The sequence below is a fragment of the Malus domestica genome, chromosome 05 (genome assembly GCF_042453785.1).
Source record: "Malus domestica chromosome 05, GDT2T_hap1".
NCBI lineage: Eukaryota > Viridiplantae > Streptophyta > Magnoliopsida > Rosales > Rosaceae > Malus > Malus domestica.
This window is the reverse complement of record NC_091665.1, coordinates 31670567-31812390: the sequence shown is the minus strand read 5'-3', so window position 1 is coordinate 31812390 and position 141824 is coordinate 31670567. Positions and strand designations below refer to the sequence as shown.

At 38.5% G+C, this 141824-nt stretch overlaps 13 protein-coding genes, 3 long non-coding RNA genes and 1 pseudogene across 19 annotated transcripts; 12 read left to right on the top strand and 5 right to left on the bottom strand.

The window, feature by feature from the left end:
- Window positions 1–22100: 22100 nt before the first annotated feature.
- On the top strand, window positions 22101–24357 carry LOC139196503 (uncharacterized). The gene is made up of 4 exons (XR_011581495.1): window positions 22101–22240; window positions 22324–22445; window positions 23208–23266; window positions 24137–24357. It is a non-coding gene; the product is annotated as an uncharacterized lncRNA (long non-coding RNA).
- A 4205-nt stretch (window positions 24358–28562) lies between these two features.
- Window positions 28563–30853, top strand: LOC139196502 (uncharacterized). Its single transcript, XR_011581494.1, has 4 exons — window positions 28563–28702; window positions 28786–28907; window positions 29670–29728; window positions 30599–30853. It is a non-coding gene; the product is annotated as an uncharacterized lncRNA (long non-coding RNA).
- Window positions 30854–37572: 6719 nt separating this feature from the next.
- Window positions 37573–42326, top strand: LOC103427955 (inorganic phosphate transporter 1-4). Its single transcript, XM_029102610.2, has 2 exons — window positions 37573–38078; window positions 40374–42326. The coding sequence occupies exon 2, from the start codon at window positions 40438–40440 to the stop codon at window positions 42052–42054; it is 1617 nt and encodes a 538-aa protein (XP_028958443.1). The 5' UTR covers window positions 37573–38078; window positions 40374–40437; the 3' UTR covers window positions 42055–42326.
- An 8838-nt stretch (window positions 42327–51164) lies between these two features.
- On the top strand, window positions 51165–51975 carry LOC114825142 (uncharacterized; annotated as a pseudogene).
- Window positions 51976–53887: 1912 nt separating this feature from the next.
- LOC139196501 (uncharacterized) lies at window positions 53888–56057 on the top strand. Its single transcript, XR_011581493.1, has 5 exons — window positions 53888–54023; window positions 54125–54193; window positions 54895–54954; window positions 55719–55788; window positions 55930–56057. It is a non-coding gene; the product is annotated as an uncharacterized lncRNA (long non-coding RNA).
- Window positions 56058–64979: 8922 nt separating this feature from the next.
- LOC103419864 (inorganic phosphate transporter 1-4) lies at window positions 64980–69044 on the top strand. Of its 2 annotated transcripts, XM_029102609.2 has the most exons (3): window positions 64980–65073; window positions 66331–66817; window positions 67533–69044. In XM_029102609.2, the coding sequence occupies exons 2-3, from the start codon at window positions 66396–66398 to the stop codon at window positions 68725–68727; spliced, it is 1617 nt and encodes a 538-aa protein (XP_028958442.1). In that variant the 5' UTR covers window positions 64980–65073; window positions 66331–66395; the 3' UTR covers window positions 68728–69044. The 2 variants fall into 2 exon arrangements, with proteins under 2 accessions (XP_028958442.1, XP_028958441.1); XM_029102608.2 differs by lacking the exons at window positions 64980–65073; window positions 66331–66817 and adding an exon at window positions 67057–67090 and having other exon boundaries at window positions 67319–69044.
- Window positions 69045–69884: 840 nt separating this feature from the next.
- LOC103419823 (inorganic phosphate transporter 1-4-like) lies at window positions 69885–72506 on the top strand. Its single transcript, XM_029102607.2, has 2 exons — window positions 69885–70147; window positions 70690–72506. The coding sequence occupies exon 2, from the start codon at window positions 70738–70740 to the stop codon at window positions 72289–72291; it is 1554 nt and encodes a 517-aa protein (XP_028958440.1). The 5' UTR covers window positions 69885–70147; window positions 70690–70737; the 3' UTR covers window positions 72292–72506.
- Window positions 72507–72567: 61 nt separating this feature from the next.
- LOC103419821 (actin-depolymerizing factor) lies at window positions 72568–74742 on the bottom strand. Of its 2 annotated transcripts, none has more exons than XM_008357914.4 (4): window positions 74522–74742; window positions 74214–74376; window positions 73493–73758; window positions 72568–73022 (listed from the first exon to the last, which is right to left on the bottom strand). In XM_008357914.4, the coding sequence occupies exons 2-4, from the start codon at window positions 74244–74246 to the stop codon at window positions 72872–72874; spliced, it is 450 nt and encodes a 149-aa protein (XP_008356136.2). In that variant the 5' UTR covers window positions 74247–74376; window positions 74522–74742; the 3' UTR covers window positions 72568–72871. The 2 variants fall into 2 exon arrangements, with proteins under 2 accessions (XP_008356136.2, XP_008356135.2); XM_008357913.4 differs by having other exon boundaries at window positions 74214–74226; window positions 74522–74687.
- Window positions 74743–75460: 718 nt separating this feature from the next.
- On the top strand, window positions 75461–78735 carry LOC103419820 (uncharacterized). The gene is made up of 7 exons (XM_008357911.4): window positions 75461–75836; window positions 75943–76043; window positions 76890–76990; window positions 77748–77817; window positions 78020–78047; window positions 78128–78185; window positions 78340–78735. The coding sequence occupies exons 1-7, from the start codon at window positions 75818–75820 to the stop codon at window positions 78440–78442; spliced, it is 480 nt and encodes a 159-aa protein (XP_008356133.1). The 5' UTR covers window positions 75461–75817; the 3' UTR covers window positions 78443–78735.
- Window positions 78736–79220: 485 nt separating this feature from the next.
- On the top strand, window positions 79221–82665 carry LOC103419819 (protein root UVB sensitive 2, chloroplastic). Of its 2 annotated transcripts, XM_008357909.4 has the most exons (9): window positions 79221–79369; window positions 79458–79586; window positions 80105–80193; window positions 80266–80350; window positions 80658–80717; window positions 80823–80916; window positions 81022–81119; window positions 81412–81591; window positions 81848–82665. In XM_008357909.4, exons 1-9 carry the CDS (start codon window positions 79358–79360, stop codon window positions 82433–82435), a joined length of 1335 nt encoding a protein of 444 aa, XP_008356131.3. In that variant the 5' UTR covers window positions 79221–79357; the 3' UTR covers window positions 82436–82665. The 2 variants fall into 2 exon arrangements, with proteins under 2 accessions (XP_008356131.3, XP_028958438.1); XM_029102605.2 differs by lacking the exon at window positions 80266–80350 and having other exon boundaries at window positions 79266–79369; window positions 80677–80717.
- Window positions 82666–92935: 10270 nt separating this feature from the next.
- On the top strand, window positions 92936–94838 carry LOC103427954 (transcription factor MYB30-like). The gene is made up of 3 exons (XM_008366038.4): window positions 92936–93301; window positions 93464–93593; window positions 94143–94838. Exons 1-3 carry the CDS (start codon window positions 93169–93171, stop codon window positions 94702–94704), a joined length of 825 nt encoding a protein of 274 aa, XP_008364260.1. The 5' UTR covers window positions 92936–93168; the 3' UTR covers window positions 94705–94838.
- Window positions 94839–98435: 3597 nt separating this feature from the next.
- LOC103435470 (pre-mRNA-splicing factor SLU7-A-like) lies at window positions 98436–102133 on the top strand. Its single transcript, XM_008373870.4, has 8 exons — window positions 98436–98702; window positions 99231–99394; window positions 99494–99606; window positions 99867–100292; window positions 100443–100878; window positions 101031–101247; window positions 101399–101502; window positions 101611–102133. The coding sequence occupies exons 1-8, from the start codon at window positions 98687–98689 to the stop codon at window positions 101755–101757; spliced, it is 1623 nt and encodes a 540-aa protein (XP_008372092.2). The 5' UTR covers window positions 98436–98686; the 3' UTR covers window positions 101758–102133.
- Window positions 102134–103017: 884 nt separating this feature from the next.
- Window positions 103018–103587, bottom strand: LOC139196205 (uncharacterized). Its single transcript, XM_070821875.1, has one exon. It carries the CDS (start codon window positions 103585–103587, stop codon window positions 103018–103020), a length of 570 nt encoding a protein of 189 aa, XP_070677976.1.
- An 839-nt stretch (window positions 103588–104426) lies between these two features.
- LOC103445627 (mitochondrial import inner membrane translocase subunit TIM44-2-like) lies at window positions 104427–108465 on the bottom strand. Its single transcript, XM_008384641.4, has 14 exons — window positions 108174–108465; window positions 107959–108065; window positions 107497–107580; window positions 107296–107371; window positions 107053–107097; window positions 106523–106951; window positions 106360–106428; window positions 106053–106117; window positions 105779–105847; window positions 105607–105679; window positions 105343–105447; window positions 105119–105190; window positions 104973–105035; window positions 104427–104812 (listed from the first exon to the last, which is right to left on the bottom strand). Exons 1-14 carry the CDS (start codon window positions 108249–108251, stop codon window positions 104681–104683), a joined length of 1467 nt encoding a protein of 488 aa, XP_008382863.3. The 5' UTR covers window positions 108252–108465; the 3' UTR covers window positions 104427–104680.
- Window positions 108466–110519: 2054 nt separating this feature from the next.
- On the bottom strand, window positions 110520–112031 carry LOC103435469 (uncharacterized). Its single transcript, XM_008373869.4, has 2 exons — window positions 111794–112031; window positions 110520–111019 (listed from the first exon to the last, which is right to left on the bottom strand). The coding sequence occupies exons 1-2, from the start codon at window positions 111934–111936 to the stop codon at window positions 110698–110700; spliced, it is 465 nt and encodes a 154-aa protein (XP_008372091.1). The 5' UTR covers window positions 111937–112031; the 3' UTR covers window positions 110520–110697.
- Window positions 112032–115028: 2997 nt separating this feature from the next.
- On the top strand, window positions 115029–117392 carry LOC103435589 (prunin 1 Pru du 6.0101-like). The gene is made up of 4 exons (XM_029102604.2): window positions 115029–115363; window positions 115497–115813; window positions 116005–116550; window positions 116751–117392. Exons 1-4 carry the CDS (start codon window positions 115078–115080, stop codon window positions 117150–117152), a joined length of 1551 nt encoding a protein of 516 aa, XP_028958437.1. The 5' UTR covers window positions 115029–115077; the 3' UTR covers window positions 117153–117392.
- A 12750-nt stretch (window positions 117393–130142) lies between these two features.
- Window positions 130143–133959, bottom strand: LOC103427953 (prunin 1 Pru du 6.0101-like). The gene is made up of 4 exons (XM_008366037.3): window positions 133305–133959; window positions 132736–133163; window positions 131635–132246; window positions 130143–130774 (listed from the first exon to the last, which is right to left on the bottom strand). The coding sequence occupies exons 1-4, from the start codon at window positions 133777–133779 to the stop codon at window positions 130382–130384; spliced, it is 1908 nt and encodes a 635-aa protein (XP_008364259.3). The 5' UTR covers window positions 133780–133959; the 3' UTR covers window positions 130143–130381.
- Between the last annotated feature and the right edge of the window lie 7865 nt (window positions 133960–141824).

Genomic DNA, 141824 nt, shown 5'->3' with positions numbered 1-141824 from the left:
TCATGCATGATGGCTCGATCATGAGAGCATTATGTTAGGACTACGAAGATATTGGAGGCTTGGGAATTCAATGGACAGCAAAACATGGAGTGAAATGAATCACATTGATCGCAATATTTTTTTTTTAGCAAATTAAGCTACTCAGTTTCAGCAATATTATAGGACAGCCACAGTAAGAGACTCAAAGTCTATAGGCAATTTTCAAGGAAGTTTTAACAAAAAGCCTGCAGACTGTTCACTTTAACGAAAAACCACATTTTTACACTAAAAAGTCAAACCTGGTACTATTCGCTTTACCTTTTATTTTATCCTTATCGTTAAAACTCAAAGTTTTCAAATCATTTTCATTAGTTTTCCTAATTTTCAAAGCATGACATATCACACAATGGACAATCAACAAGTAGTAGTTTCCAAAAAATGATTCACTTTTCCATATGACACAAACAAGCAACAACTAGTCCATACATTTTGACAACTATAGTTATGGTCGAGAAAATCGTGAACCATACCCATTTAGAAGTAAGTTCTATTTAAAATTTCAACCAGTGCATCCAATAAGACAAATCAAATTCCATTCTGGTCAATCTTGATGACTTAACGGATTATATTGGATTCTTACATTTTTAAATCTCAAAATAATTCGACCTGATAACGGATTTCCTTCTCAGAATCCAATCTATATTACAAAGTACAAAAAGAAAGTTCCAAATATAAAATAGCACCTAAGTAAAATTATTGAATATGGTTTGTTTATTTCAATCATTTTCAACAATATATGGAATAGAAAAGCAAAAGAAAACTATGGTTGAGGGTTTCCATGAACACAAACATCTTGTTATTATCCAGGATGAGGACTATGATTGACAATTGACGCACTCTAGAAGATTGAATCTTTCAAAGTGTTCAAGGTAAATATTTGCCGTTCTCACAAACAAGAGCTCTAAATATCTAGGATGAGGACTGTACTATTGGAAAGGATCCTCACCGTCATAGGGATTCCGTGATTGTGACCATTCATCGTATATTATAAGATCAGTTTTCGTTAGGTACTATTTATATTTAATTTTAAAATTTAAATTTTAAATAATTATGACCGCACAATAAATGATGACGATCACAAAATCTCCGAAATCCTTAAAAAAATGATCCGACGATGATCATTTTCCGTGGTTTTTATAGGAAACATAGAGCTCTTATTTTCTCTAACCTAAAAGTTGAATATCCTTGAAGAATGCAAAGATGTCATAATAATTGGGACCAATGTTTTTTTTTTTGGCAAACAATTGGGACCAATGTTTGACTCCTATCATGTGATCAGAAACTTCCTCACTAATTCATTTGTGTTATTTTGGCCTTATTGACACGCCATCACCAACAACCATATCACTGACTCTAAAAGTTTTCTGATCTTTTTACTTTTATATTTATTTATTATAAATAATTTTACGATTTTATTTTCTTACACAACGATATATTTACAGTTAATAACGTGAAAATAAATTGGTATTGAATTTATTACTCATAATATTAGAATAAAAAATCTTTCATTTATAAATGAAGATGAATATTACAAAACTGTATTTAAAAAGGCAAAGGATATAAACATTAAACATAATAAATTAAAAAATAATGACCTTAACTATCATGACAATCTACTATTAGTAAAGTTTCTCTAAGACTCTAACCTTGTTATTTTCATAATATTTATTTCTGTTGTTTTCAATAACAAAAACACTCTGCCAGATTAATTGAACACAAATAAAGTGGATACTATAAAATAATGAGTGTGAAACTAGTATTAAAAAGAGAGTCTTCCAATTTATTCCTTCTCACGGGTGACTCATGAAAATGACAATGGCGTTCAAAAGTCTTAACAACCGATTCATTCCAGACGTGTTGAGTCGTCGACCATTTTATTATAATCCACAGAGTGACTTCTTGTTGGATATAATAAGAAACAACTTTCGGAGGAGTAATTCTCAAGTAATCGAGATATGTGTTGGTACGAACATGCAAGATTGTAAATCTATTATATATTAAGCGAGAGGCTCATGGAGGGTGATAAAAATAAATGGACCAAATTACCCCTCGGTCAAAAAAATTCAAAACATGTCCAAAATAATATATCAAATTATGCAACTGTAATTTGGTAATTTGATCATAATAAATATAAAGTAATGGGTTGTTGGACAAAAAAAATAAGATTAAAAAAATGTAAGGGGTTCCATCCGTCCCCCCTCTCTCTCATCTCTCATCCCTCGCGTCTCTCCCTCTCCTCATTTTCAATGTTTTTATGCCTGCCTTTCTTTCTCTCTCAAGCCCGGTTATAAAAAAAGATTTTCACATGCTGATAATAATATGATTAAATTAGTTATCAAATTATTGTTTTTTTTTTAACAAACAACATTATCTATACTAAGGAGGAGGGGGTGTGCTTAGCCTCACAATGAGCTAGTAATAATGTGATTCAATTAGTTGTTTATTTAATATTATTTTCTCTATTTTTAAACACGTTCAAAACATCTTAAGAGGTGTGTAATACCGGTTATAAAAAAGGTCTTTTGCACGCGGATAATATTGTGATTAAATTAGTTGTCAAATAATTGTTTTTTTAACACACGATATTATCTACATTAAGGAAGAGAGGGTGGACTTAGCATCACAATAGGCTAGCAATAATGTGATTCAATCAATTGTTCATTAAATATTATTTTCTCTATTCTTATTGTAAATTCTATAAAGACCAATTTTATTATGTAAATTCAACTGCTTTAATTGGTTTATGAAGGGTTTCTTTTAGCATGATCTAAGATTATTCATTTACTTCAAATATTTGATTTTCCTTTTGTCAATTTACACATATAAATACATTTAAAACGTGTAAGTCGCACGTAGCACGTCGTGATTTAAAAAATGCCTTCTGCACGCGCATGAAGGCTAGTTGATATATAACCAACTTGAACTTGTACACAAATTGAGATATGTGTTCGACTCCTTAAAGAAACAATTCAAATTTATGTTTGATTCGATAAAAAACAAGTCAATCTTATACATTAATTTGTTCGGCTCACAAAACTTTTGAGTAACTCATTTTTTTTTTCACAAGACAAATTGAACTAGATTAGACCATCTCCAACCAAAGGAGGGTCAGAGGGCTCTCTTTAGCTTATAGCCCTCAAAGAAATTATATTTTAATGAACAATGTCAGTCCATATTGCATACCATCTCCAACCGAATGGGTCAAAAGGTCATAGGCCAAATATAGCTATGTGACAAAAAATCATCTCCAACCGAGGGGACTAAAATGTCATAGGCCAAATATAATTTATTATTGTAATTGAATTAATATAGATAATTAAATTAAACTACCATATTAAAATAAGATTTTCGGACATTTTGAAAGATTATTGAAAGAGGTGGCCATTTGAAAATTATTGAAAAAATTAAAGGAAAGATTATTGGAAGAGAATAGAATGTGAAAATTTGAAATAAAATGAGGTAAGATAGTATGAAATGGTGAAAAGTATGTAAGAAATGGTGTAGGAAAAAAATTAGAAATTAAAAAAAAAAATTGTCCAAAAAAAAATGTGGGCTAGGCTCATCGGGCTGGCTGGCTAGAGATGGCTAATCGGTTAGCCTAATTGATTGGTTTTGGCCCAATGGGGCCCACAAGCCATTTGGCCTAGCCCCTCGATTGGAGACGATTTTCGTGTCATTTCGGGCTATTTTTAACCCTATGGCCCTCTGGCCGGATTGGTTGGAGATGGCCTTATGTTCAAGAAGTTAATTTGCTTGCAATGAAACGTCACATTTAAGATTTTTGTTTTTTGAAGAAGAAATATGTTTACATTGACTATCTTCAATTTAAATGAACAAAATTAATATTATGTGTCACGCCCCGATCCCGACATACGCCTCGGACCGACATGTGACGTAATCAAGTACCCATATATCTAACATACCCTGTCTCTAGGATATGGATAAAGTATAACTCAAGATTCGGATTGTGTAGTAATTTTTTGTATACTTTATGGCTGCATCTAACATCTTCGTTAGACTGCCTACGTACCCTAAATAGGGATCAAGCCATTCGTAGTTCACCATTCGTTAAACTCTAAACATTTCATAAAACACTTTCTAGCAGAAAACATAGAGTACCATACCACACATCAACCATAAGCCAAACAACAGTTGTCATCATGCCATTCACACACACATATTCTTTCCAACACCATTCAACAATCACATCAATCAATAACACATACAATACACCAAAATGTATAATTAGAGCGACACAGTTCGGTCGAAGCCTACATCTCTGAAGAATGCGATTTCAGACCACTCAACGAAATCCAATAACATCGAGATCCGGACCACTCAACGGAACCAAGATAACAAGCGGGATTCCAGACCACTCAATGGAATCCAAACCAGGATACGATTTCGGACCACTCAACGGAATCGCGGAGTAGAAGGGATTTCAGACCTCTCAACGGAATTCGAGTGGATACAATTCCAGACCACTCAACAGAATCGTAGAGTACAATGGATATCGGACCACTCAACAAAATTCAAAGCATGATACAATTCCAGACCACTCAACAGAATTGCGAAGCACGAGGGATTCTGGACCACTCAACAAAATCGAGACGGAGCAGGGAACCAGACTACTCAACGGAACCCCAACGGAACCCAGTTCTGGACCATTGAAAGGAACCGAGCGGAAGTCCAAGAAACATAACAACTGCTCGAAGAAACAATACATGAATCAAGTTACTCAATTCACTAAGGTCAACGAAATGAAACAAGCACAATTACTAATTTAGAACGGATCAATGAAGCAAGAAATAAAACAATATCAAAGCAACGAATCCCCATGATAATGGGTTAATTATCCGCTACTAGCCCTCGCATTTAACAAACAATCCAACATGCATTTCAAATCACATTTCACAAATATTCTCAATACACAAGTCAAATCACATTTCATAACAATAGATCAATACATTTTACTAGAAATCACATTTATAAAACCAAGTCATATCCATAAAGGATATTAAATACAAAATCAGGATAATAACCATATCACATTTATTAAAGTCACTCATTAACCAATGTAGGCCCACTAGACTTCACTTAGTCTCTAGTAGTACTAATTTTAGTATTAAAAACGATTCGAGACATGTTAACTAAAAGTCAACTCTCAGTCAATGGTGGGGTCCACAACCCTACATATTTCGATCCAGAATATCCACCCACGGATTACAGATCCGTAATTTCCCAAGAGTTTCATTAGTTTTCTAGAACAATATCCTCAAAATTTCGAAACGATCCAATGGTCAGATCTCGGTCAATTGCTAGAATTAGGTGGCGGTCAACAATTAGTTTTAAAAACTTAATAATTCAATTCATCAAGATTTCTAATATTCTCAAATATATTGTGCTATAACACATTAAAGTTTGGTGACGATCCAACGGTCAGATCGTCGATGGTTATAATGATCAAGAGGTGGACCTTAACGAAACTATGTTCGAATGATGGGATCTCGTCCATCAGATGTCACATATGGAATCAGGGTATCAAATTTAGCCTAGAAGGGTCAAGTGGGTCATTGGGCCACACGCCACTACATGCAGCGGCCGATCGCCCTGACTCACCGAAAAATTCACCTAACTCCAAAAATTACCAAATTTTGTAAGAATGTAGAGCACAATAACGGGAAGAACTTTCATACCTAGGCCAAAGTCCAATTTAGCCGGGAAATACCTGAAAACCACCTAGATCCGCTGGAAACCCTAGAAAATGGTGCACTTTAATTCATATTCTCCCGTGCTCCGCCGTCCCTAAACTTATTTAGGGTTTGTTCCTGAGCTCAAGAAGAGTATTTTCGGTGGTGATTGAAGGAGCACGTTTCAGAAATGGTGGATCGCCGGCAAGGTACCATCATACCCACCGGTACGGTTCTTCATGAAATCAAGGCCTATTTTTTCAATTTTATGGGTAAATATGGAAGAGAGGTTGATGCTGAGTTGTTACCAAGTGGCCTCGCGCTGTGATTCATCTAAGAAACATTGAGGATGGCGTCAGAAATTGATTGCAAAAACCGGGTCAAGGGTCGGGTTACGCGGGTCGAAAACGGGTCAAATGGATAAGTAGGGTTAGCTGCTTCCCCTCATTTCTCTTTTCTCTCTTTTCCCCTCCTTGTTTTCTTCTGATTGGCCCTTCTCTCCCTTATTGCCTTCATTTCTCTTCCCTTCTATCCCTCACAGCAACACATGTGGCTTCCAAATTGCTGCTCCAGCAAATCTGGAGCCGTCAAATAATGGTCAAATGACCATTTTACCCCTGTCTTTGCTTGTCTATACTTCTTCGTTATAATTTCAATTACATTCCGTTTGCGCTCACGCGTTCGTATCGACGAGCACTATCCAAATATGAAAAAATAAGTCAAAAAATATGTAAGGATCAAATACAACCTTGTAGAATTCCGTTTAGTTTGTTAAAGGCATTTTCGTCCTTTTACTTATAAAAAAAACTATACGCCGTAAATAAAAAAGCATTGAACCTACGAATACGAATATGAAATACGAGATACGTAATTTTAAATAGTGAAATCCAGGGATGGGATTTCACATTATGTCTCACCGTCTTCATCTTTTTCTTTCTAATGAAATTTAGGCATGAAAAAGATTTAATTATCGTGAACAATCTTACATTATTATGTTTTTAAATTTTGTGTTATAATGCTATCTTGTATATATTCTATTATTAGCAGCTTGGATGATCTTTGGCTCCTCAACAGCCATCTTGCTTTTAGCAGCTCGCACCACCGCCATCTCATTGTCAATAGCTTCAATTTTGGCAACTTTATCCTCAACTGCTTCATCTACAATAGTTGAGAAATCAAGCGCGAGCAGTTTCCTCATTTTTTGCAGGCAGCACATACTTGGCAACAACAAAAGGAGAAGGCTTTGACGCATCTTTAGTGGTCGATCCATGTTTCCAAATGGCGAACTTTCCTCCATACTTCTGATAGTGGCGAGCCTTTCAGAAGCTGATCCAGTCTTAGCCACATATGATCACTTCATTCTATCTTCGGACCCCAAACATTAGGGGTAGCACAAAACTTCTGCATTGAGCGATCTTCTCAACTCTTTTGAAGGGACAAATTTCACAAATTCAACAGCTTATTTTTCATCCATTGAAGGAGACAACTTGATAACAAGTTTTTCGGAAGAAAAAGAACTTCAACGAGCAGCAGAGAAAGTCCTTGATTACTTCTCAACTGAAGGTCGAGCAAGCAAGCCAACCTACTAGTAAGGCCCCGTGCTTCTTTTGCGACCCCAACCACATAGACTTTTGCTTCGTAGCTCCCTGTTGCATCGACTATTGCTCCACGAATCCCGACCTTATGGAATATTGCTATGTAGCTCCCAGCCACACCAATTCATCTTTGTGGTTCCTGCTTGCCGTGATTATTCTTGCACCACAGCTCAAAGTTGCGCCGACACCCTCCAACGACTCCACCTGCATTGTCGACTCTACCATGCGTAACCCATCTACGCTTAAGCCTTAGAAGCTGTGGAAGTAGCCCACATGGCCATGTGACCCATCCTCACATGACACCACTCCAGCCTAGCGCACTACGCTCAACCGAGCGACTCCATTCTATCTCTCTCGCCTTATGAGCCCAACGTTTTAGCGGTAAACCCCATCCACCATCGTTTACCAAGTCTGATGACCCTGCTCACGCAGCCTGGAGCGATCCAACCTTCCATGTGACACCAGATGCAGTAGCCCACTTTTTCTTCCTCATGTAACCTGGCCCTCATTAGCCTTTGGCTAGCAACTTCAATGGCGTTGATCTCCAAGTAGCCCTTATTGTTGTGTCACCCACATTGGCCCCAACCTACTCATTCCAAGCTACCTTGTGGCAGCAGTAAGAAGAAGAAAGAAATTTTTTTCTCACCTTGGACACAATAACAACAACAACAATGACGTCGACGACAAATCAATTCTTCACCGGGCAAACAAAGAAGAAAAGTAGGGGGAGGGGATACAATTTCCTCTGGTTATCTCTCTTTCTTATTTGAAAAAATAATTATTCTCTAGATTTATTTAATCCTCTACTTAAGATAGAGTTAAATAAATTCTATAGGCAATTGAACCCCATATCCCAGAAGACTTTCACTACAAGTAAGAGCTTATAATCCAATGTAGTCAAGAAACCCGTTTTTCACAATTCTGCTCAACTTGGATTCAGGCACCTTCTACGTACAACACAGCAAGTGTGAGGGTACTAGTGGAGCAAAAAATAATCCAGGAAATCCTAGCGCTGACACATGGTTTTTAACCCACAAGAGAGGAGAATGCCTTCATTAAATTGGCGAGACTGTCACGCCCCAGACCCGGAGTCGGTAATAAAACTCGAACCTGAATCAGAAACGTGAGTTAAAAGCTCAATAAATAAATAAAATTTGACACGGGTTGGAAAATAACTCCTCTTATTAAAAAATAATTCATGATTATCAAACAAATCAAGAATTCTTTACAACCTACAGTAAAGAGATGAATAAAATTTTTATTCTTCCAATCTAATCTGATCTCATCTTGCCTATTCACTTGAACGTCTAGTTCATAAACCTGCATAATAATAATAATAAAGGGATGAGCTTCAACAGCTCAGTAGGGACATAACCTTATCACAGTAAATTGACAATATTAAATTAAGTATCATGAAATCATATAGACAAATCTCAAAACAGCAATAATAACGATGCATGAATGCCATGCAACCTCTTCAGTTACCCCCGTTAATTTATAAAATAAAACACGCGAACCTGCACGTCCCATACAATGCATTTTACCCCTGCAGAAGTGGTTCGAATGTTCTATTATAGAAACTAACCCCCATATGATATCCCAAGTTCATAAACCCCTTTTGCTAGTCGTCTTATCTAATTCATTGATCTCTAGCCCAAATCCGCATCGACAATTCCCGTCGATATCCTATTCTATTGTGCACATCGGGCTCGCCTGGAACTGGTTTCACAATGAATAGATTCAACTACACAAAAGATTATTTCCAACTACCCTCATTTCCATACTTCCAATCTGAACACTGAAATTCCTACCACATCAACATGAATGATGCACAAATAATAATATCAATTTATCTTCCACATGTATCATAGTATATTCTCAACGAATAGCATTCCAGCATTAATTCCATATCCAATAACAAGTAAACACTTAATTGAAGCAATTAGCCAATTAATATTCAATCACATTAATCAACCAAAAAGATCAAGAATATTATAGCACTTTACGAAATTTAATAAAATCAATTTCTGTAAAGGTCTGCCTTATTTCCCCTACCTGGATTCCAAAGTTAAAACGAAGATCCACATCACTACCAGAAATAACTAATTGTCCACGTACTTATCCACGTCACCACTGAAATAGTTAAGCTCCACGTACTTGAATAAAGTCCTTGATCACTCCGAACGCCATATATTTCTTCCACTTTCTTTTGTTTTCTACTCTCTCTCTCTCTCTCTCTCTCTCTCTCTCTCTCTCTCTATATATATATATATATATATATATATATATATATATGCGCGTAGGTATGCATACAAGTATATGCAAACATATATATCATATAATATGCGTACGACCATATCGATATAAATATATAGACATATATACACGCACACATAAGCTACAGAGCCTGCATTGCGTGCTAGCTCTCCTTCGAAAACATATGGAGATGATCTCCTATTTATAGCAATAGGAGGCGGCTGCAAACTACATGCCAATTAGATAAAAGCTTGGGCATTAAGCAAGTCACCTGCTGGATATTTTTATCTCCACTTTGGATAATAGTTTCTCTGATACAAACACGTCCTACTAATAAAATCATGAGTCACTTGCATCTCCTTTGTATGCATGTAAACTTACTTCCACCTGTAGTTTGTAGAAAGTTTGATTAACTTTTAGACTTCCACATGTAAAGAAAGGCCACCTCCTGCTTAATATTGGTGTAGTAATTTGACTACCTCATCTAATCACTTTCCACCTAGCATGCTATTAACATGACAAATGTCTGTGCTGGCATGTTGGTTGATCCCATGTGGCAAACTTAGCCACTCAATTGCTGCCATGTGTCATCAATTCATTGGTCCAGCTGTAAATTCTATATTCATATGAACTTCGAAATGTATTTCAAAAATGCCACGAGCTCATAATAATTCCTACTATCTTCATATAATGACCTTTTCGATAAATAGTTTCCAAATAATTTTCTTCTTTGGTAATAAATTCTTGGGATCTCACAGAGACCCACATGTGTTCCACATGCATTTCAATCCTCAAGAAGACCTGAGCTGCTGACTACAACTTCTTCAAGCTCTCTTGGTTATGGCAAGGAGAAAAGTTTAAGGAATTAAAGATAAGATTAATAACTAATGCCTATATTTAAACTTTTCTTATTGAAGACCAACTCGATCAAGCAACAACAACAACAACAACAAAGCCTTTTCTCATTAAGTGGGGTCGGCTATATGAATCCTAGAACGCCATTGCGCTCGGTTTTGCACATGTCCAAACCCATTTTGTGTACGTGTTGATGCTTCACCGCCCAACATTCTGTGCCATACATCATCGCCGGACTTATTGCCGTCCTATAAAATTTTGCCTTAAGCTTCAGTGGCCTACGACGGTCACACAACACGCCGGATGCACTCTTCCACTTCATCCATCCAGCTTGTATTCTATGGTTGAGATCTCCATCTAATTCTCCGTTCTTTTACAAGATAGATCCTAGGTAGCGAAAACGGTCGCTCTTTGGTATTACCTGATCTCCGATCCTCGCCCCTAACTCATTTTGGCCTCCATTTGCACTGAGCTTGCACTCCATATATTCTGTCTTTGATCAGCTTGGGCGAAGACCTTTAGATTCCAACACTTCTCTCCAAAGGTTAAGCTTCGCATTTACCCCTCCTGAGTTTCATCTATCAACACTATATCATTTGCGAGAATCATACACCAAGGAATATCATCTTGAATATGTCCTGTTAACTCATCCATTACCAACGCAAAAGGGTAAGGACTTAAGGATTGTTGATGCACAAAATTAGTGAGGACTTTGGTACAACAGAAAGTATTAAGTTATTGCTCTGGTCATTAGTGTGGATAAGTATGTAAAAGGATAAAGACAGGAAAGCAAACATAAGATGTACGTGGTTCATCCAGATTGGCTACGTCCACGGAGTAAATGAGTTCTCATTAATTGTGAAGGGTTTACACAAGTACATAGGTTCAAGCTCTCCTTTAGTGAGTACAAATGAATGATTTAGTACAAATGACATTAGGAAATATTGTGGGAGAATGATCTCGTAATCATGAAACTTCTAAGTACCGAAGTCTGGTATCGTCTTCACTTGCCTTATCTGTCTCATAGGTAGATGTGACATCTTCTCTGGAAGTACTCTTCCTCCATCCAGGGGTGGTATCTTTAACTAGTGGAGATGCACAAGGTAATGTATCAATTTCACTTGAAGCTTACTTGTAGTTTCAGGCTTGGTCAAGCGCGATACAAACCATGTAGTAGGAGTCCCCCAAGTCGCCGAGCTAGGGGATCTGCTGAAAGAGGTGACAGACAAGGTAAGCAATCAGAGCTCCAAGCAATCAGTCCCAGATCAAAAGTTTGATTTCGAGTTCCGGCTGATTGTTTTCATTCTCCCTATCTTGCAGGCAGCATGAAGGATAAAGAGAAGAAAAGGAGAATAGATGATATGAGATACTTTTGCTTTTGAAGAAGTAACTTTCCACAGGCTTATTCTTGAATTGGGTGGGAGGGTTTTCTGGTTTCCTCCAGAGTATAAGGCCGACTGAAGAATTTGAGGGTCAAAACAAGTCCATCAAATCTAGAGTACGTTCGACCCTGCTGATATGGGATACTTTTGCTGTTGACAAAGTAGTGGATGTATCGGCACGCGTTCTGTTACGCTTGTCTCCACATGCTTCCTTGTATCATTCTCACTTTTCCTATCGATTCCTCAGGCAGATGTGGTATCTTCTCTAGAAGCATAAGATGTTGAAGATGAGTACTCGAAAGCAATGCCAGGTAAGTAATCAGGTAAGGGGTTCCAGGCAGTCAGTTCCTGACTGGAAGCTTGATTCCAAGTGCTGACTGATTGCTCTCTTTCTCCTTGTCTTGCAGGTAAGAACAAGGCCAAAGGAAAAGACAGGGAAAAAGCATGATATGGGATACTCTTGCTTTTAACCCTAATGATATGAGATATTCTTGCTCTGGTGTAGCTTGTTTGCAGAGGTATTATCGGGGGGAAAGAAAGCTGAGGATGGAGGATGGAGGGTTGTGCATTTTTGTAGGTCTGCCTGTCCGTTGAGGATGGAGGTTGACATATATAGGAGTCTCCCTAACAACAAGTAGTAATGCTATTCTTTTACCCTGCTTGGTCATAGCACGGTAGTGGGAGCTGCCAGCTTCACGTGTGTCAAAGCACTTTGAAAAAGTGGTCTGTGGTATCTGGAAAGCTGATGTTGCGTGTGAAGATTACAGACAAGCTTTATCCAAGAAGATCTGGCTCTCGAAGTTGAGAAAGCGATGCCTCTTCAGTTTTCGAACAAGCAATCCTGTCGGGGATCTGGCTCTCGAGATTCAGAGAACGGTGCCTCTTCGATTTTTGAGAGAGCAATCTTGCTGGGAGTCTGGCTCTCAAGATTCGGAGAGCGGTGTCTCTTCGATTTTTGAGAAATTAATCATGTTGGGAGTCTGGCTCTCGAGATTCGGATAACGGTGCCACTTCGATTTTGGAGCAAGTAATCTTGTTGGGAGTGTTTTCTCAAAAGTAAGTAAAGGTAGGGCATGTTTGCTAGTCTACCTTGCCACGGAGCACAGAGGTTGATACACAGGGACTTTCCAATTATCCAGCAGTGGTGCTGTTCCTTTACCCTTGTGGGTAATAATATGATAGCTAGACCTTCAAAATTTATGTGTCTAAACTTTGTTAGTGTTGTTTCTTTGCTATTCTTTTACCCTTCTTGGTCATAGCGATGTAGTGGGAGCTGCAAGCTTCACGTGTCTAAACTTTGTCAGAGATCTTTGGCAAAGTTATCTGTGGTACCCCTGAGCTGATGGTGCGTGTGAAAAGTGGATGATTAAACAGTAAGATTCACGTGCTTTCTACTTCACCAGAAATCTTCAACAGAATGCCCGTAATTTCAGTAAAGCTGAGTGTGCATGTGACAGGTGCTGACAAGGCTGAAAAGTGCCTCTTCGATTTCTGAGATCGGCCCTCGTGGTCTCTGAGCAGCCCAGCTTTTGAGAAAGCAAGCCTCTTCGATTTCTGAGATCGATCTTCGTGGTCTTTGAGCAGCTCAGCTTTTGAGAAAGCAAATGCCTCTTCGATTTCTGAGATCGGCCCTCGTGGTCTCTGAGCAGCCCAGCTTTTGAGAAAACAAACGCCTTTTCGATTTCTGAGCAGACGCCTCTTCGATTTCTGAAGCTCCGTCGAGTGCAGATTTTTATAGAGGCTGGCATTAAGTTTCAAAGCACACTTGAATCTTCACCAATATAAGCTCCCTTCTTGCACTTCTAAGATCTTAATTTGTCCGACCTCTTCTCTCTTCAACACCTTTGAAAATGCCTGGCCCATCTGACCGTCGTTTTGACTTGAACCTTGTTGAAGAGGCAGCCACGCCTTCTCCAGCCAACATATGGCGCCCATCCTTCTTATCCCCTACTGGTCCTCTTATCGTTGGGGATTCCGTGATGAAGAATGATATGACCGCTGCGGTGGTGGCCAGGAACCTTCTCACTCCCAAAGATAACAGACTACTTTCCAAACGGTCTGATGAATTGGCTGTGAAGGATTTTCTGGCTCTGAGTATTCAGTGTGCAGGTTCTGTGTCTAATATGGCCCAATGCCTATTTGCTCGAACCCGCCAAGTTGAATCATTGGCGGCTGAAGTGATGAGTCTCAAACAGGAGATTAGAGGGCTCAAGCATGAGAGTAAACAGTTGCACCGGCTCGGACATAACTATGCTACAAACATGAAGAGGAAGCTTGACCAGATGAAGGAATCTGATGGTCAGGTTTTACTTGATCATCAGCGGTTTGTGGGTTTGTTCCAAAGGCATTTATTGCCTTCGTCTTCTGGGGCTGTACCGCATAATGAAGCTCCAAATGATCAACCTCCGATGACTCTTCCTTCTAGGGTTCTGTCCAGTACTGAGGCTCCGAATGATCCCCCTCCGATGCCTTCTCTTTCTGGGGCTCTACCGACTGCTGAGACTTCTCCTAAGCAACCTTTGTGAAGGCTCCCTCTTGTTTGTTTATTTTGACTCATGTATATATACATATTTGTAACTTATCGGAGATATCAATAAATAAGCTTTGCTTCATTTCCAACGTATTGTGTTAAATACACCAAAGCTTTCTTCACTGAGTGGGGTCGGCTATATGAATCTTAGAACGCCATTGTGCTCGGTCCTGTGTCATGTCCTTCGTTAGATCCAAATACTCTAAGTCTTTTCTTAGAGTCTCATCCAAAGTTTTCCTAGGTCTTCCTCTACCCTTTTGGCCCTGAACCTCTGTCCCGTAGTCGCATCTTCTAACCGGAGCGTCAGTAGGCCTTCTTTGCACATGTCCAAACCACCGTAACCGATTTTCTCTCAACTTTCCTACAATTTCGGCTACTCCTACTTTACCTCGGATATCCTCATTCCTAATCTTATCCTTTCTCGTGTGCCCACACATCCAACGAAGCATCCTCATCTCCGCTACACCCATTTTGTGTATGTGTTGATGCTTCACCGCCCAACATTCTGTGCCATACAACATCGTCGGCCTTATTGCCGTCCTATAAATTTTTCCCTTGAGCTTCAGTGGCATACAGCGGTCACACAACACGCCGGATGCACTCTTCCACTTCATCCATCCAGCTTGTATTCTATGGTTGAGATCTCCATCTAATTTTCCGTTCTTTTGCAAGATAGATCCTAAGTAGCGAAAACGATCGCTCTTTGGTATTTCCTGATCTCCGATCTTCACCCCTAACTCATTTTGGCCTCCATTTGCATTGAACTTACACTCCATATATTCTGTCTTTGATCGGCTTAGGCGAAGACCTTTAGATTCCAACACTTCTCTCCAAAGGTTAAGCTTCGCATTTACCCCTTCCTGAGTTTCATCTATCAACACTATATCGTCTGCGAAAAGCATACACCAAGGAATATCATCTTGAATATGTCCTGTTAACTCATCCATTACCAACGCAAAAAGGTAAGGACTTAAGGATGAGCCTTGATGTAATCCTACAGTTATGGGGAAGCTTTCGGTTTGTCCTTCATAAGTTCTTACGGCAGTCTTTGCTCCTTCATACATATCCTTTATAGCTTGGATATATGCTACTCGTACTCCTTTCTTCTCTAAAATCCTCCAAAGAATGTCTCTTGGGACCCTATCATACGCTTTTTCCAAATCTATAAAGACCATGTGTAAATCCTTTTTCCCATCTCTATATCTTTCCATCAATCTTCGTAAGAGATAGATTGCCTCTATGGTTGAGCGCCCTGGCATGAACCCGAATTGGTTGTCTGAAACCCGTGTCTCTTGCCTCAATCTATGCTCAATGACTCTCTCCCAGAGCTTCATTGTATGACTCATTAGCTTAATACCCCTATAGTTCATGCAATTTGTACATCGCCCTTATTCTTGTAGATAGGCACCAAAGTGCTCTTTCGCCACTCATTTGGCATCTTCTTCGTTTTCAAAATCCTATTGAAAAGGTCAGTGAGCCATGCTATACCTGTCTCTCCCAAGACTTTACACACTTCGATCGGTATATCGTCTGGGCCCACTGTTTTTCTATGCTTCATCTTCTTCAAAGCTACAACCACTTCTTCTTTCCTGATTCGACGATAAAATGAGTAGTTTCTACACTCTTCTGAGTTACTCAACTCCCCTAAAGAAGTACTCCTTTCATGTCCTTCATTGAAAAGATTATGAAAATAACCTCTCCATCTGTCTTTGACCGCGTTCTCTGTAGCAAGAACCTTTCCATCCTCATCCTTGATGCACCTCACTTGGTTTAGGTCCCTTGTCTTCTTTTCCCTTGCTCTAGCTAGTTTATAGATATCAAACTCTCCTTCTTTGGTATCTAGTCGCTTATACATATCGTCATAAGCCGCTAACTTAGCTTCTCTCACAGCTTTCTTCGCCTCTTGCTTCGCTTTTCTATACCTTTCACCATTTTCATCGGTCCTGTCCTTGTATAAGGCTTTACAACATTCCTTCTTAGCCTTCACCTTTGTTTGTACCTTCTCATTCCACCACCAAGATTCCTTTTGGTGTGGAGCAAAGCCCTTGGACTCTCCTAATACCTCTTTTGCTACTTTTCGGATACAACTAGCCATAGAATCCCACCCTTGGCTAGCTTCCCCCTCTCTATCCCACCCACACTGGGTGATTACTTTCTCTTTGAAAATGGCTTGTTTTTCTCCTTTTAGATTCCACCATCTAGTCCTTGGGCACTTCCAAGTCTTGTTCTTTTTTCTCACTCTTTTGATATGTACATCCATCACCAACAAGCGATGTTGATTAGCCAAGCTCTCTCCCGGTATAACTTTGCAATCCTTACAAGTTATACGATCCCCTTTCCTCATTAGAAGAAAATCTATTTGTGTTTTTGACGACCCACTTTTGTAGGTGATCACATGTTCTTCTCTCTTCTTAAAGAAAGTGTTGGCTAAGAAGAGATCATATGCTATTGCAAAATCCAAGATAGCTTCACCATCCTCGTTTCTCTCCCCAAAACCATGGCCACCATGAAAACCTCCATAGTTGCCTGTCTCCCTGCCCACGTGTCCATTTAAATCTCCTCCTATAAATAACTTTTCCGTCTGGGCAATTCCTTGCACCAAGTCTCCAAGGTCTTCCCAAAATTTCTCCTTCGAACTCGTATCCAACCCTACTTGAGGTGCGTACGCACTAATCACATTGATGAGTTCTTGTCCTATTACAATCTTGATTGCCATGGTTCTATCTCCTACCCTCTTGACATCTACAACATCTTGTGTCAAAGTCTTGTCCACGATGATGCCAACACCGTTTCTCGTTCTATTTGTGCCCGAATACCAAAGTTTAAACCCTGAGTTTTCTAGATCATTTGCCTTAAGACCAACCCACTTAGTTTCTTGTAGGCACATAATATTTATCTTTCTCCTCACCATAACTTCCACTACTTCCATAGATTTTCCCGTTAAGGTTCCTATATTCCACGTTCCTAAACGCATTCTGCTCTCTTGAACTCTATCCTTCTGTCCTAGCTTCTTCACCCTCCCCCATCCAATAGAATCAAAGTACTTCTTTTATGTATCCTGTGTAAAGTTGATAGGAGCATATGCTCCCAAACAACTTTGAGTGGAGTCATTCGAAAAGAAGTTTCTATGGTCCCCTTGCTCATTTAACACTGCATCCGGGTGCCGATGGAGATACAGCGACCCTTGCTCACTTATCACTGTGCTCGAGCCACACAGCGCGCCACTTACGGGTGACACCCTAGCTTTAGCGCGATTTCGTTCTGGATTCATTTTCATAAGGATTCGACGTAACTGTGGAGTGCCGGCTGTCGACTACCTGACGCCCTCCCCCTCCTCCTTTACCCGGGCTTGGGACCGACAATGTAAGATAAACTTACACAGGCGGAGTTCCAACTCGATCAAGCAAGGAGTTAAAATCAAATCCAATCAATGATTCTACAAGATAATCCCAATATATTATTAATTAAATATTGTCTTCGAAGTGTTATGTGTTTTTTTTTTTACAAAATTTAATCAAAAACATTGATTTTTTGTTGTTTAAAATGAATGAGAGGTCCTGAGTTCGAAATGTTATGTGCATGTTTATTCTTTCTTATTTTTTACAAATTTCTATTTGGTTGTTAATTTCTTTTTAATTACTAGCTAGTAGCTATGTGAGTTGCTATTTTTAAACATTCATTTCCATTCAAGTCTAACCTTCAACAAAGAGTAATGCGTAAAATTTGGACCAAATTTGCAAATCAAATTATGGGTCCCTAATTGATTTAATTTAGTGTTCATTCATTACTTATACATATCAATTAAAAACTTCAAAATATTATTAATTCTTTTAGTCATATACTCACAATACAAAATAAATTAGTTTTTCCGTGTTTATAAATTATTGAGTTTGAAGTGATTTTCTAAGTATAATTTTATCGAAGTCTTACTTGTGAAAACAAATAATTTTGCTTATATGGAGTTAGGACACATTTTTTACGACTTCACGCGCCTTAAAAATATGAGGGCCGGCTCTGCTTCTAATTTATTCCTCTGATTCATTCCATACACATTTAGTCGTGTACTGGTTTATTATAATCCAGAGTGCGACTCGTTGTTGGATACAACGAGAAACAATTCGGAGAGCAATTCCCATGCAATTGAGATATTGTATGATACGAACATGTAAGACTGTAAAGCAATATATAAACAACTTGAACTTGTATACAAATTGAGATATGTGTTCGACTCGTGAAAGAAGCAAGTCAAACTTATGTTTGACTCGATAAAAAACTAGTCAAGTTTATACATTGATCTGTTTGGCTTGTAAGCTTTTTACTAACTCAATTTTTTTTTTTCACGAGACAATTCGAACTAGATTATGTTCAATAAATTAATTTGCTTGCAATGAAACATCATGTTTGAGATTTATTTATTTATTATTTATTTTTATTTACAGAAATATGTTTAAATTGATTATTTCCAATTTAAATACACAAGATTGATATTATGTCTCACTGTCTTTATCTTTTTCTTTCTAACAAAACTTATGCATGGAAAATATTTAATTATCATAACCATCTTAAAGTATTATGTTTTTAAATTGTGTTATAATATTCTTTGGTATATTCTATTATTAGCAATTTGGATGATTTCTAGCTCCTAAGCAACCACCTCACCTTCAGCATCTCGCCCCACTGCCACCTTATCTTCAACAGCTTTGACCTTGGCAACTTCATCCTTAATTGCTTCATGTACAACAGTTAAGAAATCAAGGTCAAGCAATTTTTCCCTTCCTGGCAGGCATCGGCAACAGCAGAAAGAGCAGGCTTTGACACCTATTTAGCAGTTGATTCATTTTCCCAAGTGACAAACTTTCCTCCTTACTTCGAATAATGGAAAACCTTTTAGAAGCCGATCCAGACTTAGCCACAGATGGACGTTTCACTTTATCTTTGGACCCTGACATTGGCAGCAGCAAAGAACTCTTGCGTTGAGCGGTCTTCTAGGACAAGAATTTAACCTCTTTTGAAGTGACATATTTCACAGGCTCATCAGCTTTCTTTCATCCATTGAATTAGACTGCTTGATAACAAGTTTTCCCAAAGCAGTAGAACTTTCACGAGCAGAAGAGGAAGTTCTTGGTTTCTTATCAACTAAAGATCGAGCAAGCAGGCTAACCTACCAGTAAAGCCTTGTGCCTCTCTTACAGCCCCCAATTACACTTACTTTTACTCTGTGACTCACCGTCGCGTCTACTATTGCTTTGTTTCTCCTAGCCACACTGATTCAACTATATGGCTTTTAGTCGTAAAGACTCTTGCACCGCAGCTCCTAGCCACGTTGACGCCTTCCAACGGCTCCACCTACGATGTTGGCTCCACTACATGCAACCCATTCGCACTCAAGCCTTAACAGTTGCGGTAACAGCCTAAATGGATTATGGCAGGCCCATCCCACATTTGCGTTAGCCTCTCCTCCAAATAAGCTTTATGGCCCATCCTTACATGGTATCAGGCCAAGCCTAATGTGTAACATCCTACATCGTCTAGGGGAGTGAATCCTGTAAGCCTTATATGTATATTCTCATCTCTACTTAGCATGAGGCCTTTTGGGATCTCACTGGCTTCGGATTCCGTAGGAACTCCGAAGTTAAGTGAGAAAGAGGCCAAAGCATTCCCTAGATAGGAAGTTCTGCTAGCGTGAGTTCCAAGAAACAAAACCGTGAGGGCGTGGTCAGGGCCCAAAACGGACAATATCGTACTACGGTGGAGTTGAGCCCGGGATGTGATGAGGGCTCGGGTCGGGATGTGACATAATGCACCACGCCCAGCCTAGCGCCTCCATTCTATCTCTCGAGCCACATGAACCTAACTCCTCAGCGCTAGACCTTATCAACCAACTCCTGCTAAGTTTAATGACCCTGCTCGCGCAGCCCAACGGGGTCCAACCTTTCAAGCCACACCAGGTTAATCATCACGGACCCAACGACCCGCTTCTTCCTCCCCTTGCAACTTGGCCCATGGTAGCCGCTGGCTAGCAGTTGCAACTGCCTTTGTGACTCCATTCCTCTGCTCTAGTTGAGCTACACCGATTTTCAAGCAACCATTGTTACCATGTCACCCATATGAGCCCAATCCCACTCGTCCTAAGCTGTCATGTAGCAGTAGTAAGAAGAAGAATTTTATTTTTTTTTAACCTTGAGGCACAACAACAACGACGAAGACAATCAACCCTTTGTGGGGCAAGCAAAGAAGAAAACTGGGGGATGAGGCATAATTTCCTCTAGTTTTTATTCCTTCTTGTTTGGAAAATAATTGTTCTCTAGATTTATTTAATCATCCACGTAAGTAGAGTTAAATAGATTTTATAGGTAGTTAGACCCCATATCCCATAAAACGTTCATTACAAGTTAGATCTCAGAATCCTATGTAGTCAAGGACTCATTTTTGGCAAGCCTATCGACTTGGATTTCTACACCTCATGCACCTCTTACACCCAGCACAACAGGTGTGAGGCATTTGTGGAGCAAAAAATAATTCAAAAAATCTTGGAGCTGACATGTGAACTTTTATCCACAAGTGATGACCAAACCCTCATTAAATTGGCGAGGCCCACATCTGTTCCATGCGTAGTTCAACCATTAAGAAGACTTGAGTTGCTGACTACGACTTCTTCAAGCTCTCATGCTCATGACAAGGAGAAAATTTAAAGGAATTAAAGATAAGATTAATAACTAATCCATACCTTTAAACTTTCCTTATTGAAGACCAACTTAATCAAGTAAGGAATCACAATCGAATCCAATCAAGGATTCTACGAGATGACATTATTAATTAAATAAAATCTTCGGGATAATTTTATTCTCTGTCCAACGAATGACACACCTTGGCCAACTAAATATCGACACATGGCATGGAAAACCCTACACATGGGACCGACTCTAGATCCTATAAATACCCCGTCCTAAACCAATTTATGGTAAGATTTTGCTATGCAACTAAGCCCTAAACTCTCTCTTTTCAAAGAAATTCACTTAGGCATTGTAAATCTATTAGCCAAACCCCTCCCCTCCACTCCATTGGTGCATGATTTTGATCTTTGATCTTCGATCAAATGTATTTAATTGTTTTGTAGATACAAATTCGTCAAGACTATAAATGAAAATTATGTAGGAGCAAAAATATACACGGATTACTTTTTGAAAAAAAAATCACTTCATCAGATTTTTGCTACCACCAAAAAAAAAAAAATCCTATACTTGCGGGTGTCCATGACCACAAACATCTTAATCTTAACATCTAGGATTTTTTTTGTTTTTTGTTCAAAATCTTAACATCTAGGATGAGGACTATGATTGACAACTGGCACACCCCAAAAAACAAGTAGAACCTTTCAATACGTTCAAGCCCTTTATTTTTACACTAATTGGGACCAATATCTGATTCTTAGTATGTGAAATTTGGACTGTATTAGTAAAAGAATTCAAAGATTTCACACTAATTGGGACCAATATTTGATTCTTAGTATGTGTGTCACAGCCCGTCCCGGAATTTTCAATTCTGAGGACATGAAATTACGAAAATGCCCCCAATACGTGACTAAGGTATAATTTTTACGTTCGTTATATCTAAGCTCCTAAAATTTGGTAAGTAGAGTGGAGACTTAGACTTAAATTTTATGTTAGAATTTGTAGTTGGGGATTGGGTAGGATCCCACACCCCTAAATTCTCTCCCTCTTTTCCGTGCTTTATCTCTCTCTCTCCTCCCTCACGAAACTCTCAGTTCTCTCTCCCTCTCCTTCGAACTCACACGGACAAGCTCCAAAACCACCCTAAACTTCTACCAACGACGGAGTTAAGACCACCATCGAACTCCTGGAACCTCCACGATCACGTAGACACCAATTTCAGGTAAGTTTTACTTCGGAAAACCTAGATTCTAAACTCCCCGTGAAAGTGTACTGTTCATGAGCTTTGAATTGGTTGTGTTTTAGGCCAAACTAAGCTCACAGTGAGCTTTAGGAAGTCCCAAGGAAGCTCGGAGTATGTTGTTTGGAAGTTTTGGACGTCGGGATCACCACGTTCAAAGTTGGCCGGTTCTTGTGGAATTTTTCCGGTAAGATTTCGTAGTTTTTAGAGCTTTAAAGTAGTATATTATGATTCTACATGTTGAGGGCTTCAATTTGATATATTATACGAAGAAAATGGTTGAGAAACGAAGGAGAACGAAGCATTTGAAAATTCTCCAGTTTTCCGGTCGCCGGAAAAACCAGTCCGACGAACCAAGGTTGGGGATGATGCGCGTGGGGGCGCGTGTCCCCGTGCTTGTCCTGGCGCGTGGGGGCGCGTGGCACATCAAAAAAATAATCTAAAAATATGTCGACGTTCGTGACGTCGAGTAGATCACTTTGGTATATTCATATACCCAAATTGAGTACCGTATGAGAAAGTTATTAAGGATTGTTGGTTAGGTGTTCAAATAACGTTTTATAATTTTCGCATTAGGTGAAAATGTGAATTGATGATCCGACCGTTGGATCGTCACCAAACTTTGATACGTTGTAATACGTAATATTTGAGGATTATAGGAACTTACGGATTGGGAATCCGATTTACAGATCTTCCGGAATTTGAGTTGTAAGTTCATAAAATAGAATGTAAACCGTCACTTAGTTTTGTTAATTGACGGAGATCTAACCGTTGGATGGTGATGAAATTTTAGGATGTTGTCCTAGAGATATATTGTGGACCTCTGGAAGTTATGGATTTAAAATCTGAGTGGCAGATCTTCCGGATCGATCTACGTAGTGACGTATTTTATATAAGTTATATATTCTATCGATATGAATTCTGAGGTTGGATTTGATTACTGTTCTAGGCGGCAATCGTCATGACGCCTTGGCGTATTGTGCTAGGGAGTTGTAGGACGAACTCCAGGTGAGTGGGCAGTTTTGTTTTCCGTATATATATATACTTGACGTTTTCCCAGAAATTGAATTAGAATGAAATTATGTTTTAAATGAAAGGTATATAGAATTATATGAAAACGTGAATTGAGATGCCATGCATAAAATTATATGCAAAGTATATAGAAATGTGAATCGAATTGCCATGCATGAAATGATATGAAAAGTATGAATTGTTATATGATGCATATGAATGAATGGTGCGGCGGACGCACAGGTGAGTATCAGGTGAGTATTTAAATACTGTTATGATGATGTTGATATATATTGAGCTCAAATCCTGCACCATGGTTTAGTGCTTATAGTATTCACCGCATCGCACGCTCGCCTTGGATCCAAGTAGATGCTGGTCGCATAGTCCACGCGGAGTGGGTGCGACGGGCCAGTCGAAGAGTGTTAGTGAGATTTCGACTGGTGGGTGACCTTAGATTATGTGCACAGATGATTAATGAGAAAGCACTAGAGCGTAACTTGTGTGCAGAAGGCCGTACAGGTCACAGAGGTGACTCCGGCAGAGTGAGAGTGATAGATTTTGAGCTCTAGGTTCAACCGTTCAGGGCTATTAGAGGGCCTCCGGTTGATTACTTCTTGCACCTGATATAATTATTGTTGATGCATTCATATTATACTGTTGAATTTAGACATGGCATGGCATAATTGTAATGAAAAATGTTGAGATAGTGATTTGAAGTTTTGAGATTATATATGTATATTTATATTTTACATTTCTGGGAAAGTATACAGGTTTTACGGAGAGGGGTTACAACGTTTTGAGAAATGTTTGGATTTGGAAAAGAATTGTTTTACTGACCCACTCAATTTTGGTTTTGCGCCCCTCCAGGTTCAGGAATCACAAAGGTGTGGTGACTACGAGGAATTCGACGGTGTTCTGACAGAATGGACAAAATTAGGACTCACCTTCGGGTGTATCAACTTATAAATTGTATCTTAAAGCTTCCGTACTGTGTAAATGGTTACGTCACTCTCACGTGACGGCCAGCATGCCCTCCTTCGGGACGGGGTGTGTCAGTTGGTATCAGAGCATGGTTGCAATCTTGGACATCTTGAGAAGTTCTAATGAATTCTGTCAGAACTACACCGCCTCGTAGTAAGCCACTTAGTTGGAGGAATTTAGTCTCCCTAATATAGCAGTTTAGGGGAAACTATTATTATGGTGATTCAGTATATTATCAAAATGGACATTTTAAGACGGGTTATGAGTCGAATTTGAATCACCTTATGAAATGATTAACCTGAGGGAGCGAAGTAACGGTTTAACCATTTGGAAAAGATGTTTCAGATTATGCAAGTTAAAGGAAATTTCCTTCTGACAAGGGGTCGAGACGACTACCTGGTTTTGGGTATGAATTTATATCCTGGTGGAAACAGGATTGTTATTTGTTGTCACAAGAGTAATCAGCCGATTTAAAATTGTTTAAGGACTTGTTTAAGGGAAAGTTTATCCCTCCGCCATTTATCGATGGTAGTAAACAAGAGTTTACAAATATGAGACAAGGAAGGTGATGATCGAGGGATATTATAGAAAGTTTTCAGACTTGCCTCGTTCCATCCAGATATTGTTGTTAATTTGGTGGAGGTGTTATGTTGTTTTAAGCTGGGTGGCAAAAAGGGAAGTGGTATTTTGGGTGACCACTATCCATTATACTTCTTACCAGGAATATACAAGATGCTGTTGAGTCTTGAGGACTCTGAGAACATGAGCAACGAGAACAAAGAAGAATAAGAAATGAATGGGAATTAAAAGAAGACGATAAAGTTAATGATTCGTCATATCAAGGATATAGAAAGATTTAGAGCTTCGAAAGAAGTGAAGCTAGAGTTAATTCTTCCAGCTGAGGTTTTAATGTCGCTGGTCAGAATAAAAGTGATGGATATACTGGTAATCCCAGATATTTGAGACAAGGTGTCTCGAGTAAAGGAAATGTACTTTGTGCAGCAGGTACAAAATTAACACTTTGGGAAGTGTGAAATTAATGAATGTGTTTATGTGAACAGAGGGGACACAGAATTGTGAATCGTCCCTAGAATCAGTTGTACTCAACAATTTTCCATGATATCATAGTGTCGATTCAGCAGAGTTATGGATTTAGTAGTTGGTCGGATTGACCGTGAGTACAGAGAGATTTGATGAGTTATATGTTCAGCCGTACAGACCATGAGAAATGGATTCGATTGACGCATGAGAAATTGGTGAGTTATAGGCTCGGCCGTACCGACCACGCGGAGTGGATCCGGCCGACGTATTATTGAGATAAGAGTTGAATCAGCCGTATTGGTCATTCTAGTTGACTTCGGCTGATATATTTCTTATTATGTATGTTATTACCTAGAGAGTAGTAAATAAATGTAGTTGAGACGAGTGTATGTATTTTGCATTGAGTAACAAAATAGTAATGTTATATCTTTGAGAGTTGTTGCTTACTTATCGAGACAACGATGATTTATCAGTATTGCGGGCTGCAGACCGTAATATTAATAACTCATTCGTGGATTCGTTAAGCAAGCAACCCGGTAGATTATTTTATGTTAGTATTGTACTTATTTAGAATGCTTAATAATAATAGAATATATATATTGTATCAGTTAATTCTGTTCCATTAGATTGGTTGGTTATAATTGTGACAAGACGGAATGTTACGGGAAACCAGTACTTTCCATCGATCTGGATGACCAGAGATTTCTTTTGTAAGTATGCAAAGTGGGTTGAGTCAGGCCGTTATTTATGCTGTGAGAGCAAAGAGATTGTTTTCGAAAGGCTGTCAAAATTACTTAGCTCATGTGGTGCTAAATGATGTTGTTTGGAGTAGTGTGAATAATGTCAAAAGGGGTTAGACTTTTCTTGATGTCTTCCCTGAAAGTATACCTGGATTGTCTTCAGGCAGAGATATGAGGTTCATTATTGAATTGTGACCAGGTATAAATTTATATTGGAGATTGGTTCAGGATGAGTTAAGGGAATTGGAAATTCAGTTGAAAGAATTGGTTGATAAAAGTTTTATTCAACCTAGTACAACGCTTTGGGGGAGCCCCAGTTCGTTGGTGAGGAAGAAAATGGATTTTAAGGCTATCCATTGATTATAGACAATGGAATCGGGTAACGAATGAGAACCGTTATCCATTGTGGTGTATTGACGCTCATTTGATCAGTTCAAAGGTGCTTGTATATTTTCAAAGATTGACTTGAAGTCTGTTTATTATCAATTGAAGATTATGAGTAACGTTGTTCCTAAGATTGTTTTTCTGGACTTGTTATAGTCTTTATGAAGTTTGGTGATGCTATATGGATACTCATGCTGTTTTATGAGTTGATGGATGAAGTATTCCAATAATGCCTTGATAATTGATATCATTTTCATTGAAGATATTCAGGCATATTCTGAGCCAGAGCAGAGCATGTAAACGTATTAAGTCGGTGAAGCAAAGATTGAGAGAACGTTGGTTGTATGCTAAGTAGCAAATGCTAAAGTTAGATGAATCAGGTGGCATTCTAAGATTTGTTATATCTGCTTAAGGTATTCAAGTGAATCCTTAAAAGATAGCAGAAATTGAGACTTTGGAACAACCACGAGTCGTAATTGAGATTTGGAATTTCTTAACTTACCAGGCTATCTTGGATGGTTGTGAAAGAGTTTTTAGTCATTGCTTTGTCATTGACGAGACTGTTAAGAAAAGAGGTTATGTATGAGTGGGAAGGAAATTGTGAGCAAAGGATTCAACAACTGAAGTATTTCCTCACTCATGCACGTATTTTAGTAATCCCAGAGAATAGTGGTAATCATAAATTTTTAGTGATGTTTCTTGAATGGTATTGGAGGCATGTTGATACAAATGTTAGGGTGATGGCATATGTTTCATGACAAATGGAACCTCATGAGATGAATTACCCTACAGGTGACTTGGAAGTCATGATTACCATTCTTGCTGTGAAGTTATGAAAGCATTATATTTCAGTGAGAATGCAAGATTTTACAAATCAAAAGAGTCTCCAATATTTGTTTACTCGGAAGGATTTTGATATGAGGCAACAAAGGTGGATTGAATTACTTAGTGATTATGATTGTACGATCAGGGTGATCGTGAATTGTTGTAGCTGAAGCACTTGATAAGAAGACTACAGTAAGAATTAATGCTTGGTACGCTTGCCAAGATTATCTTCTTGTGGATTGGAAATCAACTGAAGTAAAGTTGAGAATTGTAGATCGAGAAGAAGCTCTACTTGCTAATTTTCAAGTTAGGCATTTTTGATAAGGTCGTACTCGAGACTCAAATGCTTGACGAAGAAATTTAATAAATTACCAAGGCAGAGAAAGAAAGGAAAGAGAATGAGTACATGATTCGTGAATCAAATGGCATGTGAATACAAGTAAACAAAAAGTATGTGCCTAATGCTTTGAGTTTAAAGTAAATAATTTTGGACGAAGCACACTGTTCAGCTTCTGCAATATTCCGAAAGTAATAAGATTTATCATACCATTCGACATTTTTATTGGTCAGCAGATTGAGGCAGAAAGAAATAAACCTTGGATTGAGACAGCTATTTTCTGTTTCGCAGCGGAAATGGAAAAAGATTACTTTGGATTATGTGTACAAGCTTCCTTGTACACAAGATGGTTATGGTCGAATTTAAAGTAATAGTTGGTTAACGTAACAAGTTAGTACATTACTCCAGTGCTGAGTAATAACTTTTTCCCAGACAGGGCAACGGTACTTAATGTATTTTGTGTTCGATGCGTTGTCACTAGGTCTCATGGAATTCTGGTGCAACTATTGAGAATTAAATTGGATTCGACTTGATAAGGAACCAATGACGACTTTGGATTGGAAAAAGAAAGTACTGAGAATGACAGTATAAGTGGTAAAAGTTTTGTGAAGAAACCATTCAGTAGAAAATTATGTTGGAGAAAAAGAATCGGATGAGAGAGATTTACCCGAGGCTATTGTATGAGTATAGATGATTTAGTTGGTTGCTGGAATTTCGGGGACGAAATTCTATAAGGAGGGGAGATTGTCACAGCCCGTCCCGGAATTTTCAATTCTGAGGACATGAAATTACGAAAATGCCCCCAATACGTGACTAAGGTATAATTTTTACGTTCGTTATATCTAAGCTCCTAAAATTTGGTAAGTAGAGTGGAGACTTAGACTTAAATTTTATGTTAGAATTTGTAGTTGGGGATTGGGTAGGATCCCACACCCCTAAATTCTCTCCCTCTTTTCCGTGCTTTATCTCTCTCTCTCCTCCCTCACGAAACTCTCAGTTCTCTCTCCCTCTCCTTCGAACTCACACGGACAAGCTCCAAAACCACCCTAAACTTCTACCAACGACGGAGTTAAGACCACCATCGAACTCCTGGAACCTCCACGATCACGTAGACACCAATTTCAGGTAAGTTTTACTTCGGAAAACCTAGATTCTAAACTCCCCGTGAAAGTGTACTGTTCATGAGCTTTGAATTGGTTGTGTTTTAGGCCAAACTAAGCTCACAGTGAGCTTTAGGAAGTCCCAAGGAAGCTCGGAGTATGTTGTTTGGAAGTTTTGGACGTCGGGATCACCACGTTCAAAGTTGGCCGGTTCTTGTGGAATTTTTCCGGTAAGATTTCGTAGTTTTTAGAGCTTTAAAGTAGTATATTATGATTCTACATGTTGAGGGCTTCAATTTGATATATTATACGAAGAAAATGGTTGAGAAACGAAGGAGAACGAAGCATTTGAAAATTCTCCAGTTTTCCGGTCGCCGGAAAAACCAGTCCGACGAACCAAGGTTGGGGATGATGCGCGTGGGGGCGCGTGTCCCCGTGCTTGTCCTGGCGCGTGGGGGCGCGTGGCACATCAAAAAAATAATCTAAAAATATGTCGACGTTCGTGACGTCGAGTAGATCACTTTGGTATATTCATATACCCAAATTGAGTACCGTATGAGAAAGTTATTAAGGATTGTTGGTTAGGTGTTCAAATAACGTTTTATAATTTTCGCATTAGGTGAAAATGTGAATTGATGATCCGACCGTTGGATCGTCACCAAACTTTGATACGTTGTAATACGTAATATTTGAGGATTATAGGAACTTACGGATTGGGAATCCGATTTACAGATCTTCCGGAATTTGAGTTGTAAGTTCATAAAATAGAATGTAAACCGTCACTTAGTTTTGTTAATTGACGGAGATCTAACCGTTGGATGGTGATGAAATTTTAGGATGTTGTCCTAGAGATATATTGTGGACCTCTGGAAGTTATGGATTTAAAATCTGAGTGGCAGATCTTCCGGATCGATCTACGTAGTGACGTATTTTATATAAGTTATATATTCTATCGATATGAATTCTGAGGTTGGATTTGATTACTGTTCTAGGCGGCAATCGTCATGACGCCTTGGCGTATTGTGCTAGGGAGTTGTAGGACGAACTCCAGGTGAGTGGGCAGTTTTGTTTTCCGTATATATATATACTTGACGTTTTCCCAGAAATTGAATTAGAATGAAATTATGTTTTAAATGAAAGGTATATAGAATTATATGAAAACGTGAATTGAGATGCCATGCATAAAATTATATGCAAAGTATATAGAAATGTGAATCGAATTGCCATGCATGAAATGATATGAAAAGTATGAATTGTTATATGATGCATATGAATGAATGGTGCGGCGGACGCACAGGTGAGTATCAGGTGAGTATTTAAATACTGTTATGATGATGTTGATATATATTGAGCTCAAATCCTGCACCATGGTTTAGTGCTTATAGTATTCACCGCATCGCACGCTCGCCTTGGATCCAAGTAGATGCTGGTCGCATAGTCCACGCGGAGTGGGTGCGACGGGCCAGTCGAAGAGTGTTAGTGAGATTTCGACTGGTGGGTGACCTTAGATTATGTGCACAGATGATTAATGAGAAAGCACTAGAGCGTAACTTGTGTGCAGAAGGCCGTACAGGTCACAGAGGTGACTCCGGCAGAGTGAGAGTGATAGATTTTGAGCTCTAGGTTCAACCGTTCAGGGCTATTAGAGGGCCTCCGGTTGATTACTTCTTGCACCTGATATAATTATTGTTGATGCATTCATATTATACTGTTGAATTTAGACATGGCATGGCATAATTGTAATGAAAAATGTTGAGATAGTGATTTGAAGTTTTGAGATTATATATGTATATTTATATTTTACATTTCTGGGAAAGTATACAGGTTTTACGGAGAGGGGTTACAACGTTTTGAGAAATGTTTGGATTTGGAAAAGAATTGTTTTACTGACCCACTCAATTTTGGTTTTGCGCCCCTCCAGGTTCAGGAATCACAAAGGTGTGGTGACTACGAGGAATTCGACGGTGTTCTGACAGAATGGACAAAATTAGGACTCACCTTCGGGTGTATCAACTTATAAATTGTATCTTAAAGCTTCCGTACTGTGTAAATGGTTACGTCACTCTCACGTGACGGCCAGCATGCCCTCCTTCGGGACGGGGTGTGTCAATGTGATCAGAAACTTCCCCACAACCGTATCACTTATAAAAATCTTTTTTTGACCCCTTTATTTTTATATTCATGTATTACAAATAATTTTACTACTTTATTATCTTACATAATGATATATTTTCATTAAATAGCAAGAAAATAAATTGATATCGAACTTGTTATTTACGATATTTGAATAAAAAATCTCTCACTTATAAGTGAAAATGAATACTACTAAAAAGTAAATTGAAAAAGGCAAAAGATATTAACTGTGACACATTTAAAAATAATGTACTTAACCATCATGACAATCTACCAATGGTAAAGTTTCTCGGAACTTGCTATTTTCATAATATGTATTTATGTTATTTTCAATAACAAAAACACTCTGTTAGATTAAATAAACACAAATAAAATGGATACAATAAAAATATTAAGAGTGTGAAAAATAGTATTAAAAAGAGTCTTCCAATTTATTCCTTCTTAGGGGGGACTAATGAAAATGACAATGGAACGTTCAAAAGTCTTAATAACCGATTCATTCCATACACTTTGAGTCGTAGACTATTTTATTTTAGTGACAGAGTGTGACTTCTTGTTGGATAACAATATTAGGAGGGGCAATTTACATGCAACTAAGACTATAAATTGATTTAAAAACAACTTGAACTTGTAGACAATATCTCAAGGAGTGTGATATCCACACACCTATTTTTACTTCTCTCACACCCTTTTAATTTTTGGCCGTCGGATGTGATGAATTAAAGAAGATCAAATGACATAAATTAACAAGGGTGTGAGAGAAGTAAAAAGAGGTGTGTGGATAGCACACCCCTATCTCAATGTGTTCAACTTGTGAAAAAAACAAGTTAATTAATGTTTGACTCGATAAAAAACATGTCAAATTTATACATTTATTTGTTCGGCTCCTAAATTTTGAACAATTCATGTTTTTCATGAGACAATCGAACTAGATTATATTAAGAAGTTAATCTGCTTGCAATAAAACATCAGCTTTGAGATTGTTTTGGAAAAAGAAATATGTTTACATTGATGTTATGTCTCACCGTCTTCATCATTTTCTTTCTAACAAAATTTCCAGGTTGACTCAAGCTCCATTTGTGTTAGAAGCAAGCTACTTAGCTCAAACTGAAAAATAGTTAAACAATCCAAACTTGAGTTGAATGATATATATTCTATCTCAACTCGTTTACAGCACCGATAAAGATATATTACAACCAAAGCATTCCCCAGGCTTAAGTCCATATGCTACATGCAATAAGGCGGGCCCCGGAAAGTTTTAACATAAGCAGGACTGATTCGCAAATCCTTCAGATAGAAATTTTTTTCATAAATTAAATTGAAGCAATCGAATTGAGTACAACCAATATAAATATAAAAACCCGAGCACGAATCATTGTTTTTGTGAAACAAAGGAAAATGTTATTGGCACTTCAAAAATCTCATTCTATACTTCATATAAATGTATTTTTCTTTCCTAATATAGAAAGTTTAGAATATAGAATGAGATTTTTAAAGTGCTAATAAAATTCCCAAAACAAAATGCATCAACAATTAAAATTCATAAGCGATACCTACTTACATCAACGGCTAGATTGCATTAAAGGTTTGGCAAGTCTTCCTAGAATTGGAAACCTACTTACATCAACGGCTAGATTGCATTAAAGGTTTGGCAAGTCTTCCTAGCATTTTCCAATTCGCAAGTAGTAGTACCAAAAAAAGGAATAAACAAAAAAAAAAAAACCATTTTTGCTCCTAACCATAACCTGTCACGTGTCTTTTTTACTATTCTAGTTAATTTTTATATTAAATGTTATTTTTAAAATTTTAAAAAATTAATTAAAATTAAATAAAATAACACATGATAAATAATTAGATATATAATAAGTATACACCGTAGTTTAAGACGCCGATTAAAAATGTTCTAAAGGGAGTAAATAAACAAAGAGAGTGGGACCACGTGTCGAAATCGTCGAGCAAGACGGGGAAGGTGACTTGAAACTGTTGGTATATGGTCCAGCCCATGATCAATGTTCTAGATTATTCTAGTAAGCAAGAGATGAGGCTGGAGCTTGCTAGACAATTCTAGAATGTTATTAAGTTGATGGAAGAAGCTAGAGAGTACTAGCTTCCTTGGTTGCAAATGGAAAGATCTAGAAGCTACAAGTATATGGCTAGTCTAGATTTTTCTATACTAGAGGTTTGAAGAAGGAACTAGAAACTAGTAGAATGCCAAGCCCTCACCTATAAATATGGGTGTGATGTAACCAATTGAGAACCAAGAGTGAGTAGCAAAGGATCAAGTCCAAAGCTAGAGTTCCACTCCAAGAGTGAGAGTGAGAGTGAGAGTGTTCCACTACACATTGTGTGAGTGAAGTTTAGAGTGATAGAAAATGTGTGTTATACTTTCTTGTATCCATCAAGCCTTGTCTTTGGCTTGGTAAGACTACTCTTGTTGTATTCATCTTTTTCATATAGTGAAGATTCCTTGTTTGGTGGACGTAGGCATAAATTGCCGAACCACATAAATTCTTGGCGTCCATTTTCTACTTTACCTTGTGCATTCTCTATCTTGTAGTACCGACATTCCTAACAAGTGGTATCAGAGCCCGGTTGGCTCGTACTGCGAGATGGAAGGAAGTGGCACTATGATCAAACTCACCAACTCCAATTGGGTAACATGGAAGCCAAGGATGGAGGACATTCTCTATTGCAAGGATTTGCATGAGCCAATTGAAGGAGATGCCGCTAAGCCCGAGAGCATGTCCGATGCCGAGTGGAAGAAGATGAATCGCAAGGCTATTGGCACAATTAGACAATGGGTGGATGATAGTGTTTTTCACCATGTGTCTAATGAAACCAATGCTCGCGAGTTTTGGACGAAGCTTGAGTCCTTGTTTGAGAAGAAGACCCCAGCCAAGAAAGCCTTCTTGATCAAAGAGCTCATCAATGTGAAGTACAAGGATGGTTTAAGTGTAGCAGAACACTTGAACAATTTCCAGAATATCATCAACCAGTTGGCTACTATGAAAATGACGATCGAGGACGAGCTACAAGCGCTCTTGTTACTTGGATCCTTGCCAGACAGTTGGGAGACCTTTGTGGTGAGTATAAGTAACTCTGCTTCTAATGGTGTTCTTACTCTTGATAATGTTAAAAATAGCATGCTCAATGAAGATACAAGGAGAAAGATTTCTGGCACAGATAGCAGCCAAGTATTTGTCACAGAGAACCGCGGAAGAAGCACGAGTAGAGGGCCTAGAGGTCATGGCAGGAGTCCTAGCCGATCCAAGTCAAGGTTCAGGGGTGCATGCCACCATTGTGGCAAAGAAGGCCATATGAAGAAAAATTGTCGAGTTTGGAAGAGAGAGCAAAGGGAAGGAAACAATCAGAAGAAAGATGATACTGGCAATACCACTGCTGTCATATGTGGTGATGTACCAGAAATATTGTCTGTTGGTGAATGTCTGCATATGGGCAACTCTGACAGAGACATTGAATGGATCTTTGACAATGGAGCTTCCTTCCATGCTACGTCCAAACGGGAGTTTTTCAGTACATACAAAGAAGGTGACTTTGGCATAGTGAAGATGGGGAATGAAAGCTATTCCAAAATTCTTGGAATTGGTGATATATGTCTAAGAACTAATCTCGGCTGCCAATTGATGTTGAAAGATGTGAGACATATTCCTGATATACGTCTCAATCTGATATCCATTGGTACCCTTGATCGACAAGGATATTATCACCATATTGGCGAAGGAAAATTGAAGCTTACTAAAGGCTTAATGGTGGTAGCAAGAGCACGACTTTGTTGTACGTTGTACCGGTCAAATGCCAAGGTTTTGAAAGGTGAGTTGAATGCTGTGGAGGACTCATCTCTAGACTTGTGGCATAAGAGGCTAGGTCACATGAGCGAGAAAGGCCTACAGGTTTTGGCAAAGAAGTCTCACATTCCCTTTGCCAAAGGGTGTGGGTGTATTTGTTGAAATCCAAAGACCAGGTGTTTCAGACATTCCAGGAGTTCCATGCCATGGTGGAGAGGGAAACTGGGAAACCTCTCAAGTGCCTTTGTAGCGACAACGGCGGCGAGTACACATCTCACCAGTTTAGAGAGTATTGTGTAAAACATGGCATACGTCATGAGAAGACAGTTCCTGGAACTCCACAACATAACGGTGTTGCTGAAAGAATGAACCGAACCATCATGGAGAAAGTCAGGTGTATGTTGAGGACTGCAAAGTTATCTAAGCAGTTCTGGGGTGAAGCTGTAAGGACAGCCTGCTATTTGATCAACCGATCTCCATCAGTACCATTAGGTCTTGATGTTCCAGAGAGAGTATGGACTGGTAATGATGTGTCTTACTCTCATCTGAAGGTGTTTGGTTGCAAAGCTTTTGTGCATGTGCCCAAAGAGCAGAGATCGAAGTTAGACTACAAAGCTACACCGTGCATCTTTCTTGGTTATGGCGGTGAAGATTTTGGTTACAGATTATGGGACCCATACCAGAAGAAGTTTATCCAAAGTAGAGACGTGGTCTTTTATGAAGAACAAACAATTGGGGATTCGGATAAAGAGGCACAACCAGATGGCGCAGTCAGAGGAGTTGATCCATTAGCTTCAGATGAAGAAAGTCACGATGACATCCCTGAAGCAACTGCCAATGAAGTGCCTGCAGAATCAGATAATGCTAATCAAGAGGAGCCTGATCAAGATGTGCCAAACCATGAGATTGCTGATCAGGGGGAGCCTAGTCAAGAAGAGCATATTCAAGGAGAACCCAATCAGGGGGAGCCTTCAGCCCTACAAGAGAATGAAGATCAGGTCAGAAGATCCATCAGAAGTCGAAGACCGTCTACCAAGTATTCTTCATCAGAGTATATCATGTTGACTAATTATGGAGAGCCCGAAACATATGAGGAGGCCAGAGCTCATAACGACAGTGACAAATGGATGAAGGCAATGGAGTCGGAGATGGATTCCTTATCAAAGAATGATACCTATGAGCTGGTGGAGCTTCCAAAGGGCAGGAAAGCATTGAAAAACAGGTGGGTGTTCAAATTGAAAAGAGACGACAACATGACAAGGTACAAGGCTCGTTTGGTTGTCAAAGGTTTTGGTCAAAAGAAAGGAGTTGACTTTGATGAGATTTTCTCACCGGTGGTGAAGATGACTTCCATTCGAGTTATCCTTGGTATGGCAGCAAGCATGGATCTTGAGCTCGAGCAGTTAGATGTTAAAACTGCATTTCTCCACGGCAATTTAGAAGAGGAGATATACATGGAGCAGCCCAAAGGCTTTGAAGTCAAAGGTAAAGAAAATTTGGTGTGCAAGCTCAAGAAAAGTTTATATGGTCTTAAGCAGGCTCCGAGACAGTGGAATAAGAAGTTCAACTCATTCATGGTGAGTAATGGGTACAAGAGAACTCATGCTGACTCTTGTGTCTATATCAAACAATTTTCTGGAGGTACATTCATCATCTTATTGCTTTATGTTGATGACATGTTGATTGTCGGACAAGATGCTTCTATGATTAAAAAGCTCAAAGAAGAGTTATCTAAGTCCTTTGACATGAAGGACTTAGGGCCAGCCAAGCAGATTTTGGGCATGGAGATAATTCGTGACAGAAAATCCAAGAAGTTGTGGCTGTCACAAGAAAAGTATGTTGAACGGGTGCTTGAAAGGTTCAACATGAAAGCAGCCAAACCGGTAAGCTCACCTTTAGCCAATCATATCAAGTTGAGCAAAGAGTCGTGTCCAAAAACATATGAAGAAAAGGAGAAAATGGCAGTTGTTCCCTACTCTTCAGCAGTAGGAAGTATCATGTATGCAATGGTGTGCACACGACCAGATATTGCTCATGCAGTAGGTGTGGTGAGCAGGTTTCTCTCTAATCCAGGGAAGGACCACTGGGAAGCCGTTAAGTGGATTCTCAGATATTTGAAGGGGACTTCTAAGATGTGCTTGTGCTTTGGCGGTTCCAAACCAATCTTGGAAGGATTTACAGATGCTGACATGGGAGGTGACCTGGATGGTAGAAAATCTACATCTGGGTACTTGTTCACTTTTGCCGGGGGAGCCGTGTCTTGGCAATCCAAGTTGCAAAAGTGTGTTGCTTTGTCCACAACCGAGGCTGAATACATAGCCGCTACAGAAGCATGCAAGGAGTTGTTGTGGCTGAAGCAGTTTCTCCAAGAGTTGGGTTTGAAGCAAAGTGATTATGGCATTTATTGTGATAGTCAGAGTGCTCTGGACTTGAGCAAGAACACTACATATCATTCACGCACTAAGCACATTGATATTCGTTATCACTGGATTAGAGACGCTATCGAGAACAAGTTGCTGCAGCTGAAGAAGATTCATACCGATAATAATTCTTCAGACATGTTGACAAAGGTAGTCACAAAATCAAAGTTGGAATTCTGCATTAAGGCTGCTGGGATGAACTCCAGGTAACTTGGAGTCATGATCGGAATTCCTCCCTCATGGACTGGAGGGGGAGATTGTTGGTATATGGTCCAGCCCATGATCAATGTTCTAGATTATTCTAGTAAGCAAGAGATGAGGCTGGAGCTTGCTAGACAATTCTAGAATGTTATTAAGTTGATGGAAGAAGCTAGAGAGTACTAGCTTCCTTGGTTGCAAATGGAAAGATCTAGAAGCTACAAGTATATGGCTAGTCTAGATTTTTCTATACTAGAGGTTTGAAGAAGGAACTAGAAACTAGTAGAATGCCAAGCCCTCACCTATAAATATGGGTGTGATGTAACCAATTGAGAACCAAGAGTGAGTAGCAAAGGATCAAGTCCAAAGCTAGAGTTCCACTCCAAGAGTGAGAGTGAGAGTGAGAGTGTTCCACTACACATTGTGTGAGTGAAGTTTAGAGTGATAGAAAATGTGTGTTATACTTTCTTGTATCCATCAAGCCTTGTCTTTGGCTTGGTAAGACTACTCTTGTTGTATTCATCTTTTTCATATAGTGAAGATTCCTTGTTTGGTGGACGTAGGCATAAATTGCCGAACCACATAAATTCTTGGCGTCCATTTTCTACTTTACCTTGTGCATTCTCTATCTTGTAGTACCGACATTCCTAACAGAAACAGGGTGCGACGGTTGACTTGAAAAATAAAGACGGACGCGGGGAGAAAATGGAATATGCCGGTGGAAATTCCTTCGTGTGAACGCATTGGCTGCTGCCTGCCTGCCTATAAATATTCGCATCCCTTCATTTTCCTTTTCTCACCATCAAATTTCTTCATCTCTCTCTCGCTCGCTCGCTCCCAACAGGTTAGTGTGCAAATTAAATCAATTAATTTATCTAATTAGATATTAAACATCTTTGTTTATGCTTAATTTTTGCTTCCATTGTTGTTGATCTTGTAATTAAGCCCACTGATATCTCCATGCATAATTCTCTATCATGCATGCAAGTTGCAAGATCTAAGTGCAAAGTGTAAAGTGTAAAGTCAGTGGGGTTTTCTTTGTCATTGGGAATAGATACAATTTGTAGCTTTTTCGATGCATATCGTCCATGGGGTTCTCTTCCCTTTTGCAATTCTCACATGGGTATCTCTTTCTTAATTTGTCCCGCTTCTGATTTATGAACCGCTGAAATGTGAGTTCGGCCGCTTAGTCAGTCAGAATACTCGGGACAGTTTGCCCGCCCCTTGTACCCGAGTTCAAAATCCCCCTCTCGAAATTACAGCACAGACGTGTCAGCTACCATATCAGAAACTAATTTTCTGGTTTTGACTCTAAAAACTCCTCCTTTCATTGTATTTTTTATTTTATTTTTTTGGGGTCTTAAGCAGAGATGAAGTAGAAAAGATAGAATTTTCAGAAACCCATTGTGCATCAGATGCAGGTAAGTTGGAAAAATAAGTTAAAAGTAGTATTAATTCTGAGTTTTGGATCTGAGATTATCTTCTGAATTTAGAGTATTAAAGATTTGTACCCGTTCAAACAATTAATCGCATTCATAATCTTCATCTGTAAATAGCTGTAAATATTAGTTTAAGCCAATTAAATTACTGTTTTGATATTTTTGATCCTTAGAAATCTGGTTAAACAACCCTGGAAAAATAGGCCTAGGCCGCTCTGTTTGAAGGGTAATTTAAAGGGTTTAACTTTACACTCTAATGACGTAGTCTTTAGACTCTTAGAGTGCAAAGATTGAAAATTTAATTTACTTCCACGTGGTTTTGATATCGTTGGAGAGACAAAGGTTGAAGATTTTAAAATAATTTTAAATTTTATTAGAGATAAAGATTGGTTGGTGCATATTTTAAATGGTTTGGTATAGAGACTGAACTTCTGTTTGTCTGCTTGTGTGGGGCAGTTTGAATGTGATTTTCCTAGTTCAAGCTTCAAAAATTTGTATAGGACGACTCTCACGTCGAGTAAAATTAATATGAAATTGAAAGGAGCAAAGTATGACAGGCGACGTGGTCCAAATGCCCCACCAGAGCTTTTCTCACTTGAGAAATCTGGCCAAAAAAACAAAAACCTCTTCAGTGGTAGAATGAGGCAGAGTTCATTGTTTGTCTTTTCTTCCACTTTTCCAGTAGTCATGGAAGTTTTGCTAGTTTCATCAGATCATTTCACTTTTTCATGCTCAAATAAAATGGTCCCTTTTTTTGGGGGGTGGCAAATAAAATTTCTTTGGAATGTGTAATTAGTTAGAGAAATGCTAAAAAGATTCTTTTAAAGTGTTGGCTCTTCATAAATTTTTTGTCACTTTTCAATTTAACGTTAATTTCTGTAACAACATATAAAATTTTGGGTTAAAAACATAAAGGGGGAGAGAGTACATGAGAATCCTACTTCTGAAAAAAAATCTCCGTAGCATTTCGTTATAGTATCTTTATAAGAATTCTTTTTCTCTAGTTAAATGTTGTGATGTGATAAATTAGTGGCAAAAAATTTTGAAAAGTCAGAAAATATAAAGTGAATTGGTTGAACCTGGAATTCTAGGTGAGGCAAAATTTAATTTTCAACGTATGACCAACTGGTGGAAAATCGAGGGCTCTGTAGTCAGAAATTATTTTTGACCTGCCAGCGTTGGGAGTCCAATTTTCAAACTCCCTGGTTGATAATTAAACAATTGTTTGACTTTTCCTTTGTTTTTCCCCTTTGTTGAAGATTGACTCATTTATTATCACGCTCATTGGAAACTTCCGATGATTTAGATGTATTCAGGATTTGAGTTGTGATTGTTTTTTTTTTTTTTTGATAAACGATATTCTACATTAATGGAGAAGAAGATGCGCTTAGCCTTACAATAGACTAACAATAATGTTGTTCAAATTCACCTTTGACGAGAATTGAATCCAAGACATTTCACTTACAAGTGAAGAGGAATACTAGTAGACTGTAGTACTAAATGTAAATACTAATTTTAAATTTTTAAATTTTTCGCTGTCTTCAAACTAGGTGTAGTAAAGCCGAACCGTTATAAATTGTTGTATTATTCTCTCGTTATTTATATTTGTTGTTATATTATTGTTTGAATATTTTAGGTTGTATTTGCCACTTCCGCACAATAAATATTTTTTTCATTTTATCACTCTTCAAATTGTGCAGATAAAAAAAAAAAGTTGGTGAGAAAGAAACAGAAGAGAGAGAATTTGTAAAAGCTAGCTTAGCCATGGCTAAAGAGCAATTACAGGTTCTCAATGCACTTGACGTAGCAAAAACACAATGGTACCATTTCACTGCAATTATCATTGCTGGAATGGGATTCTTCACAGATGCATATGATCTCTTCTGCATTTCTTTGGTGACCAAGTTGCTCGGCCGCATATACTACCACGTTGAAGGCGCAGAGAAGCCCGGGACATTGCCTCCGAATGTGTCAGCTGCCGTAAATGGTGTGGCGTTTTGTGGAACCTTAGCAGGCCAGCTCTTCTTTGGCTGGCTTGGTGACAAGATGGGAAGGAAGAAAGTTTATGGAATGACTCTTATGCTTATGGTCATATGTTCTATTGCTTCAGGTCTCTCATTTGGGCATACCCCAACAACCGTAATGTCAACGCTTTGTTTCTTCCGGTTCTGGCTAGGGTTTGGTATTGGCGGTGACTACCCTCTTTCTGCCACAATCATGTCTGAGTATGCTAACAAGAAGACTCGGGGCGCTTTCATTGCCGCGGTCTTTGCCATGCAGGGGTTTGGAATTTTAGCAGGTGGGATATTTGCTATTATCTGTTCGGCCGCGTTTAATGCCAATTTTGATGCTCCAACATATAAGGTCAATGCACTTGCCTCAACCGTTCCACAAGCGGACTATCTGTGGAGGATTATTGTGATGGTAGGAGCAATCCCAGCTGCACTGACTTACTACTGGCGCATGAAGATGCCTGAAACTGCCCGTTACACCGCCCTTGTTGCAAAGAATGCGAAACAGGCTGCATCCGACATGTCAAAGGTTCTGCAGGTAGAAATTGAAGCAGAACCCCAGAAGGCTGAGCCGACTGCTAATGCATTTGCTTTGTTCTCCAAGGAGTTTATGCACCGTCATGGACTTCACTTGCTTGGAACAACAAGCACTTGGTTCTTACTTGACATTGCATTCTACAGCCAAAATCTGTTCCAAAAGGATATTTTCAGTGCGATCGGATGGATTCCTCCTGCAGAGACAATGAATGCTATTGAAGAAGTTTACAGAATCGCAAGGGCCCAAACTCTTATTGCATTGTGCAGTACTGTCCCTGGCTACTGGTTTACGGTAGCTTTCATTGACAGGATTGGAAGATTTGCAATTCAGTTGATGGGATTCTTCTTCATGACAGTGTTCATGTTTGCACTGGCTATTCCCTACGAACATTGGACTCACAAGGACAACCGAATTGGGTTCGTAGTGATCTACTCATTGACCTTCTTTTTCGCAAACTTCGGTCCTAATGCAACCACATTTGTTGTGCCGGCTGAGATTTTCCCAGCTAGGTTCCGGTCTACGTGTCATGGAATCTCAGCTGCGTCCGGGAAGCTTGGCGCCATAGTTGGTGCATTCGGGTTCTTGTACTTGGCTCAGAACAAAGATAAGAACAAGACAGATGCAGGGTACCCTCCAGGCATCGGGGTTAAAAACTCGCTCCTTGTGTTGGGTGTGGTCAACTTCTTGGGGATATTGTTCACCTTCTTGGTGCCTGAATCGAATGGGAGGTCGTTGGAGGAGATGTCGGGTGAGAACGAAGAAGAAAGCGAAACCGGGACAGTGGAGTTGGAGCAATCAAGCTATAACAACAGGACAGTTCCAGTTGTGTAGGTTGGATCTATAAGCAGTGCAGAAAATAATGTTGTAATGTAAGCCTGTAGTTCATTTTGGGGAGGGGTATTTCATCCTTTGTGGTATAACATGTGTGTACGTAAAGCGTCAGCGTTTATCTTTGAACCTAATGTTTTGTGTTTGAAATTGTCATCTGCGGTGTCGCGTGTATGATCAAAACTAGGGTACCCATGTTTCTCTCCGCAGCTGTGACTAAATGGTATTGAGTATATAAAGTAGAAGAGAATCATCAACCGTTTTCTGTTTCTCAATGTGAAAGTTGAATTTATTTTGGGGGTTTAGGTTGTTTTGCACATTTTCTCTTAAGGCAGCGTGGCTAGTCCATACTCACTGTTCAGAGTATGTCTTATATCAGATCGTAGTTGTAGTCACGTAATAATAGAGATAAAGCACAATCATTCACACTCAAGAACTCCAACCACTCAGATTTCGTTGATATTATTTTTCTTTATTTTTTCTAAGGAAATCTTGACAATACGAAGAGAAAATTTAATATTATATTCCTTGTTTTTAATAGAAATCTTATATTTGTAATGCTCAAAAGAAGTCAAACAAAACGTGTTTCATGTATTTTTTTCTTCTCAATGTGATTGAGGATTCGAACTTATAGAACTTTTTTACTTTCCAATTTAATACAGAGGGTGTTCGTACATTCTTACACTCGGCACACTATTCCATTAATCCATTTATTTCTACCATCATTCTATAATTTCTTTGCTTTTGGTCTCCAAATCATTGAGAAATTATTGATTACTTTTACCTGAAAATCTCCCCCCAAATCAGAAATGAATCTTGTAATGAAATCTTTTACGATCCTCCAGCTAGCTAGCATAGCAATTAGGACATATATTCCATCCCCTCAGATTATATGGAATTTAATTCCTTCACCAAAGTATATATTACGTAAAATTTGAACCTCAAATTTGAAAACTAAATATAGAAATTGGACAACTGTGGAAATACGCGTTCTGGTAATGTATATGGAACTGTTTTCGGTTTTGGCTACTACTGGTTTCTACTAGAAATTCTCAGACATTCGGAATATACCGCTGAAAGATGTCTTGAGTTTGTTGAACAGAAGGGTCTGCAGAGAAACAACAGCTAGCTAAAATGGAGGGGAAGAGCATACCACTGTAATATTCCGATTGCTCGGCGACGCGCCCTTCCCTTATAAATTCTCATTCCCTGCTTCCCCTAGAGCATAACCTATTACCTAACCCTCTGTCTAGATCTCTCGGAGTCGGAGTTGGAGTCGGAGTTTCTGTGTGTGTCTCTCTCTCTAGGTTGAGAGAGAAGATCCAGGTTAGGAAAAAAACTGCAGTTCTATGCATGCATGTTCTTGTTTCTTCTTGATGAAGCTGCATGTTTTTCATATTTTATTTACCATTGTTGAATTTTTATAAATTAATTCTAGGAATTATTTTGGTCCCATCCTATGTATTACAATGCAATCTATCAATTATATATGAAGAATTATTTGTCTGGCTATGGAACTTAGGGGTGGGTTCAAATAACCGAAAACCGAAAAAAACCGAAAACCAAACCGAACCGAGGCCGAAAAAAACCGAACCGAAAAAAAACCGAACCGAAACTGCCAAACCGAACCGAACCGAATCTGGCTGGTTCGGTTTCGGTTTTTAAGGTTCGGAAACCGAACCAAACCGAACCGAACCGAACAGATATATATATTTAATTTTGTTTTCAATATTATAAATAATTTAGTGATACAATCATAACAAGACATAACCTGTTACCAAGTTGGTTTGCTTGAAACTTTTCAAGCCCCTGTGCATGGGTTCGAATCCTCATGCTTCCAGGGTTTCAGAAAAGTTTTTTAGTTTTTTTGAGCAATCAACAACCTTTTAACTTAAAATTAAATATAAATACTTAAAACCTGCTGCTGTGAGGAATCGAACCCCTTCCGTCCAGGGGGGATAATTCCTTCAAGCCAACTTGACTGTAGGCTTTGTGTTGTTATAATTGTACCAGTAATATATTTATAGGTTTCTAATATTTAATGCTTTATAAAATTTCTTAAGATTAAAAACCCTAGCCGTCACTCTCCCAATCCCATTTCGGTTTTCCCTTTTCTCAAGCACTCTCTCCCCTCCGCTATTTCCTCTCTGCCTCTCTCTCTCTCTCTTTCTCTCCCCTTCCTCTCTTCCTCCAAATCACTATCTCTCTTTGTGGATTTCGACGGTAGCAAAGAGGAGAGCCAAACCACAGTGGCAGTGGAGCAGTCCAGTGGCACAACATGGGACTGATGGGCAGTTGACGGCGGACGAGGGCAGTCATTAATCGTTGCAGATCCATGATCCATGGTTCTTTGTTTTTGTGTTGTGTTGTTGGTTAATTTTCGTTTGCAGATTTTTTTTTTCAATTTCGTTGGTTCTGAACTTCTGATGAATTTGATCTGTAGCTTCTAAATTTCATGGTTTTGCAATTTGTTTTGGGTATGCTGGATTTGGTTAGGTAACTTCATTTATGAACACTATTAGACTATTAGTTGAGGTTTGATTAATTTGTGAGAGTACATACGGTTTGATTAATTTGTTTTGGGTATGCTGCTGCTGAAGCCTGGATTTGTTGTGGCTGTTTTGCATTTTTTGGAGGAAAAAAAAAAATAACCGAAAAAAAAACCGAAACCGAACCGAAAAAAACCGAAAAAAATTTGGGCCGAACCGAAATTTCGGTTTGGTTTCGGTTTTGGCAAAAAACCGAACCGATAAGAACCGAACCCAGCCCTACATGTAGCACTAGTCCAAAACTTTTTTTTTTTATTATTATTTTTCTTCTTTTCACATGATGGTGCCAACGCATCGTCACTCATCAACATTTTTTTTCTTCTTTTCACACCATTTTCAACCCACACCCAAATTTTCAACCTGTGTCGCCCGCTCCCCCCCCCCCCCCCACAACGCACCCAAACCCTCCTCGCCTCTCTTCCTCTATCTTCACCACCCCACCGCTGCCTCTCTTCCTCCATCGTCACCATCACACCCACCTCAGCCTCCATCAACGGTCCCGATCTTTCCCGCTCCCTAACCAAACTCTCTCTCTCTCCTCTTTCCCCCAAAAACAAATCCCAAATCGTCCAATTTGGGCACGCCAGTTGCAGCGGAGGATGGACTGGATCTCTGCCATTTGTCTGTGGGTGTTCATCAACCTCGGCGATGAACTCCGGCGAGAGCCGTTGAGTTCGAAGCCTGGGTTTTACAATTTTTTTAATTTTTTTTTAATTTTACTTTTTAATTTTATTAATATTTTATATTTTTATTAATTTTATATTATGGCTGACGTCAACCCACGTCACGTTGCCTTTGGGCTCTCGGGCTGGCAATTCGTGCCAGGCCTGTTGCTCGGGTTTGGCCTGTCCATCGGGCTTCCACACGCTGGAGCACTCTCCCCGAGCTCTGTGGCACTGTTCACGGGCCTTCCCCTCGAGCACCAGCCCACGCTGGAGTTGCTCTTAAGGAACAAAGGAAAAGTGTCGGTACATCACTTCCATCACGTTAAGTACATCATTTCCAATAGATATTAACACATTATCGATGACATATCAACAACACTCTGTTGATTAATAAAGAACGGGCATCAGTTCCATTAGGGCTGGGTTCGGTTCTTATCGGTTCGGTTTTTTGCCAAAACCGAAACCAAACCGAAATTTCGGTTCGGTTCGGTTCGGCCCAAATTTTTTTCGGTTTTTTTCGGTTCGGTTTCGGTTTTTTTTTCGGTTATTTTTTTTTTTCCTCCAAAAAATGCAAAACAGCCACAACAAATCCAGGCTTCAGCAGCAGCATACCCAAAACAAATTAATCAAACCGTATGTACTCTCACAAATTAATCAAACCTCAACTAATAGTCTAATAGTGTTCATAAATGAAGTTACCTAACCAAATCCAGCATACCCAAAACAAATTGCAAAACCATGAAATTTAGAAGCTACAGATCAAATTCATCAGAAGTTCAGAACCAACGAAATTGAAAAAAAAAATCTGCAAACGAAAATTAACCAACAACACAACACAAAAACAAAGAACCATGGATCATGGATCTGCAACGATTAATGACTGCCCTCGTCCGCCGTCAACTGCCCATCAGTCCCATGTTGTGCCACTGGACTGCTCCACTGCCACTGTGGTTTGGCTCTCCTCTTTGCTACCGTCGAAATCCACAAAGAGAGATAGTGATTTGGAGGAAGAGAGGAAGGGGAGAGAAAGAGAGAGAGAGAGAGGCAGAGAGGAAATAGCGGAGGGGAGAGAGTGCTTGAGAAAAGGGAAAACCGAAATGGGATTGGGAGAGTGACGGCTAGGGTTTTTAATCTTAAGAAATTTTATAAAGCATTAAATATTAGAAACCTATAAATATATTACTGGTACAATTATAACAACACAAAGCCTACAGTCAAGTTGGCTTGAAGGAATTATCCCCCCTGGACGGAAGGGGTTCGATTCCTCACAGCAGCAGGTTTTAAGTATTTATATTTAATTTTAAGTTAAAAGGTTGTTGATTGCTCAAAAAAACTAAAAAACTTTTCTGAAACCCTGGAAGCATGAGGATTCGAACCCATGCACAGGGGCTTGAAAAGTTTCAAGCAAACCAACTTGGTAACAGGTTATGTCTTGTTATGATTGTATCACTAAATTATTTATAATATTGAAAACAAAATTAAATATATATATCTGTTCGGTTCGGTTCGTTTTGGTTCGGTTTCCGAACCTTAAAAACCGAAACCGAACCAGCCAGATTCGGTTCGGTTCGGTTTGGCAGTTTCGGTTCGGTTTTTTTCGGCCTCGGTTCGGTTTGGTTTTCGGTTTTTTTCGGTTTTCGGTTATTTGAACCCACCCCTAGCTACATGTGAAAATAAAAAATAAAAATAATTTTTTAATAGAAAATGGTACAACAAGATCGATTAAAAATCCTATCCGAAATTACAAATAAAATTATTTTGTATTATTTTATAAATAAATAAAATACAAATATTTTATTACCTATTGCCAAGGAGAGGGCTCCCACGCTAGAAATGCAAAAGGCAGTTACTGTTCATTAAGGGTAGTTACTGTTCACTGGGTGGATTGAATAGTGAATTGCCTGGGGGGAGGGCTCCTACGCTGGAGTTGCTCTAATTTGCTCCTTAATTTATGGTCTTATGTATCCCTTGAAACTTGTAATTATACATTTGCTGCACGTTAGCTAGCTTATTCTTTTTTGTTCTTTATATGGCCTATTATTAGGCTTTGCCTTTTTAGCCTTTAAGTCACTCTCAAGCTCTCTGTAAGAGCTTCTCCCTTGTATTTGGTTTCTTATGATGAATTATACAAATAGTTGAAACTAAAAAGTTCAATATGGTATCAGAGCAAGAACCATAGGGTCATGTCTCTGTTGTTTTTCTTTTGTTTCATTTTTCCTTCTGTTCATCATTTGTTGAGATGGCAGAAGACAATCCATTCAGTTCTAAGGATACAAGTTCCTCAACCTCAACACCAACCAACATGATACACGGTGATATCAATCCAAACCAACGACTGTGCTCAGTATTGTTGAACAAGTTCAACTATTTGCCTTGGTCATGAGCCGTCTTTCTTGCCCTAGGAGGAAGATCGAAGCTAGAGTACGTAAATGGAACCATCAAGCCTCCAGAATCCACCTCACTCTCTTTTTATGCATGGCATTCAAATGATCAGCTCATAATGTCTTGGATTCTCAACTCGATAGAGCCCAAGTTGTCAGAGCTATTCAGCTATTCAGGATTTTCACACCTACTCTGGGAAGTTGTCAAGGAAATGTATGGCAGCCAAAATAATGATACCTGTGTATTTGAACTGAAGAAGAGTCTTGCTGGCCTAAAGCAAGGTGACCAATCCTTCATTCAGCACATTGGAAACATGAAATTTATATGGAATAAGCTTGATTTATAACGTCCACACAAAATCGAATCCGTTGTGCTCTTGAAGAGGGCTGATGAAGATAAAGTGTTTCAACCGTTGGCAAGCTTGGGAGCTAAGTATGAAGATCTTCGTAGTCATTTGCTGATGACTCCAGAATTACCATTATTCATCAGCGTGTGTCATGCAGTTCAAAGGGAAGAAACTCGAAGAAAGGTAATGCATATTGAGCCCAAGTCTAGCTCTAAGGCTAGGGTTTTCACTAGCAACCACAAAATCTCTGGTGAAAGAGTTTTTAATGGGAAGAAGGCTGACTGGAAGTGCATATATTGCAACACTAAGGGGCATCTATGGGAAAAATGTTGGATCTTACGTCCTGAGTTAAAACCTAAGTATGACAAGGAAGGGAAAATGATCAAAGATGGGAAAGGGTTTGCTTCAAAGGCCCTCCGTGCAACTAAATGTTCAGCTGATGAGATGGCAAACTTCACTTCAAATCTGATTTCCTTGATTAATGAATTTGCTACCTTTCTCCAAAGAAAGAACAGGACCACTGAGAATGAAAAGATGATCACTGAAAACTCCACTGCCATGCTTGGAAAATTCGATAACTTCTTGGAAGGTTCAGATACCACAACACACGACAATATCCCAGGTATTATCAGTGCACTCTCCATTACTCTCAATGCATATCTCACATATGATTTTTGGATTGTAGACTCAGGTGTCACTGATCATAGAACTAATAAAACATCTTGTCTACATGAGTTTCAAAAATTATCTAATCGTACTCATGTATCTGTAGCAAATGGTAAAAGGGAACCTGTTCTAGGAAAAGGAAAAATTAGGTTGATGGGTAATGATGTAGAGTCCACTGCACTTTACGTATCTTCATTTCCATTCCAGCTTTTTTCCGTAGGAAAAATCACACACACTTTGGACTGCCTTGCCATATTTTGTCCTCATAACGTTGTGTTTCAGGATCGAGTCACTCAGAAGAAGATTGGTGAAGGGTTCTTCTTAAGTAGTCTATACTACCTCTTAAAGAAGTTCAATCTTGTTAAGGATCTCATTGCCAACCTAAGTCATGCCCAGGAGTACCAACTTTGGCACCAACGTCTCACTCATCCCTCAGAACAAGTGATGTCTAAGTTATTTCCAAATTTTTGTAAAAGCACACATGAGTGCGAGATCTGTCAAATGTCAAAATACACTAGGCTGTATTTTGTATCCTCTCAGTCTAAAACCAGTAAGCTTTTTGAAGTTGTCCACTAAGATATTTGGGGACCTTCTCGTGTTGAGTGATTCGATGGATACAAGTATTATGTCACTTTTATTGATGATTATTCTAGGGTTACCTGGTTGTATCTTTTAAAGTTTAAAGGTGATTTTTTGAAGCTTTCAAAGACTTTCACAAACTAATAACCAATCAATTTGCCTCTAAATTATATACTTTAAGGTCAGATAATGGCACCGAGTATACATCCAATAACATGTCCAATTACTTAAGCAATCATGGCATCTTGCATCAAACTAGTTGTATTGGTACACCACAACAAAACGGTGTAGCCGAGCAAAAGAATAGGGATTTGTTAGAGAAAACAAGGTCCCTTATGTTTCAGATGCAAGTTCCTAAAAGATTCTGGTCCCAAGCACTTCTCACTGCAACCTACATCATTAACAGATTTCCAACTCGTGTGTTGAATGCTAAGTCACCTTTTGAAGTCATGAAAGGAAGAACTATCGATTTGACTCATCTCAGGATCTTTGGATGTACTTGTTATGTCCACATCCAAGCTACTCATCGTAATAAACTAGAACCTAGAGCTGTGAAATGTGCATTTATGAGGTACTCTAGTTCTCAAAAGGGATACAAATGTTATAACTCACATACTGGGAAGCTTGTTGTCTCTAGAGATATTCGGTTTGATGAAGTCACTTCTTTCTTTCACAAGGATTCTGAGAATAATCCTCAGGGGGAGAGTCTAATAGACACCTTTCCACTGCCTACCTAGAGAAATTCATGCAAACCTCCCAATCCCGATCATTAATTCCAACATTGATGAAGTGGTCAATGAGGAAGTACCCAGTGCTCTAGCACCACAACCACAAGCTGCAACTCCATAATCAGTAGTAGCACCAAGAAGAAACCCTGCTAGAGATCGACATCCCCCGTTAAGGTTACAAGAGTACGTTACGTACTCTGCAAGGTACCCTATCTCTGAAGCTATTACTTACCAAAAATTGTCAACCTCCCGTGCATTATTTCTAAACCAATTGTCAAACAATCTTGAGCCAAGAAGTTTTCAAGAAGCCGTGTGTACACCTGTGTGGCAAAAAGCCATGCATGAAGAGCTCAAAGCATTGGATGAAAATCAAACTTGGAATATGGTTGATCTTCCCAAAGGCAAGAAGGTTGTCGGGAGTAGATGGATATACAAGATAAAATTCAATTCCAACGGTACCATTGAGAGACACAGGGCTCGATTGGTAGCCCGTGATTTCACATAAACCTACGGTATTGATTACAAGGAGACTTTTACCCCGGTTGCCAAAATGAACACAGTGAGGGTGTTGTTATCAATGGAAATCAATCACGAGTAGCCCTTGTTTCAAATGTGTTTGTACCATACTTAAGGCCTCCGTATTTAGACCTTGTATAAATACTCGGAGGACTCAAATGTAATTATGTAATAAATGAAGGGGCATATATGTAAAAGGGGAGGAGCCCTTATTCTATAAAATGACCTCTTCACCCTCACAACCTTGAAGCCTCTCATATTTAGAGCAAAGCTCTCAAGCTCTCTCTCCCTCATAATCCTCTCACAAATAGAGAAATACAATATCAATGTGGATGTAGCCCAAACATTGGGGTGAACCACGATACATCTTGTGTTGTTTACTTTCTTGTAGATTCATGGTCGGATTTACGTTGTTCTAAGACCTCCGGTTTTGTGCATTAACATTTGGCGCCGTCTGTGGGAATCGATATGAAAAGTTGTGTCGGTTCTCTTTCCTTTTTTCACCTCCGCCGTGAATCTGCAAAAACCCAAAAACCCAAAGCTTTCCGAGAAAACCCAATGGTTCATTCTCTTTCTTTCTCTCTCTCTGCAGACAGCCTCCTCACCAAACACTTTCTTTCGCTCTCCTATTTCTATCTTTCTCTTTCTAGAAATTCCAGTTTTCTCTTCAGACAGCAAGAAAGAAGAAAGAAGATGAGAAGAGAGAGACAACAATAATGGCTCCAAATTCGACACCATCTATGACTCTTGTTTCTTCTCACAGACATTCGCCACTTTCTCTTTACTCTAGAGAGAGAGAGAGATGGGAAGGTCAAGAAAAAAGTACAAGCAGTCGCGGACGAAGGTGCTCGTGGGGCTGCCGAAGAGGAAGCTCAACGTATTCAAGCCCGCCTTCTGCCTCCTTCCGAAGCTCCGCGCCTTGCTGGAGCAGCAAGGGCTGGCCTTAGCCCCTTAATGGGACACCGAAGGCTCCGCCATCTAAAACTACAAGTCCTTCGGCTTCGTTTCCAACCCTAACTTGCTCAGCCTCCGGTCTCGCAATTCTCAAATGGTCGAGAGCGATTCCCTCCAGGTCCCCCCTCCGCCCTCCGATGACCCTGATGCAAAGCTCGATTTCGCCGACGACAGCGATCTCAAAAAGGACGATTTGAAAACTAGTCTAGGGAAGAAACAAAAAATCTGCACCACTACAACCATAAACGGCCATGCAGCGTCTTCATCTTGGTCGACTCATTGAGGAGTATGGCGATGACTATCAGAGAATGTTCATGGATACGAAACTAAATGCAATGCAGCATTCTGTTGCAACTTTGGAGAAATTATACAGACGATATCATGTGCATAAAGATAGAAATCCCTTGATATTGACATGTTGAGGAATATGCTCGATCTTACATGGCGGGTGACCTCATCAACATCCTTCTGGCATGAATGTGATCTCATTTCCTTTCATAATATGTTGTATACTGCCAGCTGTGTTTGTTGTAATGTTATCAGCTGTCATTAATTTAATCTGGTGAGTCTGAAGAGTTTAATCAACCACCCACATGGATGGCTTTTATCGACCACCCATATGGAAAAGTTAGCTATGGGTGTGTTTGCTATAAAGCAAGCATGCAAATCTGCAAAGGAGCATGCTTTGAAAAATGGACCCATTATGCCTGGAAATGGAGTGGTAAATAAAAACGAAAGCAAAAGGAAAAAAGCAAAAGAAAAAGAAAAAGAATGAGTGAGAATGGATGGGCACGACCAGGCTGTCCAAGAAAAGCAAGTGGTTTGCAAGCAAAAGATACCTTACAAAGCAACATGGGTGGACAGAGAAGGAGCGGAGAGATCAAGAAAAGCAGAAAGAAAAGCAGAAAGTAAAAGCAGAAAGCAAAAGAAGATTAAAAAAAAAAGACATAAGTGTAGTGGTGATGACATGCAGAAAAGGGAATTATGGGCATGACCCATTGAACTGAGGGTCGGATTTATTTTTGAATGATGTGATTTATTTTTCTTATCTTTCGGAGACATCTGTATAAACCCCATCAGAGAGTTAAAAAAAAAAAGGCAAGCCCAAAATAATGGGTTGGAATGTTATGTGGAGGGCAAAGGCCCCTATGCCCAAAAGAGCCAGGCCCTACGGCTTCAAATTTATTCGGCAGCCTGCCGCTTTATCATCAACCAGGTGATCAAAAGTACGCCAAGTTCTCCAAAATTATTCGGCACCATGCCGCTATTATCACCAACCATGTGATCAAAAGTACACCCAGTACTCCAAAATTATTCGGCACACTACCGCTATTATCACCAACCAGGTGATTAAAAGTACGTCCAGTACTCCAAAAATTCTTCGGCAGCCTGCCACTATTATCACCCACTAGGTGATCAAAAGTACGTCCAGTACTTCAAAATTATACATGAGCATCACTCATGTCAATCATACATAAACCTTTATGAGCATTACTCATGTCAATCATACATAAACATTCATGAGCATCATTCATGTCAACATTCATGAGCATCACTCATGTCAACATTCATAAGCATCACTCATGCCAACATCCATGAGCATCACTTATGTCAATCAACATAAACATTCATGAGCATCACTCATGTCAATCAGCTTCAAAAGCTTCATTTACAGAGTTCCAGCTTTGAGAGTTCCAACTTCAAAAGCTTATTTTACAAAATCTCTAGCTTCAAACCTTCACTTGCAAAGCTTCAGTACAAGGTATACAAATACCGCCTCCGAACAACCACCATTTCGGCCCATACATGGATTCAATTTGAAGTCTCCAGCCAACAGACTCTATTGACTGAAGACTTGGGGGACTACATTATGTACCATATATTGGGCCTCAACTGGGCCTCATGAAAAATACTTGAGGGACTTAGCTCATTATTTATGTATTGAGGAGCGAGCCCTTATTATATAAAAGGGACTTCCTCACTTTCATTAGAAAGCACCCATTACCTATGTATTGAGGAACGAGCCCTTATTCTATAAAAGGGACTCCCTCACCATCATTAGAGAGCATCGCCGCCTGCTGAGTAACCGCTTCGCCTTGAGCATCACTCCATTACCATCATTAGAGAGCATCAACTCTAACCCATTATTCATGTACTGAGGAACAAGCCTTTATTTTATAAAAGGGATTCCTTCACTTTCATTAGAGAGTATCGCCGCCAGCTAAGCAACCTGAAACACCCCAACCTCTTTTATATTTTAAAATTGTTTTAAAACCTTAATTGGTGAGCCCGTGGGGCCCACCTTGTTTTATTTTTTTGTTTTCCGGTCTCTCTTCTCTCAGTTCTCTCTTTTTCATCACCTCTCCCGCAACTCTCCCTCACTCTCTCGGCCCTCTCTATCTCAACCCATCCGAGGGTTTTCTTACCAACAAACATCACCATCGTCTTTATCTCGTCGCTACGAACTCAACCATAGTATTGGCATCTTGAAAGTCAAACCATGAAGCCCCGTACACGAGCTCCGGCGAGAACAACCCCTTTCGAGGCCATTTCCGGCCAAACCACGGCGAGTTGGCCGGCGTGCAAGGTATCAATCTCTTCGTCTCCCTGAGTACTACAACTTTCCTTTTTGTTTCACTCAATTTCGTTGAGTATTAAAGAAGTTATACTCATTTGAATCTTACCCAGTTTCCGGCGAGTCCGACGGATTTCGAGGCATTTTCCGGCTACACCACGGCGAGTTTGATGTCGTGTGAGGTATCATTCTCTTCGTCTCTTCCAGGGCTACAACTTTTATTTTTGTCTCGCTTGATTTCATTGAGTAGTGATAAAGTTATGGCCGTTTAAAGTTGGGTGGTTTTCCGACCGAATCTCCGGCCTTCTTCTTCGGCAAAACCAGGCCTCTCAGGCCCTTTAGAAAACCCAACGGGCCTTAGCCCGTTTTGGACCAACCCAGTACCCCAGCCCACATCCTTTTTATTTTTAGTTATGTGTTTTTAAAACCTAAGGGCCTTGGGCCGGATTTAAATGAAGGGGCTTAAAGCCCTGTTTTCTTTTGTGAGGCCTTAGGGCCGGGCTTTGTGTGTGTGTGTATTAGGTGTGTGTGTGTTAGTTGTATGGGTTTGGGCTTGAGCCCAAACCACCCATTCTCACCCTAATACCCTTTTAACCCAAAAACCCTAGGTTCCTAAAATCCTTTAAAACCCTAAACCCATCCAATCCCAAATCCCCTATTTTATTTAACCTAAACCCTAAATCCGGATTCAAGCCTAAAACTCGTTTGACCTAGTTTGACCGTTGACCTCCAGTCAACGTTGACTTTAAGGTTGACTTTTCGGGTTTTCGTCCGGGACCCTTCTTAGGGTAATTCAACGCTCTGAATCCATTTCCAATGTCCGTTTTCCCAAATTCAATTTCTATTATATAGTTTTATTTATTGGACTCTTTAATGTGCTTAGGGACAATTATTGTGATGTTTCCGTCTTCACTGGTGGCGCAGCTTTTGGCAACTAAGTACTGTGAGTTGACCCCTTCTAAAATTACATGATTTGATAATTTAATTGCATAAATGATTAGCATGCCTACGAATTTATGATTTGATTTATGTGAAGCCTGATGATTTAATATATTGATTATCGTCTCGTTTTTGGTGAGGAATTATTTATTAGCCTATATTGAGCTATATTTTAATATATCGTATTTTCTATTAAAACCATGAACTGGTAGACTATCTGATAAATGACGATAGGATGCTAGAACATGATTTTGAACCCCTCTTTATGGTGTAGACGATGATCGGTAACCTACGCTATGAAGTGGTATTTACGAGAGGCGTAACATTTTGTGCGTACCTAGTGGACACTATGCCGCCTGGGGCGAGGATCTGGTGTTGGCATTTAGGCCGGGAGAAATAATCCCTAGCTACGGGCTGAGGGACATGAAGAGGCATTGGGCCGGGTGGTAATTATCTCTGGCTACGGGCGCAGAGACTTAGGTGCAGGCATTGGGCCGGGAGTTATATTTATTCGGTGATCTTACTAGCAGCACACCGCGTTTACGAGACGATTTATGAGACGTTTGATATTTTGATTTCCGCGATGTTTTTCCGCGAGAAATGGCTTTTGAGATATTTTTGGCATGCTAGGATTTTTATTAAATCCATCATTTATTATGCTAGTAGTTTTCATTATATAACTGTGGGGGTTAGTATCTTGACAACTGTTTTATTATTATATTATATATAAACTTGGTCCACTGACCTTTGTTTTGCGCCCCCATTCAGGACTTAGAATCAAGGCACCTAATCCCAGCGTCAAGGCACTTCCGCAGCAGCATCTTCGAGTCCTCTCGGGGTAGGACCCACTCCTTTGTTCATTCAATCTTATCTTAATTCTTGTTAGTGACTAGGTTTAGTTGTATGCTCTGAACACGTTCCTAAATTGTTAGTTCATTGTATTTCAAATTTCTAACCTTTATTTATTTCTTATTCTTAGCTTTTGTATCAATTAATGGCTTTCGTCACCCCCGGGTGTCGGCTAGCACGTGTCGGTCCTGGTATTCGGGAAATATCAGGGTCGGGGCGTGTCACAACCGCTTCGCCACGAGCATCACTCCTAACCCATCACTTATGTATTGAAGTGAGGAGCCCTTATTCTATAAAAGGAAACTCTCTCACCTTCAATGCCACAAGCCAAGCCAACCAAGGCAACATAAGCCACAAACCGAGCAGTCTCGCAACATGTGCTACTTCTAGTTGAGAATCATTTCAAATTGAGCACCGCCTCATATCGAGTATCAGTCCTAAACGACATCTAGTTACTTCGGCTCACACATGGACTGAATTTCAAGTTTCTAGCCAAAAGACTCTCTTAACTGAAGACTTGGAGGACTACTGTTTGTACCATACTTAGGGCTTCCGTATTTAGACCTCGTATAAATACTCGAGGGACTCAAATGTAATTATGTAATAAATGGATCGGCAAATATGTAAAAGGGGGATAAGCCCTTATTCTATAAAATGACATCCTCACCCTCACAATCCTGAAGCCTCTCATATTCAGAGCAAAGCTCTCAAGCTCTCTCTCCCTCATAATCCTCTCACAAATAGAGAAATACAATATTAGTGTGGACGTAGCCCAAATATTGGGGGTGAACCACGATACATCTTATGTTATTTACTTTCTTGTAGATTCATGGTCGGATTTACGTTGTTCCAAGACCTCCAATTTTGTGCATCAACAAAATGGATGTAAAAAATGTTTTCCTCCATGGTGATCTTGAAGAAGATGTATGCATGAAGCTACCTCTTGGACACTTACAAGCAGGTAAACTTAACAAGGTTTGCAAGCTCCATAAGGCTATATATGGACTCAAACAATCCCCTCGAGCTTGGTATTCCAAACTGAGCTCAGTTCTTGAAGTTACAGGGTTCAAAAGAAGTCATGCTGACTCCTCCTTATTTGTTCGCATTGGTGTCCTAGGCAAGCTCGTTGTGCTTATATATATTGATGATCTTATAATTACAGGGGACAGTGTGAAGGAAATCAATGCTCTTAAGTGCTCCCTACACTAACATTTTGCCATTAAAGACTTAGAAGTCTTGAAATACTTTCTTGGCATTGAGGTGGCCATTTCTTCCAAAGGGTTATTCTTAAATCAAAGAAAGTATGTAGTTGATTTTCTTGATGAAGCACACATGCTTGAGTGTAAACTTGCTCGCACTCCCCTTGTTAGCAAACTTCAGTTGGATGCCAAAGGTGAGCCTCTCTAATCCTAGTTTTTATCAGCGTATGGTTGGAAAACTTATTTACACCTCACGATTACTCGACTTGACATTGCTTACTCAGTGAGCCTTGTCAGCCAGTTTATGCACTCTTCTACATCGGTTCATTGGGAAATTGTCAAGAGAATACTTAGATATCTCAAAGGTTCGGTCAGTAGAGGCATACTCATGAAGAAAAATGGGTCCACTCACATCATGGCCTACATTGATGCTGATTGAGTTGGTAATGCCCTTGATCGAAAGTCCACCATAGGTTTTTGTACTTTTGTTGAAGGTAATCTGGTCACCTAGAAAAGTAAGAAACAAACTGTGGTTGCAAGATCCAGTGCTGAAACTAAATATAGGGCTATAGCAGCAGCAGCTTGTGAACTTATATGGTTGAAGAGTCTTCTATTTGATCTTGGCTTCACCAGCAAAGAACCAATGTCGTTGTTTTGTGACAACCGGGCCGCAATGCATATTGCTTTTAATCTCGTATTTCATGAAATGATAAAGCACATTGAAGTTGATTGTCATTACATTCGTACACAAGTTCAATCCAATGTCATCAACACTGTATACACTAGAAGCCATGATCAACTTGCTGATCTCTTCACAAAAACTCTAGACTCTACCCAATTTCAACGGTTGTTGTGCAAGCTTGGATCAATTAACCCTCTTGATCCAGCTTGAGGGGGAGTATTGGAAGTGATGTACTTGACGTGATGGAAGTGAGTGGTGTACTTGATGTGATGGAAGTGAGTGATGTACTTGACGTGATGGAAGTGATGTACCACCACTTTTCCTTTGTTCCTTAATTTGAATCCTTAATTCATGGTCTTATGTCTCCCTTGAAACTTGTAATTATACATTTGTTGCACGTTAGCTAGCTTATTCCTTTTGGTTCTTTATATGGCCTATTATTAGGCTTTGTCTTTTTAGCCTTTAAGTCACTCTCAAGCTCTCTATAAGAGCTTCTCCCTTGTACTTAGTTTCTTATGATGAATTATACAAATAGTTGAAACTAAAAAGTTCAATAATATCATTGTCTGTAACCAAATGTACATACATGTTGTTGACAGATTTTCAGCAGTATCGATGCATATCCATTGTTTACTAAAGAATGAACGTCTTGCACGTATGGTTTCTGGGAACAATTAGTTATATCATCTCTATGTGAATTTTTCCAACTTATTTTAAGTTTCTTCAAGAAATGTGAAACTCTTGTGTTTTAATATTCTGTGTTTATATCAATCAAATTCACATTTAAATCATTCTTTATTCATACATTGTTATGTAAATGTAATCTTACCGTTGTGTTCTTGCATATTGATGAACCAGAGAAATAGAGTTTGCAAGAGAGAGATCAAACCAAGCAAAGCTAAATCCATGGCCAAGGAACAACTGCACGTGCTCAGTGCACTTGACACTGCAAAAACACAATGGTACCATTTCACCGCAATTGTAATCGCCAGAATGGGATTCTTCACCGATGCGTACTATCTCTTCTGCATTTCCCTTGTCACCAAATTGCTTGGCCGCATATATTACCAGTTGAATGATCACCAAAATCAGGCACATTGCCTCCAAATGTGTCAGTAGCTGTCAATGGCATGACGCTTGTTGGCAGATTAGCAGGGCAAATGGTCCTGGCTTTTACAAATGATGCCAGATAAAGTGTGCATTTTCCATGCATAACATGTGTGTACGTAAAGCGTCAGGGTTTATCTTTGAACCTGAGGTCTTGTGTTTGAAACTGTCATATGCGGTGTCGCGTGTATTATCAAAATTAGGGTACTCATGTTTCTCTCCGCAGCTGTGACTAAAGGGTATTGAGTATATAAGGTATAAGAGAATCATCAACCGTTTTTTGTTTCTCAATGTAAAAGTTGAATTTGTTTTGAGGGTTTAGGTAGTTTTGCACATTTTCTCTTAAGGCATAGTGGCTAGTTAATTTTCACTGTTCATAGTATGTCTTATATCAGATCGTAGTTGTAGTCATGTAATAATAAAGATAAACATATAGTATGCATAATCATTCCCCTTTCCTAGCAGGCATCACAGACGCGGAACAATAGAAGGAGCAGGCTTTGATGCCTATTTAGCGATTGATCCATTTTCTCAAGTGACAAACTTTCCTCCTCACTTCGAATAGTGGTGACCCTTTTAAAAGCCGATCCAGACTTAGCCACAGATGGACGCTTCACTCTATCTTTGGACCTTGACTTTAGTAGCAGCAAAGAACTCTTACGTTGAGCGATCTTCTAGGACAAGAATTTAACCTCTTTCGAAGTGACATATTTCACAGGCTCATCAGTTTTCTTTCATCCATTGAATGAGACTGCTTGATAACAAGTTTTCCCCAAGCAGCAGAACTTTCACGAGCAACAAAAGAAGTCTTTGGTTTCTTCTCAATTAAAGATCAAGCAAGTAGGCTAACCTACCAATAAAGTCATGCGCCTCGCTTGCTGCCCCAATTACATTTACTTCTACTATGCGACTCACCATAACGTCTACTATTGCTTTATTTCTCCCAGCCATACCAATTCAGCTATGTGGCTTCTAGCCTCAATGACTCTCGCACCACAGCTCTTAGTTACATCGACGCCTTCTAATGGCTCCAACTACGATGTTATCTCTACCACATGCAACCTATTGGCACTCAAGCCTTAATAGTTGCTGTAAAGCTTAAATGGTAGGCCTATCCTGCACTTGCGCCAGCCTCTTCTCCAAATAAACTTTGTGGTCCATCCTCACATGGTACCAGGCCAAGCCTAATGCACCACGCCTAGCCTAGCGCCTCCATTCTATCTCTCGAGCCACATGAGCCTAACGCCTTAGCACCATACCATATCCACTAATTCCTGTTAAGTCCAACAACCATGCTTGCGCAACCCATCGGGGTCCAACCTTCCACGCCACACTAGGTTAAGCATCACGGGCCCAACGACCCGCTTCTTTTTCCCCTTGCAATTTGGCCTACACTAGCCGTTGGCTAGTGGCTCCAGCTACCCTTGCGACCCCATTCCTTGGCTTCAGTCGAGCTACACATATCTTTAAGCAGCCATTTTTACCATGTCACGCACATGGGCCTCATTCCACTCGTCCCAAGCTGTCCTGTGGCAGTAGTAAGAAGAAGAAATATTTTATTTTCTTTACCTTGAGGCGCAACAACAACGACGAAGACAATCAACCCTTTGCGGGGCAAGTAAAGAAGAAAACTAGGGGATGAGGCATAATTTCCTCCAGTTTTTTTTCTTTCTTGTTTGGAAAATAATTGTTCTCTAGGTTTATTTAATCATCCACTTAAGTAGAGTTAAATAGATTTTATAGGTAGTTAGACCCCATATCCCATAAAACGTTCATTACAAGTTAGATCTCACAATCCTATGTAGTCAAGGACTCGTTTCTGGCAAGCCTATCGAGCAAGCCTATCGACTTGGATTTCTACACCTCATGCACCTCTTACACGCAGCACAACATGTGTGAGGCATTTGTGGAGCCAAAAATAATTTAGAAAATCTTGGATCTGACACTTGAACTTTTACCCACAAGTGACAACGAAACCCTCATTAAATTAGCGAGGCTCACATTTGTTCCATGCGTAGTTCAACCATTAAGAAGACTTAAGTTGCTGACCGCAACTTCTTCAAGCTCTCATGCTCATGGCAAGGAGAAAAGTTAAAGGAATTAAAGATAAGATTAATAACTAATTCATACCTTTAAACTTTCCTTATTGAAGACCAACTTAATCAAGTAAGGAATCACAACCGAATCTAATCAAGGATTTTACGAGATAATATTATTAATTAAATAATATCTTTAGGATAATTTTCTTCTCCGTCCTACGAATGACACAACTTGGCCAACTAAATATTGACACATGGCATGAAAAACCCTACACATGGGACCGACTCTAGCTCCTATAAGTACCCCGTCCTAAACCAATTTATGGTAAGATTTTGCTATGCAACTAAGCCTTAAACATTTTTTTTTCAAAGAAATTCACTTAGGCATTGTAAATTAGGGCATCTCTAACCGAGGGCTAGCCAAATGGCTCGTTTTAGCCATCTGGCCTTCCAAGATATTAATATTTTAATGAACAGTACAGGGCCATATTTGCCTCCGTCTCCAACTGAGAGCCAAAGGGCCATAAGGCTCGTTTTAGCCCTGTCACAAAAAATTGTCTCCAACCGAGGGCCAAAAGGCCATAGGGCCAAACATAATTTATTATTTAAAAACTACAACTTAAATTCAAATCCAACGGCCAGCTAGCCGTTGGTAACTGACATCATGCTGACGTCAGCTAGCCATTGGATTTGAATTTTTTTTGCTATAAATAGGGTGGATATTGAGCTATAATTCACACAACTTTGAATTCAATCTTTTTCAATTCAAGTTTGCAATGAATTCCAACTTTGGATCCTCTTCGGATTCCAATTGAGGTTCCTCATTCAATTCCAAATTGGAAGCAAAATGGGCGCAAATGAGACGAGAACATGAGGAGTCTGATGAAGAAGTACAAGTAAGGCACAACAAACAAAACAGAGCAGCAGCCATGGTGTGTCAACCAAATGAGGAACAACCTTAATAGGGTGGCTTTGTTGCTGGTCGCTCTTACAAACCACAAAAAGCGGATGCTAATCTGATGAACAACTACTTCAACCCCAACTCGGTGTACACAGAAGAGGATTTCAGACATCGCTTCCGGATGAGGCATCATGTCTTCGAGCGTTTATTGTTGCACTCTGAATGATGGCCTATGGCTCCCCAGTTGATTCAATGGATGAAACCCATGGTATGTCTAAGTCTACATGCCGTGATACTTTTGAATGATTTTGTGACACAATTGTTCAAGTTTACAAAGACGAGTAACTCCGCGAGCCAAATCTAGAAGATCTAAATCGGCTCATTCACAAAGTTGAAGACCGTAGGTTTCAGGGCATGATAGGTCATTAAACTGCATGCATTGGGATTGGAAGAACTGTCCCACCAAATGGCAATGAGGTTTTAGCGGAAGGTCGAGAAAGCCAACTTTTGTGTTAGAGGCGGTTGCCTCATATGACACATGGATCTAGCATGTTTTCTTTGAAGTCCTTGGATCCCAAAATGACATTACAATTCTTGGGAGTTCACCCCATCTTCAATAACTTGACGGAAGGTAAAGCACCTCAATTTGACTACTATATCAACAGCCGTCAATACAATATGGGGTATTACTTGGCAGATGACATCTACCCAAAGTGGGCAACACTTGTCCAAGCAATTCCAAACCCTAGGAATGACATAGAAAAGTCACCAAGAGGCATACCGGAAAGATGTTGAGAGAGCTTTCGGTATTCTACAAGCACGGTGGAAGATCATCAACAAATCGACAAGAGGATGGAGTCGAGAAAATTTGGACTCCATCATGATGTCTTGCATCATATTACACAATATGATAGTGAAGGATAAGCGAGATGGGTATATTGACGGAGAGTCTGATAACGACCAAGAATATCCAAATAGGTCAAGAAGGGCTTGTGCAAAAATATATGATGGGCTTAATTTGCCTTTCAATCCAAGAGCTGGTAGTATCTCTATAAATGAGTACATCAGGAGCTATAGAATGATACGTTCTCATGCCACAAACAAGTACCTACAACAAGATCTTATTGCACATCTTTAGGCCAAAAGAAGCATGGAGTAGGCGTTTAAGTTTTATGTTGTTAAATGTTTTTAAAAATGTTGTTTAAGTTTCATGTTGTTAAATGTTTTTTTTATGTTGTATAATTTGTATGTTGGTTAATGTTATTTAATGTTGTTTTATATTGTTTAATGTTGGTTCATGTTACTTAATTTAATTTAATGTTTTATAATGGCTTAGGAAGTTAAAGGAAAAAATATATAATTTAAAAAAAAATATGAAACAAATTTTGTGAAATAGAAGTTATAGGAAAAGAAAATATAATTTAAAAAAATATATGAAACAAATTTTGTGAAATAGAAGTTATAGAAAAAAAAAATAGAATTTAAAATAAAATGAAACAAATTTTGTGAAATAGAAGTTATAGGAAAAACTGAAATTTTTCATAAAATAAAAGTTATAGGAAAAAAATAAAATTAAAAAAATGAAAAATAGAAGTTATAGGAAAAATTTTCTAAATAAAAAAAATAATAAAACTATAAAAATAAAAAATAAAAAATCAAAGGCAACGGCAACGACTAGCTGACGTCAAATAGCCGTTGCATTTGAATTTTAACTTAAGCATTCCTATTGGTTATAACCGACAGAATTAATGTTTTTTCTGGCTAGCCTCAGGCATGCAGCCAGCCCTCCAACCCTTTGGCCCTTTCAGATTCTATGGGGCCCTCTCAGATTCCACGAGCCCTCTGACCTAGCCCTCGGTTGGAGACGATTTCAGGCTATTTTCGACCATCTGGTCCTCTGGACCCTTCAGTTGGAAATAACCTTAGCCAAACCCCTCCCCTCCACTCCATTGGTGCATGATTTTGATCTTTGATTAAATGTGTTTAATTGTTTTATAGATACAAATTCACCAAGATTGAAAATGAAAATTATACAGGAGCAAAAATATACGCGGATTACTTTTTGAAAAAAAAAATCACTTCATCATATTTTTGCTACCAAAAAAGAAAAAAAAAAAACAATAGTGTCCATGACCACAAACATCTTAATCTTAACATCTAGGATTCTTTCCCTTTTTTTTTTTTTTTTTTTTTGGTTCAAAATCTTGACATCTAGGATGAGGACTATGATTGATAACTGGCACACCCCAAAAAGTAGAACCTTTCAAAACGTTCAAGCCTTCAAGGTAAAGGTTTGCCGTTTTCTCTCAAACAAGGGAGATGTTGAAATTTGGACTGTATTAGTAAAAGAATTCAAAGATTTCGCACTAATTGGGACCAATATTTGATTCCTAGTATGTGATCAGAAACTTCCCCACAACCGTATCACTTACTAAATTTTTTTTTTTGACCCTTTTATTTTTATATTCATGTATTACAAATAATTTTCCTACTTTATTATCTTACAGAATGATATATTTTCATTAAGTAGCAAGAAAATAAATTGGTATTAAACTTGTTATTTACGATATTCGAATCAAAGGCATCTCACTTACAAGTAAAAATGAATACTACTAAAAAGTAAATTGAAAAAGGCAAAAGATATTAACTTTGACACATTTAAAAATAATGTATTTAACCATCATGACAATCTACCAGTAGTAAAATTTCTCGGACCTTACTATTTTCATAATATTTATTTATGTTATTTCAATAACAAAAACACTCTGCTAGATTAAATGAACACAAATAAAATGGATACGATAAAAAATATTAAGAGTGAAAAATAGTATTAAAAAGAGTCTTCCAATTTATTCCTTCTTAGGGGGGCTCATGAAAATGACAATGGAACGTTCAAAAGTCTTAACAACCGATTCATTCCATACGCTTTGAGTCGTAGACTATTCTATTTTAGTCACAGAGTGTGACTTCTTGTTGGATAACAATTTTAGGAGGGGCAATTTGCATGCAACTAAGACTGTAAATCGATTTAAAAACAACTTGCACTGGTAGCCAATATCTCAATGTGTTCAGCTCATGAAAGAATAAAGGAAGTAAATAAATAAAGAGAGTGGGACCACGTGTCGAAATCGTCGAGCAAGACGGGGAAGGTGGGCAAGGTGAGACTTGAAACATGGTGCGACGGTTGACTGAAAAAATAAAAACGGACGCGGGGGAGAAAATGGAAAATGCCGGTGGAAATTCCTTCGTGTGAGGCTGCTGCCGTTGCCTATAAATATTCGCATCCCTTCATTTTCCTTGTCTCACCGTCAAATTTCTTCATCTCCCTCTCGCTCGCTCCCAACAGGTTAGTCTGCAAATTAAATCAATTAATTTATCTAATTAGATATTAAACATCTTTGTTTATGCTTAATTTTTGCTTCCATTGTTGTTGATCTTGTAATTAAGTCCGCTGATCTCTCCATGCATGCAAGTTGCAAGCTCAAAGTGCATAGTGTAAAGTGTAAAGTGTGAAGTGAGTGGGGTTTTAAATGGTTTGGTAGATACTTTGAGACTTCTATTAAATCCTCAGTAGGTTATGTGTTTGTCTACTTGCGTAGGGACAAGGATTGTCTGCTCTCCACTTCCGTTGCTCTTTTCGTGCCCTCCTGTTTTGTATGGTCACGGTTAAGTCACGTTAACATTTTATATTATTTTTTTATAGTTATAATAAGACAAAAATGAATAGTAATATAAAATGTTGATGTAGCTTAACCGTGACCACACAAACAAGAGGGCACAGAAAGGACACCGAAAATGGAGAGTAGACAATCCTTGTCCCTTGTGTGGGGCAGTTTGAACGTGATTTTCCTAGTTCAAGCTTCAAAAATTTGTGTACGACAACTCTCGCGCCGAGTGAAATTAATATGAAATTGAAAGCAAAGTACGACAGGCGACGTTGTCCAAATGCCCACCAGAGCTTTTCTCACTTAGAAATCTGGCCAAAAAAACAAAAACCTCTTCAGTGGTAGAATGAGGCAGAGTTCATTATTTGTCTTTTCCTCCACTTTTCCAGTAGTCATGGAAGTTTTGCTAGTTTCAGAAGATCATTTCACTTTTTCATGCTCAAATAAAATGGTCCCTTTTTTTGGGGGGTGGCAAATAAAATTTCTTTGGACTGTGTAATTAGTTAGAGAAATACTTAAAAAAACTCTCTTAAAGTGTTAACTCTTCATGAATTTTTTGTCACTTTTCAATTTAACATCAATTTTTGTAACAACATATAAAGTTTTATGCCAAAAACATAAAAGGAAAGATAGTACATGAAGAATCCTATTTTTGAAAAAGTCTCCATAGCATTTCATTATAGTATCCTTTATAAGAATTCTTTTTCTCTAGTTAATGTTGTGATGTGATAAATTAGTGACAAAAAATTTTGAAAAGTCAGAAATTATAAAGTGAATTGGTTGAACCTGGAATTCTAGGTGAGGCAAAATTTAATTTTCAACGTATGACCAACTGTTAATGTTGTGTTGCTATATTATTGTTCGAATATTTTACGTTGTACTTGCCGCTTCCGCACGATAAATATTTTTTTCATTTTCTCACTCTTCAAATTGTGCAGATAAAAAAAAAAGCTGGTGAGAAAGAAAGAGAAGAGAGAGAGAATTTGTAAAAGCTAGCTTAGCCATGGCTAATGAGCAATTACAGGTTCTCAATGCACTTGATGTAGCAAAAACACAATGGTACCATTTCACTGCAATTATCATTGCTGGAATGGGATTCTTCACAGATGCATATGATCTCTTCTGCATTTCTATGGTGACCAAGTTGCTCGGCCGCATATACTACCACGTTGAAGGCGCAGAGAAGCCCGGGACATTGCCTCCGAATGTGTCAGCCGCCGTAAATGGTGTGGCGCTTTGTGGAACCTTAGCAGGCCAGCGCTTCTTTGGCTGGCTTGGTGACAAGATGGGAAGGAAGAGAGTTTATGGAATGACTCTTATGCTTATGGTCATATGTTCTATTGCTTCAGGTCTCTCATATGAGCATAACCCAAAAACCGTTATGTCAACGCTTTGTTTCTTCCGGTTCTGGCTAGGGTTTGGTATTGGCGGTGACCAGTGGCGGATCCAGGAAAAAATGTTTATGGGGTCATAGCGCGCGCAGCGCGAAATTTTTTTTTAGCCTCGTTTGGTACTTCGGACTGTATTGACTATTTCAGTCGGATAAAATAAATAGTCGTCGGATAGTACTAACTCCATTAGTCGGGCGTTTGGTGCAGTGTCGAATTAATCTGTGCATGGAACAATAATAAAGTATAGGGACTGACCCAAGATTCTGGCATAAATCACATCATAATTCGTTTATGTGGATTCATGCAAGTAAGTTTCACTTAAACTTCCTCTTTTATTGTCTTGTTACTGGCGTATCCAAATTTTTGCTTTCCCTGACAGCTTGATGTTTCAAATTAATTTCCGTATCTTCTTAATGTTCTCGTTCTCATATAGCACTCCTCCAACCCCTATCATTTCTTTATCAGAAAGACCAATTAAACTGGATAGAGTTATAAAAAGTAGCATGTATAAATATCATTCACTTGACAAAAACAGGCATGCAACCAAGCACACAACCAAGCTCATTTGACTGGGCTGCTTCTTCTTCCTCTTCCTGCCCAGTTTTCGTTCAGGGCTTTTGTCGAACAGTTGGCGTGCCTCCGACTCCGACGACCCCAGCTCCAAGAGGTCGCATATGGGAGCTTCAAGGTTGTTTCCATGGTTTCCAAGGGGTCGTGCGACCCCGACGACCCCACTGTGGATCCGCCACTGGCGGTGACTACCCTCTTTCTGCCACAATCATGTCTGAGTATGCTAACAAGAAGACTCGGGGAGCTTTCATTGCCGCGGTCTTTGCCATGCAGGGGTTTGGAATTTTAGCTGGTGGGATATTTGCTATTATCTGTTCGGCCGCGTTTAATGCCAATTTTGATGCTCCAACATATAAGGTCAATGCACTTGCCTCAACCGTTCCACAAGCGGACTATCTGTGGAGGATTATTGTGATAGTAGGAGCAATCCCAGCTGCAATGACTTACTACTGGCGCATGAAGATGCCTGAAACTGCCCGTTACACCGCCCTCGTTGCAAAGAATGCGAGACAGGCTGCATCCGACATGTCAAAGGTTCTGCAGGTAGAAATTGAAGCAGAACCCCAGAGGGCTGAGCCGACTGCTAATGCATTTGCTATGTTCTCCAAGGAGTTTATGCACCGTCATGGACTTCACTTGCTTGGAACAACAAGCACTTGGTTCTTACTTGACATTGCATTCTACAGCCAAAATCTGTTCCAAAAGGATATTTTCAGTGCGATCGGATGGATTCCTCCTGCAGAGACGATGAATGCTATTGAAGAAGTCTACAGAATCGCAAGGGCCCAAACTCTTATTGCATTGTGCAGTACTGTCCCTGGCTACTGGTTTACGGTAGCTTTCATTGACAGGATTGGAAGATTTGCAATTCAATTGATGGGATTCTTCTTCATGACAGTGTTCATGTTTGCACTGGCTATTCCCTACGATCACTGGACTCACAAGGACAACCGAATTGGGTTCGTAGTGATCTACGCATTGACCTTCTTTTTTGCGAACTTCGGTCCTAATGCAACCACATTTGTTGTGCCGGCTGAGATTTTCCCAGCTAGGTTCCGGTCTACGTGTCATGGAATCTCAGCTGCGTCCGGGAAGCTTGGCGCCATAGTTGGTGTATTCGGGTTCTTGTACTTGGCTCAGAACAAAGATAAGAACAAGACAGATGCAGGGTACCCTCCAGGCATCGGGGTTAAAAACTCGCTCCTTGTGTTGGGTGTGGTCAACTTCTTGGGGATATTGTTCACTTTCTTGGTGCCTGAATCGAATGGGAGGTCGTTGGAGGAGATGTCGGGTGAGAACGAAGAAGAAAGCGAAACCGGGACAGTGGAGTTGGAGCAATCAAACTATAACAACAGGACAGTTCCAGTTGTGTAGGTTGGATCTATAAGCAGTGCAGAAAATAATGTTGTAATGTAAGCCTGTAGTTCATTTTGGGGAGGGGTATTTCATCCTTTGTGGTATTCCATGAGTCTATGTCCTGGCTTTTACAAAGGATGCCAGATAAAGTGTGCATTTTCCATGTATAACATGTGTGTACGTAAAGCGTCAGCGTTTATCTTTGAACCTGAGGTCTTGTGTTTCAAACTGTCATCTACGGTGTCGCGTGTATGATCAAAACTAGGGTACCCATGTTTCTCTCCGCAGCTGTGACTAAATGGTATTGAGTATATAAAGTAGAAGTGAATCATCAACTGTTTTCTGTTTCTCAATGTGAAAGTCGAATTTGTTTTGGGGGGTTAGGTAGATTTGCGTATTTTCTCTTAAGGCAGAGTGGCTAGTCCACTCACTGTTCAGAGTATGTCCCGTATCAGATCGTAGTCGTAGTCACGTAATAATAGAGATAAACGTATAATATGCACAATCATTCACACTCAAGAACTCCTGCCACTCAGGTTTCATTGATATTATTTTTCTTTATTTTTTCTAAGGAAATCTCGACAATACGATTACGAGGAGAAAATTTAATATTATATTCCTTATATTTAATAGAAATCTTATATTTGTAACACTTAAAAGGAGTCAAATAGAACATGTGTCATGTACATTTTTTCTTCTCAACGTGATTGAGGATTCAAAAACTTGGAACTTTTTTACTTTCCAAATTAATATAGAGGGTGTTCGTACATTCGTACACTCGGCACACTGTTCCATTAATCCATTTATTTCTACCATCATTCTATAATTTCTTTGCTTTTGGTCTCCAAATCATTGAGAAATTATTGATTACTTTTACCTGAAAATCTCCCCCCAAATCAGAAATGAATCTTGTAATGAAATCTTTTACGATCCTCCAGCTAGCTAGCATAGCAGTTAGGACATATATTCCATCCCCTCAGATTATATGGAATTTAATTCCTTCACCAAAGTATATATTACGTACCATTTATGTCAAAAATTTCAACCTCAAATTTGAAAACTAAATATAGAAATTGGACAACTGTGGAAATACGCGTTCTGGTAACGTATATGGAACTGTTTTCGGTTTTGGCTACTACTGGTTTCTACTAGAAATTCTCGGACATTCGGAATATACCGCTGAAAGATGTCTTGAGTTTGTTGAACAGAAGGGTCTGCAGAGAAACAACAGCTAGCTAAAATGGAGGGGAAGAATATGCCATTGTAATATTCCGGTTGCTCGGCGACGCGCCCTTCCCTTATAAATTCTCATTCCCTGCTTCCCCTAGAGCATAACCTATTACCTACCCCTCTCTCTAGATCTCTCGGAGTCGGAGTTGGAGTCGGAGTTTCTCTCTCTCTCTCTCTCTCTCTCTCTAGGTTGAGAGAGAAGATCCAGGTTAGGAAAAAAACTCTATGCATGCATGTTCTTGTTTCTTCTTGATGAAGCTGCATGTTTTTCATATTTTATTTACCATTGTTGAATTTTTATAAATTAATTCTAGGAATTATTTTGGTCTCATCCTATGTTTTACAATGCAATCTTTCAATTATATATGAAGAATTATTTGTCTGGCTATGGAACTGATGCATGTTCTTTATTAATCAACAGAGTGTTGATATGTCATTGATAATATGTCAATATCATTGTCTGTAACAAAACGTACAAACATGTTGACGGATTTTCAGCAGTATCAATGCACATCCGTTGTTTACTAAAGAATGAACGTCTTGCACGTATAGTTTCCGGGAACAATTAGTTATATCCTCTTTATGTGAATTTTTCCGACTTATTTTAAGTTTCTTCAAGAAATGTGAAACTCTTGTGTTTTAATCTTCTGTGTTTATATCAATCAAATTCACATTTAAATCATTCTTTATTCATACAGTGTTATGGAAATGTAATCTTACCGTTTGTGTTCTTGCATATTGATGAACCAGAGAAATAGAGTTTGCAAGAGAGAGATCAAACCAAGCAAGGCTAAATCCATGGCCAAGGAACAACTGCATGTGCTCAGTGCACTTGACACTGCAAAAACACAATGGTACCATTTCACCACAATCGTAATCGCCGGAATGGGATTCTTCACCGACGCATACGATCTCTTCTGCATATCCCTCGTCACCAAATTGCTTGGCCGCATATATTACCACGTTGAAGGATCACCAAAACCAGGCACATTGCCTCCAAATGTGTCAGCAGCTGTCAATGGCGTGGCGCTTGTTGGCACATTGGCAGGGCAAGTGGTCTTCGGCTGGCTTGGTGACAAAATGGGGAGAAAAAAAGTGTATGGCATGACACTTATGCTCATGATCATATGCTCCATTGGTTCCGCGCTCTCCTTTGGGCACACCGCGAAGTCTGTAATGACCACGCTTTGTTTCTTTCGGTTCTGGCTAGGGTTCGGCATTGGTGGTGACTACCCTCTTTCCGCCACCATAATGTCTGAATACGCAAATAAAAAGACTCGTGGTGCCTTTGTTGCCGCGGTGTTTGCCATGCAGGGGTTTGGAATTCTAGCAGGAGGGTTGTTTGCAATGCTCATCTCTGCGATTTTTGAGGCCAAATTCAAGGCTCCATCTTATGAAGTTGATCCAGTTGGTTCAACTGTCCCACAAGCAGACTACCTTTGGAGAATCATTCTAATGGTTGGAGCACTTCCGGCAGCTCTAACCTACTACTCGCGCTCAAAGATGCCAGAAACTGCCCGTTACACAGCGCTTGTTGCGAAAGATGTCAACCAGGCTAATGCTGATATGGGAAAAGTATTGCAGGTTGACATAGAACCTGAACCCGTCAGGTTGCCTAAGGAAACTGTGAAATCTTTCGGTTTATTCTCTAAGGAGTTTATGCACCGCCATGGACTCCACTTGCTTGGAACCACAAGCACATGGTTCTTGCTTGACATTGCATTTTATAGCCAAAATCTGTTTCAGAAAGACATTTTCAGCGCCATTGGATGGATTCCTAATGCTAAAACTTTGAATGCCGTTTCAGAGGTTTATAGAATTGCAAGGGCACAAACGCTTATCGCCCTATGCAGTACTGTACCCGGATACTGGTTCACTGTAGCCTTCATTGATAAAATCGGAAGATTCACAATCCAAATGATGGGATTCTTCTTCATGACAGTGTTCATGTTTGTATTGGCATTTCTCTACGATTATTGGACACATCACTTGATAGGGTTTGTGGTATTCTACTCACTGACTTTCTTCTTTGCAAATTTCGGACCTAATGCTACTACATTTGTGGTGCCAGCTGAAATTTTCCCGGCTAGACTGCGGTCAACTTGCCATGGCATATCTGCAGCAGCCGGAAAGTTAGGGGCAATGGTGGGTGCATTCGGATTCTTGTTCTTGGCGCAACCGCAGGACAAGGCTAAGGCAGAAGCAGGGTTTCCTGCTGGTATAGGGGTCAAGAACTCACTTATTATGTTGGGTGTGATCAACTTTTTGGGTTTATTATTTACGTTCTTTGTACCTGAATCGAAAGGAAAATCTTTGGAGGAACTGTCTGGCGAAAGCAACGAACACAACTAAGGAAGTAAGAGATCGAAAGCAGCCCTAGATCACATAGACTAGAAGGGAGTTTCTATTGTTCATCTACAAATGGAGCAATTTTTTAGGATAAGTTTTCATTTTTCTCTGTTTCGGTCTCTATATCATTATGTATTACATTAAAGTAGAAACCGCATACTCTTTTCTGTATTTTTGTAGTTGTTTTTGTATTAAAGTTCATGGTTGATCTTCGCTTATCTTTCCGACTACATTGACTATTAAGCATATATTTCGGGTTATGAATTTGTTCAAGACCAATAAATCAATGACTGGTTGTGCATTTCTTGCTCCGCAAACATAAATCCATACGAAACCAAATGTATAGAGCAACAATTCTCGGGGTTTACATCACCTAAAGGTAATTAAAGTTTGAAGCAAGAAGATAACATCAAACCATACTTTTCGTACCAGCTAACTCACCTGCCAGTTTATTCGAGGAACAGTAATGCAGTTTTGTGCTGGTAACGGGTTCTATACATGGTGAAGCCAGCAGAACAAACTTGCAGAACCCTAGAGACTTTGATTGACTGAGGAACATGTGTTTTAGTACTGCAGAGACGGTTCAATGGGCGCGGTCTTTGAGCACCTCAAGATCCATCTCTGTTGGGTCAGTAGCCTGAATCTCGTAGTGGATACCGTCCAGCTCCCTCCTAAACCTGTTTTTAGATGTGGCATAGAGCATCTTCGCACGGATTCGAGAGGTTGAAGGGGACCTGAGCATTAGTATATAAATAATCATGAATTAGCACAAGATAGAACAAGTATTTGGATTTCCAAGCTCACGCAAGTTTTGGTTTTTTAGGCCTAAAATTTGAACCAATAGTATTCTGCACCACTGATTTTGTATGAAAGGATCATCACTGGATACAAAATCAAGGGTGCAAATGCAAATTTATGTATGATTTATATAAAAAAATCATGGATTTGCAAATAACTGCAGGTATTTGAAAATTGCAGCTTTGGAATTGGATCAGAATTTGTGATATTGTTCCTCCATTGTACTAGACTAGTCTAATCTATGGGGAGCGGGATTTCGAACTTGGGTGCCAGGAAGAAACACAATGATCTGGCCAACTAACATAATCTGCGTCTGGATTTGAGAATGATCGTTTAACGGGACTAATAGTGACTCGATAGTCTATACATAAATCATATGGTGAAGAGATTAAGGGCAAAAACTAACCATGCGATGAAGAAGATCTTGCTCTTTTGACAGTTCTCAGAAGTTACGAAATCAAAGTCATATACGGCATATCGACAATCATTATCCGGCAAAGCTGCCACAAAATCATCATAGCTCTCCGCCGGACCGCCAATTTTTTCAACTACAACCTCCCTCTTCTTCTCATCAACCTTGAATATCACATAGCGGTGAACTTTCTTCCTCTGGAGCTCCATGAAAGTGTTCTTGCTCTCATCGGAAACCCCCATGGCACATGAAGCATTTGGCTGGAAAACACAAAAAAAAAAAAAAAAAAAAAAAACCAATTCTGTTATATAATTTAACCCAATACTAAGGAAAGCTTAGTAACTATTTTGCCTAGACATCTATCCTCTGTTTGGTCGCTGAGAAGTTGAGGACTATGAAGGATCACACAGCGATATTCCAAACTACTCTGATTTATAAGGAGGGATACCGAATATGGTGCAGGAATACTGCGCTGATTAACTAGCTTAACTCATGTCTGCAGAAAGTTCCTTGAGAACCAACTAGATAGATATTATATACAATGAATCGGGTTCATCCGAAGCAACATCAAACTGAATTATCTTTACAGAAACATGGGATTTGACACAAAATCTTGAGCTCTTGAATAAAATTAAGACACTAAACAAAAACCGACAATTAAACCAAACCAACCAAGCTTCAAAAACCAACATAGAGAGAGAGAGAGAGAGAGTACCCGACCGAGCCCTTTGAAAGACATTGCAGCCATGAAAATCTCAAGTCCAAAGAGAAAGTTTGATCAAGAACAAGAACGAACAGATTATTCAGAGAAGGCTAGCAGCTAAAGAGATATTTGAACCAATGAGGCATGCAGAAGAAAAGATAAGCAAATAGGAAATCTGAAACGAACCGAACTGTACCAGTCAAAACATCGAAAAAGAAAATCAACTTAATAAACTACATAATATTCTCTTCCTTTTTTCTGCGGTCTAGAAAAAGAATAAGGAAATGGGAAGAAAAATAGAAAGGTAGAAAGATACGTACCCTTTTGCTGTGAGGTTCTCTGGTGCTGAAAGATACGCACACATGGCGATGGTGCTGCGTGAGACTAACGCTTTGCTTGCAAGCAAATTGCCGACGTTGAATTTGGGGACCAGGGATTCAGGGAGGGACTGCCCTCCACCACCGTCCACGCTGCATACACATCGTTATCCACTCGCCACGTACAGGAGACAGACTCTACCTTTTGTTACTGCCAAGACAAATCTATTATTATGCAACTTACGGTCCATATTTTCGTTTGAATTATGAAAAATGTAAGTTAGTTCAGTTGGTTATAGTATGTTTTTTTTTATTGATGAGAAACAAAAACTTACATTTACACTGGAAATTAATTTCACATTGACTGTTTGCAATCAGCTTCAACTAGCACTATTGTGGCGTTTACGTTGCATTCTTCTCCTCATATTCGAATTTTGATCTCTCCTTTCTCATAACTACATATTAGAGTAATTTAGATAACTACCTTATCCAAAAAACATAAATTAGAGTAATTTAAATAATCATTTGATCCAAAAAAATAGACTGCAACAGACAGTATGTATGAAAATCTATGTTGCTTGAAGGGCGTGATTTTTTGGCACAGAAATAAACTTCGGATTGCATTTTCTAGGAAAACTTATGAGTTCTTACTTACGATTTCGTTTCGTGAAGTTCTACAATAATGATTATAAAACCTATTTTTATGGCATTCTTGCCGTACCACCATACCATAAGCTTCTTATAATTCATGGGGGATCATCAAGAGATGTCATGACTGACATAACTTTGTTATTTTTATTTTTATTTTTTATTTTTATGTTTTTAGCCGGCTAGTATTTCTATTCATGTCCACATAGGATCCATCTCTTTGATGCTAAAAAATGGTTAAAGAAAAAAAAAATTAACTCTATTTTGACTATGTTCTTATTGCACTGTATTTCTATATTAAAGTTGTTATTGATGCTCTAAATTTTTTATTTAAGAAAAAAAATATTTTTATAAAAAATATATAATTAAATGTTTGAAGTATAATAATTGTCCTTTTATATGCAATAGCACCTTTCAAAAAAGGAAAAACGCATAAAATTTGTGTACATGTGTGGTTCCCAATCCCAAATAGTATTTTTACTTAAGTGTGAAAATGTCACGAGCTCTCCACCAACAAAGAGCCGGAGCATCCGCAACCCAAACCCGAAACATCGACTCCTTTCCTGGATCGAAAATTTTGTGCCCTAAAAATTTGGGGTTTTTTGGGTTTTGCGAAATTTGGTTCCTGGGCAGCTGCGAAACGATTCCCTGATGAAAATGGATTCAGAAGGTACGCGTCGGGATTTTCTTCTTCCAAAAAATAATTGAAAAAATTTGATCTTTAATTTATTATCAATGAAAATTTGATTTCTTTTTATTTTGTGTTAATTTTTTAGCTGCGCAAAAAGCGCCGAGCAATAATCCGTCGGTAATGCTCGCTTCTCTTCTGAGCAGGAGAGCCAAGCTTCAAGATGAACTCCGAGGGATTGAAAAACAGGTTCAAATTTTTATTTATTTATTTATTTCTTAAATAATTTAATTTAATTTTTATTATTCTTTTATTCAGGGTTGGTTAATGAGTTTTTTGGCTTTTGGGTTAATTAGTTAGAGGTCATTTTTGGGGATATAGCTTTCTCTCTCTTTTTTTTTTTTTTTTTTTTTGGGTGGGGGGGTACACAAATGATTTTAATTGGTCTTGTATAGAAAATCAGAAATGTGTGTCATTATGGTTTAAGAACTAAGCTTTTTCTTTATTGTGTTATAAATCGTTATGAAGAAAAACTTACATAAAACGGGTGTGTAACCCCTTTTTGTATTTATCTTCCTTGTCATGTGACATGTAACTGTAGGTTAGCCTGTGGCAGGTAAGCGTTTCTCGTCTTAATGATCCTTCTATGGAAATTTGTCTGTAGTTTCGTTCTTTCTCTTTTTGGTTCGGTCCACAGTTTAGAACCAAAATGCAGCAGAAGCTATGGATGCAAATGTATGCAAATTAGTGTAGTAAAAATTAATTGGTTTGTATGGTATGTTTAAAGAATAAAGCCCTTTTCTGTCTCGTGTCTTAATGGAGAAAAACTTACATGAAATGAGTGTATAAGCATGTGATGAGAGAGATAGAGAGAGAGTGTATACGCCCGTGATAGGTAAGTTTTTCTTGGTTATGTTGCCACGGGAGTTTTGATTGTAATTGTTTTCTTTCTCCTTTTGGTTTGGTCCACAGTTTAGAATCGAAATGCAGCACAAGCTACGGATGGAAAAGTTCTTTTATGTCTTGTTGTAGTTGCAGCTGAGCTGCGTATTTGATGCGTCTCTTTACTGGAACTAATGTTTTCTTACAATGCAGGTCTATGATTTGGAGACTAGTTATCTGCAGGATCCAACTCAATGTGGAAATGTATTAAAAGGTTTTGAAGGGTTTCTATCATCATCCAAGAACACTAACCTGTAAGAACTAGCTAATATATCATTTCCTTTGGCTTCACTTTTTTTCTTTTTACTCTTATGTAGGGTTATCGTTCTTAGTTAACTCTTGCCTATGGAGCTTCTGTGTTTGCGTGATAGTCTAAAACAATCTACTTTATTTCCCATGAAGAACTGGTTCTTTTGTACTGTGGCTACTTATTCATGATTGAATACTCCGATTACTCAATTTCTCTCTGGTTCTCTTCCTTTCTGATGTAACCTGTTGAGTTATTCCTCCAAGCAATCTTTTTCTTGCTAGCAGGGTTCTTTCACTGACCACTTTTGGCAACTAAAACCGTTAGTATTAGCTCATCTAGTGATCCCCATTATCTATAGACAAAAACTCACAAAATGACGTTTGGTTTCGCATATTGAGTTTATATCCATGGAATGATTATCTCTGCATATGATATTAGGCGCTTTTGGATAGATTATATTCTTGAATTATAACTCGGGCAAGCCTACTTTATGTCAGAGACATGATTTAGCTGGGAGATGTTTGGCCGTTACTCATTGCTCTGATGGCATCTGAATTGAATGTTCATACAGCACATTTCCCCTAAATAATCTATATATCCAGTTAGATTTTTCATTACATAAGATTCCACATGGCACATGCAAGTTATATTAAATCAAGCATGCAGCACTGATGTTTTCTGCGTTATGTGCACAAAGTTTTCATGTTTGGATTTCGGATACGTATTAATGGAATGGAATTCTTCAAACCTTTTGACTGCAGCTTGAAGCGGTCTAGGAAATTTCAGCCTGAAGATAGGATGTTTTCATTATCTTCTGTCACATCACCAGCAGTAAGTATTCTAAACATTTAAATTCCTCTTCATCTTTTGTTGTTGTAATTTAATGTCATCTGCGCATTATCAGTACATTCATGCAAGTGAATGTGGACCTAAAATTTCAAACCACAATTGACTGTGTGTATGGATTGACGTTGATAAATAATTGTTTGAAACATGTAAACCGATGTTCATAGTTTCTCTTCTATCTTCTCAGGCTGAGGAACTTGCGGCTGCACGGGATGGTAAAGCTTATATTGGCAAATACGCAACAACAGTCTCCGCAATTTTTATTCATTGTTTTGCCCCTTTGTGTTTATTGCAGATGGGAGATCAGACTTTGGTCCAGGTCGGTCCAAAGGCGGTATATATGGGAATGGGCAGTAAGTACACTATTTCTCTACGTGTTAAGTGGCATGTTAAAAGTTCTACTCAAGCTTTACCAAAGCTGGAAAACAGATTTTATCAATTGTCACCATTTATCTTTGAGGCTCTATCTCCTGCATCACTGTCTGAAATATATAACTTATGTCACAGAGGAAAGCCAAAGAAGGGAAGACCTGCACCGAGGGACGCGAAGAGAATCAGACCTTCAAGCGAACAAGATTACGACTATGAAGATGATGCTGAGATGTCATAGTGAATGGGGAACTTATGGTTTACCTTTCCATATGAGCTCTACGCGAGCAAGAGCTGGGTCCAAGCGCTTTCGTTTGAGAAATCTTGTGATTGTCGAAAGCCATGCCTCTCAGGCAAGCAAAACCCCCCTTTTCACTTGTGTAATTAATCTTATCTCAGGCCGTAAGTATTACACCCGAGTCCTGATAGTATTTAAGATTTTGGTTATTTCTGCAGAGATCTTGTTACTTGAACAAATGTGAAACTTCAAATAGGAAGCAAATTTCATGAGAAATATTGTTTTCAATCTTGCAACATTGTTTTGATTTGTTTTCCATCTTACAAGGTTGCATCGTGCCATCAAGTTTTTACTTGAGAAATTGGGTTGCTGTCAAATTTATTGTAAAAAATATTGGACACGAGAAAGCGATAACAATTGGCTTGCAACTCAAATGGTTAAGATACGAGAGGATTGTGATTCATTAAGCAAAGATTCGGCTAAGTGCATTTGTAAATGCTCGTTTCCAAATAAAATCAATCGTGGAATATGTTTGGGCTTCTTACCATTAATGTGTTTTCTCGTTACTTGCAAATCACAAACTAACAACCGAATGTAATAATTTGATAAAATAACTACATGAAGATGAGCAAACAAACGTACATTCAACTGGACATCAAGGTGGCATCGGTAACTCAACTCAATTACACAATAATAACGGTAGTATCAAGTTAAAACACGCGATGACACAAGATAAACTTAAAAGAGTATTGGAATGTGTCCACCTGGACTTTCTTCCAACAAATACGACACCGTTTAGCTAGCGCCTCATGATCCTTGAATACTATTTCCAAGATATTTGGCCCTCCCGATTCTGCCGCCGAAATCTTATCCCCCTTGTGCACCGTTACCCATTTCACTCCTCCTCTTCCCCCTCCCATGAACTTGCTGGTATGTCCCTACACCTATACATACACCTATACATACACATGTACGTATATATTTTTATCATACATTTTTTTCATTCGTGATTCAATAGGAGAAGATAAAGATGCAGAAGAAGGAGCCAGATAAAGCTCCAGCCCCTCCTGAGGTGCCGGCGTACTGGATTGAAACTTCCGAGTCGGTCTCCTACCGTTGCGAGTTTGACCCCACGGGTCAACTTTCTGTAAGTTGTTCATCTTATTCCCCATGTTTAAATTGCGTATTCACTTCTGGGTGCTGCTGGGTACGCGGTAGTTTTAGCTGCCGATGCACCCTTGACTGAAATTCCAATTTGGGTTGATTGAGCTAGGGGTTCTTGTTAATTTGGTGAAAAGTTGGGGACTTTGTGGTCAAATGGCAATGCAAGTCGGTCACTGAGTGTTGGGTTGCTGGGTTTGATTTTAGTGTAAATGGGCAGAGAGAGAGAGAGAGAGAGAGAGAGAGAGATCTGTTTTGAAATAAACATAGTGTGGAAATCAAAGAAGGTGTAGTTTTTCTTTTCAACAATGTCTTAGAATTTTGGCCAAAATACGTGCATAGCCATTGTAAAAATGGGAATTGGGAACCAGGTGGGAATTCGGGTTTTGGGAAATGGAAAGAGGATTAGTTGAAGTAGCTGTGGTCCTGTGTGTTTTTTGCGTGGTGGGTTGATTTTGTTCTTGCTTTAGTTGAACTACTTTAACTGCATTGAGTTTTCTGCAGGTGAAGATTCTTGATGATTCGAGGCCAGTATTCCGTAAGGTCGGTGACTCGTTTGTCAATAAATTTTTTCCCTCGGGATATCCATATAGGTAAGTATTGGTTTATTCCTTTTGAGAGCCCATAAATTCGTTCAATTACTCATGTACCTTTTACTTGTGAAGTGTAAATGAAGGATATCTCAGATACACACAATTCCGGGCACTGCAGCACTTAACCAGTGCAGCCCTTTCAGTGCTTTCAACTCAGGTCCTTTTTTCTGATACCTTCAATGTATTTAAAATCAATATTTATATTTCTTGCATGGAAATACCCAATGATTTCTGGTCAATATTGCACCTTGGACCTTTTATATGTTGCTTTTTGTGCTTACATTTCTCCGTATGCTTATATAGTATATACTATGTATTTATTTGCTACAATTCTTGAGCAACGATTCCTCATATAAGCTACAGATGTTCATATTCTCTGTCTTCCCAACACCCCACCCTAAAATAAGAAATCTTAATGACAACTGAAATTTGGGCCATGGGCTGCACTCTTACTTCCTTTACAGTCACTCCTATTTGCTGCAGGCTTGCGACCAACCCCTGCACAGGCAACTGTTGTAAGCTGGGTAAGTTCTCAATTTTTTAAGAGTATAAGATCACTTGCAACTAAATCATGACTCGGATCACTTCCATTTTCAGATATCATCAAATTCCTTATATTTGACATGCAGGTTCTAAAGGATGGGATGCAGCACATGGGAAAGATTATATGTAGCAATCTGGGCGCAAGAATGGATTCTGAGCCTAAACGTTGGAGAATTTTGGGTCTGTTTGGGAGCTTTAATTCTTATCTAACTATATGTTTTTGGTGGGAAGTGATTTTAATGCTTTTAGAAGATTTTTAATTAGATTAAGCTTTCCGCCTTGCAGCTGACGTGCTCTATGACTTTGGCACTGGCATGGAAGTTCTTTCTCCTTTGTGTCCGCAGCTTTTTCTTCAAGTCGCAGGTTTAGGCAATTTTGCAAAGGTATAGTTTTCATAGAGATGCATACATGTGTATATTAATTTCTTTTTTCAAATCCTCCTCTCTTTTTCATTTTTTATTATAATTTGTTTACTGCTGGTAAACATTAGGTTTTTTTTTTTTCCTTTTTCTGATTTCATGTTTTATTTGAAGTAATAGGTAAACTTGTCGTTGAAATTTATTTTACTGTCTTTGTATTTAGTACCATGTCTGTGTAACGTTTGAGTCCCTTCTCCAATCCTAAAATATAATTTTATAGATTGTTCTTTAGGATTTTCACCTTTGAAGTTAACAGGGGATGGCAGTTGTTGCAGCGAGAGCAACAAGATTACCAATTTATTCGGCCTTTGCAAAAGAGGGCAATCTTAGTGATCTGTTTGCCAAAGGGGAGGCAATCTCAACTGTGTTCAATGTCATTGGAATAGGAGCAGGGATCCAATTAGCATCTACTGTCTGCTTGTCTATGCAAGGAAAGGTAGTGGATATAATTCACTGTGTAACTCTCAATTTTTACCACTCAGCCTCATCATTTAATTCTATTGTGTTCGTAATTGCGCCAAAAACCCATTTTCAAACTAAGAGTTAAAAACAGGTTTGCATCACCTCGTGTGTTATGACAGCAGTGAATATTGCGTTATGTGTGTTATTCTGAATTTGTTTCGTACGGTAGTTGTGAATTTCTAATTTCCTTTTGAAGGAAATAGATTCTAATGATCTTTAACTTGTTGCAGATGGTTGTTGGGCCTCTTCTTTCAATGGTGCATGTATACTGTGTTATTGAAGAAATGCGGGCAACTCCTATCAACACATTGAATCCACAGAGGACTGCAATGATTGTGGCTGATTTTCTTAAGACAGGAAAAGTATCAAGCCCGGCTGACCTGAGGTATCGGGAAGACCTCCTATTCCCGGGGCGACTCATAAAGGATGCCGGAAATGTAAGAGTGGGAAGGTCTTTCCACGAGGTCATTAAGCCTTCAAAACTTGGTGAATTGAAAGAAATATTCCCCGAAGAAAAGTTTCTTTTAAATCGTGGAAACAAAGGGGTTGACATGATATTGGAGCAAAATGCTACCGGTGAAGACGCATTGAGAGGGTGGCTTGTTGCTGGATACGCTGCAGATATAGAGAAGTCTTTTCATGTGCCGAGCTCAAGCGCACTGGAAGAGGCTTACGAGAAGATGAATGACGTATTTGGTCCATTTGTATCGGAACTGCAGGCCAAGGGGTGGCATACCGATCGATTTCTCGATGGAACAGGAAGCCGTTTTTCGTGGGGGTCGAATGTAGCTACAGATAATAATTCTTCAAGATATTGAAATTCTTTGGTACGGATAGGATCGGAAAAAGCAGGTACTTTGTGACACGAAATGTTTATAGAAGTAGCGAACTTCAGTTGTATTGAGGATCATCGTATTAGGTTTTTGCCTATTTACCTCTGTACCTTACAGTCAATTTGCTCCCTAAACTTTTATTCAGGCCACTTTTCTTATGTTTAAACACATTCCTCAGAAAAAACAGTTTAATGGTCACTACATATTTTATGTCTCGATTGATAATCATTTTGATTTTAGTTTTTATCTTATGTGCTTGAGATGTGAAGAAAATTATATAAGGGAAAGATGGATGAAAAAGAGTGGAGCGGAAGAATGATGGTATGAATGATAGATGTAAAAATGTACAAAAAAAAAATGGAATACATAATGAAAACTAAAATTAAAAAACCAAAATTTATTTCAAGTTGTTTTCACTTTTAAGATTTTGTTTTCATTCTCCTCTTTGTGAGAATTTGGGAATCTTTCAATCACATTTGTTTATCGTATATTGTTCAATCAGAAATCATTGTAAATTTTTGTATTTGAAATTGAATATAAACAGTACCTAACAAAAACTGGTCGCACGATGTACGATGAACGGATGTGATTGGATGATCTCCAGGATTCTCAGAAAGAGAATGAATCCAACGAGGATCCCCTCTCTTCATTCTCTCCTCTCATTGCCCTTCAACATCCATCATCTCCTATACATTTTTCTCATATCTCAAATACAAAAAGTGAAAGGAAAAAAAAACAAAATAGTTATCCAACATACATTTAAAAAATAATACAAAACAGAAAAACAAATAATAATACATTTAAAAATTAAAAATAAAGTTATTTACAGAAGTGGGTTTTTTTTGTTGTGAATTTCTTATTTTATTTGAAAATTTAATGAGAGTAATTTTAGGATTATGAATGTTTCATCATTTTTGCCTTCTCCCTTCATATATATATATATATATATATATATATATATATATATATATATTACACTCTTATTATCTCAATACACTCCTCGATGCCTTGAAGGTTTGGTTAATTTGCACTTTTTGTAATGGTGATTTTTGGTGCTCAAATTGACAAATTCTATATAATATTGTAGCCGATTTATTCAGTCCAAGAGTAGAAAAGAAAAGGCGGTGACGAGGATAACACGCCATTGAAATTTTCTTCTCACTTTATTCAAAAATTAAATTAAAAAGCATATCTTCCTTTTTCTTTGGCGTTTTTGGCTTTTACAGACATCTCTCACAGCTAGACAACGCCGACGTATATATATATTAATTGAATTCGGGCAGACTTTCCAGTTTTGTAATGGCTGCCGATTTCTGGTCGGACACACATACACACGGCATCTGTAACTCCATTGGATATATGTGAGGGCCAGCCAGCCTACAAGGAAGTTGAACATCTTCAAATTCTTCAGTCGGTGGACAGTGGATACAAATACAATCATGCATGCCGGCTGATATAATACATGCACTCCTTCCTTGCATCTGCAGGTCCCATGCATACTTTTATATTCTTAATTAGTTTTTAAGTTAACAGTAGTGATCTGATATGATAAATGATGAACACTGTTTATTGACATTCTAAAGAAGTGTGATCACACACTCTTCTCTTATATTTTTGTAACTTGGAGATATATAATTAAGCTAGCTACTTGACACGGGTCAAAAGTTGAGGTTCAATATTCACTTTATCATAAGAAAAGTTGGAGTGCAACTTTGTCAAAATAATGCATCATTTATCATCTCAATCTAAGTTTCTTACTTTTTTTATCGATCGATATCGTATTTGGTGTACATTTGTCTACTACTTTATTTGGCAACACCAACATTGATTGTTTCAAATGCAGGCGTAAGTGATTTGAATGTCCTAATGTCCAAGTTAAACAGAGCATTAGAAATTTAACCCTAATGTTAATTACACGTGCATGTGCCACGATTTGTCATCTCTGTACTTGTTTGAAGTTGCAGTCATCGTCATATCACATATACAAGTTCCTTGAATTATATTAAATAAATATAAATTTGAATTTCACATCCAATCCAAGTTTCTGTCAAAGAGAGTAGGTTTGAAATTCTGGGAATCTCTCACAGAGTGGTGGATCCAGGATTTCAAGATCAGGGGTCCCAAGATAAAAGTTTTTAAAAAAAAATATTAGACTAGTGTGGGTCCATATCGCTATTTTTTATTGAATTTCGTTCATTGAATAATCAAAATTAATCAACCACATCAAGTGGCCCAGTAGTAAGGGCACAGATTTCGGCTCTCAAAATACAAAAAACAGGGAGGTCCCGGGTTCGAGGCTCCAAGCTGGTGAGTCTGCTTGACTAGGGTCAAGAGAAGAAATAAAATTAGGTAGCTAGAGGTGGTGGAACGGCAAATGGTATTTTAAAACAAAAATTAGAAACCTCTTCTTCTTTGTTATAAGCACGGTTGCATGCACATCCATGGAGGCAACAAGCATCTCCAATGCACCTGCCCAAATTGTTGGAGGGCCCAAAGGTCGATCACAAGTGTTTCTAGGGGCTTCCGGAGGGTCCCGGGTCCCTATATGGATCCACCACAAAGGAATATATTGCAATATATCCACACTAGTAGATCCTGTCTAAATGTTTGACGGGTAGAATTTGTTTTCTATATATTTTAATCAAGGATCGAGCATATCTAGCTCCATCTTCCTTGCATGGTTGGACTATGAATACATGAACATTTATAAATTGTTATAAATTAAAAATCTCTTCACATTTTATTATGTTTCAGCAACACTGTATTTGTCAATTTTTTCTTTCACAATTAGATATTGAAAATTTCTCTGATTTGGATGAATAGTTGTAAAGGATGATATTTGAACGAGATTTTCAAAAATAAATGGTTTAAATCTTTTGGATACTCCAAATTTGGAAGTCCAAGAATTTTATAAAACGTTCTTGATGGAAAAAATGTGAATAAAAGTCTTAAAAGATCTCATTGAATTGAATTTGAACTAACGGTCTTACCAGTCAAACACTATTTTGAAAATGAAAATTGCTCTTCTACTCGTAAATGAAATGTTCCGAGAAAAATATTGTGACCTCAAACGTGTAGTAAGCTTGTGGTAATAAATTAATTACTAATTGATTAGCATTTGGGATTTCAAATAAAATAAATAAATAAATAAATAAATATATATATATATATATATATATTGAAGTATGATCAGCTACTTGTTGAGTTATATAGAATTACCATATCCAATTGTGGATCGGTGAAGTGATTGACTAACTTTAGTTTTTCGAGCCAGTACGTTGAACTACTTTAGGATATTATTGTAGGAAAATGATTCTCTCCGGATCCTTCTTGTGGGGATCCGCAGATCAATCAATTATATCTGTTTATTATACATCGTACGGTTAGTTTTCGTTAGGTACTATTTATATTTAATTTTAAATTTTAAATGATTTTTTACCGCAAGATATATGATGAACAGACATGATTGATTGATCTCCCGAATCACCATAAAGAGAATCCAGAGAGAATCATTTTCCATTATTGTAGGGCATCCTCCCTAATTCAAAAGCTAGATATGTATTATATGTATGAAGAACATTAGAGTCAAGATTGAAGATTTTACTTCTTTTATAATATGTTATCTTCAGTCTTCCGTAACTCATACATAATCTTATGTCTCAATACAATTAACCATGAAGCAGCGGCCAAAGTTCAACACATATATAATAATGTGACGAAGATGAAAGATTGAAATTGAAATGGCTGCCTTGCTATTTATTTTCCTTGGGAAGTCAAGTTGAAGTTAAGTTTTGTGTAGTGTAGGACCGATCATATACGTGTGCATAGTTTATTGTAATTCAATCATTTTCCGAGCGACCTACCTTATCATAAAAAAATAACTAAATAAAATTATTAAATATTCAGCGATCAAAAAACAATTATTAAATATTTAATTATCTTTTGCTAATCCAAATTTTATGCCACTTAGTACTATGATGTGGTATTCCTCTTTACTTGTAAGTGAGATTTTAGGTTCAAGTTTTATCAAAGACGAATTTGAACATCATTATTGCTAATCCATTATGAGGTTAAATTCACCCCCTCCCTCTTAGTGTAGATAATATTGTTTGCTAGAAAAGGAAATTATAAGCATATCAAAGCATGGACTTTGATTTGCTTCTGGGCATATATGGATGGTAGCTAATATTGGCATGACTTTCAGATATAGAAGTTTAATTTCAGTGTCCAGTACTTACGTTGGCAATGGAAAATAGAGTTTTACATTGAAAAAACATAACAAAAAAAATATATAGCTTATATATATGGGAGATTTACTTTTGATATTATCAAGATCTTTGGTGATTAAATTCCACACTTAACAATACGTGATTAAATTTGAGCAGTGAACCATGTGGGACCTAAAAGGTGTCAATTGTGAAGATTTTTTTTTAAGAATAAAATGGAAGATTAGCTAATGTTAGAACGCAAAATGTTCACCCTCAAAACTTAAGAGGAATAGTCCTACACACTCTATGGTCAGTAATACGATACGGAGAAACAAATCTGGCAACTAATTTCTTCATATTTCGAATTAAATATGCATTAACAGATTTTTAAAGTTTTAGTCAGTCTCGTGTAGGAAAAAAAAGAAATCGTTAGTGTAACTTTACTGCACTAGTGACATCATTAGTGTGTAATCGAGAAAGTGATAGGCGTGCAGTTTGTTCTATGGCACAATTTTTTTTAAGAGTAATGTTACAGAAATTATTTTTTTTTAAATTAAATTTATAAACTAAATAATGTGGTTGTAGATGATTAGATTATTAATTAAGTGTCGGTTAATGTGCTTGTTTCTAATTGGTGACACATCATTTGATTTAAAAAATGGGTAATGCTAGAGAGATTAAATTTGGAGATTAAATTTGCAAACTAAATAATGTGTCACTAACGTTTAAATAATAAATCAATCATCAACTTCCATGTCTTTTAGTTTCCAAAACTTTCTTTATAAATTTAGTCTCCCTAGCATTATCCTTAAAAAATTTAATCTCTCTAGTATTATTTTTTTTAATTGTGTTTCATTAGACTTAGTCATCACTTCTTAATTAATCCACATGATGACTGGATTTGCCACTAATTCTCCTACTTATCTTCAGTTCAATTTAGTGATATCATCATTGAAATTTCGGGTATTTCCTTTTTTTTTTAAATAAGGTAATTATGTCCAGGTCCCCTGTTCAAAGTCAGCAAAAATATTTTAATGCCATGTGTTTGAACACTTTACACACAGATAATGATCAACATAGAAAAATAGGGTGATATATAATTGATGAAGCAAGTGGTGAACTCCGTGCCATTTCCATGACCTACTAGTTAATTTATAGTTTCCCTTGTAATTGGTTTGAGAGTTTTGTATGTTTAATTGGATATGATGTGATTTTCTTAATATTCTCATAAACTGAGAACTTGAATCTGAACAAAATTTGGTTTTTACTCAGTCTAAAACCACACGTATGTGGCTTTTGTCTAGGTTGAATTGGGTGCATGCTTCTAATAATCTAATGTGTATACCGTATACGTATTGAGCCTGTTTTACAGTCAAGACTCGTACATATTTTAAGAGGTTACATTTATATCGTCATGATGGATGCCTATCATTTTTTGTTTGTGATATATATGTTGTGTTACTAATTCATGTAATGATATAATATGCACAATAAGCTTCACGTTAAAGAATTAATTAAAAAATATTATCATGCTCTAAACATAACAATTTATTTTCTCAAAGAACTTTTATCTAAGGGGTTTAAAAATGGACCCCGTTCAAATTACGCAACTTTAAAAGAATAGTGTTTATTTTTACCTGTACAAGTTCAAGAAAACTAGCCCTCTTTCTTGACCCCCAAAGCATTGGTGTTGAACTTGAAACAATGCCAGAAGAAGGTTGGCCTTGCCTGTTTTTCTCCCTATTCATAAATGTGCCTTTGTCTTATACTGTTATACAAAAGAGGCAGAAGCAAAAGTAAACTACACCAAGGTCTTTAAATATTCTGTCCTACTTAGGAAGTGAATGCATTAGTAGTGTTATCTCCCGGGCTGCATGCTAATGTTAACGAAAATCACTTCGGAATTAAATTATAGAAAGATACTCATCACCTATTAACCGTCGATGTCGGGAAAGACAACTAAGGTGCAATACAAAATCAAAACTGATCTTAACACGAAAAAATTGAAAAAACTGAGTTCAAGGTTTTTTTTTTTTTTTTCCCTTCAAAATGGTATTTTACATGTTTAGTACGATTTTTCTAAAACACAAAAAAATTGAAGAAAGATTCTCGACGGATCTTTAGATCATATAAATCAAAACTGATCTTAACTATGACTTCCTTAAGAAAAATACAAAATCAAAGAGTGATTTTACTTATGCTTACTGCAGTTTGATCAAAGGTACGATATTCATTAATTAAGACCGAAATCGTACAAACTGAGGATAGTGTGCATAATGAACCTCGATAAAAATCTTGCCGGGGATTTCAACCCAGTCGAAGGAAAAGAGCGTCCTGCACAAAAGAGAGCCATCCTCAAATGAACAGTTGAAAAGAATTACACACTCTCTTGTAGAAGTATATCTTGGATCAAATTTGGGGTTTCCTCAAACCACACTACCTCCTGAGCACTATTAAGTCTCATCCGAGCAAGTTGATGGGCTGCCGAGTTCCCTTCCCATTGAATATGACTAACCACTGACTCCACCCACTCCATGTGAAGACACCGGAGATCATTAATTATAAGACCAAGGGTAAAGTGGTCGTCCCCACTCCCCCTCATGGCAGCAAACACCAACGCCAAGTCATCTTCAAACTGAACCTTCATCTCCACCATACCAATAAAGCGGACCAATATTGCAGCTCTCCGAGCTGCAAAGAACTCACCATGCACCACAAAAGAAACTCTCTCAAAGGGACCAGCAGCAAGACACTCCCCCAAATGATTTCGAATCACCACCCCAAAGCCTCCCCGGTTACTTCTCTTATTCCAAGCTCCATCAAAGTTGCACTTAATCTACCCTTCCGCAAGTCTTCCCCATCTCTAAGTCTCTCAGCTTTTCTTCTTTGCCGATGGCTTATGCCACTTATAGAATTCTTGCATCCAACCCTCTATCCGAAGCACAATTTCAAGCGACTGTAGTGCCTTGCCAGTCCAAAGAATCTCATTTCTATGCTTCCACATAGCCCAATTCAACATTAAGCCTAAATCAAACCCCGAAGCGGGCCCATTAAGCTGTAAATTAACTAACCACTTCATAAAACACTTGCCCTGCACACCATCCACCTGTATGCCTAGGCCTCGAAACCACACCATATTAGCCATATGACAATCCCTGAAAACATGTTCCATTGATTCCACCGGACCTCTGCAAACTACACACACCTCCTCGATCATCACTCTTCGTTTACAATGATTCAATTTTGTCGGCAGAGCGTCAACACATGCACGCCACACACAAATCTTGACCTTCCTCGAAACACAAGCACTCCACAGCTTCTTCCAAAACTTCTTGCCAACAATACTAGAAGAAGATGATGAGTCAATTGCCCCTTCGCCATTTGCTACATTCATCCCCCATGCAACATGATATGCACTTCGGAAAGTGAATTTCGCATTCCGTTTATAATGGCAAACCCTACAATCCTCATTATCGACTTAGAGGAATGCCACAAATTAGATCCACCTTCTCCTGGGAAAATAACTTATTCATCTACTGAATGTTCCACTGCTTCGATTCCAGCCAAAATAAGTTCTCTACCGTGGCCTCCTCATCCTAATAGACCGGTGTTGGAGTCAAAATCTGGAGACAGAAGTCCATCGGCACCCAATTGTCCTTCCATATTTTGACCTTCCTCTTGTTACCCATACGCCAGCGAATGCCTTTTTGTAGTACCGGGAGTGAAGCTTCAATACTTCTCCAAACATATGAACTATTAGAAGTCATCCGAGCATCCAGAAAATCTGTCGTAGGGAAACCCGATACACAAGAGTCTCAGGATCTTGAAGGAAACACCAAGCTTGTTTAGCCAGCAAAGCCTGGTTAAACGCATAAAGATCTCGAAACCAAGGCCCCCCCTCATGTTTAGGTTTACACAAAGTCCTCTAGTTGAGCCAGTGTATTTTCCTCTTGCTCGGATCTCCACTCCACCAAAACTTAGCTATCATCATATTCAATTCATCACAAAACGTTTTAGGGAGCATAAAGCATTGCATGGAATACATCGGTAGTGCCTAAGCTATTGTCTTCACCAGTAGCTCACAACCCGCATTACTCAAAAGCCCCATCGCCAACTCTACAGCTTTTTACACACCCTATCCTTCACATATGCAAACGTTTCTTTCTTCGACTTTCGGATTAACACCAGGAGCCTCAAATATTTATCATGAAAATCCACTCTTCACATACCAAGAAAATTTGCTAATAACTGCTTATCCCAATCAGTGAGATTGGAACTGAACGAAACACAACTCTTCTCAAAATTTACTGCCTGTCCAAACGCAAATTCATGCATACTCAACACCTGCTTGATATTCTGGCACTCACTAATTGTGCCTCGAGGGAATAGAAAGCTATCATCAGCGAAAAACAAATGGTGAATACTAGGTGCAACACGACATACCTTGATCCCCTTCAAATCTCCATCGAGCTCAACCCTCGTCAATAGTGCCAAAAGTCCCTCTGCACACATAACAAACAAATAGGGGGACATAGGATCACCTTACCGTATTCCTCTTTCCGGATGCACATAACCCACATGATCACCATTCAACTTAAAGGAGTAAGATACTGTTGTAACACACAACATGACCATACTAATCCACCGAACAGAAAACCTCAGCCGGTGCATCACAGCCTCAAGAAACTTCCACTCCACAAATTTTTTCCCTTCAAAATGGTATTTTACATGTTTACTACGATTTTTCTAAAACACACAAATTTTTGTAAAAAGATTCACGACGGATCTTTAGATCGTATATATCAAAGCTGATCTTAACTATGACTTCCTTAAGATAAATTACAAATTCAAAGAGTGATTTTACTTATGCTTGTAAAAGCATCTGTTGACATGTGTATTTCCATAAAAATATGTTGAAATTTGAGAATAGGAATTTGTCTCGATAAATATCTTGGATCATGGATTAGATTCGCCAGACTACTTGTGTTTTTATTGCAGAATTTGAATAAATATCTTAGAATCTTCAATAGTGAGATGCTTTATATGATTAATTACAATGCAAATGTTAAAAAGAACGAAGACTTTGGATGCGATTTCTAACTACCAATATTCTTTGAGTGAAATCCTTGTGATTTTCAGTTTTGATCGAAGTCCCTGACATTAATGTAATAGTGTATTACTATGTAGGTTATTGTATTTTTAAATTAAAAATAAAATTTGTATTTATTTATATTAATGAGATTTTAAATAAAACCATAATTTATGGGGTCAAAAATATTAAAGATAAATTATACTCTCCAATATATATAGTTTGTGTGTGTGTGTGTGTGTGTGTACATGGGTACGTTCATCAAAACTAACCAAAAAATTATTGTACCAAAACATGGGTACATTTTTCAAAAACACAAAAGAAAAAGATATTACGCTTAATAACATTATTAAATTTCTTCTATTAAATCAACGAAATAGAATGTACCCATATAAGTTTAAAAAAATGGATTAGAGAAAAGATTGAATGAATTTTATATAAAAAATGGTACATTTTATATTTAAAAAAGTGGTACATTTTACATATAACAAATTGGTATATTTAAGAATGGGTACATTTAAGATTAGAAAAAAATTGAAGAATTATATGAATGGGTACATATAAGATTAAAAAATTGAAATTTTTTATATAAAAATTAATGGTACAAGCTTATTCTAATTTTATTTTTTATATTTTGAAAATTAATTAGGAGTTTAATAAGGGTGTGAGTATTAAAACCCTAAATCAATTATTAATTTTTATTTTAAAAAATTATGTAACTCACATGTAATTTATTAATACATTAATACTTGGGACTTTGATCAAATTTTAAAAACTGATAAGGTCTCAGTCAATGAACATTAGAAACTAGGGACCGAATACTAATTTTTCTTAAAAAGAAAAAGAAAAAGAAAAAAAAGGGTAAATGGTGTTGAATATTCAAGAGCAAATGTGAGAGGAGCATGCTCCACTATATATCTTGACTAGTTGAAGCTCATATTGCATAAAAATAAAGTTTGAAAAAGAAAAGTTCACACAGCCATTTCGGGAAAATATAAATCCCCACGTTTTAGTTTGACTGATAAAAGCAAATATAGTCATATATACACTGCACCCCACAAATAAATGGAGAAAAGGAGATTTCGTAGAAATATACAGTGGAGGCGAAATTTGTCCTTTACAATATTTGAAATCATTTGTGTTTGTTCTTTTGACTATTTCGTACAAAGTCAAAGACAGCCAGCATGCACAGATACATGTATATAAAAGGACTTGGGAGTCTTCACAATCTTAGGCCGTGCCATTGTTTTTAAGCTTATAGCAGCAGAAGAAGAAGCAGCAGCAGCAGCTAAAAGTGTTTACTCCTACGATATCGCCTCAGCCTCGGAAATAGGCCAAGTGATTGACTGCGTGAGCGTGCCACTAATTTAGGCCCGAACAGAGAGTTTTAATCATTTCCTGATCAACTTCGAAAGAGAAAAATGGTTAGAGCTCCTTGCTGTGCGAAGATGGGGTTGAAGAAAGGGATTTGGACTCCAGAAGAAGATCACATACTTGTCACTTACATTCAGCAGCATGGCCATGGAAACTGGAGAGCTCTCCCAAAACTAGCTGGTAATTACTGATTAGACTTTGCTTAATTAACTGCTAATCCACTAATTTAAACAAGAAATTGTTTCTTGGGTTCTTCCAAAGTGCATCGAACATTTGGGAGAAGAATTGTATATACTAGAAAGTTTTGAGCTTTTGATTGACCTTGGTGTTTCTTTTTTCTAGGTTTGTTAAGGTGTGGAAAAAGTTGTAGACTCAGATGGACAAACTACTTGAGGCCAGATATCAAAAGAGGAAATTTTAGCAAGGAAGAAGAAGACACCATCATCAACTTACATCAAATATTGGGGAATAGGTATGTGGTAGTTCCATTTTTCTGCGAATTTGCATTGCATGTTAACGCAAACAGTTAAATCGATAATTTCACCGTTCTCTGCCATAGTATATAGATCACATTAAGTTATTGGACGTATTCATTTTCAATAACGGCATGTTTACGCAAATATAACTATTAGATCGATGACTTCATTTTTTTCATCAAAATATAAATCATTGAAACGTGTTTGTATTGAATAGGAATTCATACTCTTTACAAACTTTTTTTTATCCTTAAATTCTAAAGGGAATCATATCATACCAATTAAGAACATTGATGCATGTGGGGGCTAGGTGACAATCTAGTCGACTAGTGAAACATGTGGGACTGAAAAAAAGATTCCTTACATAACTTTCACTTGCACTACCTAAAAACCATAAAATAAAAATGATAAACACGTTTTTCAAGCATTTAAAATACTAAGCAACGGTTTTTTGCACTTTTGTATGGTGCGCACAATGATTCATGTGACACAACAGGACAGATTTGATATCCCTTAATCTGACTTATCTGTTGTTTTTTCTTCAGATGGTCACAAATCGCGGCGAGATTGCCTGGTCGCACAGACAATGAAATAAAAAATGTATGGCACACCCATTTGAAAAAAAAACTGAAATCGAACCACACCGAACCAGAGTCTAAGCCACATTTCTACTCTATCAAAATGGAGCAAGAGCTAGACCCCGTTGATAATTCTTCATGTTATGCAAAATCTGAGAGCTTGGATTGTGGGCCCGTTTCGCCGTCTCAATGTACTTCCAGTGGCACGTCATCTGTTACGACCGGCGACGACGACAACAACAACAACGATGCATGCATGAAATTTGATGATTACCAAACAAATTTACCGGTAGCGGATGATAGTTTTTGGTCGGAAGTCTTATCAGCCGGGAATTCTGATGAGATTGTGAATGAGTTTCAGGCATTTGGTGGTGATCCACGAGTGAATGTTGGACCTACTGATGGTGGTTTTAGTTTAGATATGTACAATGACAACAACATGGATTTTTGGTTTAATAATTTCCTGGGAGCTGGGGAAATTCCAGAATTGTTAGAATTTGATATGTCAATAAGGAAGGCTGTTTTATGATTTTGTTCATGAAGTTGTGAGTTGGCAAAAAGAATTTTCTTTTGTTGCTGTCAATTTCTTTGACCTTTTGAGATGGGAATCCATCGTATTCAACGCGGCAAAAATTAATATAATTCTTGTTCAATTTTTCCGAATGATTTGTCAAACTTGCCCGAGTGAATTTACTTGTGGACAAAATTGTATTCATATCAGTATTCGATTGGTAACGCAATCATTTATTAATTACAGCTCAAATGAGTTTCAGATAGGCTGAGGATTTATGGCCAACCATCTAATCTCACATCGGATAATTAAAAGGCTTAGTACACGAAATTGTGTTATTCTTCATTTTGTAATCCGTTTTATACTCTACAATGAAACTCCGATTCCTTCTTATATTAAAGTAGTTCACTCGTCGCCTAATATTTGTGGGGTTTTTTTTATTTTATTTTATTTTTTTAAAGGGTGACAACTAGTGACAAGCCACGGTTATCCACTTCTTCAGGAGCCAAGAAGAGTCACAGATGCATTTCAACCTCCTCTGGCCACAAGTCTAGCTTCCACACTAGCAACGGGTTTTGAACCCGAGACCTTCAGCTTTTAATTTTAAGGAAGCTTCGTAATCCGTCCTTCATTCATATGTTAATCCCAACAACACACATGCTCCTACATTTTAATATGTGTTGTTCACGTGTTAAACTTAAATGACCCCATACGTAAAAAGACGTCTCTCGATAGTATGAAACTCATATCGAATAACTAAGAGACCTAATATATTCTTACAAGAAGTTGAATTACTCTGTAGTATCATTTGGATTCTGATATATGAGATATGCTATATCTCAAACGCATGAGTCGACAGTTATTGCTAAGAACTAGAAAAAGAAACTACTTAACCAGATGTATCTAGTTTTCGGCAAAAAATAGATCATAGAATATGGCATTTAAAATTATGAAATAAGGAAATTTTGGTGGAAATTTGCCAAGCTAATGTCGTACATGCATGGTTAGTTAGGCGGCTGGGAAACTCCTTTCACGCGTGCGATTGGTATTGGGTTTCAAGATCGGCATATGAAGCAGCAGATTACGTAGTGTCTCATTTTGGCACAGAAATGTGTGACTACTGAACAAGGACGGGCTTCCATGCCCTCTAATTAGCCTTTTTTTATTTTTTTTTCTCTGGAGGTTGTAAGGGACTATCTTGGTGTTCTCCCACGTCCTTACCTATCTCCCTTATTTCCTCTTTTATGTTGAAGATGTTGATTGCAATGACTGGCTTTCCTGGTTTTCTTGTGGATTCCGGCCTGGTAATGAAATAATTTCGGTTTTCAGAATAATAATAATATTTTCTTATCAAACATCTAACCTGTTAACTGAACAAACTGTGAAAATGATTTTCCTGATATTTTAAACATCAAATAAAATACTATGTCGATATATGCAGTAACGTTCCCTTATCAAGCGATATGTACTTTTTCGAAAAATGATGTTATATTTCCAACTCATACCAAAAACACAAAAAATGGACCAAACCTCCAACCCATACCAAATTATTCCATCCATCTATTGCATCTTTGTTCATTTTCATTAGTTAACGTTAGATCAGTTTGCTTTATTGATCTAGAACACGAATTTTAAAGACAATCAGTCCACTTTTACTTATATTATGACATGTAAAATACCGTTTGAATACTCTTTACTTAAAAAAACCTATCATTCTAGACTTAGTGGGTGAACAAAAGTATTCCCCACCAATTAATTAGGCCAAATTATCTTTTTCTTGTTATAATAATCATATGCCTCTCTCTTCTCTCACCATGGACTCCACTTAAGAGCATGGATTACCAAACGATAGATTTTCACATGAAATTTGGAGTTATCAGCAATCTAACCTATTTTATAATCCTTCCTTTGCAGGCGTGCATGAACTAAGAACAAAAAACAAATATGTGGCGAACACCTGCGCTTAGATTTGTGCATGTAATAGCTAAGTCTAGCACGAGCTTAAAGCAATATTTAATCCAGTCTTTTTATCTCCCCCTTTTTTTTTGACAGGATATTAATCCTAAATAATCCCCAAATGATTTGCATGTCTCTGTGCTAACATCCACTCAACTAAACTATACATTTAGCAACGCAAATCTAAAGCTAATTAATCAACTTTGCCACCCTCATGAACTACTACTAACACTAGTACTAGCAGTCTAACAAAATTGCCTTTGAAATGCTCAAGCTTGGTTGAGGGGACCGTATTAAAGGAGAACACACAATAGCTACCAACATGCATCTCTAGTGCCCAGTTTGTAGGAGGTTTTTGTCACATCCCGGTTTCGATTCCGCCGTAACACAATATTGTCCGCTTTGGGCCCCGACCACATCCTCACGGTCCTCACAGTTTTGTTTTTGGGAACTCAGACGAGAACTTCCCAGTGGGTCACCCATCCTAGGATTGCTCTCACCCGACCTGCTTAACTTCGGAGTTCCGATGGAATCCGAAGCCAGTGAGTTCCTAAAAGGCCTCGTGTTATATGGAGGTGGGCATGTACATATAAGGCACATCACCTCATCTTCGTTGGTCAATGTGGGATGTTACAGTTTTGATCGAACAAATCAATTTAAATTGGATAAACTACACAAAACTATCTCAATTACGGGTTGAACCACAATCTCATGCCTCAATTTTTTAGAAGAACTCACATCCCACCAACCATCACGAAAGTAATTAGATTTGAGAAATCCTCATCATCAAAGTCATTGCATCAATATAATTAATCAAATGAGCATTCAACACACTAGAGTCTTTCCAAACTTGACACCAACACCTATCCAAATTCTCCATTTCATACATTTGCACAACAACTCAATTCCATACAGAATTCCTTTTCAAGTATAGGAGCAGTTAGATCTCTCATGTAATTTAGTATCCAAAATAGAGCTCCCTTGCAAGTATTTCAGCTCATAGATTTTTGCCCAAAGGCATCTATCCTTAGCTTGAATTATTCATCCAATTTTAGCCGACAAAGCTTGATTCATATCTGCCGTTTTCCTCAATACCACACCCCCAACACACAGTCTTCAAACAAGGCTCCATTGGCATAATTTTTTTTTTTTTTCCGCTCAGAGTTCCAACCACCCCCCCAAAAAAAAAGTTTATATTCAAAGTTATCCAGATGATCACATAACTAACATGAAGTTTAGTGGTTTATATAGCATAAACATGGGTGTAAGGACATTTGCACGCCATTATGACCAACTCCCCTACATATCCCCATGAGATCATTTGAATGTCTTTTGCAAATGGCTTGTAGCTCAGTTGGTTAGAGCATTCGTCTTTGCATCGAAGATCCCATGTTCAAATCCCTCTCCCCATAATTAGATAAGTTTGATGTGAATTATCCTATCGTTTGTCAAAAAAATTCTATTACAAAATCGACTTCGTATCTTCCATTCATCATGTTCTGCCGTCACATGTAACAAAAACGAGAGTAGATGGAAACCTAGTACCAAACTTTGGGCCCAAAAGAAAGGCCCAATCCGTAAACCTTATTTGGATTTATTTGGGCCGAGATCAGCAAGAAAACCAAAGCCCTGTTGCCTTATAGTTTGCGGAGAAGGTGAAACGTTGTCGTTTAGGCGGGAATTAACGTAAAAGAAAATTAATGAAAAATGTTTGAAAATTTTAAATTTTAACGATTAGAATGAAATAAAAAATAAAATAAATAATAAGAGGTTTAATTTTTTAATATAAAAATATAATTTTTTGTTAAAATAAATAATACCGTAGTTTTTTCGTTAAAACTTCCTTAACCGCATCGGTACTCCCATCTGCAGCGGAAGAAAAAGAAGTTTGTATATAAATTAATTAACAAACCGCAAACACCTCCTCCAAAATCTGATCTCTCAGTTCAATTTTTTCGGTTGGGGCTAGGGTTTTGATTCTTCATCTTCGACTGCACAAATTCGAACCAGATTTTTTGAAGTTTGAGCTTGGAGGGCAGCGAACATGGCGACCGCTTCAGGTTCGTTCTTCTTCTCCTTCGTTTATCCCCAATCTATCATGAATTTTACACTTTTTTTACTTCAAATTTGATCAATCGTTTGAAAGTAACATTCTTTAGTGCTATTTTTGTTGAAATTGATCGGTGTAAGATTTACGAATCGTATCATTACCTAATTTCGATCGGCGATTTGGGGTTTTGAGTTCGATTGGTCCAAAACCAAATTTTGATTCGTATGTGGAGACTCAGGGTTTCTTCTGGACCTGGGTTGGAATTACGTGGTAAAAATTTGAAATTTAATGGGTTTTACCACTCATCACATTCGATTCTGTTGAATATATGAATTGGTGAAACAAATATATGTATTCGAAAGTAGGGATTACAGCGTAGATAAATGCTATGCGATTAAGTTTTGTACTTTGTTGTGAAAAGTTGATTTTTCCTTACTGTGATGATGCAGTCCGTTGGCAAAACTGGTAGATTTTGGTGTTTTTCGGTTTCTCCTCTGCTACTCGTATATTGATGCATCTCGTGTGGTTGGTCTTGTAGGGTCATTCAAATCTAGGGAAGACCATCGTAAGCAAATAGAATTGGAAGAAGCGCGTAAAGCTGGGCTTGCACCAGCTGAACTGGACGAGGATGGAAAAGAGATTAATCCTCATATTCCCCAATATATGTCATCTGCTCCTTGGTATCTCAAACACGAGAGGCCTGTAAGTTGTTTGTTTTCTTTCTAATAAGTTTTTAGTTTTGATAATCGCACCCTTGTCGTATACGTCTGAATATTGATACTTTTTATTTTACTAAATCAGAGCTTGAAACATCAAAGGAAATGGAAATCAGATCCAAATTATACAACATCATGGTATGACAGAGGTGCAAAGATATTCCAGGCTGATAAATATAGAAAGGGTGCATGTGAGAAGTAAGCCTCTCTCTCCTCTCTCTCCTCTCTTGCCGTGTGTTTCTTGCAAACCAAATTGTAAACAATTTCATTGAATTAAGACCCTAACCGAAGTTCATAAACATCTTTTGATTTTAAATTTCAATATCTGTACTTGATTAATTGCACTTTGTGGTAAGTGGCATTGGGTTCTTCACTTACCTGTCAAATGTAAGGCTTTTCTTTCCCCTTCAGTATATATCAAAGACTAGAGATTAATGTTTGAATGTCCATTCTTACAGCTGTGGTGCCAGTACACACGACTCCAAGTCATGCATGGATAGGCCCAGGAAAGTGGGAGCAAAGTGGACAAACACACACATTGCTCCTGATGAGAAGATAGAGACTTTTGAGCTTGACTATGATGGAAAGCGGGACCGCTGGAATGGATATGATGCAACGAGCTATGCTCTTGTAGTAGAGAGATATGAATCAAGAGATGAAGCTCGAAAGAAATTCTTAAAGGAACAGCAACTCAAGAAATTAGAGGAGAAAAATAATAATCCAAATGGCGAGGACAAGGTTAGTGATGTGGATGAAGATGAAGACGAGGATGAGGATGATTTGAGGGTAGATGAAGCCAAGGTTGATGAGAGTAAACAAATGGACTTTGCAAAGGTTGAGAAGCGTGTACGTACAACTGGTGGTGGAAGCACAGGAACTGTCAGGTAAGAGTTTAAAACCGGTTTTTTTAATTTCTATCTTGTGTTGAGGGGGCATTATTATCGTCATAATGCTTTATTATTATTTTTAATTGCTTTTTCACTTGTGTGTTGGTCTCTATATATGACTCCTTACTGAGATATTTTTATTTGCAGGAATTTGCGTATTCGTGAGGATACAGCGAAATATCTTTTGAACCTCGATGTCAACTCTGCACATTATGACCCCAAAACCCGATCTATGCGGGAAGACCCTCTTCCAGATGCTGATCCGAATGAGAAGTTTTATGGGGGTGATAATCGATATAGAAATAGTGGTCAAGCCATGGAGTTCAAGGAGCTCAACATCCATGCTTGGGAAGCATTTGAGAAGGGACAAGATATCCACATGCAAGCAGCGCCTTCCCAGGCGGAGTTGCTTTATAAGAATTATCAGGTGATCAAGGAGAATTTGAAGTCAAAAACAAAAGACACTGTTCTGGAGAAGTACGGCAATGCAGCTAATGAAGAAGAATTTCCTAGGGAGCTTCTACTGGGACAAAGTGAAAGGGAAGTTGAATATGATCGTGCTGGGAGAATCATCAAGGGCCAGGTAAACTATTTGCATCTACCATTTCTCTTCATCCTTTTTATTTCAGAACTAAAAACTTTGTATCTGCCTCATTATGGAACATAAGGCCTTAATCAGTGTGTCAAAGACTCAATTATGTAGACAGCTGATGAATATACTATGCAATAATACAGGATATAGCACTTCCCAGAAGCAAGTATGAAGAAGATGTCTATGTCAATAACCACACCACTGTATGGGGTTCATGGTGGAAGGATCATCAATGGGGCTACAGGTGTTGTAAGCAGGTTACTCGCAATAGCTATTGCACGGGCGCTGCTGGAATTGAGGCTGCTGAGGCTGCAACTGATCTTATGAAGGCTAACATTGCGCGTAAAGAGGCCAATGGAGGTTAGTCCATCGGCTTTCCCCTTTCCTCGTGCAATTTTATTTTCAAATAGATAATATCTTTTATGTTGATATGTCATGTGTAAACCATTCTCCAGTACTGCCTTTGATTTGGTTGTTTTATTAACAATTTGTGTTCCCAACCTCAAAACAGATGTGCCTGCACCAGTGGAGGAGAAAAGACCTGCTACTTGGGGAACTGATATCCCAGATGATTTGGTTTTAGATGAGAAATTACTTGCTGAAGCTCTTAAGAAGGTGAGGGTTTCTGAACTTAATTCAAGTTGAATTATTGAGCTGAAAAGATGACCTGTGTATGTATTTATTGTTGAACTAGTTTCTAAATATTATACAATTTTGATACAGGAGGATCAGAGAAAGAGAGAAGAGAGAGACGAGAGAAAGCGCAAATACAATGTTAAATGGAACGATGATGTTACTGCTGAGGATATGGAAGCCTATAGGATGAAGAAGGTCCACCATGATGATCCAATGAAGGACTTTCTGAACTAAGTTGAGATGTGGCATAATTCTGATGGGAGCTCTATTCTCAAAACACCTTCGAGGCTGTCAACTCGATGTACTGGCATGGCTTCTGCAGTTCTGCAAGCCGATTTCTTGAATTTCTCCGGTTGTGGTATAACTCGGCTGACTCCGTCTTTTAATTTGTGCCCTCTCGAGTGTGATTACTGTAGAGCTATTACATGAGCTACCCTGTGGTTGAGACATGAGATTGAAGGGGGAATGCCGATAAGCGGCTACTCATTTAAATTGCTGTTTACCTTGTGCTCGAGTGTCATGTTAATGAGTTGTGTATGGCATTACGTTGAATTTACCTATCATGTTCTTGTTCTGATGCTCATCATTTAATAAATTGTTGAAACCAAAACTGCACTTGTTTGAAGTGTTTTTAAAATAATTAAAAGTTTTATTGGTGAAATTGATGTTAGGTTGTAAAAGAATTTTAAGTACTTTTTGAAAGAAACACTAAATATGTGTTTCTTACTTAAAAGTGCACTTTAAGTATCCACTTGGATTTTTATCAAGGATTGGTTTTAAAAATATTTTTACCGAAAACATTTTCAGTTATTTTGAAATCACTTCTAAAATAGCTCTTATTATGTTACTTCCACATTTATGTATAAAATCGGAAAATTACATGTTTCCTATTGAAAAAGATGAAAGTTAAGTCAAATTGTTTAGATTATTAAGTTCCTCTATTTGCACTTAAAAGTTCGAATTTTCTCTCATTCAATAGATTTATTTAGAATAGACTATCGGCTGCATCAAAATTTTTGGTAACCATCCTATATCTTCCATTAGAATATTATATATGTTAAAATAAAAAAATGTTAAAATTCTTGCATACAAATATAGTCTTTCTGTATTTCTCATTATGCGGTTAAATTCTTGCATATAATCAGATGTAAACTCTGAACTCTAGTCTTTCTTAACAAAGAATGGAATATATCTCTCTGTGTCTCATCTCGTGATCAGGTGATAAGAGTATTGGAAAAACGGAATATATCACCTGGGACAGCCAATAATCTTCCCCTTCCAAGTCATGATTATGTAAAAGCTGTAAAAGCTTCATCTTATTCTTCCTCTTCTACCCACCGGCGTTTTATTTTATTTTATTTTTTTATCCCCTCATTGAAGCCAATAAATAAATATAACAGAAATTCATGCGAAACAAATTATTTTTCAGAATAATCACACTTAATTTACATCATGTACAGATTTCTTAATCTAATTAAAGAAGCAAGACTTATGCTACAAATGATCACGTGCCAACTTCTCCTGAACCTCCATTTCCTTTCTAAATTTGGCTATGAACTCCTCAGCTCTTTCGTCAATCCCGTGCATCATTGGGGAAGCAAATCCCAATGACTCCCACATATCATCCGCCGTCGCAGGAGATCCTCTCTCAGCCCCACTTTCAGCACCGGCAGCAGCAGCGGTAGCTTGCTTGCACTTCGCTACCGGAGGCTCAGAACTCCCCACCAACTCAGTCACAGCAGGCTCTTTAAAAAGCTTGTCAACGTAGACATGCGCAGCGCTACCACGGTTCTGAGGAAGCTGACGCCGGTTGTATCGAAAACGTAGGGCGAGACGCCCTTTGCGTTTAAAACGCAGCTGGAGAAACTTGTAGGGTTTCAGTCCAACAGAAGAAACAAAAAAAGCAGGAGAAGCAGAAGATGAAGAAGCAGCAGTAATGGCTTTCACACAGTTTTTTCGGGGTTTTGCGATGCCTTTAGGCTTGTGGAGTTTCCTCTGTAGTTTGGAGGTGAAGCTCTTCCAGGCCCTTCTGGCTGGTGGAAGCCTCAATCTCAAGCAAGACATGGATAACTAGGGTTTGCGAAGAGTTTGTGGAGAATGGCTTTTTTTATAAGCTGCTAGAGAGATTCTTTCAGCTTTTGGATTGTGGATTCGCTTTTGGACTAATTAAAGGTAGCTTACTTCTTACTCTACGCGTTTGACATGAAAGAAAAATCCAAAGAAGTAGGCGTCTTTGGGGGCAGGCAAAAAGCAGTTTTGATCCAGGCTTCAACTTATCCATGAATTTTGGACGTATTGAAAAGCTTACCTATATCCCAAGATCAGTCTACCAGGATTGGAATGAGCTTAACCTAAACTTATAAGTGAACTTTATGAGTTAGAATCGAATAAAATTATCAATCAATTTTAAATTATGACATGTTTACTTATCTAGAATGAGAATTACAATTACACCACGTTAAATGCGTTTACTAACATTTTGGATTGTAATTTTTCCCATTCATTCTATATTTTCTAAAAAATATATGTAAGGCCTACATTCACAGCATGCACTAGTACGCACGGAATAAAAAAAAAAATCGTAAACCAATGATCCAATTGATTATTCCAACCAAGTAAAAGGGTAATTTTGAGCTAAGCCGCAAGTTAACCATAAGAATTAAGTATCAAACTCGTTACCCTAATACTCTGGTGCTAGTGAGTTGTGAACTTTGAAGAACTTCTGTTCCATCTTTTGCTATTAGCATAAAGATCAAAGCTAATAACCAGCCTAGGCCCCATCTTAGTTTTCTAAATGTCCTCATAAGAAATATGATTGATATGGATGCCTTCATGTCCCCCTTTTTGTTGTCTCTTCTCTCAACTTGTAATTGCAATCACATGAAGCAAGTGCAGTACTGCAGTAGTACAAAATGCATCTACTTTTCTTCTTTTTTTCTGCAACTTTCGAAAATATTCCAAGGTCGCGTGGAATAAAGGGATGGCACCAACAAACGGATATTATTCCACTTCCTTCATAAAGAATGGACAAAACTCCCCAGAAGTGAATAACAAAACCCAGGGAAATTCTGACGCTGGAAAAACGAAAAAACGAAGATATTCCGAACAATAAAAACGCTACAACATCCATCAAGACGGTCGCAACTTATACGAAGAACTAAATGAGGGCTTGAACTCCGAATTGCTGCATCTCTCTTACTTTCCAAATTGGATAAATAGCACCTTCACCGAGTTCTTCTGGATCTACCTGTTGCATTGCCCAGGCATAATACACCGTGTGGATAGTGTCCTGATGAAACAATACGATTTCACAAAACATGAGTTTGTATGTATAAAACCTCAAATAAGCAATATAATGACACGATAGAACATATTTCCGTAGAGAACTGCGGTTTGAAAGGGGAATATAATACATTTGATATAATGTGTGTAGGGGGTGTGTTATTTACCTTGCCACCATCAGTTACATCACCATTTCTATCTCGTACACAATACACTTGCTGCGTTCGGAACTGTTAATTCATCGAAAATGGCTGTCACTGTCAAATTCTGCTAAACAAATGGAACTTGGAAAATCAAAATCGAAAATGCCTACCATTACAATAATAATGGGAGAATGTCCCATCATTTTGGTCTCTTTTATTTCCGCCTCAGAAATATGTAGAATCTGCACACCACCAAAAAAATCATAAATTAGAATGCACCATCATTGAGTATGAGATCAATATTGTATGATCAATAATAGTAGACAAAATCAGTATAGAATGCAACGGTAATTAGCATGGAAACACTCATCTTAGGAAGAGGCACGCTTTCTACCTTGTGATCGAAAAAGATGCCATGGCTTTTAAAACCATCATGCTCAGCTTTACACCGCTCAATCACCTCCTTACTACAATACTTCTTCAATGTCTCAAGATCCCCCTGCATATAAAATGCACGTGTTATTCCATAAATTTGAGAAACTCAAATGGTACTCACAGGGGCATAATTGGAATCATGATACGTTGACAGCAAAACACAAACAAGAAAAACAAAGATGAGAGGCGAGGAGGGAGAAAGAGGGACAGTTCCAGCACTAACCTTGATGTAAGCATTCAGCACAGGTTTAACAGCATCCTGAACTTCTGACAAAAAGTCTGGTAAAGAGAAGGATCTACCATCCAAGGATTACAATTAGAAAAAGAAATTAATAGTAATCCAAATACAAAATAAGTATGACAAGAAGCACCAGCAAATGAAAATATGATCATACGGATCTCGGCGACGTATCTCCTTGATTGATGCAGCGGTGTCTGTTTCTTGAAAAATAGTTTCGTTTAAACTGCCAAAGGAAGTAGGGTCAATTCAGGACTCAAATATTTTACAACTGGCTCCACCACTCATATATTTACAAGCTACTGTTTTAGGGAAAAACTCTCATTCTGTGGGGACAAACAGCAAAGTAGAGCCCGTTTTGAAAAGAAAAAAACAAACGATGACTCAGGTGTAAAGAACAAACAAGAATTAAAGAAAGTTTAGCAGCATACTCCTGAATTTTGTGAACGATTGGGCTATCGCTTGTATCCCAACGATCCCGTATGTCCTCAGCAATCTGCCAATTTCATCAGGGACATACAGCAACCTCAAGAGATTTAGTACATATAAAAAGGTTGTGAAACACAAGGCCAACAGAAATTTACTGGGTAGATTTTTATACAAATGACAACTTCCTTGACAACACTATAACATTAAAAAAAGAAGCAATACAAAATACGGCATAAATGTTATCCGTCCATAAACATTAAGTATACACTAGATTTTTCACAGAACAGACACAACAATTGAATAACATACCTCCTGGGTTTTGTTTGTAACTGGTTTACGTATTTCATCAAGACGCTTGAATATAGGATAACCTTGCATCTAGGTAAGAGAGGAAAAAAAATTAAATAATTCATAGGGGACAGGCAACTAGATATTAATTTTGTAATATTTAAGGAGCGGATAAAAAGTTAACCTTCATTCTGAAAGCCTCCCACTTTTTACTCCAGCGAGATTGGGGTACAGCAACAAGGTCCGTTCTTGAACTAGTTTCAACTTTCGGGGTCGAAGAAGGATCAAACTCCAGGTGCTTTCTCTTAGTTGTAGTACCAGTTAACTCACCCTTTACAATGTCATATCCTTTTTTAGCCAAGTCCGTAACCTTTGCATCCTTAACTCTAGAGAAGGCAGAGGAAAAATACGAGGAAGAAACACTTGACCTAAATTTTCCAAAAAATGTTTGTTCAGTACTACTAGACCCTGACTGCTGGTTTTTATATTCCCCAGATTGCTGGTGATTATGTTCCCCAGACGAGCCCTTCATTCCATCATCAGCAACATGCTCAGATTTTGCACCAGAAGGCCCTGAAGCCTCTTCTTTCTCAATTCCAAAAGTTCCTTTGACCTACATAGAACAACAGAGAAGTAGAAAAACAATAAAGTTCAGCAGATCAAAGCATTTACAAGTACAGATGCAAGAGACAAAGAATAAAGCAGCAAGCAGACCTCCTCTGTGGCAGCAGAGATCTTCTCTTTTACATTGGCGGAAACCTGCAAATATAAATTCAATGACAAGTTGACAACATAATCGTAGAAACAAATGCAAGTTTCTTATGGTAATAAACAACAAAAACTTGATTACACCACAAACAACCTAACGGGCTGGGGTGGATATCTTGTGCAAATTCAGCACCATTGAGTACTCGACATATTGAAGCATGGAAGATTTTACTGTATTTGAAATGATACCTTCTTTGCCGTTGCTTCTGCCTCTGTCCAAGCACCATCCACCTGCTTGTATAGCTGCTCAGTTGTCTGCTTCGTTCTGCATTCGCCATTTCACCATCTCAGAGCCTCCACTTAGAAGTGCCCTTGACATACAAGGGTATGTCTCAGCCTATGAACTACGAATACTAATTATGGCATAAAGTGACTATATCAAACAATTACCTCACTTTGAAATCGTCTTTAACCCCTTTGAGCTCTTCCGCTTTCTCTTTCAGCTCCTTCACTGACTGTTGAAATTCGGGATTCCTGCAAGCAGAGCAATGATGGTGAGCCAGATGTCCCAAAAATTCCTTATGAGAACTCAATAAAAGTTAAATGTTAACGGTTGCGGTTTGAATAACAACTTCACTGAGCAAAAGAGCGGAAAACAAAGCCGAAAACTAAGCCGATGGACTGCATTACTTTCCACATTCAAATATCTAGCTGTTACCGGTTTTTTAGTTCAAGAAACAAACTTCAAATATAAAGTTCAAATTTTTGTTGATTATAAACACAGGCTTAACAATTTGTTGCAAGTAAAACAATTTTGAGCCAACACTTAAACAAGAAAAACCAATTAAAATAGCAGATATTACACAGGCAAATTAGAGAGAGAGAGAGAGAGAGAGAGAGAGAGAGAGGTACTTAGTAGCTTCTCCTTTGACTTGCTTCGAAAACTCATTGAAGACACTGAATCGACGATTCCCCAAAAACCCATTGGCCGAAATCAATCGACCTCTCGTGCCCGAAACCTATCTCATCAAATCCCCAACACCCAGCCCACAAAAAAAATATCAAAATTAACCCAAAAAACTTCGGTCTTTGATTCATAACTTCTTCCTGTAGAATTTAGAACGAACCTGCTGTTGGGAGGTCAGATGAAGAAAGAGGGGTTGTCTGTAGAGGTGCAAATCTCGCACTAGCTTTCTGCCCGCCATTAAATTGGAGGCGAGTTAACAACTTTCGGGCAGAGAAAAACAGACAAAAACCCAATGGCGTTTCGATTTTTGTTTATTGAGTTTTTTGCAGGGTGGGGTGTCTGAATTAGTAGACAGTGTCCCTGCGTGGGAAGGAAGAAAGGGACGAACAAAGAAGGAGATGAACGTGGATCTTACACTACTCCAAACCAAACACGCCCTAGGGTTTCTGTTTACAGGCAGATCTGGGAGATGAATGAGCCCAATACGAAAATATAGGCCCAATACCGTTGGGGCGGCCCATTACTTTCCATTTTGTTGCCAAATTGGCATTCTAAAAAGGGAAATTTTATTTAAACTCATCTAACATATTTCTACACCAAACTTATTCTTTTCACCCATTTGATTTTTAACTAAACTATTAATATCTCTTTAAATCCAAATTTAATACCTAATATACCCCCATAAATCTAATTCAATATGTGGATTTATTTTTACACCCATTTGATTTTTTTACTGTGCAAATATTTAACATCTTTTGTGATGATATTGTTTGATAAATAAATATAATGAAATAGATCATACAATTGTTGTTTTTGAAGAATACGATATGAAAAAGACAGCATAAAAATGAGGCAATCTAAAGATAAATGGATAAATCAGTGAACTAAAGCATGCACCAACAGTAATGCAGTTCAATAAGCAACTCAATGAAGTGGAGTCAACCTAATTAAGAATCGCAAGTGATTTATCTCTCTCATCTGATAAGTTGAGCAATCGAGACCGAAGCTCCCTCGCTTCAGTTGCTAAAATTGCTTTATCCCAAAGACTTGTCCAGCATGCTGCACAGAAAGAATATAACCTCAGTTATGATGCACCCTTAATTAAAATTAGCAGAACTCAGAATCCATTAACTTCAAACTTTAATTACATTTTACAAAATACAACCATGTCATTTGCGTCTTTTGCATGTGCCAACATCCGTTTAAGCTCCTCCACCTTGACCATGATATCCAAACCTCCCCTAGAAGCTTCCTCTTGAACAATATCCACCGCTTTCTCCTGGACCTCCACTTCTCTCATCATGTTGATGACCGATTCCATGGCTGAAAATAGGGTTTTCTGCAACATTGTTAAATGATTAGGAACTCTATCATTGGGGATGAGAGAAAAAATGGTGCCGCTAAAAACTAACTCCATGACAATGGTGCGTCAACAAAATAACACAAACAAAACATTAAGAATACACTTTCAAATATCAAAACAAGATTTATTATCCCAAGATAATACATATTATTGGTAAAAAAAAAAAATGAATACCTGCTTGTACCGGTGGAGTCCTAGGACTCTGAACCTACACAGGACTGACAGCCAAAAATGACTGTAGCCAAGTTAGGGAACTCACTAAGAACATCGAGGACAGCTGCATCGGCATCGAAGGGATGTTCAATAGCAATAGCCCTCAAAATGCGAAAATCAACCTGAGCCGAATCAGAAGAAATAATATGGACGGTCAGTTACAATCAAAAGTAAACACAATCATTTACGAACAATAAAAGCTTCTCTCTCAGCTCTCAGATTTATCTGCAAGGAGGAGGAAAAGAAACCCGAATTTTACAAGAGTCAAAAGTTGATCCAAATCCTGGTCCGAGAAAACCCTATTGAGATTTCAGCTAAATGGAAACTAGAACAGGAAAAAAATTGCAGGGTTTAATAAGACTGTTGAAGAACAGAGTGAGATTGTGAATCGTGATCCTAGAGAGAGAGAGGAGAGAGAGAGGATTTATTGATAAATTTGAGTTTTATTATTAATTTCATTTTGTACTTAATAGTAATTATGCAATAGGGTAAAATAGACAATTAACATTCAAAATTTTAAGTTGGGTGTAAAAAGAGATTGCATGTGTTTAAATAAAATTTCCCTTCTAAAAATCTAATTATGCACTACAAACTTTTTATCAAGAGTTTTTGGAGTGTCAATAATTATCATAGTTTAAGTCATGCGATAGGTGTGGAAGGTATCTGAGGTGTTTATGAAATAGTCGTTTGCAACCGTTTATGAAATAGTCGTTTGCAACCAGGAGACCGATCGTCGCCAAATCGGAAAACACGTCGTAAATCTCATGCCTCTCGTGGAAGATTGACGAATACCCAAAGATTTGGGACGTTGCTAAAACATCGTAATGGTGGAGAGCAGATGTTTGGAAAAGTTTTGAGGTGTAGTGAGGAAGAGTGAAAAGAGAGTTGGTGGTCTAGTTATGCAGCGTAAAACGAAATAAAATATCGCTCTTAAGAATGAAGTATTCTACTAGTATTAACGTCCATACAACCAAAATCATAGTGTAACTAAGTTAGAGCAGCATGCTCTAGTTCTGCTCTTAAGTTTGAATTTTCATCACCGTAATTCAGATTAAAATAAAATATCGCTCGAAACATAAAAGAGGGCGACAAGGGTTGCTTGCTAAGGTTAGTGACAAGCCTCATTGGCAGTAGAAAAGTGTTGGGCTTGAAGGGCAGCTGCTTTCTCAGACACCAAAGCTTGGATCAACAAAGTCTTGACCTCCCATGCTGTGTAAGGATACCCTTTTCTTGCATAAGAGTTCAGCAGTGCTGCACTCGCCTGCTTCACCAGCCTAGGGTAAGCATTCTCCTCGTCATTCCTGACCGTCGCTTCAAGCAATGTCAGATCGGATCTGTAACGTTCGTATGCTCTTGATCCAAACACCTTTGACACCGTCGATGTTTGTGGGACCATCTTCGGCCACGACTCCCTCCTGCTCCCCCAATACCTGTGCAAACCACAGAGAGGCTGAATTGAACTAATAGTAATAGGCCAGTAATTTTTATGAATTTTCACTTTTGTTCTCATAGTTTCTTTACTTACATTTTCATCCTTTTAGTTCCACCTGGTTACCACCTTTACGCCACTCCGTAAGAATTTCCTTCAAAAATAAGGAAAGAGATCCATACCGGATCTCTTTCACCTAATTCTCCTCATTAAAGAATCCGATACTTAAAATTTGATCAAACGACTAAAATTATTATAATTTTTAAAATAAACCTTGCTTGTAGCAATTGGATAAAATTTTAAAATCAAGAAGATTAGGTGAAAGAAATTCAGAGATGATCGATCCCTTTCTCAAAACTAAGGACGTGAAATCCTTTTGCTTAGTAAATCTAAACAAAGCAAATGTTTGATTCAAGCACATGCTTACTTTTGACGGAAATTCTCACGGAATTGCCCTAAATGAGTATTGAGTAATGCTCCATTTTTTGTTAAATTCCGGTAATAGTTTTAATTAATTTTTATTTTTTAATTTAGAGACCAAATCTATTTAATGCTATTTCATAACCAATATTTCTATTCTCTATTTTTCAAAGAAGGATTGGACTAAAACGAAAACAAAATGAAACTACAAGGACGAATAAAAATAAAAATAAAATAAATAAAAGTGAAATCGTAGTTAAACTACGGACACCAATTGCAATTTAATCCCCAACACATCGGTCCCAACTGAAGAAAGAGAAAAAAGAGAGAGGAGTTTAAAGAGAGGTTTGCTTACTGAGGAGTGCATCTTCCTGTTGTTCTTGTGAAGAGAAATCCTGGCCGTTGGTTTCGGGCCGTCGTTGTGGGAACAGAGCAGGCAACAAGTAGCAGAAGAAGAAGAAGAGCGAGTTGACTCAGTTGAACTAATATTTGCTTCATTTTTGGTGGTGGGGTTTCTGTCTGTCTTCTGTTTGGGATCTGAGTTTCTGGAGATTTGACTCGGTTTCAAACCCGGTCTGTCTTTTTCGCTCCTCCTTTTGGAGTTTTTTTTTTTTTTTTTTTTTGGGACATTCAGGTACTCACCCAACACTTGTAGACTGGGCCATACACAGAGGGATGGTCCAATGGGCTCAGCAAACCCGAAAATATTTAGAGGCCCAAAATTGACTTCTTATGGTTAGTATGATGAATTAAGACTAATTAATTTCGCCTCTATTTTATTAATTTAACTAATTGTTTCCTTCATCCCTTACTTATCTCAATACACTAGCGCATCGGTGTACGACCCTTTAAGTTTTAACTTGCGAGGCAGTAAGGTGATTAGTACTATTGCAATCACTTTAAAACATTCTTTTAATTCTTCTAATCTACGACTATGTGGTTAGTCCTCGAGAGGGCTCACAAGTCATAGTGATATCTAGTCATGTGTCATACTACCTAAGAGAATATAGAATAGTTTAGAGAATTTATTCAGTTGCAATGCAATTCGATCTTTCTCTAACTCAATATTCTTAATCACATTATTAGGATATGGATATTTATTTCAAACTCGTAATGTGATTTCCCTAAATATATGTGATTCAACTAAGACGTGTAAATACATGTTGTTTTAACTTGTACTCATGGTTCAGTGTTTTTTGGAAGTTTGGTTACACGTGGAGGGTGATTGTCTTTGAGAAATGCTAAAGAGACTCTCTCATAGTAAAATTCTCCATAAACTCTTTCTCACTTTACAGTTTAACGTCAATTTACATGCCAACATTATAAAATATTGTGCTAAAAATATGAAGAGATAGAGAGTTCATAAAAAATTCCACTTTTAAGAGAGTCTCTTTAGCATTTCTCATTGTCTTTTGGTGCACGTGCTAAAAAGCTTTGGACTTGAGAGCGTTGGAACTTGATTGTGCTGGAACTTGATTGTGCTTTTCATTGATAACACAACAACAAAAGGGTGAACATATATATTCATTGGAGATTCTCTCCCCTCCAATTTATCTTTCCTCCCATCCCCTTCCTTTTCTTGTGTAAAGCATATGAGTATTGTATTAACTATTGTTGAAGGATATGAGAGTTGTTTAAAAACATATTACATTATAGAATATGCACAGATGTATATTTGTCGCACTTTTTTTTTTAAATATTTGTACACATGTATATTTGTCACTTAATTTGCCATATATATATATGTATGTATAAATGTATATTTTTAGGCTAATTATATTAACACCTCACAAATTGTTGAATAAACCCCACAAACTTAATCCACCTCACATTTGCTTTTTCACTTAAAAATTATCTTAATACACCCCACTTACTTTCCCATAATACCCACACACCCCACATTCTCAATATATATCTTATATTTTGTACATACACCCCACATTTCTCAAATCTTATAACACTCATTTTTAATTTTCAAGGATTGAATCTAACCATATGAACACTAAAAGATGAATATGAATATAGAAGTTTAAATAATGCAGCAAACACAAGATTAAATAATTATTGATGTCATCGAAATCACTAAACCAATGAAAACTATGAAGTCTTACCTCATGTGAAGCTCCTGAAACATCGATTTCGTGTTCCATTTGTCAAAAACAATTTTTCTTAATCAACATGTTTGATAGTTGAGAAGATAAATAATACGCTAAAAGTGATTTGGGGTGTATTTATAAATCTTTATTTTTTTAAAACCTAATAAGGTCAAAATTGTCATTACATAGTAGAGTAAATAAATCATTTAATATTAAATTTTAATGTGGGATGCATTCAACATTTTGTGGGGTGTTAATATAAAAACCCTATTTTTAAAGTCAATACTAAGTAGGTGGGTGTAGTGAAGCGAAAGAAAAAGAACGTGCATAAATTATCATATATAGATGATGATGGATCGAGACTGAGGAGGATATGGAACAATGTGGAACATGCAAGAAGAGTTGGGATAGAACCAAAGCTGATCAGAAACCATCAGGTGGAGTTCACGTTTTTCACCAACACGCCTGCATGGCTTCACCTGAGAATTTACTTTAATTACCATGGTCCCTGCATGCAAAACGGATATAATTATTTCTCCAGTAAAACTGAACCAGGTTCTGGCAGTAAAAATTCGCTTCATATTAAACATGACAGCAATGGCGAGAGAGAAAGAGTACCTACTTGGTTGCCACATATTGCAAACTAGCTTTTATTTCTCGGAATATTTTAGTATGAATAATACTTTGCATTTTTCTAGTGGGTGAGCTTATTTTTTTATTTGTAATTAATGTATATTATCGTAATGATTTTATAATGGAAACTATTCAATTTTTTAATCTTCGTCTAATGATCATTTCTACAAAAAATCATTGAAAAAAGGAAATTGTATGGTCATCAAAATGTATCAAATAAATAGACAGTTCATTGGTACTATGTTATTTGGTACATATATCATTGATTTATTTGATGCATTTGAATGACTTATCAATCTCATTTAAAAAAATGAATTATTCAAATGAAAGTTAAAAAAAAAATTCGATTATAAAATTTCTACAGTTAAGATACATTATTTATAAGTGTTGGAATGAGCTAATTCCAAAGAAAGAGAGACAAATATTATTCTTTCACTGTATATATGCACTGATGTATAATATAGAGTTATGGACTGATATTTTTTATCGTTAAATCTTTTATTGTTGATCCGTGGTCTTAACCGAGTATTTAATTATCTATATGTTGGTGCATGTCAGAATTTTCTTACTTTCTCTTGTATTAGAACAGGTTCAAGTCAGTAAATATTTACTTGAAAACAAGACAACAATGAGAGATAGTACCAACTAGTTGCCACATATTTCAACAAACTTTGTTTCTTCTCAGAAGCCAAAAGCCACCTACCCTGCAACAAAAAATGAGGTGTAAACAATTCAAACCACCATAGCCATGCAAAGAGAAAAATGGCGAAAGATGCCTTACACACAAATGCATACGTGTCCCTCCCTCTCCTCCTCCTCCCCCTATAAATACTAACGCATCCTGCTCGCCGCTTCACCACATCCGAACTCAAAGCAGCCTCTCTCTCCTTCTGTAATATATCTATTCCCCATGGCTAAGCTTTTTGTTTTCTCTCTTTGCTTGCTTCTTATAATCAACTGCTCCCTAGGGTCCCGCCAGCAGTTTCAGCAGCAGAATGAGTGCCAGTTCAACCAGCTCCAGTCCCGGGAGCCCGACAACCAGATTCAATCCGAGGCTGGTCTGACCGAGTCCTGGAACCCCAACGACCAGCAGTTCCAATGCGCCGGCGTTGCCATGGTTCGGCGCACCATCCAACCCAACGGCCTTCACTTGCCTTCCTTCCTCAACTCTCCGCAACTCATCTACATTGTTCAAGGTAATTTATTATTTAACACCTTGTTATTATTTTTTAATTAATTAGTCAATCCATATATGCATGATCCATTCACGTTAGAGCGCTGCTGTTTGATTCACATTTACGCACAATACTTTAATTTGTGCTCTTACAGGTAGGGGTGTGTTGGGTGTGGCGTTCCCCGGCTGTCCTGAGACGTTCGAGGATTCTCAGGACCGGCAATTCCAGCACCAACAACAATTCCAGCCGTTCCAGCCCTCCCGACGACACGGAGGACAGGGACAACAACAACAGCAAAGCGAGGAGAACCAAGACCGCCACCAGAAGGTCCGACACATCAGAGAGGGTGATATCATCGCCTTGCCCGCCGGTGTCGCTTACTGGAGCTACAACAACGGCAACCAGGATCTCGTTGCTATCTCCCTCCTTGACTTCAGCAACGAGCAGAACCAGCTCGACCAACAGCCTAGGGTAAGTAATATTAAGCAGTACAATTAATAAAAAGTTTTTTTTTTTTTTTAATCTTGCGTGGAAACGTTGCCCACATTGACTAGGAGATGTGTTTTGTGTGTTTCGCGTGCACAGAGTTCGAATTTTATCATTTATTTATTGACTGGTTAATGACGTGGCTCTATGTAATTTGTTGTACTCTGTATATAAAGAGATTTTATCTAGCTGGCAACCCACAAGACGAGTTCAGCCAGCAACAAGGCCAACGGTATCAGCAGGGACGCCAACAGCAACAGCAGGGCCGCCAACAGCAGCAGCAGGGCCAGGGTGGACAGCAAGAACGGGGCCAACAAGGCCGGCGTGGACAGCAGCAACAGGGGGGCAACGGCAAAAACCTCTTTGCCGGATTCGACACTCAGATGCTCGCTCAGGCTCTGAATGTCGACGAAGAGATCGTCAACAGGCTCCAGGGACGGAACGACGACAGGAACGAGATTGTCCAGGTGCAGGGCCAGCTCGACTTTGTCAGCCCATTCAGCCAGGGCGAGCAGGAAGGGAGACGCCAGATGGGAGGAGGAGGCCGCGCCAACGGTTTGGAGGAGACATTCTGCAGCATGAGGCTCAAGGAGAACATCCGCGACCCTTCTAACGCCGACTTCTACAGCCCTCAGGCTGGCCGCGTTTCCGTCGTCAACAGCGGCACCCTCCCCATCCTCAGCGCTCTCCGCCTCAGCGCCGAGCATGGCGTCCTTTATAACGTAAGTAATGTTAGAAGATGGTACACTAGATTTTAAATAAATAATTTACTACATATTCTTGAAAGAGGTTATGAATTTCGAAAAAATAAAAATTGTTATATGTATGAAGTTAAAAAAAAAATTACTAATAACAGTTTATAGAAAGAAAAAAAAAGATTATATAAGGATAATATGTACTAATGAGAATAAATTATGTGCAGAATGCCATATACAGTCCATACTGGAACCTCAACGCGAACGAACTTGTATACGTGATCAGAGGCAATGCTAGGGTTCAGGTGGTGAACGAGAACGGAGACGCCATCTTGGACGACCAGGTCAACGAGGGACAGGTGTTCTTGATTCCCCAGAACCACGCCGTCATCACCCAGGCAGGCAACCAGGGATTCGAGTACATTTCCTTCAGGACGAATGACTTGGCCCTCATTAACACCATGGCAGGGAGGACTGCCGTGTTGAGGGCGATCCCGGAGGATGTGCTTCGCAATGCCTTCCAGATTGACCGCCAACAGGTCAGGGATCTCAAGAACAACAGGCAGGAGACCCGAGTGTTGAGTGCCAGCTCTTCTTCCTCACGCCGACCATGGTCGATCATGGCATGAATGTGATGAGATAACCTAAAATCTACCAAATGCGGCACGTAGTGTTTTGTTTTTTGGGGTTTTCTAGTAACAAATAAAGGTAGGTAGAGAGACTAGGAGAAATAACAGGCCTTATAAATGGCTGTATGTATTAGGGCTAAAAGGAGCGTGAGCTTAGCTTGTAATAAGTAAATAAATGCTACGTGGAGGCTTATGCATGTAATAATCTAGCTTATCTAAATAAATTTTCCTTCATGTGCATGGTTTCCAGTTCGTTTCTTCTTTCTCCTTTGATCATAAAATCAAAAGCATTAGCCAACTAAATATCTCACTTGTGGACATTTATAAACAGTACTTTATATATATATATATATATATATATATATATATTATAAATAAGAAGAAAAAATATATTACTAATAAACTATACAGCAGTACTAGACTTACTAGTTGAGTAAATTACCGAGACATGAATTTATACATATATGTATGTTCCAACCTCCAACAATATACAATGTCAACGAACGATTCCTTTGATCATAAAATCAATCCACAAATTATTTTTACAACACACCTCTCTTAATTTGTGGCCATCAAAACATCTTCTCTCTTAATTTGTGGCCATCAAAGCGAATAAATTTGTGGCCATCAAAACATCTTACTTCTCTCTTAATTTGTGGCCATCAAAGCGAATAAATTAAAAATCAAAGCGAATAAATTAAAAAAAGATTAAGGGTAAAAAATTAATAAGGATGTAAAAATAGGCGTGAATATACTATCTAAAATAAAAAGCTTTCATGATCAACGACTGATTTTGACCATATATGCAAAGTCTGAGAACTTTGGATTTACAAAGTAGTGAATTCATCAATTTCATCAGGTAGGAATTCTGGACAAGTAAAAGATTGATATACATAACTCAAGAGCGGAGCCAGAATTTTGTATATGTACATGAGAGCGTACGGTAGATAAATGAAGGAAAGAGAAGAAAAAAGATCCAGTTTCAACTTTAACAATGTATGGAAAAGAACCAAACCCTTTGGTACTTAATTTGGTTTGTCTCTCTGGGTTTTGGTGCGTCGGGTACTAGGGTTAGAGAAAACTTTAATTTGACCAACAAAACTTACTTTAAATGACTAATATTAAGAGTAAATGGATGAAACGGAACAGTGAGTGAAGTTGGGAGGGGGCCTAGAAATTATATATTTTATTATGAATTCGAAATTGTTTGTTGCCTTGTGGAATTCAGGAACAATTCTTGTCTTGCTCAACACGGGAGAGAGATTTTTCAGGCCTTCCACCACTGACATACGAGAGTTGTAAATTCTGATAAGTGTCCAAAATTTAAAGACAAAAGAAGAAAAATACTTATTGTAAATTCTGATTGTCACAACCCGTCCCAAATTATTATATATATTTTCTCCCAAGAGTATAAAGTGACGATAATGCCTTCGAGGCTTAGTGATGTGGATGTATGAATATAGTTTTAAATTATTTTTCTAGCTGACGTAATTAAATTGTACACGTCGTCACGAGTGTGTTGACGTGAGTTAGGGCCGAATCGGGTTCGTAACGAAAATGTTACGGATGAATAAGTGAGATTGGGTTGGTTTTACTCCTATTTGAACACTTTTGTGTAAGCCCTAAATTCTATAGCCCAATTAGGGCTTGAGACCATTTTAAATTGGCTAACCCGTGACCACACACACACACGTGCAACCCTCACCCTCTCCTTTCTTCTCGAACTCTCTCTCTCGTCCGTACAACCCGAGCCCTCCAACCTTCATACACCATCTCGTCCGTACAACCCGAGCCCTCCAACCTTCATACACCATCATACTTTACATATCGAACTCGAGATTTCTATAATCATACTTCTCTCGAGCTCTAGAATCTTGTGGTACCATTTGTTAAGTGAGTTGATCTCAAAAACCCTGGAATTCAAAAACTCCAACGAAGAGCTAAAATAGCTTTGACGTGATCGTGGGTGATTCACTTGGTTTTGAGGCTTAGTAAGGCATTCACTCAACTTCCCCAACATTTTAGACTAGTTTTGGAGAAGTTTGGACGTCGGAATAAGCACGATCGTGGAATTGCAAAGTTAGTCGGTTTTTTCAAGAATTTTTCCCGCCGTTTTCCGTCGGTTTTAGGACTTCAAATAGGTATGGTTGTGTTCTAGACTTCAAGAGCTTCAAATCTATATAAAATTCGTGAATTTTGGTTGAGAATTGAGAGAGATATTAAGGTTTTAAGATTTTCCATAATCCAGTGTTGCAGACGGTGGCCTGCGGCAGCTCTAGCGAAGACCATCGGAGAAGATAGAGAATATTATGTCAACTTTGATAGAATATACTAATGGCGTCAGGTAAATCTAACGGAATATGATTCTATTTAATGGAATATTCCCTAACGCTGTTATGGTTTCCGTCCAACGTGCATACGCATGGCTGGTGCGTGTGGTCATGCCTTGGCCGGAGCATGTGGTCATGCCTTGGCCGGTGCGTGTGGCTATGCCTTGGCCGGCCCGTCATGGCGCGTGAGACATCATAATTTTTTTCTAAAAATATGGGGATGCTCATGGTGTTGAGTAGACCGCGATGATATATTCAAACACCCCAATTGAGCAGTGTATGAGAAGTTATTAACGGTTTTGGTTATGTACTTTTGAATTAATGTTAAATTAGTTGTTTCATATATAGGTGAGACGTTTCCGAAGGACGAGCGTAGCCAAGCGAGACTCGGGGGTTACGACCCTACTACATACCAGTAATGGACTTTTGTTTTCTATATATACGTATATATGCTTTACGATCCCATAAACTGCTTTTAATTGAATTTACGTTTTAAATGCCATGTCATGGATGCGTTACATTTTAGTATTTGCATTAGTATAGTTATGCATAATATTGAATGACGCTGCCAATGCCCATGTAAGCTTCAGGTGAGTACTGTATGATGGTAGTGGTTGCATTGTTTATGGTTATACGTAGATGCATTTAGAGCTCATTATCTTGCACCCCGATGTTAGTGCTCCCTCCCGAGGTCAGGACACAACCTTCACGTGATTGTTCACCTCCCGCACCGTACGCTCACCTTGGATCCAAGTTTGGTGTTGGCCTGCTGTACATGCCACATTAGGTGGTTCCAACTTGTAGGTGACCCGCGATTCATCGCACAACCTTTACATGATCGTAGCACTTGAGCGTACTTATTTACACCCATCCTGTCATACAGACCACATTAGGTGGTTCCGACTCGTGTGCAGGAATTGGTTTATGAGCTATAGGTTCAGCCGTATAGGTCACGTTAGGTGACTCCGGCTGACATATCATTTTATATTGATTCACATCACCTGGCTTACATTGATACAGTCCTCTTAGGGCTGTAAAGAATTGGAAAGGTAAAGCAAAATGCAAGCGTGGAATAAAGAGAAGCTTGACAGCTAACTCAATAGTAGTAATTTCATTCAAATCAAACTTGCCCTCCCACATCCCAAGTACAAGTTATTTATACAATAAAAAAGAACATAAACTAGTACATGAAATAAATTGAGAAACCCAATAGACAGAGCAGTTTAACATTATTAGCCTTCTTAATCTTGGAATCTGATGGGTTTTGTAACCACCCTCCTAGGACGTTCCCTGGCAATAGAATACTCATTAGATGATGCCCCTTTTGACTTTAATTCTATGTGTGACTCCTCAGATGATTATTCATCAGTCCCTCCAGGTTGAAAATGACTCGTCATCGAGTCAAAGTCTTGCTCTTTGACATCCGCATAGTACGGTTGCAAATCAGCCTCATTAAATGTTGTTGACACCTCCATATCCGCTGGAAGCTCTATTTGGTAAGCGTTTGCTCCAAGACGCTTTAGTATTCGACAAGGACCATAGGCTCGATCTTGTAGTTTGCCAAACTTCCCCCTCGGAAACCTTTCTTTACTGAGATTAACCCATACCAAATCTCCTTCTTGAAACTCGGAAGATCTCCGATGCTTGTCGGCTGCAAGCTTGTACTTCTTGTTACTTTCGTCAAGCTTTTTTCGCACTTGAGAATGTAACTCCTTGATGTGAGATGCCATGTCAGAAGCATCTCCACTAAATTTACTAGTGATTGGCAAAGGAATAAGATCAAGGGGTCCATTTGGAGTTAGCCCATAAACTATCTCAAAGGGACACTTTCCCGTTGATCTATTCTTGGAGTTATTGTAGGCAAATTCAGCTTGCGACAAAGTGAGGTCCCAATTATGTTTTTCCTTTCCAACTAAACTTCTCAAGAGGTTTCCAAGCGAGCGGTTTACCACTTCAGTTTGACCGTCGGTTTGAGGGTGATAAGAGCTGCTAAATTGGAGGCAAGTGCCCAATTTGCGCCATAATGTTCTCCAAAAGTGACTAACAAATTTGGGATCGCGATCAGACGTAATAGTCTTAGGTATGCCATGGAGTTTGACGACCTCTTTGAAGTATAGTCCAGCCACTTGAGTTGCATCAAAAGTCTTGTTGCACGCGATGAAGTGAGCCATCTTGGAAAATCTGTCCACCACTACGAATATGGAAACAACACCTCGTCTGGTCCTCGGTAACCCCAAGACAAAATCCATAGAAACATCCTCCCAAGGTGCATTAGGAACTGGTAATGGCTCATACAAACCAACATTTTGGGACTTACTCTTGGCCACATGACAAACTCTACCCCGCTCCACATGTCTTGTAATGTCCCTGTGCATCTTTGGCCAATAAAATTTTTCATTTACTAGCCCCAAAGTCTTATCTCGTCCAAAATGACCTCCAAGACCTCCATCATGCAATTCAGAGATTATAATATGGCGTAGAGAAGTCCTTGGTATGCATAGTCGGCTGCAAAAAAATAAATAGCCTTCATGTAACATGAACTTGGAATTATTCCCAGCTTGACAATCAGCCCAAATTTTTCCAAAATCAGGATCATCCGCATACTGCTCCTTGAGTGCTTTAAATGCAGTCACCGTGGCTTGCATAGATGTTAACAAAAAAGTCCTCCTACTGAATGCATCAGCGACTTTATTTTGACTGCCGGATTTGTGACGAATGACAAAAGTGAACTCTTGTAGATAAGCCACCCATTTAGCATGTTGGGGATTTAGCCGGTGCTCGCCATTAATATACTTCAAAGCTTCATGGTCAGAGAAAAGAATGAACTCTCTTTGAATTAAGTAGTGCCTCCAGTATCGCAAAGCCTGAACAATTGCGTAGAATTCTACATCATAAGTTGAGTAGCGTCGCTTTGCATCATTAAGTTTTTCACTGAAGAAAGCAACAGGCCTTCCATCTTGGCTTGAAACACCCCCAATTCCCTTGTGTGAGGCATCACAATCTAGAGAAAATATTTTCTCAAAATCTGGAAGTGCCAATACAGGAGTAGTAGTCATCTTCTCTTTTATTAGTTGAAAACTCTTATATGTATCTTTAGTCCACTTAAATTCTCCTTTCTTCAAGCAATCAGTGATTGGAGTGATAATCGCGCTAAAATTACGAATGAATCTCCTATAAAAAGAGGCTAAACCATGGAAACTCTGTACCTCATGAATATTTGTAGGAACGGCCCAGTTGAGAATGGCATCCACCTTGCTAGGATCCATTTTTATGCCTTCGTTGGATACGACATACCCCAAGAAAAGCACACTATTAGTCAGGAAGTCACACTTCTTGAGATTGGCATATAACTTTTCTGTTCGTAGGACTTGCAAAACTTGCCTAAGGTGTCCAACGTGCTGTTCTTCATTCTTACTATACACCAAAATGTCATCAAAATAAACAACCACAAATTTACCAATAAATGGCCTGAATATTTGATTCATCAACCGCATGAATGTACTTGGTGCGTTTGATAAACCAAAAGGCATAACGAGCCATTCATATAACCCATCCCTTGTTTTAAAAGCCGTCTTCCATTCGTCGCCCGGTTTGATTCTGATTTGGTGATATCCGCTCCTTAAGTCAATTTTTGAAAACACTTGAGAACCACTTAGTGAATCCATTATGTCATCCGGATGGGGAATCGGAAAACAATATTTGATGGTGATTCTGTTTATAGCCCTGTTGTCCGTACACATTCGCCACGTTTGATCTTTCTTAGGAGCCAAAAGAGCTGGAACGGCGCATGGGCTCATGCTTTCTCGAATCAACCCTTTCTCCATCAATTCTAGTACTTGCCTCTGTAGCTCTTGATGCTCACTAGGACTCATTCGATAGGCAGCCTTATTTGGCAGATTTGCACTGGGAATGAGGTCAATTTGATGTTGTATGTCCCTCATTGGTGGTAAGCCAAATGGTAATTCTTCCGGAATGACATCAGAAAATTCTTGCATTAAAGGTTTAACAGAAAGAGGAATGTTGCCCCCCAAATTTTGCTCTTTGATCACTAACGCATACACATGAGTCTCACCTTTGATTGCCTCCATAAATTCTGCTATGGTGAGATAACTAGCGCCATTCTTTCTGCCTATTTTTTCCACATGGTCATATTTTGATGGCCCCAAAATCACCTTCACTCCATCTTTAACAAAGGTGTAGGTATTTTTATACCCATCATGAAAAACCTTTCGATCAAATTGCCAAGGCCTTCCTAATAATAAATGACAAGCATCCATGGGCACCACATCACACCAAGCTTCATCTTGATATGTCTTGCCAATTGAAAATGACACCAAACAACGTTTATCGACAGTTACCTCATTTCCCTTCTTGAACCAAGAAAGCTTGTAGGAAGTTGGTCGCTTCTCGGTCTCTAGATTAAGCTTGTCCACCATTTCTTGCGATACAACATTCTCACAGCTTCCCCCATCTATTATTACATTGCATACCTTTCCCCCAGAAGTACATCGGGTGTGGAAAATACTATGGCGCAACCAATCTTCGTTATTAACCCGAACAACATTCATGTTTCGCCGAACAACAAGAGCTTCCCCATGATCGCTCCATGTGACTTCTTCTTCGTCTTTGTAAACATCGTATATCGGGGCTGTTTCTTCCTTGAATGAGTCTTCATCAAATAAAACTTCTTCTGCAAGATTGATGAACTTTTTATTTGGGCAATCGGCTTGTACATGCCCTAAATCGGAACACTTGATGCATTTTAAGACATGAGGCTTTGGTGTGAATTGTAGATTCGAACTTGGACCCGTATTAGTCTTGCTGTTGCTTTCTTTATCAGAAGCTTTTGGATTGAAATTTCCCTTTCGAATGGAGTCGAAAATCTGCTCCCTTTGACTTGGGTAACGATTGTTGAATCCCGTTGCTGGTCGACTATATTTCTGCTTAAGTTGATTCTCTACCTTGATTGCTAATTTGTAGACATCATCATACGACCAATGGGGATACAACACAACCACATCATGAATCTCCTTGCGTAACCCACCAAGGTAGCGTGCAATCGTCTGCTCTTCCGGCTCATCTACACCACAACGAACCATGAGTAAGTTAAATTCCTCAGCGTACTCATCTACTGACATGCTTCCTTGCCGAAAATTATACATCTTCGAATACCACTCTTGAAGATAATTATCAGGTAGGAATTTTTTTCTTAATACTCTCTTCATCTTATCCCAAGATGTGATTTTCAACTTCCCTATTCGTTCTCTTCGAACCGTTAATTGTTCCCACCAAGTGGATGCATACTTGGTTAACTTAATGGCAACAATCTTCACTTTACGATGGTCTGGAACTTCTTTGTAGTCAAAGACCCTCTCAACAGTATTCAGCCAGTCGATAAACTCTTCTGGTCTGATCTTCCCTTCGAATTCTGGAATGTCCACCTTCATATTGATGTCGTTGAACCTGTCATTTAGATGATCACCATGTCTGTTTCTGCCCTCTTCACTTGACTCTTCATCCGGAACGCGTAAGTGGAAGGGGTTGCCATCTTCATCAGAGGCTTGACCATCATTGTGATGGTTATGGGTTTCGAGACGTTCCAAACGTTTCGTCAACTGCTGCAATTGTCTCCTCAATTCCTCATTCTCGATATCGCGAGGATCACGTTGGTGATGACCACGTCCACCTCCACGTCCACCTCGAACCATCGAGTTACAAGTGACTGCGCGGAAACGAGATCCCAATGACTCTTGGCTCTGATGCCAATTGATACAGTCCTCTTAGGGCTGTAGAGAATTGGAAAGGTAGAGCAAAATGCAAGCGTGGAATAAAGAGAAGCTTGACAGCTAACTCAAACTCAATAGTAGTAATTTCATTCAAATCAAACTTGCCTTCCCACATCCCAAGTACAAGTTATTTATACAATAAAAAAGAACATAAACTAGTACATGAAATAAATAGAGAAACCCAATAGATAGAGCAGTTTAACATTATTAGCCTTCTTAATCTTGGAATCTGATGGGTTTTGTAACCACCCTCCTAGGACGTTCCTTGGCAATAGAATACTCATTAGATGATGCCCCTTTTGACTTTAATTCTATGTGTGACTCCTCAGATGATCCTTCATCATACATATTTATTACTGAGATACTTGACATGGCATATACTTGGTTTCATTGCTCTCGAGCATGATTTCTGCATACGTATGTATTATTATTTTCTGGGAAATTATACGGGTTTTACAGCAAGGGGTTATTATTTTTGGAAAGAGAAATGGTTTCAAAAAGCTTTGTTTTTACCCCTCCAGGTTCTAGTTAGACGTTCGTGTTGGTGGCTTACGAGGACTTATGGCAGTTCTGACAAACTTCAAATAATGTACGAATTTCTTTCATGTCTTGTATAATTAATATTTAGCTGGCTGGACTGCATCCAGGTTACCTATGCTCTGGCTATACTATAAACATCTCTACTCGCACTTATGTATGTATCTAGTGTAAACTAGTTAGTTTGGTTTTTATTTACCCACATTTTCACTATCACTTCTGCACTGCGCACATGACTACGTCATTCTCACATGACGGTCAGCACGCCTCGATTCAGGTCGGGGTGTGTCACTGATTCTTCTTTGATTGACTAAAAACAGAGGAGCACCACCTGATACTACGACAACTACATAATAAAAGGACTGCATTTTGCATAACATATATTTTCCTTCCTGATTATTTAAAATGTATATATATAAAGACTTCATTTTTTAAACAAAGGAAAACAGTCTCGAAACTTAAAATTAGGATCCTTATCCTACCATAAAACATTTTTAGACATTAAATACCAAAAAGATCCCAACATGGTAATAAACGAATACTAAGTGGTCCAACAATTTTTTTTTTTTTTTTTTTTGAGTCGAACGATAGATTTAGTAAGTTAGATATGCGTTAGTAAGTTAGATAGCCTCCGACGGGGTTCAAACTCACGCCATTATACAAGGGTACAACACATTTCTACCATTGTTGTAAAAGCCCACTTGCAGTGGTCCAACAATTAATTAAGATAATTTTGTCGCGTTTGTGGCGGGGACCGCATCTCCTTCGTCCGGCGGTCTTTCATTGTCGAACCCTCACCATCTCTTTCGTCTCGGTGAGCTCTTATCTTTGGTGTTGGTTTGTCTTGATTCTGTCTTTTGGACGGATCAATGGTTGTTCCACTCTCTAATTTCTACAAGCGTTTGAAGCTTTCGAGTCATGAGTAGTTTCTATCCAAATCGAGTCATGTACTAGATTTCTCGGCTCGATTGGTGCATTGAAGGATCAAGTTTGGATCTGGTTTGGACGACAACGATGATCTAGTCTGCATAGATACAAATCATCAGTGGGAGGATCTTGTTGAGTAATGTTGCCTGTTAGTTTTTGCCTTTTTTTTTTCAAGTCTTGTTTTGTAATAACTAATAACTCCAGAAACTCAGTATAAGTATTGTCTCTCATGACGAGTTTGGTCATCTCGCTTCAGGTGAGTTGATAGTCTCGCTATAGGCGAGTTTGGTTGTTTTGTGGTCAATTTGGTGGTTCACTAGGGTACCGTTTGGTACGTGGGACGGGACGGGACGGAACGGGACGAGCGTCCCGTTCCACGTTTGGTGCGCCTAAAAACTGTGGAACGGGTTGTCCCATGGGACGAAATTTGGCTAATTTTTCGTTCCACCTCTTTCCCCTGGAACGACCCGTTCCACATCCGTGGAACACAAATTTATAACATTTTATGACAAAATTTCTCCTTATCTTTTTCAATATTTATATCATCTGTTCCGTCCCGTCCCGTCTGCGTATCAAACGGTACCTAGAGTACCGGAGGTAAACTGGTTGATTTTGCTGGACCTACTCTAAAATTGTCCTTTGGGATCATAAGGTGATTTGAAGCCGCGAAGTCCTGTTCAGCAAATACCATATAAAAGTATGGTGTTTTCCTATCCCACAAGTGGTTTGAGAACTTTCATCTCTCACATAATCTTGCAACAATTTAAAAAAAAAAAAAAATTAAAACAACAATATCAAATTCATTCCAGCATATATTGCTATCGTGGAAAAACATTGTGAATTTATTGATAATATAAAAACTAAAGGTACAAGAAGTTTGGGAAACAAGAAACCTAATCTTAGCACAGTGTTAATAATCCATTAGAAACAACAAAAATGAAAATGATTGAGCAATAAAGAATGATCCAGGCTCAAACCAACAATGAAATTATGAAACTCAAATCTAGATCATGAGAAAGCCATTAAAATAATTCTTAAGAGAAGCGGAAGTTTGGAAGCCGCGAATGATCAAGAACAAAAGTTGCAACTGCGCACAGAGGAGAAGATTCCTACCATGAATCCCAACATTATCTACACCAAAATTCGATAAACAATCAGCCACCTAATTACCTTCATGATAGATGTGAGAAACTCGAATGCGCATGGAAGGGAGAATAGTGCAATAGTTAGACCAATCAACCAATAAACGCCTACGGTCAAATTTATTGGAAAGATAGTGCACTGCCAAAGTAGAATCACATTGAATCCAAAGAGAATGCTAACCCTTTTCCGTAGTCATATTGACAACATGATTTTGCAACACTAGATGCATTGGTTTCTATGAATTCTTCTGACTCTCATAATTTTTTGTTACATCTGAGATTATTATGTTGGAGTTTCAAATCTTGTTTGCAAATACTCATCTGCACCAGATGCATTGGTTTCTAACATGTTTGGGGTCATCATCTTCATTTGTATTAGAATATTATATTTTCCCCTTCATGGAATAAAATATGTTGTTTCTCTTTTGAAAAGAAAAAAAGTTAGCAACACACGGATTGATGATTAATTTGGAAATTCATTTTCACCATGCAATGAGATATACACACGTAGCCTGGGAGAACCTCATTAACGATCCGTCCCTCAAATTCCCACAGAAAAGATATGTGCGATCTGGCCTACTTCAACTGATGCAGGTGAAATGGTGAGTTTCGGATTATGGACCAAGGAAGGAAATCTACTGGACCCGCGGATCAGACACACTAAGGCCAAGCATGACCGAGAAACTTACTAAACATAACATGGACCCGCGGATCAGGTAAGTTTCAACTGATGGAGGAATCATACCATAAATCTAGGGCTGGTCACACGTTTAACGATTGACACAATTAGTGATCACAAATCATTGACTCTAAATTGCATCGTCTTTTACGTCTCTCCATTCAATGAGAAATTTTTTTATTGGGATCGAAATATAAGTGGTGGAAATTAACTTTGTAACACATATATCCCACTATTTATATAGTGACACGTAGTATACCATTCTGTATACCGGTCACACTAAAAAATCTATTTCATTCAAATGGCTAGTGAATTTGGTGTACGGAATAAAGGTCACATCATGGCCGATAAACAAATGCCATGTGTCTATCTTACGAGTTGCGATATGATCAAGTTCATTACTACAAAAGAGATTTCACCCTCAACCACGAGAGCTAACTGTTCCTAACCAAGAAAACTTTAACTCTTGAATTATAATACATCTACTAATGAAGTCTAATTTTTTATTTTTTATTTTTTGGAAACAAAGGCAACATATATTCAACCACAAATATTACAACACAAAGAGCCAAAATATACAACACAAAGGCCCAAAAACGAAACACACAAACAAAGAACAGCAGCCCAACCAAAAGTTGAGACCAAAACAAAAGAAAACCTAGAAACATCCACTTCCGCTGCATCGTCCGCCACCACCACCACTACAACCATCAAAACAGCAGCTGTGCATGTCGATCCATCCAAAATCTTGCCCCAAATTAAACTGCGCCTCATCGATACCCCCAGCCAAATCCAAGCTTCACTCTGAGCACAGCTACAGACCACCAAGAACCTGCAGCCAATTGAAAGAAGCTCGTGGGAGTCCACGAGCAACACTGCCAACAAAGAGAAGGTGACGGTGCAAGGAACACCCGACCCAGTGGAAGCACCAGATCGATACACACCCACTCAAAATACCACAACAAATCGCAGTCAAAGGTGATAGAAGCTCGGAAATTGGATGAAGATGGATGAGAGACAACAAAGGGAAGAGAGAAAGGCAGATCAGCCAAGAAACCCAAGAAAGAAAATAGCGGATGGAAGAAGAGAAAGAAAGGAAGAAACAAACAAAAGAAAACCCACCGATCCCAGCCGTAACTAGGATCAACGGCAACAGAAAGGGACTCAATTGAGAACCACTCACACAGAACAGTGAGAATCACTAGTAGAAAAAAAGGGATAAGGCAATAGTTTTCTTGCCCACAATTCTAACAACTGTAACTCTCTTGCTCTGTAGCCATAGATTGCCTACATATGACTATGTATGCGGCCACCAAAGAGGAATAGACAATCAGTGGTCATCCGAGGTCGGAGAGCTCAGTACAATCAGTGGACATTTTCACTTTCGGGGATATATCCAAGAAATACTTTGACAAACAGTACATTTTTTGAAAAAAGCGTATGCCCATCCTAAAGAACACGTCATTTGCGTGGAGAAAATTATTATTGTTTCTTAATTAGAGTTATTGGTCAAGAGAATTATGGATATTCTCAGTTCATACACTATGAATTGAAGGTTGTTAATTTGCAACAATCGAGCCAAAGCCATGTTTAGGGAAAAGGAAAATTTCATTAGATGGGATTATTACATGCATAAGGTTACACGTAGTACTTATTTACTTAGTAGCTACACACTCTTTCCTCTTACATTAGTAGTTTAAAGCCCTATAAGGACTTTTATTTATTTATTTATTTATTTATTTATTTTCACTCTCTTCACTTCATAGCTCCAAAAAAAAAACACTACGTGCCGCACTCACTACATTCTTCCCATTCATCCAACATACATTTACGCAACTGCCCTCCTCTGGAAAGATTGGCTGGAGCTCAAGGCAATGCTCTCTGGCCTGTTGTACTTGATCTGCTGGGCCTGCTGGCGCTCAATCTGGTAGGCGTTGGTGAGCACCTCCAGCGGCAGTGCGCGGAGTAAGGAAGTCCGGCCGGCAAGAGGGCTGATCATGGCGTTGTCGTTGGTCTTGAAGGCGATGTACTCGAATCCCTCGTTGCCGGCTTGCGAGATCACTCCGTGGTTCTGGGGAATGATGAACATTTGTCCCTCCTGCACTTGGTCATCCAAGATCGGGTTGCCGTTCTCGTTCACGATCTGAACCCTAGCGCTTCCTCTGATCACGTAGACCGCTGAGTGGGCGTTTATGTTCCAGTGTGGGGTGTAGATACCGTTCTGCATGACAAAAATCATCCCCATAAATCATTGTCACGTCTATATATAATTAATTAATTACTGAATTAGAACAAGATTGCTTGTGTTGCAAGGTGATCACAATGTTTTGCATCATTTCTTTAAAGAAAAATGAGTTCTGGAAGCCTTAATATTAATTTCTGAAATTGGAATAAAATTATTTGTATTGTCTCTGATTGATAATTTAATATTTAGGAAAACAAATGAAAAGAACTTGAAAACTTTGAGTTTTAATGATAATGACAAAATAAAGGGTAAAGTGAATAGTATCAGGTTTGACTTTTTAGTGTAAAAATGTGATTTTTTGTTAAAGTGAACAGTATCGTGGGCTTTTCGTTAAAACTCCCTTTATATTTTGGGTAAGGGTAATATATATTAAGAAGACTAAATTTGTAAACTAAATATGCAAACTAAATGATGTGTCACAAATAGAAATAAGCACATTAATCAACATTGAAGTAATAATGTAATCATCTACCTCTTTAGGGATAATAGAAATGACAATGGATTTTTGAATTTTTGAGTAATGCTAGGGAGACTCAATTTGAAAACTAAATTTACAAACTAAATGATGAGTCATCAATATAAATGAACACTTCTATCAATGCCTAAGTAAAAAATCAATCATCAACTTCTATCTCCTTTAGTTTTCAAAATTTAGCCCCCAAATTGAGTCTCACTAGCATTACTCTTCCACTTTAATTACTCTTCCACTTTATATTAAAGGAAAATTGTCCAAATATCAATATTCCTTTAAATTAATAAAAAAAATACTTTTTGTTCAAAAAAAATAATTAATACTTCATAAAAAGGTATTTATGCATGTAAATTATTTTACTTACGCTGTAGAAGAAGCCTCTCTCGGCACTGAGTTGGACAGCACTGAGGATGGGGAGGTTGAGGCTGTTGAGGGTGCTGATACGGCCTGCCTGAGGAGAGTAGACATCGGCGCGCTGAGGGTTGCCAAGGTGCTCAATCAACCTCATGGAGCAGAAAGTCTCCTCGAGGCCGTTGGCCGCCACCAAACCCTGCTGTCCGCCTTGTTGCCTCCTCTCCTGCTCCACCTGGCGCTGCTCCCTCTCCTCGTGTTCGCGCTGCTGTCGGCCTCTAGGTGGCTGGAGGAATTCGAGCTGGCCTCTGACTTGGATGATCTGGTTCCTGTTGTCGTTCTCTGATCCCTGGAGGCTCCTGGCGGTCTCTTCGTCGATGTTGAGTGCCTGGGCGAGGAGTTGAGTATTCATACCCGAGAAGACATTGTTGCTGCTTCCTTGTTGCTGCTGGCCGCGGCCCTGTTGTTGTTGGCGTCCTTGTTGTTGTTGTTGTCGTCCTTGTTGTCCATGCTGCCCAAATTGTTGCTGCTCTCTCTGGCCGCCCTGCCCGAATTGGCGTGGTTGGCGTTGGCTCTGGCCTTGTTGCTCAAACTCATTCTCTGGGTTACCAGCGAGATAGAATTTCTACAATTTTTGAAATAAAAACAAGTTAGTTAACTAATTAAGGTCGATCATGCATTTGCACTTCATAACAGCAATTAGACACGAATGAATTGTATGCGAGACACAACCTTCATTTTTATGTTTATTTAATTAAGTTAGGCCGTAAATAATAACCAAGGGTTTTGGTTTGTTAAATAATAATTAATTCATTAGCTAGTGGCCCTGGAGATGAGTGTTGCCTTTACATCATAGGCTGAGTTCAAACCGGTTGACTTCCTAATCTAACAAATATATCGTTTGATAAAAAAAAATTAAAATTGTTATTGACACCCCAACAATCTCATTTGTCACTCCAAACCTTCTATATTAAAAAAAACAAAAAAAAACAAAAAAACAAAACAAAAAAACAAAAAAACATTTGTAAAGAGTGCCAAATGAGATTTTTGAAGTGCTAATAACAGTTCCTAAAAAAATAATCAATTCATAGGTAATTAAGCACGTTAATAGTACCCTAGGGTTTTGGTCTAGCTGGTTGTGGTCGTTGCTGACATCGAGGAGGCTGACTTTAACAAGCTCCTGGTCGCCGTCATTGTAGGTCCAGAAGGCGACCCCGGCGGGGATGACGATGACATCACCAGCCCTGATGCGGCGGACCTTCTGGTGGCGGTCTTGCTGCTCTTGCTGACCTTGCTGGCCTTGTTGTTGCCGCCCTTGTTGGCCTTGTTGGCCTTGTTGGTGGCGCCATTGCTCCTGTTCCTGCTGGCCTCGCTGTCCTTGTTGTCCCTGTTGCTCTTGCTGACGTCTCTGCTGCTCTTCTTGTTGTTTCTGTTGTTCGCGCTGCTCTTGGCCGCCTCCCTGGAATTGCTGCTGAGATTGGTCCATATTCTCTTCGAATGTCTCAGGGCACCCAGGGAACGCGACTCCTAGAACACCACTACCTGCATGAACAATCATACATTAAATGTTTTAATATTTCTTTAATACAACGGTATATTTACATATTGGACGAAGTAAATATTTCAGGTAATTACAGAGTTTAGTAATTAATTAACATGTTGATTAATATAATTAGACATTGCCTTGGACGACGTAGATGAGTTGAGGGGCGTTGGAGTAGGCAGGCAAGTGAAGGCCGTTGCGCTCGATGGTGATTCTCTCAGCGGCGACACCAGCGCACTGGAAGTCATCCTCGTTGTGGTTCCATGTCTCGATCTGCCCGGCTTCCGCCCTAATGCTGTTGCTGGGTTCCCGAGCTTGGAGCTGGTTGAGTTGACACTCATTCTGTTTGCCCTGCTGCTGGAACTGCTGTCGTGCTGCTAAGCAGCCATTGAAAACAAGAAGCAAGCAAAGAGAAAAAACCAAAGACTTCGTCATGGTAAAAATGCAAAAGGAGTGATCAGTGAAAGCTACTAAGTTGATATGTTGCTTTGAGTTTGAGATGGTGGAAGTGGCGAGTAGAAGGCGTTGGTATTTATAGGGGGAGGAGGAGGAGGAGAAGGAGGGACACGTATGCATATGTGTGTAAGGCATCATTCGACATTTTTCTCTTTGCATGGCTATGTTGCTTTGAATTGCCTACACCTCATTTTTTGTTGCAGGGCAGGTGGCTCTTTGCTTCAGAGAAGATTACAAAAAAATGAAGAGCTCGGAGCTGTGTTTGCATGCATGGTTCGCGTGTCCCCCTGATCTCAAGTTCTTGATATGTTTCTAGCTAGTAGTACTGTTTTGGGTTTTTTCAAATTTTTTTTATCAGATATATCTTTTCATGTTAGGGAGTGGGAACCCTTGGATGCGTGTTTTGTTTTGTTTTTCTTGCATTTGTTCATATCTGGTGGTGTATGTGCTAGCTAGGGTAACATGTGAAGTTCATCCATATGTGGCAGAAGGTGGTTGTGCTTTATTGTCTTTATCAGAAATGAAATTTATTGGCTTGAATCTGGTCCGATATAGGGGAAGATTATTAAAATGAACGGATATATTCAGATCTAATAAAATTACCTAAAGAAAAAAATAAGAACACTTTGAATGCGGTCTTTAACTATTAATGTTCTTTGACTAAAATCTTTGTGGCTTTTAGTTTTTTTTATCGAAGTCCGTGACATTAATGTAATAATGTCTTTCCATATAGGGATTAAATTAAAAATGAAATTTGTAGTTATTTATATAATGAGATTTTAAATAAAACCCATAATTTAAATTAAAAATGAAATTTGTAGTTATTTATATAATGAGATTTTAAATAAAACCCATAATTTATGGGATTAAAAATATTAAAGATGAATTACTCTCCAATATATTGTGTGTGTGTGTGTGTGTCACATCCCACCTCGGGCCCCACCACCTTCCGGGCTCGACTCTACCGTAGCACGATATTGTCCGCTTTGGGCCCCGACCACGCCCTCACGGTTTTGTTTCTGGGAACTCATATGAGAACTTCCCAATGGGTCTTACATCCCACAACGCCCAGGAGAGTGGATCATGTAAGCCTTATATGTGTATTCTCATCTCCACCTAACACGAGGCCTTTTGAGAGCTAACTGGCTTCGGGTTCCATAAGAATTCTGAAGTTAAGCGAGTTCGTGCGAGAGCAATCCCATGATGGGTGACCCACTGGGAAGTTCTCGTGTGAGTTCCCATAAACAAAACCGTGAGGGCTTGGTCGGGGCCCAAAGCAGACAATATCGTGCTACGGTGAAGTCGAACCCAGGATGTGGTGGGAGCCCGGGCCAAGATGTAACAGTGCACATATATATATATATATGGGTACGTTCATCAAAACTAACCAAAAAATTATTGTACCAAAACATGGGTACGTTCTTCAAAAACAATTAAAAAAAAGATATTAGGCTTAGTAACATTACTAAATTTCTTCTATTAAACTTGACATGGATATATTCTCAAATCAACGAAATAGAATGTACCCATATAAGTTTAAAAAATAGATTAGAGAAAAGATTGAATGAATTTTATATTAATAAAAGGGTACATTTTATATTAAAAAAATGGTACATTTTTCATATAACAAATTGGTATATTTAAGAATGGATACATATAAGATTAAAAAATTGAAAATTTAATTTAATGGGTACAAAACTTATTATAATTTATTTTTTCTATTTTAAAAATGTTTGAATTGAAAGTAAATTAGGAGTTTAATAAGGGTGTGAGTATTAAAACTCTAAATCAATTACTAATTTTTATTATAAAAATTATGTAACTTACATGTAATTCATTAATATATTAATGATGGGGACTTTGATCAAAATCTAAAAACTGATAAGGTCTTAGTCAATAAATATTAGAAACTAGAGACCGGATACTAATTTTTCCAAAAAAAAAACTCTCTCATTAAGGTTGGACCCCGTCTGAATATGTAGTATGAATGGTGAATTTTGTTAACTTTGATTGGGGATAAAAGTAATGCTAGGAATACTAAATTTCCAAACCAAACTTTGTAAACTAATGATGTGGATGTTGATGATTGGATTACTGAAGTGTAGAATAACGTGTATATTTCCTATTGGTATTAGTAACACATCATTTGATCTGCAAATTTAGTTTAAAATTTGGTTTCCTTAGTATTATCCTTTTGGTTACTCTGTGATATGCAATTTGGATTTTTGTAAGAAGTCATGTCTTTCTTAAAATTTGACAAGAAAATCTTATTTTTACTCAAATTTCTTAATTTTGACCACATTTATTGACATAGTTAATTGTTTGGGAAACCATCATTTAGATGGACTCCTTCATCATTTGGCATCTACTCTGCTGCTTCTGCTTGGGATAAGTTTCGAAAATCCAAGCCTACAGTTGGTTGGTCTAAGCTTGTTTGGTATAATCAAAATATTCCCAAGATGAGCTTCATTCTTTGGTTGGCTATTAAATGCAAGCTTTTTACTATGGATAGAATTTTAACTTTTGCTTCGTCAGTTCCTGTCACTTGTGTACTCTGCTCTAGTGCTACAGAGTCTCATTGCCACCTCTTCTTTGAGTGTCCTTTTACCGATGGTATTTGGCCTTCGGTGCTATTCAAGTGTGGTGTCCCTTGGCTAAGGCTCCCTTGGCCTCTTTTTGTCATGTGGGCTACCAGCTGTTGCAAGGGAAAATCTCTATCTTCGATAGTTTTGAAGTTAAGTCTTGATGTTACAGTGTATTATGTTTGGAGGGAGTGGAACAACCGTAGATTCAAGAACTCAAGTCAACCCATTTCCACTCATTTAAGTCCACCATTAGACTTTGATTGAGTTCTTTGAAAATCACCCATTAAGCTACTAATGACTCTACTTTATGGGAATGGAATATAACTATGAATAGTTAGTGTCTTTTTTTTGCTGCTTTGATGCAGATGCTGTCTATTTTTCTTTTAGATGCAACTCTTTGTTGCGTGTTTGTATTTTCAGCTACTCTTTACTACTTGTATTTTATTTTTCTCATGAATATATTTTATTTACCAAAAAAAAAACCATCATTTAGAACTTGACTCATAAGTTAAAGTCTCCGATTAGTTATTAATCATTTGATTTCAAGATTTAAGTATCAAATTTGGGCAAACCTGCTACAGAAAAAATTACCAGAAAATTGAGGTTGCTCTATAAAATCTATGGCCCGACCAACAACATTTTGTTGGATAAAGATCTTTTACCCGACGAATTTTTTAGTTGATAGAGCAAAGCTAAACAACATTTAGGGTTTACTCAAAACTTGTACGAGATGGAACATAGTTGTCGCGCAAGGTTATATTCGTCTAGCAAGTTTTTGGCACCAAGAGAAAATAACTGGTGCGTAATACCTTAAGGTTTGCGTGACGAAACTTGTGCTCATTGGCTACATGTCCTTTATCTGATGGGCCACTTCATCGGCCCACGCTTTCACGTCGTTGGTCAAAGGTCCACGATAACGTGTTTAAAATCCACCAACAAAGCCCTTGCTTGACGTTGTCCTAGTACTTGCCTGACGGGATGGTTTGTCGGGCAAACCCTTATTCTCAAATAGGTATGTGTCTTCTTCTTTCTCCTCATTTTTTCTTGTCTTCCTACCCCAGCTGCCACCACTGCTTCTGCAAACCCCATGCCCCTTTCTCTCTCTCACTCACACCTTCTCCTTCATCTCTCCCTCTCGCAATTAATTTAAGGTTAGTTTATTTTTATTTGTTGAATAATTTTGTATTTGAATGTGATTGGTTAATTTTGATTCTTGTAGGTTTGTGATTGGATTAGAAGTAAATTAAAAGAAAGGTATGTAATTCTCTCTTAATTATAAATTAGTAAGTTTGAATTTGTTTAATTGTGATATACATGTATGTTGAAATTGTGTGATATGTGAAACTTTGAGTTTGTGTGTTACCCAAATTTAATTTGTGCAGCTTTAGTCTAGAAATCGTGGTGTAAAATTTGTTAAAATTTCATAACCGTTTATACGAAATTAATTATGTTGATTAACTTCTTATAATAAATTCAAAAAAAAAACTTAGACCTGATTGAGATTCAGTTGGATGCGCGTGTAGACGTACTATGCGGCTCCGCGATTTAACTGATTTTTGAATTGTCCAGTTTGGACAGTTTAGGAGTGCACTAGTATGTGTTTAGGGTTTGCGGTGAACGTGGCTAAGTTTCGTCATGAAAAATTCAATTGTATCATCCTAATGTTCTTCAAGTGCATACTAGATATTTGTTTGCAATATTTACGTCATGCACTTGGAAACCTAGGGAAAGGCTGCCGAATTTTTTAATATAAGAAATAGTGGTATGAATTGCAAAGTGCAACACAAAAAGTGCACTTTGAAACGGGATATGATTATTACTGGAGGCATAAAGTGGTGATGAAGCGTATCAAATTATTATGATGACTAAATTCTCTGAAAACAGACACAATGGACAAAGAGTGGATCAAGTTGCAAGATAGAAGTCGTGACCAATATTTGGATGTTGTTGATGCACAAAATCAGTGAGAACTTTGATACAACATAAAGTGTTAAGTTTGTGACTTTCGCTAAATTGCTATGGTCACTATTGTGGATAAGTATGTAAATGGATAGAGACAGAGAAGCAAACACAAGATGTACGTGGTTCACCCAGATTGGCTATGTCCACAGAGTAGAGGAGTTCTCATTAATTGTGAAGGGTTTACACAAGTACATAGGTTCAAGCTCTCCTTTAGTCAGTACTAGTGAATGATTTAGTACAAATGACATTAGGAAATATTGTGAGAGAATGATCTCTATTTATAGAAGAGAGTTTCTAGTTTCATTCTGACATTGACACGTGTCATGTTGTGATTGGCTTCTGATGTTGACACGTGTCGCGCTATGATTGGCTTCTGATGTCGACCGTGTCGCGCTGTGATTGGCCTTCTGGTTGGAGGGAAACTCTTCTAGGTCCTTGACGGTATAACGTTAACCAATGCTCAGTAGTTTCGGGATTGGTCAAGTATGGTACAAACAGTGCTCCCCTAAGTTCCCGAGTGAGGGAAGCTCCTCGGTTGGGAACTTGCAAGATCCAAGCCATTGAGTAATCATGAAACTTCTAAGTACCGAAGTGTGGTATCATTTTCACTTGCCTTATCTGTCTCATATGTAGATGTGGCATCTTCTCTGGAAGTACTTTTCCTCCATCCAGGGGTGGTATCTTTAACCGATGAAGATGCACAAGGCAATCTATCAATTTCACTTGAAGCTTACTTGTAGTTTTGGGCTTGGTCAAGTGCGATACAAACCCTATAGTAGAAGTCCCCCAAGTCACCGAGCTAGGAGATTTGCCGAATGAGGTAACAGACAAGGTAAGCAATCAGACTTCCAAGCAAGCAACCTAGATCAAAGGTTCGACTTCGGCTTCCGGTTGATTGTTCTCCTTCTCCTTGTGTCGTAAACAGCAATAAGGATAAGGAGAAGCAAATGGAGAAGAGATGATATGAGATACTTTTGCTTTTGAAGAAGTAACTTTCCACAGGCTTATTCTTGAACTGGGCTTGATAGTTTTCTGGTTTCCTCCAGAGTATAAGGCCGACTCAAGAATTTGAGGGTCAAAACAAGTCCATCAAATCTAGAGTACGTTTGACCCTGATGATATAGGATACTTTTGTTGTTGACAAAGTAGTGGATGTATCGGCACGTGTTCTGTTACGCTTGTCTCCACTTGCTTCCTTGTATCCTTCTCACTTGCCCTATATGTTCCTCAGACAGATGTGGTATCTTCTCTAGAATCATAAGATGTTGAAGATGAGTACTCAAGAGCAATGCTAGGTAAGTAATCAGGCAAGGGGTTCCAGGCAATCAGTTCCTGACTGGAAGCTTAATTCCAAGTGCTGACTGATTGCTCTCTTTCTCCTTGTCTTGCAGGTAAGAACAAGGCCAAAGGAAAAGACAGGGGAAAAGCATGATATGGGATACTTTTACTTTTAACCCTGATGATATGAGATACTCTTGCTTTGGTGTGGCTTGTTTGCAGAGGTATTATCGGGAGGAAAAGAAGCTGAGTATTTCGAGAGACTCTGCTGAGAGTGCCCTCTCAGATGTGAAGAAAAGTTGAGCATTTTTTTTTATTTGCAGGTCTGCCTGGCTGTGGAGGATGGAGGTTGACATGCATTGGGACTTTCTAGTTATCAAGCAGTGGTGTTGTTCCTTTACCCTTGTGGGTAATAGTAGGGTAGCTGGACCTTCAAAATTTATGTGTCTAAACTTTGTTAGAGATCTTTGGCAAAGTTATCTGTTGTACCCGAGGAGCTGATGTTGCGTATGGAAAGTGGTGCCACTTCGGAATCCGGAGAGTGGTGCCTATTCGATTTTTGAATCAATGGCCATGTTGCCCTTTCGTTTATAAAGGCATCAATTGTGTGCAAGAAGTACATTCAGAGAGTTATTGCTTGTAGGAATTTTCCTTTTACTTCAGAGATTTATTGCACCTCATTTCTCCTTCATCATTTCTGAGAATGTCTGGCCCATCCAACCGTCGTTTTGACTTGAACTTTGGTGAAGAGGCAGCCATGCCTTCTCAAGACAACATATGGTGCCCATCCTTCTTATCCCCTACTGGTCCACTTACCGTTGGGGACTCTGTGATGAAGAATGATATGACCGATGCGGTGGTGGCCAGGAACTTTCTCACTCCCAAAGATAACAGACTACTTTCCAAACGGTCTAATGAGTTGGCTGTTAAGGATTCTCTAGCTCTTAGTGTTCAGTGTGCAGGTTCTGTGTCTAATATGGTCAAACACCTATTTGCTCGAACCCGCCAAGTTGAATCATTGGCGGCTGAAGTGATAAGTCTCAAACAAGAGATCAGAGGGCTCAAGCATGAGAATAAACAGTTGCACAGGCTCGCACATAACTATGTTACAAACATGAAGAGGAAGCTCAACCAGCTGTAGGAATCTGATGGTCAGATTTTACTTGATCATCAGAGGTTTGTAGGTTTGTTCTAAACACATTTATTGCCTTCGTCTTCTGGGGCTGTACCGCGTAATGAAGCTCCAAATGATCAACCTTCGGTGCCTTCTCCTTCTGGGGTTCTGCCTATTATTGAGGCTCCGAATAATCACCTTCTGGTGCCTCCTCTTTCTAGGGCTCTGCCGACTGCTGAGACTTCTCATGAGCAACCTTTGTGAAGGCTCCCTCTTGTTTGTTTATTTTGATTCATGTATATGTACATATTTGTAACTTATCGGAGATATCAATAAACAAGCTTTGCTTCATTTCAACGTATTGTGTTAAATACACCAAGGCCTTCTTCACTAAGTTCTTTGAATTTTTCCTTTTGTTAAAGCTTGTATGTTGAAGCTTTATGAGTTAAGCATGTAGGTTGAGATAGTACTCCCTTAATTTCTCGAGTGAGGAAAACTTCTCGTTTAGAAACTTGAAAAATCCAAGTCACTGAGTGGTCGTGAGACTTCTGAGTATCAAGGTGCAGTAGCATATGGTAGGAGTCCCCCAAGTCTCCGGTCGAGGGAGTTGAATGAGGCGTTTCCTTTCTAAGTGGTAGCCCAAAACTCATTCTTCATATATATTTGTTATGAAAGTTGTTAGGGCCAAAGAAAATGAGGCCTAGGCAACTTTTTTTTTTTGAAATTTTTTTTTTTTTTTGAAATTTTTTTTTTCTAATTTTCTAATTTTCGAATTTCTGAATTTCCGAATTTTCGAAATTTTTTTTTTTTTTTTTAAAGCTTTGTAGGTGAAGCTTTGGTGTTGAAGTTTTGTAGGTGAAGCTTTGAGGTTTAAGCTTTGTTGGGTACCATGAATTGATTTTGCTTCACATTATCTTGATCAAGATAGTGTGAAGCTTTTGTAGGTGAAGTTTTGGTGTTGAAGCTTTGTAGGTGAAGCTTTGAGGTTGAAGCTTTGTTGGGTACCATGAATTGATTTTGCTTCACACTATCTTGATCAAGATAGTGTGAAGCTTTTGTAGGTGAAGCTTTTGTGTTGATGCTTTGTAGGTGAAGCTTTTGTGGGTGAAACTTTTGTTGGTGAAGCTTTTATGGGTGAAGTTTTTGTTGGTGAAGCTTTTATGGTGGGGGAAGCTTTGGTGGGTGAAGCTTTTGTGGGTGAAGCTTTTGTGGTGGGGGAAGCTTTTGTGGGTGAAGCTTTTGTGGTGGGGAAGCTTTTGTGGGGG

Bases quoted from the DNA above. Each gene is read 5' to 3' on its own strand.
- LOC103435469 (XM_008373869.4), bottom strand. From the start codon at position 111,936: ATGAAGCAAATATTAGTTCAACTGAGTCAACTCGCTCTTCTTCTTCTT. The intron at 111,020-111,793 runs GTAAGCAAACCT...TGGTTTGCACAG, and splicing joins ACAGGAAGATGCACTCCTCA to GTATTGGGGGAGCAGGAGGG.
- LOC139196205 (XM_070821875.1), bottom strand. From the start codon at position 103,587: ATGTCTTGCTTGAGATTGAGGCTTCCACCAGCCAGAAGGGCCTGGAAG.
- LOC103435470 (XM_008373870.4), top strand. The intron at 99,607-99,866 runs GTAAGCCTCTCT...CCATTCTTACAG, and splicing joins AGAAAGGGTGCATGTGAGAA to CTGTGGTGCCAGTACACACG. The intron at 101,503-101,610 runs GTGAGGGTTTCT...ATTTTGATACAG, and splicing joins TTGCTGAAGCTCTTAAGAAG to GAGGATCAGAGAAAGAGAGA.
- LOC103419864 (XM_029102609.2), top strand. From the start codon at position 66,396: ATGGCTAATGAGCAATTACAGGTTCTCAATGCACTTGATGTAGCAAAA. The intron at 66,818-67,532 runs TGGCGGTGACCA...TGGATCCGCCAC, and splicing joins TTCTGGCTAGGGTTTGGTAT to TGGCGGTGACTACCCTCTTT.
- LOC103427953 (XM_008366037.3), bottom strand. From the start codon at position 133,779: ATGCAAAGAGAAAAATGTCGAATGATGCCTTACACACATATGCATACG. The intron at 132,247-132,735 runs GTACTATTAACG...CAAAAATTGTAG, and splicing joins AGCTAGACCAAAACCCTAGG to AAATTCTATCTCGCTGGTAA. The intron at 130,775-131,634 runs GTAAGTAAAATA...TTTGTCATGCAG, and splicing joins AGAGAGGCTTCTTCTACAGC to AACGGTATCTACACCCCACA.
- LOC103435589 (XM_029102604.2), top strand. From the start codon at position 115,078: ATGGCTAAGCTTTTTGTTTTCTCTCTTTGCTTGCTTCTTATAATCAAC. The intron at 115,364-115,496 runs GTAATTTATTAT...GTGCTCTTACAG, and splicing joins ACTCATCTACATTGTTCAAG to GTAGGGGTGTGTTGGGTGTG. The intron at 116,551-116,750 runs GTAAGTAATGTT...AATTATGTGCAG, and splicing joins AGCATGGCGTCCTTTATAAC to AATGCCATATACAGTCCATA.
- LOC103419823 (XM_029102607.2), top strand. From the start codon at position 70,738: ATGGCCAAGGAACAACTGCATGTGCTCAGTGCACTTGACACTGCAAAA.
- LOC103427954 (XM_008366038.4), top strand. From the start codon at position 93,169: ATGGTTAGAGCTCCTTGCTGTGCGAAGATGGGGTTGAAGAAAGGGATT. The intron at 93,302-93,463 runs GTAATTACTGAT...TCTTTTTTCTAG, and splicing joins AGCTCTCCCAAAACTAGCTG to GTTTGTTAAGGTGTGGAAAA. The intron at 93,594-94,142 runs GTATGTGGTAGT...TTTTTTCTTCAG, and splicing joins CATCAAATATTGGGGAATAG to ATGGTCACAAATCGCGGCGA.
- LOC103445627 (XM_008384641.4), bottom strand. From the start codon at position 108,251: ATGGCGGGCAGAAAGCTAGTGCGAGATTTGCACCTCTACAGACAACCC. The intron at 106,118-106,359 runs GTATGTTATTCA...TGAAATTGGCAG, and splicing joins TTACAAACAAAACCCAGGAG to ATTGCTGAGGACATACGGGA. The intron at 104,813-104,972 runs GTAAATAACACA...TTGTTTCATCAG, and splicing joins ATGTAACTGATGGTGGCAAG to GACACTATCCACACGGTGTA.
- LOC103419819 (XM_008357909.4), top strand. The intron at 80,194-80,265 runs GTAAGTATTGGT...TTACTTGTGAAG, and splicing joins CCCTCGGGATATCCATATAG to TGTAAATGAAGGATATCTCA. The intron at 81,592-81,847 runs GTAGTGGATATA...AACTTGTTGCAG, and splicing joins GCTTGTCTATGCAAGGAAAG to ATGGTTGTTGGGCCTCTTCT.
- LOC103419820 (XM_008357911.4), top strand. The intron at 76,044-76,889 runs GTTCAAATTTTT...CTTACAATGCAG, and splicing joins TCCGAGGGATTGAAAAACAG to GTCTATGATTTGGAGACTAG. The intron at 78,186-78,339 runs GTAAGTACACTA...CTTATGTCACAG, and splicing joins GGTATATATGGGAATGGGCA to AGGAAAGCCAAAGAAGGGAA.
- LOC103419821 (XM_008357913.4), bottom strand. From the start codon at position 74,565: ATGTGTGCGTATCTTTCAGCACCAGAGAACCTCACAGCAAAAGG. The intron at 73,023-73,492 runs GTTAGTTTTTGC...ACTAATGCTCAG, and splicing joins AAGATCTTCTTCATCGCATG to GTCCCCTTCAACCTCTCGAA.
- LOC103427955 (XM_029102610.2), top strand. From the start codon at position 40,438: ATGGCTAAAGAGCAATTACAGGTTCTCAATGCACTTGACGTAGCAAAA.